At 46.6% G+C, this 141,444-nt stretch overlaps 2 protein-coding genes, 1 long non-coding RNA gene and 1 pseudogene across 8 annotated transcripts; all 4 read left to right on the forward strand.

Moving 5' to 3' along the window:
* The first annotated feature begins 27,683 nt into the window (after positions 1–27,683).
* On the forward strand, positions 27,684–82,013 carry Trs23 (trafficking protein particle complex subunit 4-like protein Trs23). Its single transcript, XM_089563519.1, has 2 exons — positions 27,684–28,094; positions 79,160–82,013. Exons 1-2 carry the CDS (start codon positions 27,814–27,816, stop codon positions 79,539–79,541), a joined length of 663 nt encoding a protein of 220 aa, XP_089419645.1. The 5' UTR covers positions 27,684–27,813; the 3' UTR covers positions 79,542–82,013.
* A 138-nt stretch (positions 82,014–82,151) lies between these two features.
* LOC149327725 (uncharacterized) lies at positions 82,152–99,538 on the forward strand. Its single transcript, XM_089563518.1, has 9 exons — positions 82,152–92,346; positions 92,469–92,646; positions 94,802–94,918; positions 95,008–95,106; positions 95,271–95,366; positions 95,467–95,568; positions 95,660–95,764; positions 96,555–96,620; positions 97,022–99,538. Exons 1-9 carry the CDS (start codon positions 92,276–92,278, stop codon positions 97,430–97,432), a joined length of 1,245 nt encoding a protein of 414 aa, XP_089419644.1. The 5' UTR covers positions 82,152–92,275; the 3' UTR covers positions 97,433–99,538.
* A 1,773-nt stretch (positions 99,539–101,311) lies between these two features.
* On the forward strand, positions 101,312–116,435 carry LOC149327726 (uncharacterized). 6 transcript variants are annotated; one of them, XR_016286296.1, is made up of 5 exons: positions 101,312–101,811; positions 102,617–102,664; positions 103,181–103,298; positions 105,766–111,202; positions 116,327–116,435. It is a non-coding gene; the product is annotated as an uncharacterized LOC149327726 (long non-coding RNA). The 6 variants fall into 6 exon arrangements; XR_016286295.1 differs by lacking the exon at positions 116,327–116,435 and having other exon boundaries at positions 101,385–101,811; positions 105,766–110,048; positions 110,231–113,005; XR_016286298.1 differs by having other exon boundaries at positions 101,386–101,811; positions 105,766–110,048.
* A 16,934-nt stretch (positions 116,436–133,369) lies between these two features.
* LOC149327727 (uncharacterized) lies at positions 133,370–138,724 on the forward strand (annotated as a pseudogene).
* Positions 138,725–141,444: the final 2,720 nt, after the last annotated feature.

Here is a 141,444-nt window from a genome sequence, read left to right on the forward strand (position 1 = left end):
CTGTCATTGAATTCTTGCAAAATTCTGCAACACCTGCTTCTCCTCTTAGATAAATTTAGCTCGTTGGCGGCTCTTGCACTGCAGGTAGGAGTGGAATCGTACCAATTTACAAACGTCTTCGCGTCAAACCCTCCAACTGATGCAAATAAAACAGTATACATACACGAAAGACTCGAATTTTCTGTGAAATAAAAAACGTCCATACTCATGGCCTGGGAAAATACTCAGCCTTACATCCTTCGGACGTCCACCTCGTCTCTCATACGGATATACAAAAGTGGACACTGTCCGTACGTCCGGCGGATGTACGAATACGGATATCCGAAATCGGATTATGTTCGTACGTCCGATGGACGTCCGATCTCGGCAAAGGACGTTCGGATCTAGCTCGTACGTCCGACGGATATCTGTGGTTGCTTGGGGACCTACCCAACGACATCGCAGCCATCATGTGTGCTCATCCAACTTTGCCAATAATGTTACCGGCCATGTTTAAATTCAATTCAATTTATTTCGAATCTCTTTTACAGAAAATACAAAACACTTTTTGGACCCATAGCCAACGGCTGATTCGGGTCCAAGTACACAAAATATGTAAAAGCAAATTCAAGAACGGCGGACTTATACAGAATAGCGTAAGCGTAGTACAAGATTAAAAACAAAGTATTCTAAATAACACTGGTAGATAACATTCGGCGAGACAAAAAAAGAAAGAAAATAGCTTTGAAAACATAACATGTAAAGAGAACTTTCAGACATCGAGTGTTAGTACAAACTGTCGTGTTGCATACAAAGTACATAATAACAGAAAACTATGACATTGTGTTAACACTTGCTCACCAAAATAAATGCACCCACCCCTTATGTAATACCCCTCGTGGGTCTTTAAGGTAATGAAATGAAATCAAAGCTTAAATAACCTTTGTCTGTGACTATAAGTTTTGATTTCATTACTAGAGCGTAGCCATTTGCTAGGGGTGGTAGGGGATCCCAACCATGGTAGCTTTGTTTCGATGGAGGTGAGATGCAAGACTCAGCAATGCATTTTAAATAACCCCAGTTGGTCAAAACTACCTGGAACCGCTGCCTTCGTCAGGTCTGGCGTTAAACTCCACAAATCATGAGTTAAGTGGAGGAATGAACCTTTGCACAGGGATAGTTGAGTAGGAAACACCGCTCAAGTGATGTCAAGGCGGGAAGCGGGGATCAGAAAATTGGAGAAAAAGTTGTCTTTAAAAAAAACTAAGCTTTCGGCCATCTACAACAATCATTCTATGTTGTAGTGAAATATGTCAATCAAAAACTAATTCTAAATGCTCCAAATCATTATATGGATGCATGGGCATGCATTGTATGCTAGTTTAGAACTGTCAGGTTTTGTCAGGTTTGTTTTCTCAAAGCTTTGTTTTGCACTTATCACTTTGCTCGTAGAAAGCATAGCACAGTAATAAGAGCAAGAATTTAAATGCTGTTTGTTTTGCTTTAGTTCCGGAAATGTACTTTTCATCGAGACAATCTAAGATTTACTGTCTAGATTCGCGTTTTTTTTTTAATAACCGCTAGTTACGCCACTATGCATCCTAAACATTAAGATAAGGTGCATACTATGTCCTTAAAAAAAAGACCAGAGAAATTCAAAATTAATTTAAGAAATATTAGCTGTTTACATTTACATATGCATAAAATAGCCTCAGCTCCTTGGGCCTAAAATCGCCTGTGTGCTTATATCCTTCCTTCAAATCCTGCAGAAGGCTTGAATTTGGAACTGCTAATATCAAGGAAGGAGGACTTCAGTTTCGGCTAGATGGTGCTTCAAACAACAGCGCCTACAGGGACAAACACAGCAGAAGAAGGATGCAGGACAAGCGCTGCCCTGCGGTACGGAACTCTGCGGCTGTGAAGAGGGAACCTCCTTCGCGAATGAGCCTTTAGGCTGCCTACAAAGCCCTATTCACAGAAAGAAAAAAAATATTAGTGAATGTTGTGAGCGAAGCTTGCATATTATTCTGTATTTGTTTATTTATTTACGTTACCCCTCAGGGCCAGTGGCATTACAGAGGGGAATGGTATATATACGAAAACTGAGAGAAAGATACAGAATGTTAAACAGTGCCTGAGGCTACGCGGAACTGCTCATAATTTTCAATGCCAGCAACTTCTGCGGGAAGGTGCATGGTTCCATGAGGTTTGCGGCAGGAATGACTGCGAGAAACATTTCGTGTTGCATGACACAATTCCGACTTTATTTACGCTTTATTTTCAATGCGGCGGGATGCAGAAATTGGCTGGGGGACGAGGTGATCACGAAGAGCGGGATGATGGTACAGCTTGTGGAAGAGGGTGATACGAAACACTTTTCTACGCGATGTCAGTGATGGGAGGCAGATATTAGACTTCATAGTAGTTATACTCGCTGTGTGGTTGTAGTTAACAAGGATTAAAGGCAAAGAGTTACTTTGCACCTGTTCAAGATCATTAAGTTGTCATGAGCAGGGTGCCATACAGGTGTTGCATACTCGAGTTTGGGTCGTATTAGGGTTTCATAAAGCAATACTTTCAAATTAGAAGGAATGTTAAAAAAGTTGCGACGTAAGTAGAAAAGCATGCGATTAGCATTTTCAATTATATTCTCGGTATGAAGAGACAAGTTAAGACAAGAAGTAATGTACAAGTAAAATCCTTGTTTGGCCGAGTTGGTTCATATTTGAATGGGTACGTGCTTGCGCGAAGAAGACGGGACAGAACAAAGGAACACACACGACATATACAGAGCGAAACCAAGGTAGATGTACTATGGCAGCGTAGGCTGCATAGAAGCCCATACGTTCAAAACAAGGCGGCTCATGGTGCGCAGCCAGCGCCGTCTTCGAAATGCGCGGACAACTAAAAAGTGACGTCATAATTAATACAAAAACGCGACGTTGAAGTCACGTGTGTTAGTGACGTCATATTTGTGACGTCAGCGTCACGTGCTGCTTGGCGGGAAAAATAAACTGCTGAACGCCGCGACGCTTCAGCGCGACAGCCGACACGAGAACGAAGAAAGAAGACACGACGAGTGCCGACCACCAACGCTATTTTTAGGTAGTCAGTTCTCGTTGTGCCTTTTTCCTTCGTCCTCGCCTCAGGTGTCGCGCTGAATGTCGCAGGTGTAGCGCTGAAGCGATGAAATGTGACGCCGCCAGACAGGTTATCGCTCGCACATCGTGCAACCGCACACCTCTTTTTTTGCGTACGGGGGCCCCATGGCCACAGACGATGCCCTTTTGGGGCAAAAGCGACAGAACCGCACCCAACCGAACGAAACTACACAGAAGCGCTGGCAAAAGGGAAAAGCGGAAACTGTACACGAACGATGCACACCAAGAACTCGAGCAACAAGCAACGAGGAAAAAGTAGGGCTAGCAGAATCGAGTTTCAAACAAAAGCAAGCAGAATGGTCAAAAGATATGACAAGGGTATGACATCAGAGCACCGGCAACCTTGGCATCGTCCCGCTGCCATTGCCGCTGCTCTGAGCGAACGCTGTCATAAAAATTTTTACAAAGCAAGCGCTATACTTTCTAACAAAATGCACACAACTAAAACATTTTAAAAAGAAATCACTGCAATTATTTTCGAATGCTTTTGAAACACAAAATATGTCCTAATTATTTTCCTCTTCGAGTCGTGTTTGTCCACTCATTTCATTTTGGCGCTTTAGTTCCACCACTAATTTGATGTCGCTAGCCCTTGGTTCTGGACCGCATTCAGGCTCCGGCTTCGCGACCTATTTCAATTGACCTTGGCGCAACTTCCAACTGGTTTGGTTTGGTTTATGGGGTTTAACGTCCCAAAGCGACTAAGGCTATGAGAGACGCCGTAGTGGAGGGCTCCGGAAATTTCGACCACCTGGGGTTCTTTAACGTGCACTGACATCGCACAGTACACGGGCCTCGAATTTCTCCTCCAAAGAAATTCAGCCGCCGCGACCGGGATCGAACCCGCGTCTTTCGGGCCAGCAGCCGAGCACCATAGCCACTGAGCCACCGCGGCGGCCAACTTCCAACTGGTTTATTTTCGTAGAAGGCAGATACATTTATACCGGCGCTGGGCAATCCCAAGATTAACAGCAAATATACGCACTGTTCATGTCAGCACCCGCCGCCAAGTGTGCCACCAGATAGCAAAACGGGTAATATTGATAGCCTTCAATACAATAATCAAATACAAGAAAGACCATGACACATGCAAAAGGAAAGATGAAGCATGAGGTGAATGATGAACATAGCATAAAAAAAATATCTCTTAGCAAAAGCAGTGTCAAAGTAAATAAAAACAATAAAGCGGTCAATGCGTAAAAATTTGCTCATCGTAGCAAATTTCGTAGCATCGTAGGATATCAATTTTACACGTTTTGCTATCTGGTGGCACTCTTGGCGGCGGGTGCTGACATGAACAGTGCGTATATTTGCCTGTTAATCTTGTGAGTGCCCACCGCCGGTATAAATGCATGTGCCTTCTACGAAAATAATCCAGTTGGAAGTTGCGCTCTGTACATGTCGTGTGTGTTTCTTTGTTGTCCCGTCGTCTTCGCGCAAGCACGTACCGCGTTCAAAGAAGTAATGTGGACGCCGAGGAATTTATATGACGAGACCGATTGCAACGAAATGTTATCGATGTAGTAGTGAGCTGGGACGGAAGTTTTTCTAGATACACGCATGTCTTTGCATTTGCTCATATATAGCTGCATTCACAATTCTTAGCACCAGTTCCCCTAATGTGTTGAGGTCTGACTGAAGTAATGTAACGTTGTTAGCGTTGGTTATTTCTCCGCATCAGCGAATAGGTGAATATGAGAATCCACAATAGAGGGAGAATCATTAATGTAAATTAGAAACAGTATGGGTCCAAGAACTCCAGAAGGCACCTCAGTAAAACCGGTGTTATAACCGTTAGCAAAAACAAATTATGAGCGATTAAAGGGACAGTGAGGATCGAGAGCTCTATTAATATCTTTTTTAAAGCAAAATCCGATAGTTTGGAATGTCATGGCTTTGTTGCCACTTGGCCGGCAGCGAAAAATGCATTTATGTCTAAGAAATTTGGATTCGAAGTTGAAAAAGTTTTTCCCGCCGCTCTGATTCAAACTTGGGATTCTCTTATGACGACACAGGACTAAGTGACGTGGAACCTGACGTGCACATGACGTAACGCAGACTCCGTGATTTCTGGCGGCCACAGTGCGGCCTAGCAGCAGCCGGAAAGAAAGCTACCGCCGGCCGCACGTTGAAGGCATCTATCGGCTATTGCGGGCGTCGCTACCGTCGCTTCGTTTACGTTTGCACCGGCGTTTTGCCAGCGTTACGATGGATCCCGTTCTCGAAATCGTCATTGAAGTTCTCGCAAATAGGCACCTTTCGCATACCGTGTACCTTGTTACCGTTAGCGGAATACCGGGAGCCCGCCTACCGCGGGTGAGCAGGCGCTGATTGGTCTGGATGCTACAGGCGCGCGCGTAGCTGCCGGGTACGTGGCGCCATCTGGCGACGCCAATGAGATTTGCACATGCATTGGCTGCGCCTCAGTGATTCGTAGATTCTCGTGTCCTAGTGTTGCTTGAACCATTCGTTCTAGCAACACTGTTTTGTCCTATGACGTCATTACGCTTGTACTTGCGAGTTTGGCCTGTGGCGGCGATACCTAGCTGTATTTTGGTTCTTGCTCTTTTCTACGTTACAAGAGCTTTGTTGTCAGTATGAGTGGCGTTTTTGTAATCAGGAGCTGGTATTCTGTCGATACAGGCCAACTTCAATTTCTCCTCAGTGTTCCTTTAAGTACACATTCAGGCCATTTCAAAAGTTACAGTCAATATTCAGTTGTTTTAGTTTGTGAGGCCAATGTTTGGGACATATATGTATACATTGTCGAAAACCTTTAAAAAATCTCGAAATATACAGTCAGTCAGTCAGTGATAATAGGTCTAGAATACGATGCAATGCATGTCTAAACGATATTAACTGTGTTTCGCAAGAGTAAGGTAAAAAAGCAAAAAAAAGGAAAAAAGGACGTAAAAAAGGAATTCAATTAAAGGAAAGTTAACAAGGTTGGTGAAGATTATATGTTCGAGCATTTTGGGACACGTAGTGGTGAGGGATATGGGACGATAATTACTAGGGTATGCTTTGCTGCCGATTTGAAGACTGTAACCACATTTCCGATCTTTCACTCAGTAGGCAGCGTTGACTGGTCAAGCGATCGCTGGATAAATTTGGTTAATATAATGGGCGAATAAGCTGCAGTGCTTTTTAAGACCTCTGGGTTAACGCACTTATAACCCGGAGTGGAATGAACACTGAGTCCACCAATAAGCTTATTGACACCAGCAGTAGCAACAGTTACAGGTGGCATGGAAACATAGTTGAAGTGGTGAGTTGTAGGCATATGTACATCAGATATGGCTCTAAAGTTGTCAGTGAATACGCTGTTAAAAATCGTGGTACAAATGTCAGAAGGAATGGAGTTGCCTAATAGGTCAGATAAGGCAAAGCTATCGTCGGTGGAAGGATTAATGACACGCCAGAATTTGCCACATAGGTGGTTACATGTGAGTGCAAGTGCTTTTGGCACTTTTGAGCGCCTGAACATGCGTGTTGGAAGCCGCCGAATACGAAGTCCGATCACTCACTAATTGGCGAGAACTTTGCGATGCGGTAGAGGCTTTCTTTTTGTTATATAAACGTTTTATGTGATTGTTATACTAGGGAGCTATTGAGTAGGTGGTAACAGTGCGTTGAGGAGTGTATTGTTCTGTGAGTTGGGTGACTATAGCTGTGAACATGCTCCAGTTGGTTTGAACGCTGCGGACATCAAAGCTATGGGAAAGCATCGATAAAAGAAAATAGTTCTTTATTTCTCGCCTGAAAATTTGCTCTTTGTAGTCTCGTATTATTCATTTTTCTTTTTGTTAGTGTTCGGAGGGGCTAGATAAATGTCAAAGTGCATTAGCAAGTGGTCGCTGATGCCTGGCGGGTATGCAATAGGTGAGACTATATGTCAGATCGATTTGTCGGGATTAAATCTAGTGTATTAGCCGCGTTGGCTGTTATTCTAGTGGCTTGTGTGCACAACTGCACTCACGAGAATACTAAGCATACATCTAAAAATGCGCAACTTTGAGACGAGAACGGGGACATTACAGGGGAGTTGGTATTCCCTGTTATTTTGGAAAAATTTAAATCGGCAAATAAAACAATACTGGAATAGATCATGGTGCTTTGTTTTTAAGTATTTCCATAAAAAAGTATGGCAACAGCTAGGGCAAGGCTTAGGTGATCGTGATCGAGGAGGTTAGACTGAAATATAGTACAAAAGCTTGAAACAGGTCTCCACACCATCCATATACACGATGACATTACACGAGCACGGACAAAGCAAAATGTCCAAACACAAATTACGTTCGAATTGAGAACATGGCAGAAAAGTGGATGAAATGCAGCTAAAAGAAAAATTGTGAACCGAAGCAAAAAATGTAATGAGCCAGAAATATGCCTATCAAAGAAGCATTGAGAAAATGTACAGCATGAAATAAATGAGAAGCACAAGTGCAGCGTACAGGTCTTTATCAAAGAATTTACTTTTTTGTTTATTTACCACTTCTCTGATGGTATTAGCTGCATAAAGGCGTTATCAAAATTATCAAAATTGCCAGTTTTATTTGCTTACGAGAACGTTAGAGTATTAAGAACTTGATTCATAAATACACTTCAAATATTACCATAGATTATTCTTCCTGGGCCACAAGATCTGGGGCTTCTTGAGATTTTTATTGTGGTGTATTATCCAAAATTTCAACATGCTGTCTGCATGTAAGGAACTGCACAAGTAAGCTGAACTGGGCTAGTCGGAGCAATTGCATCTTCGAAAAACGTAGCGCGAAACACAAGACACAGGTAAGGTGAAGGGTAAGGTAGCGCTCGTGTCCTGTCTTCACCTTACCTGTGTCTTGTGTTTCGCGCTACGTTTTTCGAAGCTGCATGTAAGGATTTTATACTGGTGCCGAAAAAAAACACCGCATTTTTTAAAATTTTCACTGGCAGGAGGGAGTAGCTTTCTTAACTGCACTGCTTTGTTCCTAAGTAAATGAAAGACGTGTATGCTGAACTCTTACACCTCTTTTGAAGCAAAAACAGTTCCAAAATATGTAGCCTAAGATATAACACTAATTCACTGTGAAGCTTGATGCCTTAATTGGTCCAGTAGAGTGGAGAGCTGGGCGAGTTAATTGGCGCATGATTGTAGAAAGAAAACCAGCGCAAAGAACGGGGACACAGAACTGGGAACAGTGAACACAGCGTCGTCCTGTGTTCCTGTTCTGCGTCTCCGTCCTTTGCGCTCTTTTTTTGCTTAATTGGCCATGCACTTGTGCCAACACATGCGCACGTGTTGTCCCCTCTCTGGTTAAGTGTCGCGCCTCCGTTCATTTCGTCATGCACCAACTCGCCCCTCCTCAGGCCATTCTTCACTTGTGCCAGTTTAAGTGCACTTCCTGGGAAGTTTGCACAAAAGTAGTGCATGTTTCCATTCACCGTTTTTATGAACTGGGTGTTTTTATTTTTTCGTCACTTCAGAAGAGAGAAGTTAGTATAGGAGTAATTTACTTGGAGAGTACAAGGAAATAGCTTGCGACGAATTTTCTCATATTTTAATTCTGCCTGATGGGAATGCATTACGCGCGCTATACGGAGTTACTCAGGTCTCTTAGCAGTGGCGGTCCCAGAGAGTGGTTTTAGGGGGGGGGGGGGGGGGGCGGAGGACAGACTTCCGTATACCAAAAAATAAAAAGATAGAAACAATTTTTTATTTATTTTATTCACACAAAAAAAAATTATGCGCTTTGTTGTTGAAAAATAACTGGCGAACGATATTGTACCATTACTCATTCGTTCAGTGGTAACGTTTACGCGAGCAATATTGATTTCGATACCAGGGGAAACAAGTCGACGGCTGAGATGTCCCACCACGGCATGTCCACGAAAGTCAAAGCACCTGCCCAGACATTTCGCCAGTAGGATTAGCGGCCTTCCCAAGCAACCACAGATATCCGTCGGACGTACGAGCTAGATCCGAACGTCCTTTGCCGAGATCGGACGTCCATCGGACGTACGAACGCAATCCGATTTCGGATATCCGTATTCGTACATCAGCCGGACGTACGGACAGTGTCCACTTTTGTATATCCGCATGAGAGACGAGGTGTACGTCCGAAGAATGTAAGGCTGAGTATTTTCCCAGGCCATGAGTATGGACGTTTTTTATTTCACAGAATATTTGCGTCTTTCGTGTATGTATACTGTTTTATTTGCTTCAGTTGGAGGGTTTGACGCGAAGATGTTTGTAAATTGGCACGATTCCACTCCTACCTGCAGTGCAAGAGCCGCCAACGAGCTAAATTTATCTAAGAGGAGAAGCAGGTGTTGCAGAACTTTGCAAGAACTCAATCACTAGTTTTATATTTATAAAACTTCTCCAAATTAGTGGAGTTGTGCGACATGTCCACCGTTTTGCTAGCTAAACTTGCCATTGAAACCATTCGTAAGTATCAAAACTCCCGTGCATTCTGCTATCACCATCATCATAGATGTCAGTTCGCGGTCAGTCCAATCCAATCCATCAGTACGGCTCCGTAGCGCTGCGCTATGCTGCGCTGTTGTTGATTTGCTGCGTAGTGCTGTCGCGCAGAGCTTTATAGCTCTGTGATTATAATGTGTGGCTTTGTTCGGTTTGTGGACGAAAGTAGCATGTAACTTAAGCAATTCGAAAGATACGGGAAGCGCCTGAAGCTCTTGTGGAACACCGGAATCCCGTACTGCGTCGACCTTGGTTTAAAGAAGGCTTAGTGCACATGTGATTGCCTACGAAGGTATGTATCCAGTACACTTCTTGGAACTTGCTTCTAGGACAATGCATGCTCATATAACATTCGTTCACAGGACAGTGGGAGCAGTAAGCGCGAGGAGATGGCTTCCACAAGTGTGTGCTCTTCTCACACTTTCGGGAGCCTACATCACACAGCTGCGGGAGCCCTCAACTCGCGCGGCTAATTCCCACTCCTCTTCAAAGTTGCGGGAGGGAGTATTTTAGCATCTTGTTAATCTTTAGGGCATCGCTAGGTTCACTGTGCCTATATAAAGAGTGACAACGCGCGAAAGGCAGACCATAGGAAGCACGTGTAGTTCGCAGTGCTTCGCAACGGAAGCTTTGCGGCTTTCTGTGCACAGTCGCGTACAGTGCTGCGCAGGTTAGTGCCCTAAGGCCCATGAGAATAAATAAAGAGCAGATACATTGTCAAATATGGTGTGGAAAAGTGAGAGCTGTTACTGCCTTATACTTATTGAGGTGTTTGTTAAAGTGCATTGTCTTTTATACTTGCAGCATTAAACACTTCTATTAATTGGTTCCAATATGTTTTTACTTCGGCTGCTGCATTGTGCCATTTATTTCACATGACTGATGTTTGCCGCGTTCTTTTTATTTCAGAAATCCTGTGGGTGGGAAGATTACGTATGTGTGTCCCAAGCTTGCCACATTTGAAGAGTCACATTTAAGAAATTTTCCGAATATAACCCATTGCTCTGCTGATGTATCATCAGCCACAATAAAATATGCGTGCTATGTATCAAATTGTTTTTGGTTTTATTGCATCGCGCGAAGTGAAAAAAGCACGCATGCACCATATATGCGAATATTCGAGGAAGATCCGCCAATGGACGTACTCAACTGGACGTCCGTCGGCGGGCGAACCGTATACCTTTGGCCACCTTTCGGACGGCCGACGGACGTCTACCGGCTGTTTGCGGATATTCAGCGGACGTACAGAACATCCGAAACACACCTCTGTCGGCCGTCCGAAGGATATCGGTGGTTGCTTGGGTTCATTGCTCAGTTCTGGGAAGTGGCTTTGTTTTGCCCTCAGCCCCTCCTTCAAGGCGGCTGGTCGGCGCTCCTTGTCAAGCCAACAGAGGGATGATCCCCTCGCTGGGGTCGCTGTGTCCCACGGTGGGATATAGGCATGACTGTGTGGCTCCTTGCCTCCCCGACGAGGTTCCTGGCCACCGCAGGTGAATGGCGCTGCCGCCGCCGTGGTGGCCGCGCCGGAGCCAAGACAGGACAACGGTGGGGGCCACGGCATGACCGCGATACCTCGACAACCTTTACGAATTGTACTCGTACAACTACCAACCTGAAGAACGTGGAATTGTGTGAAACAAGGCAGCGGCTAGCACGGTGAACATACAAAGCAGGGAACTACTTGACGCATCACAGACGAGGTCGAGAAGGGGAACGTCACTTCCAGCGCGAGATGTCTGTTTTCTTGCAGCAGTACCTCGGGAAAGGGTTAAATTCTTCCACTCGCCACTGTCCAGCGAAGGTAACGATGGGACGCTTTGCGGTGCCATTCTTGGGAAGACGCTTCGCAACGCACCGCTTGCCCGTCTCCCCGGCAGGAGCCACTCGCTGCGGTTCCGTCCGGGGAGACGGACAATAGTCGCGGGCGAGAGCGAAGGGGGGGCCCCCACCACATGAATGGCATTAGAGGAATGCCACTGGTGCCTCGGCTACGGCTCGTACTATTCTGGCGCAGGCTTGGTTGCTGCGTTTCACCGTTGTCAGCGAAGTGAACACGGCATCTTGCCCATGCCTTGCCTTCCCGCGAATAGCAGAAGCAGGGACGTCGCGGCCACGTCGGCATTCGCAGGATCGATAGCGCCGCCCTGTCGCTTATTTGCTCGCTTGTCCTCTGGCAAGTCAAATAGTCTTCCTGTCGTGGCACGCCATCTACGGCTTACTGCGCTACGCCTGTCACTCTCCTTCGAACTTCAAGTGTTTCTCTTCTTGCTATGAAAGTATTAGCCGTCGCGGCCGCCAATTCAAGCAGCGAGAAAAATGCGCCTCAGGATTCGTAATGAAGGAGCGCCGCTCTTGTTTCGATCAAGCCATAATCAATGAACTTGTTCTAGCATATTTATTTATTTATTTATTTATTTATTTATTTATTTATTTTACCGTCAGGGCAAAGCATTACAGAGGGGAGTGGGTAATACATAACACTGAAAATACAAACAACAGCAGAGAAGAATAAATTGTCAAAACATAGATAAGTTAGAATAAGTGATAAACACAATATATCATTCAACACAAGCGGTAACAGCAGTCCGAAACAATAGACGGTCAGGAATTGTGGCGACTGAAGAAGGAAGGTGGTTCCAGTCATATGACGTCTGAGGAATAAAAGAATCCTTGAATGTTTTAGTTTTGCATGTAGAAATGCCTACCTTATGTATGTGATCTGTGCGGCGTGAAATATATGAAGGGGGAAGGAGTAACTCGCAGCGAATGGACTCATGATGAAATACTTTGTGAAAAAGACACAAGCGTGCAATTTTGCGTCGTGATGCAAGTGAAGTTAGGCCCAATGTAGCCTTCATAGACGCTACGTTTGACGTACGCCGGAAGTCAGAGAGAATAAAGCGCGCTGATTTGTGTTGTACCATTTCCAGTTGGTCGATCAAACTCTTAACACCAGGGTCCCAGACTGATGACGCATATTCTAGTTGTGAACGTACGAGTGTGGTATAGAGTAGAAATTTGATGTTAGTTGGCGCTGCGTGAAAGATACGTCTCAGATATCCCAGCATGCGATTAGCTTTGTTAGTGATGTGCTCAATGTGCGCATGCCAGCTAAGGTTAGACGTAATATGAATTCCGAGGTACTTATATTTTTTAACGGAATCAAGTAGCACACCATTAAGAGTATATACGGGAGGATCACTATTAACACGAGAAATGCGCATAAGTTTGCACTTTTCCGCATTCAAAGTCATATTCCAAGTTTTGCACCATGTTGAGATAGTGTTAAGGTCAGATTGAATCATGTGCTTGTCGTTATCATTTGTTATTTCCCGAAAGAGGACGCAGTCATCGGCAAAAAGATGTACAGAAGAAGAAAGATTGCTGGGTAAGTCGTTGATGAATATAAGAAAAAGAAGGGGACCCAAGACGGTGCCTTGGGGAACCCCGGAAAGAACAGGGTGAACGGCGGAATTAACATTATTGACGGCAACAAATTGCTTTCGATGAGTAAGGAAAACTTCGAGCCATTTTAAAATGTTAGTGTCTAAACCTACCATGCGCAGTTTTAGTAACAAAAGATGATGGGAAACCTTATCAAATGCCTTCGCGAAATCTGGGAAGATGCAGTCGGCGATCGAGTGACGGTCTAAAATTTCGTGAAGTTTGTGTGTGAATAAGAGTAGCTGTGTTTCGCATGAATAGGACTTCCTAAAACCGTGCTGAGAAGGATGAAAAAACGAGTTTGATTCAAGGAGAGTGACAATATGTGAAAAAGAGTATGTGCTCTAAGATTTTACATGGGATGCTGGTAATAGATATGGGCCGGTAGTTAAGAGGCGAGTGTTTATTACCAGATTTATACACAGGGACCACCTTACCAATCTTCCAGTCAGCCGGTAGTTCACCTTTCTCCAATGATTGCTGAAATATTTTAGTTAAGGCGAGCGATGAATACATTTTCGTACTTTTCAGGAACTTTGTAGTAATGCAATCAACACCAGCAATGGAGGATATCTTAAAGTTGTCAATTATTTTAACTATACCATCAGGATGAATGACCACAGGGTACATTGGGAGGAAGTTGTTATGATCCAGTTGGGGGAAATCCGTAGTTACACCACTTGAAAAAAAGCTCGAAAACACATCATTCAGAACATTTGCACATTCAGTATCTGATATAGGTTCGTCACTTTCTTTCTTTCTTTCTTTATTTAAGACATTCCGTTACAGAAATGCCTTGGGGGACGCGACAAAAGGCAATAGACATGCCTGACGGGGCCGCGGCCCCCTTGGCTGCGGCGGAGACAACATAGCATAAGCACAATAATTACAAAGCAAAAGGAACAACAATACTGCATGATATGAAAGTGCATGAAAAAACACAAAAAAATACAGATACATAAAAACAATAAGTTGGATCAGTGGTACGGTGTTATGAAAAACAGTGATGTATGTGCGCAGGTCTTCAATCATCACAGTGAAGGTAAAGATCCGGAGTGAAGGCGAACGAAGTTATCAACACAGCATGGTCTTTAGTTTTCATTTAAGAAAAAATCTCTAAGTGTTCTCCTCAGTCGTTGCACCTTGGTGGCAGTAAACAGTATCTCAGCTAATTCAGGGTGCGCATTGAGGAAATCTGGAATCAAATAACTTAGTTTTTGATCACCGTATGTTGTACGCGAACGGGGCCTTGGTATTAAGTTTTGTCGTAGATAATAAGGACCAGGTTGCGCATGATATTTAGTTTGAAATGTTATATCTGTTTGGTGAAGACGCGAAATTTCCAGGGCCAGTTTGTGTTTATGGAGTTTGTGAATGGGCATTATTTTATTACCTTTAAAATGAGGTGCAGTGTCCTCCGAAAGATCCAAATTGCCTATTGCTCTCACTGCTCGCTTTTGCAAAGAGAAAAGACGATCCAAATTTGTCTTAGTCGTTGTAGCCCATACTAGGAAGCAGTAACAGAAGCGTGAATGTAAAAGCGCATAGTAGATTTGCTTTTTTACAGCAGACGGAACATGGTATCTTATCTTGTTCAAAATTCCCACGGCTCGCCCAAGGTCCCTACGCAGTGCGTCAACGTGAGGCGTCCATGAAAGGTTCTCTTGGAATATTACCCCCAAAAATCTAACTGTAGTCGATTGTTCGATAGTAATGTTATGAAATTTTAAGTGCAAGTTCGTGGGTGGATGGATTCCCCTCGGTCTAAACAGTATGTATTTAGTTTTACTTGTGTTTAATTGGAGTCTGTTCGAATGAAGCCATAAGTTCAGTCCAGTTAACCATTCGTTGGCCTGATGAAACACGTCCACAACGTCAGCGCCCGAGAAAAACACATTCGTGTCATCTGCATATAAAATTAACTTAGTGTTATTTATTATGTTTACAATGTCGTTTATATATAGTAAAAATAATGTCGGACCAAGTAATGACCCTTGAGGTACGCCCTGTTTTAGAAGTCTGCTGTCGGATTTTGCGCCATTTATACATGTGAACTGGGATCTAGATGTTAAGTAGCTTTTTATTAAAGACCATGCGTTGCCACGAAAGCCATACAATGGCAACTTCTTTAAAAGCACGTCGTGTTGGACACAGTCGAAAGCCTTTCTAAAATCCAGAAATATTCCGAGGGTAAATATTTTCCTTTCAATGTTTTGAATTGAATTCGTTAGTATTATTGAATTGAATTCGTTAGTATTATTCTAGATGTTTCAGAAGGGTTAATGACGCTCCAAAATTTTCTTGGGTTATTGAGCAACATACTCGGCAGAGTGCTATTCACGTAATTTGCTTTAGCGTTCTTTACTGCAGAATTGTAAGTGTAAGCTGCAGAGCGATAACGGGACCAATGATGTTCAGTGCGTGATTTTTTAGCTGATCGGAAAAAGCGTTTCTTACGGTTAGACAAGCGCTTAAGATGCGTGTTATACCATGGCGCATGCAGGTGATAAGATATTACACGAGTAGGTATGAAGCGGCTGGTGAGATCTAAAACTTTGTTCTTGAATAAAAGCCAGTTTGCGTTCACTGATCGCGAGTCGAATTCGTCGAAAAAGGCGGCCAGGAAAGAACCTAGTTCGTTATTAATTTTGTTGAAGTCAGCGCGGTGATACATGCGTATTATTTTAGTGTGACTGGGAGTTTTTTGTATAGGAATGTTCACAGAAAAATTGAGCAACGAATGGTCGCTTAACTGGGGCATGTAGGTTATTTCTGAACACAGTTCTGGACATGTTGTTAGTACAAGGTCTAATGTACTTGCTGTAACTTTAGTAATTCTTGTAGGCTGAGTAACAATTTGGGTAAGATTAAACAGTGAGCATAAATTAGTGAATTCCTTGCATAGTGTCGAAGATGAGGATGGTTGCACCGAGGACCAGTCGATGCCCGGAAAGTTAAAATCACCCAACAGAAAGATAGATGACGAAGGGTAACGCGTTACGATGACATTAATGGTATCATGAAGCTCTGCAAGAAATGTAGGAGCTGCATTAATTAGGCGGTCGATAGCATGCGCCTAAAATTATTCTGCGGTAGCCTAGTTGAACAGATACCCATATAATTTCGATGCTTGATGTTATGTGAAGAGAATATGACTATTTTTTTACTGACTGCTATTAGTACGCCACCACCTTGCCGATCTTTCCTGTCAAACGATAGAAGTGGAATTGATTAGATGAATCGAATATCTCACAGTCACGTATGTATTCATGCAGCCAAGTTTCAGTTAGGACGACGATGTCAGCGGAACACGCACTTATGGCAGAGGAGAGTTGCGTACGTCTTTTTATGGCACTTCGGATATTAGTAAATAACACTGATGTTTGAGCTGCGTTTACACAACGGTCACTGCCCCTCGGTAACCGCTATGCAGATTTACAAGGACTAGATGCAGCGGGGAGAGACGAAGGCGTGTGCTGTGCAATCGGCTTGGTGCGTTCTGCGGTAATCTCAAATGTGTCATCGTTTACAGGGTCATACATGTAGGATCTGTTGTTCACGACCATTTTATTGTATTTTAGCTTAAAAGCTGGAGAGCCGGGCAGTGATTTGGCGAAGCCAATCAGTTTTTTGCGTGCTTGGCGTGTGGCAAACGAGTAATATTCTGTCACTTGAATGCCGTCTTCTTTGATGTCTTTTTTGCACTTCAGAATTTTTTCTCTGGTTTCGAAGCTGTTGAACTTCACAATCACCGGACGGCATCCAGAATCAGAATATCGCCCTAAGCGATGAGCCCTATCAATGTCATTCGGCGAGAATGCTGGGTCAACGTATTTTGACAGGACGTTTAGAAGCTTTTTTTTTTCGTTTCGTCCCATGTTTCACGGTCATTGTCATCGGCAATACCATGAAACACCAAATTATTTCTACGGCTCTGGTCTTCTAATTCATGAATTCGTGCTTGCAGCAGTTGATTTTGTTTGCGAATGTCAAGAGCAGTACATTCGAAATCCTGCTTTACTTCGTCAATTGCTTCCAGTGAGTGTTCAACTGTTGTAAGTCTGGAATTTATATTCGCGAGGGCTGAATCAATATTATGCTGTCCGCGCCGTAGTTCTTCCATTGTTTTCTTTATATCTTCGTTACTGGCTGAAACGCGACTGACCGTGACTGCAGTTCCTTCAAGGTACGAAGTATTTCCATGTTCATTTTGGGTGGAAAAAACAGCGCGAAAGGGACGGAAGACAAAGGTGAAGGAAACCACACGGACGAGCGCTGACTCACAACTTTTTTTTATTCAGAAAAAACAGACATTTATAGTTAAAAAGTCACATAACCTGACGTCACTCGCGCACATGCCCAGAATACAACAGTCTAAGAACTATATCATCAAGATTAAAACCTTACAATGCGATTTCAGAACACTGTGATTAGCCGAAAAAACACGAGACAGCGAGAAAAAAACAAAGGCACTAAAAAACAAGACACAAATCACGTGTTGTCAACAAAAGCGACCTCTTTATCGACCATCAATAAGGAAGGCTGACTGATGCATTCATACCGTCTTTTCCGAATGTGATAGGCCTCAATGAGCTCCCTTGTCGTCTTATCTCTATGGCGGAATAAAATACGTGTGTGCACACACGTATTTTATTCCGCCATAGAGATAAGACGACAAGGGAGCTCATTGTTGACAACACGTGATTTGTGTCTTGTTTTTTAGTGCCTTTGTTTTTTTCTGGCTGTCTCGTGTTTTTTCGGCTAATCACAGTGTTCTGAAATCGCATTGTAAGGTTTTAATCTTGACTCATGATATAGTTCTTAGACTGTTGTATTCTGGGCATGTGCGCGAGTGACGTCAGGTCATGTGACTTTTTAACTATAAATGTCTGTTTTTTCTGAATAAAAAATACGTGAGTCAGCGCTCGTCCGTGTGGTTTCCTTCATCTTTGTCTTCCGTCCCTTTCGCGCTGTTTTTTCCACCCAAAATGAACGTATACCAACTCGCCCAACTTTCCATTCTACTACAGTGTATTTCCACGTTTTGTTCCGATTGTGTTAATATGACATTGGCTGTAGGATTACTCTCCTCGCTCGAGGCGTCTGTGCTCGAATCACCGGTTATTATTTCGGTACGCGTGTGAAAAGGACCTGGGTTTACTTCCACATCTCCCGACAAAGCATTCAGTCAACACGCTCAAAAACACCCGTGGGCACGGGAGCAGCAGTAAGCATCGGTTAAGCAGTAAGCAATCTTGAGGGCGCCACCTGATGAACGAACATAGGCAGTTCCCAGGAAGCAAGCTGCGTCATTTGGTGCCGAGAAGCACCGTCACTGGCAGGATGGCAGATGTTGTAGAAGCTGTGCGCCACAAGTGGAAGCAGCGCCTGGATGGCAAACAAAGGCGGTCTGTTAGCCACTGTGGCCGCAACGCTGCTCTCGTGCCCACTTAAGGGTGATAAATCTATACCTTTATGCGTTTTGTCTGGTGTATATTTGCAAACTGTCATCTGGAATGCGAGGTAAAAATTTGAATGCCATTGAAATAAACTCCCTTTCCTGAAATTCTCTTTTTGTGTCGTCGCCGCTTTGCAGGTCGGGCCGAGCACGAGCGTGCTCAGGGTCCTTCAGTGTCGGGCCGGGCTTCCTGACGGTAGGGTAGGGCCCGAACCGGGCGCGGGTTCGAAATTGCGGCCCGTGCACAGCTCTGTTCAGAAACCTAACCACATTTCCTTTTGTGAAAAAAGAGCTGTGTGCAGAGTTTAAATGGTGCGAGTATGAAGCTACAATGAAGCCAATTACATGCTTCTATTAAGAAGCTAGAGGAATTTCAAGAGCATGCTATACGTGATGCTAGTTGCCTCAGTCACAATTGATGCAGTCAAGTATTATTTCATAATTTTTTTATTCAACAGACATGAAATGTCAGAAGATGAATATGTACCAAACAAATCGAAGCATCAATTGTGATGCCTTAAAAAAGTTCTACTGCAACATACAAAGGCTCAAGTCTCGATAAGCAGGAATACTGAAGGGGAATAAAAACAGTTTTCTTTTGTTCGGGCTCACGCACCCGCAGCAAACATATTCTTTATACATAGCAATAAAACTTGAAATAACTGTGTAAGCAGCCTGTTGGTCGAAAAGTGTAGCTAAGTATGACAGAAAGGAGTCTGTAGGAAATGCACGGAAGCAGGCATGCAGTGTGACAGCGCAGCGCGACAGGTGCCCTTTTTTAATCTCGCGCGCACTCTGAAGAACATGGGTTTATAGTTTACTGTTGTCTAGTGTCCCAAAGCAACTAAGGCTATGAGGGACGCCGTAGTGAAGGGCTCCGGAAATTTCGACCACCTGGGGTTCTTTAACGTGCACTGACATCGCACAGTACACGGGCCTCTAGAATTTAGCCTCCATCGAAATTCGACCACCCCGACCGGGATCGAACCCGCGTCTTTCGGATCAGCGGCCGAGCGCCATAGCCACTGAGCCACCGCGGCGGGTCGAAAGACATGACGGGGACACGCCGAGGAGGCAACGCTGCAGTGCCAACTTCTTTAGAGGGTGTTCGCAGTACACGCTGCCTCCTCGCCTCTCGGCTCCTCGCGCGCAGCCCCGTCTGCTGACGAGCGTTGGCGGGGAAAAATCTAAAGAAAACATGCCTGTCCCCCAACCGGACATGACGTCATTAAATTGTGCCTGAATACTAATTAACTGCTAATTAATGACGCTTAAGCTTCGCCTTTAGGAGTGGAACGCGACAGCGTGTTGTAGCGCTGCCAGGGAGTCCACGGAACGCCACCACCCGTTCGGCGCGATGCCTTGCCGTTTCAACGCAACGCTTTTTGAGGAAAGTAAATGGCGCAGTGAATCTCCGTCATCTCGGTGGACACATGAACCGCACCATAGAGGAAGGGAGGAAGTGGGAGCGGAAGAAGAAAGACAAAGATGGCCCGTAATGAAGAAAATGAAAATTGTATTTGAGGAAAGGAAATTACGCAGTAACTGTCTCACACATCTCGGTGGAGTCCACCCGTCAAAATTCAGGGGAGCACTTTTTTTACCTAAAGCGCGGTCACTGATGTGTGGTTAAGATGTTAAGCTTCGCCTCTAAGAGTGGAACGCGACAGCGTCTTGCAACGCTTCCACGAGGCCGTAGAACGCCATTGCCCATTCGGTTCTGTGCCTCGCTCGTCGATAAATTGGTTTGTGAGGAAAAAGGAAATGTATCTGTCTCTCATATCTCGGTGGACACCTAAACCTCGCCGGAAGGGAAGGGAGGAGGATGGGAGTGAGCGAAGACACCGTATTCACTTGACGTACCTTTGTTCTTCCCAAACCATCGAGCTGGCATGGCGGAGTGTAACTTAAAAAAGAAAGTCTTTACTCCTGGTGGCACCTGCATTTTCTTCACCCTTTTTAAAACATCCCCTCCCGGGCCTCCACTGTACAAGGCCCTGTACATGGGCTCTGGGAAAACAGTATCACAAAGATCATTGTACAACTTTTTCCTTTTACTTTTCCACAAATAATCGGTGGAAAAACGTGCCGAAAGAAACCGAACGCTTGCTACAATCTCTTTGTAGTAACCAAAAGTTCCACCAGAGAGCTCTTCTGTGGATACCACAAACTCCGGCAGCAATCGCCACAGCTTCACTTGGCACACGGTGCGCAAGAACGGGTCTGTGACGTCGCGAAAAAACAAAAAACGGTTCACCAGCTGCCTTAAAAAGAGGTGCCCTAGCCCTAGCCCCACGCCTTTTCCCCGCCGGAACAGGTTCGTTCTGCTACAACGTTCCCATTCGGACGCCCATATGAAAACTGCGAAAATCCTGTGTAGCTTCTGAACGTTCACACGCGAGCAATGCAACACGTGCATCACATACCAGAGTTTGCTAATAAAAAAAAGATTGCAGACTGTAGCTCTGGCGAAAATTGAAAGGCTGGTGCCTTTCCATTTCCCAGCTCGGTCACGTGCGTCTTTAGTTTGCTCTTTCCAATACTCCTCGCTATCGCGATAAGCATCGAGCGGAACGCCCAAATACTTGCCTGGGGTCGTCGCCCACGGTACGTTGGCGAAATGGTCCGGGTGGGATGGCCACCATCCATGCCAGAGCCCAAGGCACTTGGACCAGTTAACCCCGCTACCTGTGACTTCGCTGAACGCGTGTACACACCCGACAGCTTCACTTATGCTCCCCTGATCAACCGTAAATACTGCAACGTCATCTGCATAGGCCAGCAGCTTAACTTCAGCTGCTTGTAACCTAAAGCCATTAATACTATTGTTTTCTATGATTTTCATGCACAGCGTTTCGATGTAAAAGTTACACACCGGGACGTTACCAGTTAAAAAGTTTCTAGAGGGAAAGGATTTCAAAGTATTGCTGGAAAGGATTTCTTTTTACCGTGGGGATCGAACTGCTTAATTTGTAAACAGCCTGAAACAATAGACCATGTTTTTTTGCATTGCTGGGAAGGGGTTTATTTTTGGGGATTGTTACAAAGGACCATAAAGAAAGAGCTACCACTTGACGCGCACGGAATTCGCTATTTAAGCACTGATAATGAGGATGGGGCACCTTTTGATCTCATAATGCTCTTGGGCCTCCACTGTACGAGGTCTGTTAGAAAAGTATCCGACCTTTGGCCGAAGAAAAAAAACTGGCATAACTGGAGCGTTAGAAACCTAATAACCTTCAAAGTAGTCTCCTTGGGGCTCCATATACATCTCCCAGCGGCGCTGCCATTGTTGGAAGTATTCCGAAAAGGCCCTTTTCGGAATGAAATTTAGCTCTGCTGTCGTAGCAGCCATAATGTGCTTTCTTTTCTGAAATCGCGCTCCTTTCAATGGCCTCTTGATTTTGGGAAACAGCCAGAAGTCGTAGGGGGACATATCAGGCGAGTAAGGAGCCTGTTGAACTACAGGAGTCTGGCTTTTCTCCAGAAAAGTCTGAATCAAATGCTAGGAATGTGCAGGAACAATGCCGCGAGGGATGCGCCAATTTCTTGCTGACCTCAATTCCGGTCTCCTGCGCCGCAGAGCACCACGTAGGCGATGGAGGACATCCCTGTAGCACTCTTAGTCATTCTTTGATCCTGTGGGGTGCGTACTCGTGGTGCCCCACACAGAGGGAGTCAAAAAAGCAGTCAGCATCACATTGACATTGCTGCGCACTTGGCGGGCCTTCTTTGGTCTTGGTGACGTGGAATGCGTCCTCTGTGACGACTGGGATTTGGTTTCCGGGTCGTACCCGTACACCCAAGACTCGTCACTAGTGATTACGGCGTCGGTGAAGTCAGGGTAACTGTTTGTGGAATCCAGCATCTCCTGTGAGACTTCAACACGAAGCTGCTTTTGCTCCACCGTCAGCAGCTTCGGCACGAATTTCGCCGCAACTCTCTCCATGACCAAATCTTCGGTGATAATGGAATGTGCAGAAAAATTGCTGATGTCCACCTCTTCCGCAATTTCTCGGATAGTCACACAACAGTCCCGCATCACCACAGCGTTCACTTCGGCAATTACGTGGTCATTTCGGCATGTTGATGGCCGACCGGAGCGTGGCTCTCTCTCCACAGATGTGCGGCCGTCTTTAAACCAGTTGCACCACTGCTTAATCTGTGTGCTGCTCATAGCATCATCACTGAAAGCCGTCTGAACATTTCGAATGGTTTCCACTTGGCTATCGCCAAGTTTCTGGCAAAATTTGAGGTAGTAGCGCTGCGCCTCTCGCTCCACCATTTACCTTGCAACAAAAAACCGACGAGAGCACTGCGCACTGCCTCACTCAAACGCTGCTTTCCAGCGACTGACACTATCGGCAGGCGGGAAAAAATTCGTGCATGCGCACTAGGGTTCTAGGTCGACTGCTGTAAGCGCGCTTGTTTCATATCCATCAGGTGTTCGCAAAAAAAAATAAGGTCGGATACTTTTCTAACAGACCTCGTATATGGCGCTCCAGAATGGCAGGCTACCATTGTGACAAAGACGCACGACCGGCCCGAATTTATTTTCGGGAAAGCATGGACTGGTTTCTTGCAATCCAAAAAGCAGCTGCGGAGCCTCCCGAGTGGCTCTCAAGACTAGAGCCGTTGTGTATGTTGCGGGAATTTTAAGCTGACGAAGCCAGTCTCGTGCTGGCTGAGCACGACAGTGTCGTATGTATATAGCGTTATGTTTATTTTTGTTGTGCAATGCCATGAGCCAAAGCCAGGCAATAAAGAAAAAAAGAAGCATGCATGGCGGAGTGGAAGCATGCTCGTCTCGCACGCCGAAGACCGGGGTTCGATTCCCGAGCTCGACCAATTTCGTACTCGGTTTTATTTATCTATATGGCCTGACTAGAAAATTAATTAGGCTAATTGAGTAATTAAGCAATTAACTAAGCTCAGTCCCATTTGGAGCATCACTATAGGATCTCTTCAATTGGTTGCCTGGGTACTAGCCAAAGCACAATTGGCCCCGTTTGAAATTCATGCATTGTGACGTCACGACCGTTTCGACCAACTGAAAAGCGTGACATTTCTGTCGACAACTGCTGCTTACAACGATGAGACATTAAAGGCTTTCGCCTTAATATTTTGCGTGACCTCTAACGTCACGCGTATGACGTCATATTTTCTTGACCAATCAGCGTTTCCAGCCTATCTACCCGCAAACGCTTGTGAACAACCAGCCGAGCGTACTAACGGCTACGCTACTTCCTGCCAACGCATATGTAGTTATCCTTGTCTATAGGACGCTGGAGAGTGTTTGCAGAAAGGCGTCGGATCAGACGGATGCCTCCTAAACGCCCTCCAGTGTCTCCAGCATTTAAGATTCACAAACAATTTTGTACTTAATTAACATCTTAACTACACATCAGTGACAGAAGCAGCAACACCGCGCTAAAGGCTTTCGCTGCTAACACTCGCTGTGTAAGTCCCCGCTTGTGGAGACCCACACGCACTACACCGCACATCTTGAGGCTAAACTTTCCAACGCGCCACTGACTCGTTGAGGTTACGATCGAAGGCCAGCCGTTTCTCCGCCAATTCCTCTCTCCGTGACGCTGATCGCATCTCACAAGTGCGGAATCGACGCGATGGCTTCTGGCGATGAGCGATCGAATGATACGGCAGTCACTGTGTTAATTCTCTTCTTACACTAATTTATTTCCACTGCAACATCGCTGATTGTATTGCATCATTGCAAGACCAATTAGATGTCGACCCTGTTCTGCTTCGTAGCGTGTTTTACAACCAAAATAGTGTAAACGGTAGGAGGCCTATGCAGTGCGATGTCTTAAGACGTCCTGTGCGCGCGGTTGCAGGTATGGGTAGTCTGCTAGCCCACTGGCAGCTTTTACACGCTGTGAGGCAAATACATCTATCGTTTGTGTGGTCGAAATTTCCGGAGCCCTTCACTACGGCGTCTCTCATAGCCTCAGTCGCTTTGGGACGTTAAACCCCAATAAACAACCACATATATATCGTTCGCTACATAGTGCAAGCTCAGCCTTCGTTGCCTTCGTGGTGTAGAAAAACAAAAACTAATATACAGTATTGTGCGTTTTTATCGCAAAGACTTTCAAAATTCTTCTTACCTCAACCACTGGCTCGTTTGCGGTGAAACTGCACACAGAGCTTGCGTATTATGGTAACTTTTGTATCGTAGCAAGTTTTACAACGGTACTTACTTACTAAACGGTTGAGTTGGTGGTACCTATTGAAGGCCAACAGCGCAAACGACGCAGACAAAGTAGAAAAAAACACAGGACAAGCGCTGACTCACAACTGAAATTTTATTCAAGGAAAGTAGTACATTTTATAGAAAAAGTGGCCAACTTTTCTTCTACTTGTGTTTTCCTGTGTTTTCTTCTACTTTTTCTGCGTCGTTTGCCTGTTGGCCTTCAATAGGTACTTATAGGTTGAGCCGGTTGAGCCGTGCATAATGCAAAAGCGTAATCGTCTGCGGCGAGGTAGGCGAACCGAAAGCCAAAACACCGAGTTTTTGCTGAAAGGCGGCAGTAGCGCCATCTGTCTTCCACAACGAAATTAAACAAGAAAAACACAGCTCAGGACTTCGCGACGTCGTCCTCCGTCGCTTTAGCAGAGCCACGAAAGCAGACGATATAAGCTGAATTGGACAAAGACATTGGACGAAAAAAAGAAGACGTCAAACAATATTCTTTTAATAGCACAGCCTCGATAAAATAGTTGTTTCTGGCATTTTTTTTCGCTCAGTTGGCCGAAAATGTTCGAAGCGCTTCAGTTGAAGCAGACGAAAAGGCCGGAACGGCGTATTCAAAGGGCCCGCGCCACTGATCTCCACTAGGTGGCTGGATGCCGCATTCCCGCTTCCCGAGACGAGCGCGAGTGAAGCCACCGGAAGTTGGACCGCTTGTCCCGGAAGTCGGGTGCCTGCCGTGTATTTCAATGCAAAAAGTCGCGTCTTTCGCCCTTTCGTTCTGAGTTTTTTGCGTTGTTCTCGTGTAATTTCTGCTGTTGTATGAAATAAACAAGCAAGCTGAACGCGAGAAATGTGAGCATTGTGTGCAGAACCCTGTAATTTCAGAGAAACAGAAGAAAACAGGCATGCATGTCTCACCCTGCCGCGCCAAAGGGGTACGTGTATTAAACACTGTGTTCTTGTCTGATTCTTGCCTTCCGAGCGTGAAGGAGTAGTAGTGGAATGACGATGAGGCTAGGTCATCTTAAAACCGAATTTTCGTGTAGCCAAGAAAAGGCACAGCGCGATAGGAACGACTGACAAGAAAGACGAATGCTGCAGTGCGCGTGAGAAGCGCTGTTAGAAGTCAACTGCACCAAGCACCAGGAATAAAAGCCCATTCATGCTTAACTTGCTACAATACGAAACAGTACATGGCACGCTCATTCGAAAAAGCAGTACCATACCTTTTGGAGGCGCTAATGCGAACCAATCGAACACCATCGACACCTCACCAGATAGTAACCTGTAGCCCCCGCTCCGGTTCTGTCTAAACATAATATTCGGTGAAATGGTCGCTGCAAGGTCAGCTGCCTGGTGAAGGTTTCCATCTATTCTTTCTTAAATGTATCCCCCACTGATGGCTTAACTTGGGCTTGAGCGTGGGAACGTGCATCACAGTAAAGAGCAGTGTTGGCGACGGGACGACACAGAGCTGAGCAGACGAGGTCCCATACTTGCTGCGTGTAGCGACGTCCTGTCGTCTGCTAGTGTCGTCCCATTGAGATGCAATGGGCCCTTATTTTTGAAACGCCATTCCCGAAGATTTCGCTGGTCTCCTCGCTCAGTTGACGGCGCAACAGGAAGGCATTGTCATGGAAAAAGACGTGAACGGCGAAAAGATGAAATGCTAAGTGGGAAAACAAAACTGGAACTGAAAAACCGTGCTGAGGTCTGATTTCATGCACTGCCAAAGGCTGACTTCCGGGACAAGGCCGTTTACTTCCGGTGGCTTCACTTTCGGGCGCCCGATGTAGAGTCACTAGCCCGATGCGGCATCCAGCTCCCCTAGTGGAGATCAGTGGCCCGCGCCCCTTGCAACGCTCGCCTTGGCGCCTTGTGACGCTTTCCACTGCAGAAGACAGATGGCGCTACCATCGCCCTTCAGAACGCGCAGCTACAAAAAGAAATTTAACGAAGAAGATGACACATGTGCAGCGTGTGGTAGATCTGTGGAAACAATTGAACACCTCATAATCAAATGTGATGGTATCCATCCGGATGTCGATGCAGGCACAGTCACTCTTTCTGAGGCCCTAGGGTTTAAAGATAACAATGGTCATGTAAATAAATCTGCAGTGGAAGTCAGCAAAAAGCGATTGGAGGATTGGTGGCTGAAAAGCAGAGATGTGGAATAAGGTTAGAATAGTAGGAAACCGTAGGCAAAGTTGATGGAGAATCTTAATGAGAATTGCCAACACAGTAAACAAAAAAAATAATAAATAAAGAAAAGCTGAGCATGGTGGCAATTGCCACCACCCCGTTTCAAAGGGGGCGCTCCTATCCATCCATCCATCCATCCAGCAAAAGCTCGGTGTTTTGGGTTTCGGTTCGCGCCGATCTCGACGCAGACGATTACGCTTTTGCATCCTACACGGCTCAACTAAGTAAGTACCGTTGTAAAACTTGCTACGATACAAAAGCTACTATAATACGCAAGCTCTGTGTGCAGTTTCACCGCAAACGAGGCAGCGACTGCCGTGCATACGCAGAATAGCCAGCCTACGCTGGCAATATTATAACTACGAGAAAACACTCGTACCTTTCGTAACCGTCAATTTCTGCGCTCAGGACGCGTTCATACATAGCACGCGCTGATCTTACGGTGATGCTGTGCAATACGCAATGTCGCAGCACAAACAGATTAGCGAATAAACGATGCACGAATGCACGGCAGTTGCTATGCAGAAGCACACCGTGTGCAGAAGGCAGTGGGTGACTTGAACCGGAAGTAGCTAGCAGACGATTTTTCCATGGTCGTTTGCATTCACTTCTGAAACGCACCTCGTCACGGGTGGAAAAAACGCTTGCGTTATCTTCTGTTTTTGCATCATTTGCTTGGTTGATCCAGTTGATACATAGAGTAACATTCCTGTGTGTATATGCCGGCCCGGCGCCCATTCCCGTCGAAGCCGAAGCCAAAGTCACCTGCCGAAGGGAAGGCGGCGGGGTGTAGTCGCTTCAGCTGCGTCGGCCTGCTTCTACGGCCCTGTCTGGCGTTGCGCGGAGGGCGGCGTTTTTCGGTCGGGCGGACAAACCGGCAGCAGGCATGCCCGTGTACAGCGTGTACATCGTGAGCAAGTCGGGCGGCCTGATCTTCCACAGCGACTTCCCGAGCATGCCCCGCGTCGAGGTGGAGAAGACGTTCAGCTACCCGCTCGACATAACCCTGTCGTACCAGAACGTGCTCAAGCGCGTCGTGGTGGTGTTCGGCCAGCGGGACGGCGTCTGCGTCGGCCACGCCGTCATGGCCGTCAACGGAGTCGCCGTCAACGGACGACTCCTGGAGGACGGCCGCGACGTCGAGGCGGTCATCGCCGACGAGGCCAAGTACGCACCCGTTATTTGTCTCTCTATGGCATGCGCCGACAGCAGCGAAGTGGTGGTGGTTGTTGTAAAGGGAAAGCGGATACGTGGTTACGGCTGCTGGCCCGGAAGACGCGGGTTCGATCCAGGCCGAATTTCGATGCAGGCGAAATTCTAGAGGCCCGTGTACTGTGCGATGTCAGTGCACGTTAAAGAAGCCCCGGTGGTCGAAATTTCCGGAGCCCTCCACTACGGCGTCTCTCGTAGCCTGAGTCGCTTTGGGACGATAAACCCCAATTAACTCAACCAACGAAGATGAACATAAAATCGATAACATCTGTTACATACAGGCTGGCAATGCAGGCGGTGAAATTAAAATGCAGTCATGCGTAGAAAGTTATAGGAGAACTTCAAAACGGGTTCAGAAGGGGTAGGCAATTAGATGATAGTCTGTTCAAGCTTTTCCAATGCATAGAAATAGCTTAGGCGGAAAAGAGACCTCTGTATTTAGCCTTTCTGGACATAAGCAGGCCATATGACAACGTTAACAGGGAACTCCTGTGGAACACATTAAAAGGTGAAGGTATCGGTCATTAGGTAATTGATTTTCTACAGGAAATATACCGAGGTAATAAAGTTGAAATTACATGCGAAGGGATAAAAGTGCGACAACTCTGGAGGTACACAAAGGATTAAGGCAAGGTTGTCCTCTATCACCGGTGCTGTTCATGCTTTATGTGATAAATATGGAAAGAAGGCTACAAGAAAGTAACCTAGGTTATAATCTGTCGTACAGATTAGGCGGAAATGTAGTTGAGCAACGGCTCCCGGGTTTAATGTATGCGGACGATATTGTACTGTCAGCAGATAGCCAGAAAGATTTGCTAGCTCTGCTTAATTGTTGTGGAGACGAAGGAGACACTCTAGGTTTCGGTTTTAGCGCAACCATAGTCCTTCAATGTTTTTTCTGGTCATGAAACTCCGGCCAAAGTTTCATATAGGGACAGCACGCGCCGCTAGTGGCGCGGCTGTCGGCGAGGGGGCACGAGTCGCTGCGCGAGCTCTGCTCAAAGCGGCTGTTTTCCGGCCAACAGGCTCATACTCGCTTGGTAGTTGTGCTTTTTGGGGATCAGTATTTGGGCTTAGGACGGACGCTACTTTACTGGTTATCACCTAACAGCTTGGCTGCAACATCGAGACACCAAAAACCCTCTGCGATCGATGACGGCCGCTAGTAAACCTTGTTTGCGGCTGTTTACTGGCAAACAATTAACGCGCTTACTTTCTCTCGTTGCTTCGCACAAAAATGCGATTTTTGTACACTGATGCAGCCTTCGCATTCATTTTCACCGCAACTTGCCTACAATGTTGTTCTGGAAGATCTAGCGTAGCGATCAGTAACATATCTCTATGGGTTGCGCCTGTCTCGGCCGAGTCCTTGCTTTCATCTAAGGGCACAAGGCTGCTTAAGGCTGGCGTTCACCTTGTGAGAAGTACTGCAATCTTAATAATGCTGAAAACAAGACGTTATGGCGGCATTTTAAGAACTGGAGTGCGCGCTACAAGAGTGATCACATGACGAATGCACCGGTAGTTTGATGGTGCCATCTCATTTTTTTTTTTGCTGACATTCTCGGAGGTGGCAAAGCCAGCTGCTGAAGACTCCTGCTACATGAGCCATTTATTTACACTTTGTCACGCTGTGACTTCGGAGACGCTGACGAGTGCAAGGGAATTCTGAATTTTTGTTATTCATATGCTCATGTGCTCGCTTCGTGCTACCAAAATAAGAGACAAGCTGTGAGCGGCCACACAATAAACCAAAAATGAGCAATGACAGAAATCACGGAGAAACATGTACAAAAAATAAAAAGCGCTAGGGGTTCAATGTGGTTAAGCCCAGCAGAGGTGCGAACCCATGTGTTTAGCCTGTTTGGCTCATGGTTTTGCTTTGCTGGGTCGTTGGCACGTCTGGCGACGACATTAGACTGAAGTTAAGCTCTGATCGAGGATAAGCTGGTCTGATGTGTTCGTTCTGAAGGTGGACGTTGATGAAGACGACGGTGTACAATGCACGCAGCGCCAAAGTGTGTTACAGTGTAGTTTTTTCCTCTTTGGAACTGCACGAAACCCCGGCCAATCTCCCACCGTGGGTATTTGCCATCGTTTTTGAGGCAACAACAACAACACGAGGCGGGATCGGCTGCTGCGATAGCACAGTGCCCTCGTGCAGTAGCCAGCGAAGCTTATCCGTTTGCGCCGCCAGGGGTTCGAAATTTCCAGTCGGAGCAATATTTGTTTTATTTCTGCACCCTTAAATTCAGGGACGCCACAAGATTCTGGGTTGAGTTTCACCCCATGAAGTAGTGCTTTCGCACCAAAAGCCACCAGCACATTGAAGAGTACAGCTGTCTGAAATGCAACATCGTCACATATTCGTGCCCAAGTACGCTGGTAGGCCTTCGAATATCCGTGGGACGGCGCCGGGCCTGAGTTTGTTTCTCGCACTGCAGCGACACTGCTTCTCTGTTGATCACAAGCTCGTGAGATCAAATCCGTGGGGAAAACGCCTCTCGCAGACACGGACATGCTTGGAGTCGAAGCTAAATCAAATCCACTGCTTTCCTGTCGGGGTATCGCCGGCTTCCATATTTAACGTGAGTGAAAACAGCGCGAAAGAAGAAGCCCGAAGGCGAAACGAAGAAGGGACAGGAAAGAGCGCTTCTTCGTTTCGCCTTCGGGCTTCTTCTTTCGCGCTGTTTTCACTCACGTTAAATATGAACCAACTAGCCCAGCAAAAAGTTCTGCTAGATTCCATATTTTACGTTGCTGGGCGTCACTCGGCAGTCAGAACAGCGAGGCCTTTTCCTGCGTACCTCCGTAGCCAGAGCGGCAACGCAGCAAGTATTTGGCATCGCAGGCTTGCACGTCACGTGCACTGTACTTATTTTGCAAACGAAGGCAGAGGGAAAGAGAAAATAACTGCTGCCGCAGTCCCAATCAGCCCGTAGACTCGCGGGCGTAGAGATAGGGACCCTAGTAGAGACACTCGCTTGCCCCCACAGGACTCTTAGCGCCGCCTCGCGGAAGGCGCTTCATAGCGTTACGGAGAAGTTTCATGACCATAAAAGGATTGAAGCACTATGGCGCAACTAAGTCAGGTGTGATGATTTTCAACAATGCAACTGATCAGGTGCTTACATACAAGGCCATGAAATACCCAGAGTGGCCGAATACAAACACCTCGGGATATGGCTCAACGAAGGGCAGATATACACGGAAAAGCATGAACAGTCTCTTAGGGCAAAAGGGCGAAGAGATGCTGGGATAATGAAACATAGGGCATTACGGGGGTACAACAAATATGACGTACTGAGAGGTATTTGGAAAGGAATAATGGTGCCGGGGCTTACTTTCGGGAATGCAGCTCTGTGCTTAGGGGCAGAAGTTGAGTGGAGATTAGACTCAGATCAGAGAGCTGTTGGAAGATTAGCACTAGGTGCCCACGGCAAAACCACAAACGAGGCAGTACAAGGGGATATGGGCTGGGCATCGCTCGAAGCACGGGAAGCTAAGAGTAAAATACTATATGAAGAACACCTGAGGAAATTGGACGATAACAGGTGAACAGCTAAGATATTCAAATACGTATACAGAAAGAGCGTTGACTCACAGTGGCGGAAAAGAACTAGGAAACTAACCAGTAAGTATGCCGGACATGAGGGCGGCGAAAGCGCATTAAATGACAGGTTAAAAATGTGGAAGTTAAAAATTGGATTAATTTAATGGAAAAGAAGCATAATGTAGAACTATATTGATTCTGGAAAAGGCAGATCAGGAAGGAATTGTTCGATGATAACTCAAGAGGGAGTGCAGAGATGAAGACACTGAAAATATTGACTAAATAGTTCTGCAATTTCCTTCGGCTCCTAAGCTAGTCTCCCATCTTCATCTTTTATTTCTTGCAAGGTTTTCTTAATTTGACTAAAGTGACGCCAGAATTTGTAAGGTTCTGATTTTAGGAAGGATGGTAGGGTGCTATTAAAGTACTGAATTTTCGCAGCAGGTAGCTTATGGGCCTATTCATGCTTAAATGTCTGCAGGGACCGTAAGGATGTCGAATGCTTACACCTGTGTTGTTTAAGTTTGCGCTTAATATGAATAGTATCGCTACTCACCCAAGGGTTAAATGTTGGGCTGGTTGGTGTTCAGACTTCACAGGCATATTTTAGCGCAAAAGACGGGACGACAGAAAGACAGGACGAACACAGGCGCTACTGACAACTGCTTTATTGGAGCGAGAACGTGGCATATAAGTGCGCTTCTGGCCTGAACCAGCGCTACCTACTGAGGAACTTGGAATTACATAGGAAATCATATAAGAATCATATAAGGAATCATATATAATCAGATCATATAAAGGAGCATGCAAAAGATATCTTCCCCGCAGGGAGGCGTCTGCAGCATGCAGACGTTGGTGAGTGGCGACACCACGGGGTTAACCCGAGCATACGCAGGGACATCCCCGCAAGGGGATGATGGTGAACAATGCGTCACCACGGACCTGAGCATCCGCGCTTAGCCGTGCGTGGCATCGCCGTGTCCGGGGAAAAGGGGATCCTGGTGGTTGAGCCGATGCCGAGCGTTTGGACCCTTAAGGCCCCTCGGCGGAGGCAACACACCACTTTGGCCCCAGCTTCCTGTAGACGGCACCTCCGGCCTGACCCGACCGGGGGAAATCGGCAGTCGCCTTTTCCTGTTCTCCTCTCCATCTTTCACTGTCCTATCTCCTTTCTTACAACTCTCCTGTATCCTCCTCCCTTCTTGGTTTTTTCCTCTTTTTCCTGGCGGCGAGGGTTAACCGTGTGTGACCAACTACCCTGTGTTGAGTCATATTAGGTTATAGTTAAGGTGTACAGCTGGCGTGGGCAGGACTTTCTTTCAAGTTCCTGTCGCGTCCCCTTGTTGGACTCCATGGTGGGTGGCTGGCACCATGATCGAAAAACATCAATTTTTTATGGCTCCCCCCCTTTCCAAACTTGATCGCTCTCTAAAAAGAGTGCGGAACGAAGCAGAGAACTTTTTTTCGAAAAAGAAAGCAACATTTGCCAAATTCCATGTCATCCACAGTGAAGTTCAAGATAAACAGGCCAGAATTCTTTCTCCATTCATGGTATCGAAATGCTTAACAGTAGCTTTGGGCCCCGGCTACAAAGTATCAAAAATGACCAGTGGCGATTTATTACTGGAACTCCGAGACAATGTCCAAACCACCAAACTCTGTAACATAGTGTCTATTGGGGACACACCTGTCTCCATCACTGCACACCGATCACTCAACACTGTCCGTGGCGTCATCTCAGAAAATGATTTTCTACATCTCACAGAGAAAGAAATGCTGGAAGGAGTCTCAGATCAAAATGTCATAGATGTATACCGCATCAAAATCCGCAAGGACAATAAAGAAATAGATACCAAACACCTAGTCCTGACTTTTAACGCATGCACATTGCCCGAAACCATCGACGTTGGATACCTCAAAGTAAATGTAAGACACTACATCCCTAACCCCCGAAGGTGCTTTAATTGTCAACGGTTTGGCCACGGATCACAGAGTTGCCGCGGCCGCAAAACTTGCGCGAAATGCGCGTCAAAGGACCACCATTCTGAGGAATGCGACGCAGCTCTACGCTGCGCTAATTGTGAAGGAGACCACGCTGCGTACTCCAGGGCGTGTCCGTCCTGGAAAAATGAAAAAGAAATCATCACCATTAAGACCAAAGAAAACATTTCATTCAAAGAAGCCAGAAGGCGTTTTGCACTTACAAATACATTCTCCTTCACAGCGAAACCAAACTTCGCTGATGTGGTGCGCGGGGGCGTAGCACCACACAGCACTCCGGCACCTGCCGCGGCCAGTTCTACTGCGCCTGTAGCAGGGCCACCCACGCCCCAGGCAGGGACAGCGAAAGCTGCTCTGCCAACTCCAAGCCAGGGAGTGCCGGCCCATGGGTCGACATCCCGCAGGACTTCCCCCCGTCGGGGGAGGCCTGACACAAACACATCCGCGGCTTCCCCGCGGTCTTCCAGCACCTCCAGTGAGGTGATGGAGGTAACTCCCGATCCGCCCGCTTTGCAGCGGCGGAACAGCTCTCTTGAGCGAAAAAAAGGCAGGGCCACCATAACGGCCCCAGAACATAAGTAAACCCCCAATCGTTCATACCCCAAACATAAACATGGCTTTTATAGTTCAGTGGAACTGCCGAGGAATATTGTGAAATTACGATGACATAAAAAATATTTTAGGGTCAATGTCACCCGTAGCCTTATGTCTCCAGGAAACCAATCTAGGTCCACAACATATGAACATCCTGAAGCATTATAAAACTTTTAGACGCGATCGTGAGCAGGCAAATAGACTCTCGGGAGGCGTCGCGATTGTCATACAAAGCGGCGTCCCTGCTGAAGAGATCAGACTGAAAACAAAACTTGAGGCAGTTGCAGTCAGCATTGTCAGCTACAAAACAATTACAATCTGCTCTGTATATATTCCTCCACATCTCACAGTAACAGTCCACGATCTACAAGGCCTCATTGATGAACTTCCAGAACCATATCTAGTAGTCGGGGATTTTAACGCTCACTCCCCTTTTTTGGGAACTGAGCGTTGTGACTCTAGGGGTCAAATAATCGAAGATTTTATCCTCACAAACAATGTATGTCTTTTAAATACAGGAAAAGCCACCTACTGCTCCCCTGCCTCGGGGAAAATGACCTTTTTAGATTTGTCTTTTAGCTCACCTTCTGTTTTTAATGAATTTAAATGGGATGTCATTGACAACCCATATGGCAGCGATCACCTCCCTGTACTAATCACTTTAACATCCCCACCGGAAATAATCCCCACAAGGCCACGGCGCTGGAAGCTTCACCTCGCCGACTGGTCACTTTTTAGAGCAAAGGCAAATTTAAAAAATATACTTTTAGATAATCTCTCCACATCGACCAGATAAATGAAAAGTTCACTAATTGTATCATAACTGCTGCACTCACAGCTATTCCACAGTCGTCAGGAGTGGTGCAACAAAATCATAAAATATGGTGGACAAAAGAGTGCAATGAAGCAAAAAAACTACAAAACAGAGCTTGGGGTAAATTTCGCCGGTATCCGACACATGAAAATCTCGTTAATTTTAAGAAGGCAAGAGCCAAAGCTCGGTACGTCCGTCGGGGTGCCGAGAAAGCATCATGGCAGAGTTATGTTTCATCCATTAACAGTCAGATGACATCTAAAAAAATGTGAGAGCAGGTTCGCAAATTAAATGGAAACTTTTCACTCTTCACAATTCCTTTTTTAACAACACCCGGCACACAAACAAGCATAGAGGAACAGGCAAACATATTGGGGGAACATTTCGCTGCAGTTTCAAGTTCATCTCACTATACACAGTCTTTTTTAAAATACAAAAACACAGCTGAAAAACAGAGGCTCCCAACAAGTGGAGGCACAAATGAAAAATACAATTGTCTAATTACCCTCCAAGAAATCAATAAAGTACTATCTGCCGGCAAAAAAACTGCTCCAGGACCCGACGAAATACACTATGAAATGCTTGCGCATCTTTCCGAGCCAGCCGTAGACGCACTTTTAAGATTCTTTAACACAATATTCATGTCTGGGAAAATACTGGAAGCCTGGAAGAAAGCTATTATTGTACCGCTTCTTAAGCCTAGTAAACCCCCAACTTCTCCTAGCAGTTATAGACCCATAGCCCTGACTAGTTGCCTTGCCAAATCCTTCGAAAGTGTCCTAAATATAAGACTAACCTTTGTTCTTCAATCTGGTGAACTTCTTGATATCCATCAGTGTGGATTTAAAAAGGGATTCTGCACTACAGACCACCTAGTCCGCATTGAAAATACTGTCAGAGAAGCTTTTATACACAAGCAACACTGTCTTAGCGTCTTTTTTGATTTAGAAAAAGCATATGATACTACCTGGAGGTTCGGGATCCTCCAGGACTTAGCTGAGCTTGGCATCCGTGGCAGAATACTGAACTCAATTAAAGACTTTTTGACTAACCGTTCATTTAATGTTCGTCTAGGCTCAACCCTTTCAAGGGATTTTATTCAGGAAAATGGAGTTCCTCAAGGGTGCATTTTAAGCACAACTCTCTTCGTTGTAAAAATGAATTCTATTAGAAAAATAATCCCAAGGTCCATTATGTATTCAATGTATGTTGATGATCTTCAGATAGCATGTACATCTTCCAATATATCCACATGCGAACGACAAGTACAGCTTACAATCAACAAAATGGCAACATGGGCAGACAAGAATGGTTTCCAGTTCTCACCACAGAAAACAGTGGCCTTACTTTTTTCACTCAAACGAGGCTTGCACACAGATCCCACATTACACCTAAACCAAACCAAACTGCCTTTAAAAAAAGAACACAAATTTCTAGGCATCACCTTCGATAAAAAGCTTACTTTCCTCCCTCACATAAACGCACTAAAGAAGAAAGCGTCGCTATCACTGAACATACTTAAAGTCCTTTCACGCAAACACTGGGGTTCTGATCGGGTATGCCTTCTACAGATTTATCGCTCTGTAGTACGTTCCGTTTTAGATTATGGTTGCATAGTGTATGAATCAGCAAGGCCGTCGTACTTGAAGCGACTGGACCCTCTGCACAATATGGGTTTGCGTCTTTCAACTGGTGCTTACAGGACATCACCCATAAAAAGCCTTTACGTAGAAACCAATGAACCACCACTTGCAGACAGACGAACAATGCTCACATGCTCATACATCTTAAAGATCCGTTCCCAGCCTAAACACATCTGTTACTCACTCGTTACAAAGTGTCCATCTCGAACAATATTAACCAACAAACCTCTAGCAATCAGGCCACTTCTTCTCCGCTTTGAAGAGAAATGCCAAGAACTAGACATAATGAACATATTACCTAATATTGCCTGCAAACCTGATCCACTCCCGCCTTGGTACTGCCTACCATCTGTGTGTGACTTCACATTAACACAATTTCGGAAAAAACATACACCACATGAACAGATATTACAAGAATATTTAGCACTCAAGGAAAAATACAGAGAATACGAAGCATTTTATACCGATGGATCAAAATCGGCGCACTACGTGGGAAGTGCTGTAGTTCAGAATAATTGGGAAAAAATAGTATGGCTACCTGAGTGTACATCCATTTTCACCGCCGAGGGTTACGCAGTCTTGGTGGCTGTAGAAAAAATAATGAATGAGAACATTCAGAACAGTATCATTTACACTGATTCTCTGAGCATACTAACCTCACTTCACAATAGAAATGCAGTGACACCACTAATTGGTAATATCATACACAACATAACGAGCGCCACAATACAGGGACAAGACATAAAATTTTGCTGGGTTCCCAGCCACATTGGAATCACTGGCAATGAGAAGGCGGATGAATGTGCTGCGAAAGCTCGCAACAAAGAAATAAAGAAAGTGAACATCCCCTACAATGACTGTATGAAGTTGGTACAGTGCAAGCTAAGAAATAAATGGCAGTCGCAATGGAATATTGAACGAAATAATAAGCTCCACTTAGTAAAACCATTTATAGAAGAATGGAAGTCATGCTCCCACCAAAAACGTTTCATTGAAGTTATTTTATGCCGTCTCCGTATTGGACACACACATCTCACACACAACTTCCTACTTACAAAAGAAGACAAACCTGTTTGTGAAAAGTGCGAAGATGAACTAACAGTAAACCACATATTATTCTCATGTACAGAACTCGAATCACTAAGAAAAAAACATTTTACTGCATTTTACAAAGAACACATTCCTTTTCATCCAGCATTGATTTTAGGCGAAGATGCACTTGTCAGTATACCCTGTGTTTTTAGCTTTTTAAGGGAAGCCAGTATTCTTCATCAACTCTAATCTACTCACCCTGTGCTTCGCTACATACAATTATACACCTCAGCCACTTTCTCAATCACGAGAAGGAGGCTGAGGTCTTTATCTGAGTTGTTGGGAGCCTCGAAATCCTTGCCGAGCCAAGGATGTCTGCGGAGGTAACCCAACCTTCAAAAGTTTCTGCTATCAGACATTTTTTAAAATTCTTGTCTTTCTTCAGCTAGTTAGTAAAAATAACTTTTAGGCCCTTTACACCACCGTTTTTATCCACTTTGTTTTCAAACTCTGCTCAAACATATTTTTTCCATACCTTGTTCTTGGCGCATGATAGCCTTAGCTGCTTATGCGCCAATAAACCCAACACAACACAACACAAACAAAAGATATCTGCAATAAGGGACGCACTAATCTGGTTGCCCACTGCACTGCTTGCACCAATTGTGAGCCGCGTTTCCTTAGCGTTTCAATCCTCGGCAGAAGTGCTCAAAAAACGGCCCGCGAAACCTCGGAAGCTTTCCTCATCAGCAAAGGGGGACAAGACTGCGTTAGTGACACGTCTATCGTTCTGTATAATGCCGAGATAAATTTCCTATCACGTCTTGTATGATTTTCCATGTAATTCCAAGTTCCTTGGTAGGTAGCACTGGCGCAGGCCAGAAGCGTATTTATATGCCTCGTTCTCGCTTCAATAAAGCAGGTGTCAGTAGCACCCGTGTTCGTCCTGTCTTTCTGTCGTTCCGTATTTTGTGCGAAAATATGCCTGTGAAGTCACCCAAGGGTGTTTGCACTTCTTTCTTTTAGGCATAAAGTTTGTGACACAGACTAAAATGCTATTCTTGAGGCGCTTCCATGAACTGTCGGCATCATCACTGCTAATCTGGTCTAACGCAGAGTCCAAATAATAAATAACAGAAGCGTCATCAGCACAATCAAAATCATGTGCACGGTCGTCCACTTCTCCCTTGCACACCCCTCTGCGTGGGCAGCGCTCTGCGGAGCGCCTGGGGAGGGCTGCAGGTGGGGCCTCCGCTGCATCGTCTGCTTAAGAGGTGCCGCAGGGAAGAGGAATCTGGACTCGGCTTTCTTTTTGCCGCGGGAACTCCATGTACATGTTCCGAGCATTCTTAGAAACCTCGACTTACTGACCTGTGTGGCCCATTTCCCTAATTGAATCGGATTAATGTCCGGCTCCCGCCTTCTTTTTTTTAAATTCTCCCCGTACAGTGGGCGGAGTCGACCAACACGTGGAGTGCCTTTCAGCCAGCTCCGTGGAGGCTTTGCTTTCGCTTTATTTTGTTTTTTAGGTTTCCGTGAATAAATAGTTTCATTCTCAGATAACATAGCCGCAAAATAAGCCAGCAGAAATAAAAATATGCGCCGTCTATTTGCTACTACAGATACTACGTATTACTCTGCCGATGGCAGAGCAGCAAGCCTCCACGGAGCTGGCTGAAAAGGCACTCCGCGCGTTGGTCGACTCCACTCACCATACGGGGAGGATTCAAAAACAAAAGGCGGGGGAGCCGGACGTTAATCCGATTTAATTAGGGAAATGGGCCGCACAGGGCAGGAAGTCCAAGTTTCTAAGGATGCTCGGAACGTGTAGATGGAGTTCCCGAGGGGGAAAGATGAGTTCAGATTCCTCTTCCCTGCTGCACCTCTAAGCGCAGTGGCTCCGCCAAGGCGCACTGGCTTTGCGGTGAAGCTAACTTTGCTATTGGTATGCGCATGAAAATCGAGAGTCCGGCATGATTTCTGAGAGGCCCAGCAACTGTGCTTGGTTCTGTGCAGCTCATGGTATATCGGTGGCAGTTGCTTCTCATTTTTTCTTTTCTTTTTCTTTTCGTGCCATCACAAAAGTAAAGGTTGTCACAGGCAAAACTTGCTCGATGCCTGAGCCAAGTCTCCCAGCGGTGGGGACACCTCCACAGCTTAGTTGCTCGGGTGCTTCGTGCCGAGCAGCTGGAGTATGCCCGCGACTCGCACTATTGTTCTCATCAGCTCAAAGTTGGGCTCTGCCGAGTTGCTGATCAATGCATGGTGTTGTAGAGATTGATGGAAAGTGACTATTAAGACTCTAGCAGTGTTAATTGGGAAAAAATTGATAGAGAACAAAATAGACTTCTAATCCATTGGAGACCACAAGGCGAGTCTACTGCATTCAATTAGAAGTCAAATTAGCTATGATGTCATAACTGCCTTCGGAGTTGTAATATATACTCATTGCCATCCTACAGCTTGCTGAAAAAATTCAGGGGGCACTTTCGCTCTCTAAAGTGCTGCAAGGCGAAAGCATTTCCTGGCCACTGTTTGTTTTGATTTACTTTTTATTTTTCATATTTCGTTTTTTATTTATTGTTTTGCTCCTTTTCTTAATTTTAGTGTTTTTATTTTTATTTTCACATCTTATTCTTATTTTGTTTTTATTCTTGTGTATTTCCTTACTTTATTTTTATTTTCCTTTTCTTGACTTTACTCCTTCTATTTTATTTATGAAGCCCATGCATTCACTAGATGCGCCTTTATTCATGCTGGAACCTTGAGCCTTGTAAGCAGTGACGCTGAAAGGCAGACGAATCTGCCGACGCGTCTGTCGGCACTCCTGCCGACGCGTCTGCTAATGACAGTATGAGGCATTAAAGGCTTCCGCCTTAATACTCCATGCTTATTCTGGGGTGTACTGATTACAGTGTGCCGACTGGCAGTGTAGGGCAGCACATTGGCAAGTCAAATTCCCTAGTGCATGAAGGCCGTGGTGCGGGTAACACCAGTATGCTGTGGGGCTTTTTCCCTGAAATTCCCCACTTCTTCGCATTCTTGTTTTCAGGGTTTTGCAGATTGAAAGCTCTAAAGTTACACTCACAAGATGTTTGCAGCACTACGAAAGGTGGAGCTCTCTCCTCCAGTTGGAATGGCGTGGGTTCCTATGTGCCTGTCGCCTCGGCAGTTACTGACAGGTGGCTCCATCCATGTTAAAGAAGGCGTACTGGTAGTTAGCTTATTTCTACCTCTAGCAGGTGGCACTTGATGTCTTTTTAATTCTTTCATCTGTGTGTTCTGGGACAGGCGGACGCCCGTTCCAAAGAGACTGGCCCCACTTTTTCTTTTTTTTTTGTCGCCACCTGTTTGTATCAGTTTCTGCGTTGTCAGGTGACATTTATTTTCAATGTTCCTGTCATGTGTATATGAATTTATTTATTCCATCACGGTCACTACACTATTAAGCTGGGTTGAATGCAGGCCGGGGCAGTTGAATGTCGATGGTGGCGCAGTGCAAAACCACCCCATGCGCTGCGCGAAAGTCAACGCACAAGCGGCCAGTGTTAATCCAGAGCCCTCCACTATGGCGTCTGCCGTACCTCATGAGAGGCGGTGTCGTTCTCATTTTCGGTAGTACTCTCACTGCGACCGTACTGGATGGTTCCAACTTCTGCGAGCACGCTGAAGGGGCTCATCTCGTCACAACTGCACACAGCACTGCTGGTTGTGCCATCCTCCAGGACGACAACAGTGACCGGTCCTTGGTCAGCAACACTGCCGATGATGTGGTCCCGTTTCCTCACCACACCTTTTTCACTGATAGTATGCTGCACGTAATTTCATTTCTCAGTGCATTTATTTATTTAAATATACCGTCAAGCCCCAGAGGGATTGCAACAAGAAAAAAAACAGTTTTTTACAGTGTTGACATTTTTCGAAGCGCTAAAACAACAAGGACGCAGAGGGAACAGACAGGGACGAGCGCTACTTCCAACTGTATATTTCGTAAAACCGCAAGTGCTTTAAACAGTTCTCGAACGCTTTTATGACACGGCAGTAAACTGCACGTACGAGATTACACAGTGTAGACTGTGTTGTGTACTGCATCCCTCTATCTTGTGGCAAAAAGTATGTTGGGCAAACGGGCTGTTGTCTCAATGACCGGCTACGCCAGCACAACAACAATGTTAAAAATTCCTGCGGAAGCAACCTAGCCAAACACTGCAGTAAGTGCCGCAATTGTGCTCCATTGTTAAATCAGTGCCACATCATCGGACGTAGTCGTGATCAACTAACCCGAGAGATTATAGAAGCACAGAACATAGCATCACTGGGTAGCACTTGTGTAAGCTCACCGTCTATTTCATTGTCAAAAAAAGAACTTGCCTTCCTCAGGGTATCAACGTAATCGTGCACTTATCTCCTTGGTTCTGTTAGTCTTGGTAGCTATACTGTGAAATCTCGTACGTGCAGTTTACTGCCGTGTCATAAAAGCGTTTGAGAACTGTTTAAAGCACTTGCGGTTTTACGAAATAAACATTTGGAAGTAGCGCTCGTCCCTGTCTGTTCCCTGTGCGTCCTTGTTGTTTAACAAATCTGCACCAACTAGCCTGATCCACTACCCTTCTTTACAGTATTGGTAGCAAAGAAATATACCAGAGACAGAGCGGCACAATCGACTGGTCACATTATTACAGGACGTGTCTAAGGATGTGTACAAGGAATTGGAGAGGCAACACGGAATACTTACTGTGTTTTAACTACATATACCGGGTGTTTCAGCAAATACTTTCAAAAATTTTTATAGACAGGCTTTCTGGGATAAAAATATGGCTTTTGCGGCACAGTATTACCAGTGTTGGCGGACACCAAAAAACTGGTGAATAGTCTTAAGTAGTAAGTTGGTTAACCAATCTTTAATAATTAACTTCTTAACTAGCTGACTTAGGCGCCTAGTTGAAATTAGAGATTTGTAGCCGATCTTTAGTAATAGCCATATCAGTTTTTAGAAATCAGAAAATGCGATTAGCGTTGGAGCTGTGGCTCGACGAAATTTGGCTTTTTCGACTCGTTACGTGCACTGGTGGGGTTGCTTTGCGTGCATGCTTTCGAAGGAGCATGTATATTTGCTCAATGCAGCCAGATTTTGTCGAGTCACAGTGGCGAACGTAACCGCATTTTCCAAATTCTAAAAACTTATATGGCTATTAGTAACGACTGGCTACAAATCTCTAATTGCAACTAGGTGCCTAACTGTACTAGTTAAGAAGTTAAATATTAAAAATTAGTTAACCAGCTCACTACTTAAAACAATACACCGCTTTTCTGGTGTCCGCCAACACTGGTAACACTGTGCTGCAAAAGCCATATTTTTACCCCAAGAAGCCTATTTATAAAAATTTTTGAAAGTGTTCGCTGAAACACGTGGTATAACAATAGCAAGTACGCAATTTGTAAAATTAAGATCCTAAAATACATGCAAGAAATGAAACGCCGACCACTGAAAGCGAAATGATCAGTGTAATAACGACAAAGATATCCTAAAATAGTTTTACTCTGCGTTTGGCCACAGTGGTGCTTCTTCTACAAGCTGGGTAAACATATCAGGTGAGCTCTGCTGTGCAATTACTGGATCAGGTTTGTTCCACTCGCGCACTGCGAGAGGAAAAAAGGAGCAGAGGAAGGCACAAGAATTCCTGAGGCATGTGTTGGGCATGTGCTTCTAGAACGGTTGATACTACGAAAGGCTAAGGGATCAATCCTAAAGGAATTGTTAAGCAGTTGAAGTAAGAACTTCAAGCGGTGTACCTTTGGTCGGTCAGTCAGCGTCAGAAGGCCTGTGCGATGCAGTAGTTCAGTTGGGGAATCGGTGCAGCGGTATCTATCGAATATGAACCGAACAGCCTCGCACTGCACGCTTTCTGCCTTGCCAATCCAGAGGTTCCACGTCTTGTGTTCTGACCGGCCACGAAGCCCTTGACATCGCTCCAAGCAAGCTCTCCATCGGGTTGGCAGGGTGGCAGGCGCACAACGAGACGGCCGGCAGCTTCAGCGATGCAGTCCACACGGTATCGGTCCCCACCTGGGTTCACGTTGTTTCTTGTAATAAAACAGCGCAAGGACACTGGACAGAAACGGAGAGAAGACGCACACGGCACTGAGCTTGCAGCTGCGTTTATTGGAAAAAAAACAGGCTATTCATTAAGGCTGGGCGACAAGAAAGCGTGCGCATGCGCTTTGCCAAAGATACACTTGTCGGGTAATAAAATGTCCCGTAATCGCACGTGTGATTACCGGTGCTAACCACTGTTTGGCAGCATCACTTCCTTAGAGGGCAGTGCTACTGAAGGCTGGCTGACACATCTGTGTCCCTCTCTCAAGATGTGAAATGCCTCTGCTACTTCCCTCGTGCTACGATCATTATGGATGATCGAGAAACGGGGTGCGCTTACACTCGCGGCAGTGCTTGGCCAAGTTTGCAGAACGCTTTCCCAAGGAATCTGGGTGCCCCAAAAGCCGTACGTTGATGCGACGGCCTGTCTGGCCAGTGTGAGTACGGCCACGGGACAGAGGAACAGCAGCCTCACACGAGACGAACCTGTTTTCCTGCTCAATCTTGCAGCCTGCTTCCTTGCCAATCCTGCCTCTCTCTCTTCCTCTGAACAGCTGCCCCCACCGTGTTGGGAGTACTCTGTCCTTCCACAGTCTCACTGTGACCTACAACATCTACGCACTCAGAGACACATTTTGAGCGGTCATCTACTGCTGCCCTAGACGATACACTGTGAGCAAAACCAAGCTTTTCAGCAGTCTTCATACCGGTTTCCAAGCAAAACTTTGGTCCTAGGCAGGGGTCTTCTCCTGGTGAGGTTCCAAGGTGATGTCTCCAAGCACCAAAAGTTTGCCTTCAGCTTGCTGCCACTTGGCTGCTCTTGGAAACAAGGCTTGTACGATGGGGGGCTAGTTGGTAATCCATGAACTAAGAACGAAAGGGAAGAAGTAGACAGGACGAGCGCAGACTTGCAACTGTTTATTGAAACACATCTTCCTTCCTTCACCAACCCTACGCATGCGCGACAAGCAATCTCTATCTAATTGAGTTCAGGAACTTCAGTTCCTTCTTGTACAGATGGACCGAAGCGTCGCTTACACACTTTTCGGGCCCATATCTATCAATCTGCCAGGCTTCGATGACCTCACGTGTTTTCTGGTCTTCGGCCCTTCCGATTATCTTTGTACGCTCACAGAGTGGCGTGCATTTATTGTCACAAGAAAGACAGTGTTTTGGCAAATGCATGCCGCTGTGAGAGCCCAACGAAGTTTTATGTTCTTGTAGGCACTTATTAATGCAGCGTCCCGTTTGTCCCACGTAAACTGAGCCGCAACTAAGCGGGATTTCATACACTACTCCCATTCTACAGGACACAAACTTGATTTTGTGGTTTACCCCACAGCCTGCTTTTGTTCTCGATTCATTGTTAGTTATCGCGCACAAACGGGACAGCTTACAAGGCGCCGAAAAGAAGCTTTTCACACCGAATTTTCTTGCCACCCTCTTCAGGCCATGCGAGGTCTTATGAACATAGGGCAGTACTTCAAGTTTTCGCCTCTCACGAATGCCAGATTCTCGAGCACTGACAACCCACAAGAGGTCACTAATGAAGTTTTAACGTCTTTTAAATCCAAGGCTTCCAGTTTGAATTTTACCGTAGAATTGCCTGAGAACTCTTGCTTACAGTTCTTGCACTTGAGATTGTTTTTCAGTGAACCGGACCACTTGTGTTGGATGTACATGCCTAGAACAAAAAAGGCCCTTTTACCCTATGACTCCTGTCACTCTAAGCTTATTAAGAGAGGAATTGCTTCATCCTGCTTGAGGTCACCATTATTGAAGTCCTGTTTTCACAAGGTTTCACTCAGCTTTTCCGCTCAAGTCGCATGCCTAAGTTCTGCTGTGTTTCCCTCGTCGCTTCTGCAGGCCGCTGCCGGGTCTCTGTTGAAAACCCTCATCCCAACTCCTAGTGCTCGAGAATCTGGCATTCGTGAGAGGCGAAAACTTGAAGTACTGCCCTATGTTCATAAGACCTCGCATGGCCTGAAGAGGGTGGCAAGAAAATTCGGTGTGAAAAGCTTCTTTTCGGCGCCTTGTAAGCTGTCCCGTTTGTGCGCGATAACTAATAATGAATCGAGAACAAAAGCAGGCTGTGGGGTAAACCACAAAATCAAGTTTGTGTCCTGTAGAATGGGAGTAGTGTATGAAATCCCGCTTAGTTGCGGCTCAGTTTACGTGGGACAAACGGGACGCTGCATTAATAAGTGCCTACAAGAACATAAAACTTCGTTGGGCTCTCACAGCGGCATGCATTTGCCAAAACACTGTCTTTCTTGTGACAATAAATGCACGCCACTCTGTGAGCGTACAAAGATAATCGGAAGGGCCGAAGACCAGAAAACACGTGAGGTCATCGAAGCCTGGCAGATTGATAGATATGGGCCCGAAAAGTGTGTAAGCGACGCTTCGGTCCATCTGTACAAGAAGGAACTGAAGTTCCTGAACTCGATTAGATAGAGATTGCTTGTCGCGCATGCGTAGGGTTAGTGAAGGAAGGAAGATGTGTTTCAATAAACAGTTGCAAGTCTGCGCTCGTCCTGTCTACTTCTTCCCTTTCGTTCTTAGTTCATGGATTACCAACTAGCCCCCCATCGTACAAGCCTTGTTTCCAAGAGCAGCCAAGTGGCAGCAAGCTGAAGGCAAACTTTTGGTGCTTGGAGACATCACCTTGGAACCTCACCAGGAGAAGACCCCTGCCTAGGACCAAAGTTTTGCTTGGAAACCGGTATGAAGACTGCTGAAAAGCTTGGTTTTGCTCACAGTGTATCGTCTAGGGCAGCAGTAGATGACCGCTCAAAATGTGTCTCTGAGTGCGTAGATGTTGTAGGTCACAGTGAGACTGTGGAAGGACAGAGTACTCCCAACACGGTGGGGGCAGCTGTTCAGAGGAAGAGAGAGAGGCAGGATTGGCAAGGAAGCAGGCTGCAAGATTGAGCAGGAAAACAGGTTCGTCTCGTGTGAGGCTGCTGTTCCTCTGTCCCGTGGCCGTACTCACACTGGCCAGACAGGCCGTCGCATCAACGTACGGCTTTTGGGGCACCCAGATTCCTTGGGAAAGCGTTCTGCAAACTTGGCCAAGCACTGCCGCGAGTGTAAGCGCACCCCGTTTCTCGATCATCCATAATGATCGTAGCACGAGGGAAGTAGCAGAGGCATTTCACATCTTGAGAGAGGGACACAGATGTGTCAGCCAGCCTTCAGTAGCACTGCCCTCTAAGGAAGTGATGCTGCCAAACAGTGGTTAGCACCGGTAATCACACGTGCGATTACGGGACATTTTATTACCCGACAAGTGTATCTTTGGCAAAGCGCATGCGCACGCTTTCTTGTCGCCCAGCCTTAATAAACAGCCTGTTTTTTTTCCAATAAACGCAGTTGCAAGCTCAGTGCCGTGTGCGTCTTCTCTCCGTTTCTGTCCTGTGTCCTTGCGCTGTTTTATGACAAGATGCATAACCAACTCGCCCAAACTGCCATTCTACTGCAGTTCACGTTGTTAACAAGCTTCACGAGTTTGGCCTTCATGACGTCGCTACTCCACGAGACTCCTTTTCCAGACAGCCAAGTCTGTACGTCCTTTTTTGAGGCTGCTCGTCTATTTGCACACAGCGATGGGGGGGCTACTGCAGGAGTGGGAGGAAGAAAAAGAGAGGCAGAGAGGGACAACATATTCAGAAGTGAACACCATTAAAATACAGAACAGAAATGCAGCAGACTAATTACAGAAGTTTGATTCCAGGGAGCGTACATCACCAGGTAGAGAATTCCATCGTTCAATAACACATGGGGACAACAAGTGGGTGCTAGCTCCTTGTAGATGAAGATGCTGAAAAATGCAAATACTCAGACAGTGAAGCAAAGCGGGATGAATTAACAGTACCATGAAAACATTTTAAACACTCATTGTCGCGGCGGGTACAAAGGAGGGAAAGGCCTATGGCAGGAAGAGTGGATGAAGGTGAAAAATTTCTGTCATACCGTCGGCAAATAAACCGTACTGCTTTCCTTTGGACGGGTTCCAGCTTACTGATATCGGACTGTTTATGAGGATTCCAGATGATTGGCCCATACTCCAAAAGTGGACGAATCAAAGCTTTGTATGTTACCACTTTAGTTTCTTGGGGGGCAACACAAAGTGTACGTTTTAGATAACCAAGCCTTCGCATTGCATTATTGGATATTGTGTTAATATGCTTGGACCAGGACAAGTTAGAAGAAAAAAGAAGACCTAAATATTTGTACTCGGACACTTGATTCAGAGAGTTATCTTTGAGTGAGTAGGTGTAAGAAGATGGTATTGTGCGATTACAGAATGACATGTATACAGATTTACGAAAGTTTATTTGCATTTTCCATGTTTCACACCATGAGCAGAATGACACGAATGACTGATTTAGTTGCGCTTGATCCTCAGGGGTGTTAATTGAACTGTATATCACACAATCGTCTGCGTACAACCGAATTTTAGAAATAATATTTTCTGGCAAATCATTAATGTATAATAAAAATAAAAGTGGGCTGAGCACTGATCCTTGTGGTACACCGGATGATACATTAACAGTTTCAGATGAACAGGAGTTGAAAGAAGCATACTGTGTACGATTAGAAAGAAAGCTTGATATCCAGTCTACCAGTAACGGGTTTTTGAGTATTGCATTAAGTTTACAAAGAAGTTTGCTGTGGAGAACGGTGTCGAAAGCTTTAGATAGGTCGATAAATAAAGCAGCGATTAGTGAGCCCGTGTCGAGGGAACTAGCAATGTCGTGCGTGAATTCTACAAGTTGTGAAATGGTACTGAGCCCGCGCCGAAACCTTTGCTGAAATTTGCACAAGATATTGTTAGCTTCAAGAAATTCTGTAATGTGCTTGTGAATGATATGTTCTAGTAATTTGCATGAGTGTGAAGTTAACGAAATGGGGCGATAGTTGGACAAGATTTGGGTGCTACCAGCTTTAAACAGGGGAATAATTTTTGCAAGCTTCCAGGATACGGGGACGGTCGCGTATGATAGCGATTTCTGGAAGATGGTAGTCAAATAGCGGCTGGTCCAAAAAGAGTAACGATGCAGAAATACATTAGGGATATCATCAGGACCACTACTTTTTGTCATATTTATGTTCAGAATGAGGTTCAGAACACCTTTGATGGTTATTGAAACATCGACAAAACATTGAGAATTGGTAGGAAAAGTAATCATTTCAAGGTTATTTCTTGTAAATACCGACTGAAAATATGTATTGCAACTAGTAGCTATAGCTAACAAGTCACAGACACGATTATCATCAATAATGAAGGTATTGAGACTGTGTAAGGATGCCCAAAACATGCGGAGATTGCATCTCATTAATTGCGGCAAGGAAATCCTATGGTAAAAATCTTTTGCGAATGAACTTTGACACGGAGTTCGTCTTTAGCGTCGCTGAACTGTTGCAAAAGTGCAGGGTTGCCATTGCGCTTGGAAACGCGTTGTCTGGCAACACGGCGAGAAAGATGCAGTATGTCTCCTGTTATCCAGGGCATACTGTGGTTTTGCTTTCTAGTTTTTAATGGAACAAAACGCTGAGTACAGACCTTGACAATGGTTTCGAAAAATGTTGCCAAGGAGTTCACGACACCTGATGTGCTAAGGTGTTCATCATCATCAGCCTGACTACATCCACTGCAGGGCAAAGGCTTCTCCCATGTCTCTCCAATTAACCCTGTCCTTCGCCAGTTGCCGCCACTGTATCCCCGCAAACTTCTTAATCTCATCCGCCCACCTAACTTTCTGCCGCCCCCTGCCACGCTTGCCTTCTCTTGGAATCCACTCCGTTACCCTTAGGGACCAGCGGTTATCTTGCCTTCGCATTACATGCCCTGCCCAAGCCCATTTCTTCCTCTTGATTCCGACTAAGATGTCATTAACCCGCGTTTGTTCCCTCACCCACTTCGCCCTCTTCCGGTCTCTTAACGTTACACCTATCATTTTCCTTTCCATAGCTCGCTGCGTTGTCCTTAACTTAAGCTCAACCCTCTTTGTTAGTCTCTACGTTTCTGCCCCATATGTGAGTACCGGTAGGATACAGCTGTTGTATACCTTTCTCTTGAGGGATATTGGTAAACTGCCATTCATGATCTGAGAGAACCTGCCATATGCGCTCCACCCCATTCTTATTCTTCTAGTTATTTCCCTCTCATGATCTGGATCTGCGGTCACTACCTGCCTGAAGCACTCTCTGCCGTCTAAATCTGCCTGTCCAAACTATATTTTCAGTTGCTGTGCTTATTGTTTGATTATTACTCCTACACTGCTCAAATATTCCAGGCACTATTTTTTGCGTTCCTGCCGCCCTGATTGGACGAGAGCGCTCTGCGTTCCATAGTGCTGCACACATCTTGTGAGGCGGAGTATAGGCCGCATCATGAATTCATCGCTGCCTTTGTGGAGCCCAACTTTGAGCTGATGAGAACAATAGTGCGAGTCGCGGGCATACTCAAGCTGCTCAGCACGAAGCATGGATTAGAGAAAGACTAGCGCCAAAACTTGCACGCCACAGGAGAAGAATGTGGACGAGACACAAGCGCTTCTGGGGTTATTACCTGCGTGAAAAGAAAAAAAAGATCTTTTGCCTTACGATTCTATGCCTTCCAAGACTGTAGAAAGAGCAATAGCGTCGCATTGCTTGCAGTCTTCTCTCAAGAAATCGTGCCCACAACAGTTGCAGGACAGCTTTCAGAATCAGATGAGCCGACTTTCGACGGCTGGGTTCCCTTGCTCTGTGTTGGTTGCTGTTTGCGAGACCCTCCTTCAAAAACTTGAGCACGGAACACGAAGAAATACAGAAAAGGACTGTCACAGGACACAGAAGCCGCTAGTTGTGCCTTACGTACACAAAACCTCGCACAACTTCAGTTTCAGTTTATTTCCAGAAAAAAAATTCTGGTGGGACACCTGGGCTAAAAGCTGCTTTTGTCAGCTTGACGAGGCCCAGGGCCCAGCATACAAGGCAGGGCAAGTCATACAGACATTGAAAAACAGCGAAGTAAAGGAACATTAAAATATCAATACTTACACACACAGCACAGATAGACGTGTAAAATTTGATAACAAGTAGAAACGTGTGTACAGTTTTGAAGTAATGTAAAAACTGAAAAAAAAAACATACATATGGATGATTTAAACACATTCAAAATCAAAATAAATAACATCAGTCCAACACGAGAGAGAGAAAAACAGTGCGCAAGAAAATAACAAACAGTTTATATAATGTGGTTACAATGGTTGTGTGATGTGAAAAAAAATGTATAAAGAAAATATACAGAAAAATATTTGGGACAATGGAAAACAGTTATTCACCAGGACATCTATACGGATACAAAGTACTGTCGCAACTGGTTAAGGCTGAGTTTGAGGAAAGTGGCTGACAGGTGAGTGTCGCCTTTTGGGCTCCTGACAAGCTGCAAATGTTGTGCCCCCGAATCTGAGCTCAAGAAAGCGGGGTTTGCCAGATGAAGCAGGGCACTCCGTTCACCAGGTGTTCCGTAGGAGTGGTTTACACTTAAAACGTGTGGGATGCTTTATGTCGGCTGCATCAATGAGTATTTGGGGGACCATGCCCAAAATTTATCCGGTATGAAAGATAAGTACGCACACTTGGTTGCGCACGTAATGAGCTGCGACGGGTGCGAGGCGCAGTTAAGTGAGACGAAGATTCTTGGCAAGAGCATAGATAAAGCTGCACATGTTAGTCTGGAGGCTTTCTACATAGAGAAATTTGGCTGTAGGTGTGTCAGCACTCCATCTTTATCTCTTTTTGCTTCCGAGTTCAATTCTCTAGATTGTGCTATCAGGTAACTGTTCTTTTTCTGGTGCGGGTTTTTGGCTGCCTGCCTGTTTCTGCGTTCCCGGATGGTTGTTCACCTTCTCATCCATGTCGCCCTTCTTTCCCCTCACCTTGTGTAGGGTGCTTCCTGGCTTCAATAAAATTCCTTGTTCTTCTCTTGTGGTGTGCATGGTTTGGCGCTAGTCTTTCTCTAATACATGAAGAGCAGTGTTCAAGGTAGAAGTGGACGATTGTGTACATATGCAAAAGGCAGATCGCGAGTCTTTTGAACAAGATTAGTACACCATGAGAAAAACAAACGGTGATCTGAAATACCAGGTTCGACTCTCAAACACCGATCTGAGAATGATTCATTCACAAAAAACAAATCCACAAGTGCATCATGCGCACAGTCACGAACAATTTGCTTAAGGCTTACAGCTAACATGATGTCCATAAGCACATCACCAGAAGTGCTGTTCCCATAAGCCACTTTGTTCCTGTCCAAACCTGATAAATTGAAATCACCAGTCATAATCTCGCTGTTATCATGTTTGGCTATCAGATAAACGCGATAAACAGCACAAAGCAAGAAGGTAAGCCCACCTGCTGACACAGTCGAAGATAGGCTTTCGTGGTCAGGGATTTGGCCAGGGACCGTAACCTGGAAAGACGACGTGTAAACTTAGAGGCACGCACAAATTTCGACACCATTGTTTCGGGTTATAAGCAACGACTGGTGTTTATTGCCGCAGGGTTGCTCCTTGTCGATCGAGTATATGCTACATAGGTTGCCAGATTACAAGTCAGAGAAAGCTAGAATGAACAGTTTCTTTATACTCCCCCCAGAATGAGCTTCAGATCATTCGTGGGTAGTCTCCATGGGGCACAGCAACTGGAGGATCGGTCTTCTTGGGATGGTCCCACCAGGTAGGCGCACCATGCACGCTCTAGTGTACCCATCCCGTCCGACGAGCACATCCACCACTTCTCCGGTTTTCCACAGCTGCCTTGGCAGATGAGGCTGGTGAACTAGCACGAGAGTTCCTTTCTTCAAGGCACTAGATGAGCTTGGCACAGCAAAATGAGCGGAGCGAAGACCTGTGAGGTACTCTTTCTGCCACCTGCGCCAGAAGTGGTCAGCTAAACTTTGATGATATCGCCAGCGACGAGTTAGTTGACCCGGTGATGAAGTCTCTGTGCTACAGCCCGGGGGCATGGACGTTAAACGCTTTCCCACGAGAAAATGGGATGGAGTGAGTGGCTCCGGCTGGTGAGCTTCTGCGGATGCGTAGGTCAGGGGTCTTGAATTGATCACGGCCTCGATTTCGGTCAAGACTGTAGTGAGCTCCTCGAAAGTGCAGAAGCTGTTGCCTAAAACCTTCTTCAGAGAAGTCTTCACTGAACAAACCATTCGCTTCCAGAATCCGCCCCACCAGGCGGCTCTCTCAACGATAAACTTCCATTTTATCTGGTGGTCTAAGAAATAACTTCGGATCTCTGTGCCACGCAGCGTTGTCCACAGCCGTTTCACGTCTCTCGAAGCGCGCTGAAACGCCTTAGCATTGTCCGAAAATATCACTCGACAGACTCCTCTTCTCGAAATGAACCTCTTGAATGCCATCAGAAAATTGGGCGGAGACATGGCAGTCACGAGTTCTAGGTGCACTGTGCGGGTGACTGCACATGTGAAGATGACGATGTATGATTTCTTGTTGCCTTTTTTATTTTTATTTACACATACTGCTGTCTCTGAGGAGAGACATAGCAGGAGTGGGTAAATACATTAGTAAAAACAAATAACATGGGTAGCATAGAGATAGATAATGCAGAAGCATTAAAAACATAAACAGGTCAAATTGTCAGGCAACTGAACAACAAACTCTTCAATTGGCAATAAACGAATTGAGCCGTCCAATCTATTCCAAATTTCAACAGTTAGAGGAAAAAAAGAAAATTTAAAACAATCTAAATGTGGTTTGAAGGGAACAATGTTTAATGGGTAGCTCCGTCGGGTTGCACGTGCGCTTGAGGACACAAATGGGAAGGGTGCCTGAATGCCAGATGACGTGTGAACTATCTTGTGCAGCGTAATGATGCGTTCACGTGTGCGCCTATGTTCTAAAGTTTGTAAAGATAAACTGTGCATATGGGAAGAAGGTGAAAACTTGCGATCCCTTGTGTTCAAACTTGATCCCTTGTGTTCAACGGCCCGGCGAAATCGATGCCTGTCACCTCAAATGGTGGAGCTTGGGTGACCCTGTCACGAGGTAAAGGGGCAACTGGCTCCGTGGCAGGGCGGCTGTTGAATCGGTTGCAAATCAAGCATTTCTTCGAGATCCATCTGTCTTCCCCGAACTATCCAAAACTGCTCCCTCAGCTCTGTGAGAGTCTCAAGTGCACCTGCATGTAGGAGGCGGCGATGGTTGGTGACTATTAAAAGTTTGGTGAAATGATGACCGGCAGGCAGGATTATTGGATGCTGTAGGAGAGGGCAGCATTACTCAAACGTCCCCCAACTCTCAGCACTCCGTCCTCATCGCAGTAAGGTTTCAGATCCCGCAGAGGAGAGCTGCTGCAGGGCAAGCGTGATGCGCGACGTACGCACTGCAGCTCTTCTTCACCGAAGGCTGCACCTGACAGATGAGACAAGTCTGTGCTTGGGCAACCTCTTCCGTGGTCAGAGACGTTTCTGGTGAGGGTTCCTCGAGTTGTGCTAGAATCGCTGCATCCATGCAACAACACGAACAAGTTTAGAGAGGGAGCTGTGCCGTTCCAGCGGCCAGACAGTTTCCTCTGTTGCTACGTTGTGTACTTGCACCGATCTTCTCTCCTCATCTGCTGCGGCCATATCAACGTCAATTTCGTGCCTTGGCCAGGCGATGGGCATTTCTCTGAGCCAAGCAGGTGCATTCCACCAAACGGTGTTTGTCTTGAGGGCTTGGGGACTCACTCCTCGCGTCAGGAAGTCGGCAGGGTTGTCTGCTCCGGGGCAGTGATTCCAGGTTTCTGGATCCGTTCGCTGCTGAATTTCCAGCTCCCGATTGGCCACAAAAGGCTTCCATTGTTGCGCTGACCCGCGAACCCAATGAAGCGCAATTGTAGAATCACTCCAGAGATGCCATTTGGCAACTGGTAGTTTCAGTGATTGCATCAAGTATTCCTTCAGTCTTGCGCCTATCAGCATTCCCATCAATTCCAATCTGGGAAGAGTGAGCTTCTTAATCGGTGCCACCCGTGATTTGGATAAGATCTGAGTCACGGCTGGGGCCTTGGTTCCCGAGGTACGCAAGTATGCAACTGCCCCGTAAGCCTTCGGGCTAGCATCGGCGAAAATGTGAATATCAGTGCTGCCGGCATTGTGAAGTCCGTCGTATCTTCCGGGTACGGTTACTTCAGTCAAGTGGTGGAGCTGTGAATGCCACTTCTTCCAAGATGACTGTATTTCTTCAGGTAGGGGTGCGTCCCACTCAACTCCCAACTCCCAGAGCGTTTGAAACATCAACTTGGCTGTAACAGTGACTGGGGAGATCAGCCCAAGGGGATCGTATATTCGAGCCGACGCCTGAAGAATAAAGTGTTTTTGTGTTGCTGTTTTGGTTCAGGAGGTCCAATACGGCCTCCAACGAAAATCCCAAACAGTCATCGTGCTTGTTCCAGACAAGTCCTAACGCTCTGGACACACCTGCTGTCGGACATTCCACCTGGTCCAGGGCACCTCCTGTCCCGCCGTCGTCAAACAGTTGGAGCAATTTCTTGGAATTCGAGTTCCATTTGCGGAGTGTCATGCTCACTAGACTCATAATTTCCAATGCCTCGTGGTAAAGGTCTGCTGCTTCTTGTTCAGAGTCTGCTCCAGTGATTAAATCATTTAGTCGTGTCAAAACGACTGTTCTTCTGACATGCTTTTTGTTGTTAAATGTTTGTCAAGTGCCACCTGTCGTTTCCATATAGGGGGGCGGGGACCAGTCAAGCTGCGGTTGCAGCTTTTAGCCCCGTCTCCCTCCATCTTTTTTTGATGGAAGATAAAGTTTATCTTATCTTATCCACTAAAGAGGTTTTCTGCAATTATTGCCGTTGTCTTGGGATGAACACCAGCTGTCGCCAAGTGGTGACGCAAGGTAGCGGCTAGGAGAAATGGACTGCTCGTCGCTCCAAAGGGCACCCTTGTCATTCTCCAGGTCTCTACGGGTGGCCTTGGGTCTTCTTCTGTCGGCATCTGTTCATACCATAGGAATCTCATCGCATCGCGGTCCCCACGACGGACTGCGATCTGCAGGAAAGCCTTTTCGATGTCTGCAGTAATGCCGATGCAATGAATTCTAAAATTTAACAAGATTTTCAGCAGATCGGGGATCAAGTTAGGTCCAGCCTCCAGAACCTGAGACCCCTCCTGGCTCGCTGGATGATGCGTCACCCTGTGCCTGGTGGAAAGGCTGTCAGGCTTAAGAACTGCCCAATGCAGCATGTAATAAATTCTGTTTTCTGAGCTGCTGCCTTCCTCCTTGATGGAGGTACTGACGTATGGCAGCATCATATTCGTGCATCATTTCCTCGTCCCGCCTTAGCTTCTTGGTCAGGTTGTACAAACGCCTCTCTGCAACTGCCTTGTTGTCGCCTGGGTTGAGTTGAACCTGCTTCCACGGTAAGGCGACTTCGTAGCGCCTGTCAACAAGCTTGACAGACGAGGCAAATTCTTTGATGGTGTTGTGGTCTTCATTTTGTTGGGCAGCAGGCTCCACAATGCCCATGCTCTCGAGCTCCCAAAACGACCTAAGGTCAGCTGAAAGGCACTGGGCCTCGTCACTCATGCTGGCCCACAGCACAGCCACGGATGAACAGCTAGCGGAGGAACTACTGATAGGAATAGGACCTTGCAATGTCCAGCCAAATTCAGTCTTCAGTGCCATTAATGAACCTTGCAGTTTTCATGCGTCGCCGGACGCGAGAGTCCAATAATAATCAGAACCAATAAGGATGCCGATGCCTTTTCTCGTCAGACGACCTGGTGGTACGGTTACATCTGCAAGCTCATTTATCTCTGCTTGAACTCCTTCGATGACCTTCTCGGGAAGAGTCAGCTGGTCAAAGCAGATCTCGGGTATCTCCAAAGCATCGATAGAGTGTTGCTTTCGGTTATACTGACTTCTCAGCCAAACGCGGACACGCTTCCGTTTGTGCTTAATAGCGTTTCCGGCTCCTCCAAAGGGGTAAATGGTGATGTCTTCTTCTCCCACAACCTCTAACTGGAGTTGGTGCGAGAGCTCTTCGGTCACAAAACTCCTCTGGCTACCCCCGTCAAACAGGAGACGGGCTAGAGTGCTTCGTTGTGGTCCCTCTGCCCATACTTGGGCAGTCTGGAGCAGCACAGTGGGAGCCTTGTCGCTCTTCTTGCCTGTAGCTGAATGCATTTGGGTTGCTGAGCTGTTAACTGGTTTCCACGCAGGATCACACATTTGAGTTAAATGCCTTTTGCCACATATCTTGCACTTCACTCCTTTGTTGTGACATTGTTTCAACTTGTGCCCTTTGACAGAGCAGCGGAAGCATCGGCCTGCCTGACGCAATGCCCTTTTCTTTTCTTCCAGAGGAAGCGAGGTCTGGCACTCTTTCGTCATGTGATCTTTGGAGGCACAAATGCACAGGGCTCATTCCGCTTCAGATCACTGGCGGAAAAGAGCGATGCCGGTGAAATCTTTGAAGCTCCGCACTTTTCATTCTCGAATCGTGGTTTTGCATTAATGTTCTTCCTTTCCCGATGACCAACCTGCACCGCCTTCTCCCTGCTCTCAACTTCCTCTTTTAGAAATTCTTGCAGACTTGCAATGCAAAGGATATCCTTCTGCTTTTCTGCTGAACAACGCTTGTGGTAATTCATTACAAGGTCGCTTGGCGGCAGCACTCTTAGCAACGCGGAGGCAAGCATTGCGCCGTAGCTGTCTGTTCTGACGCCAAGCGCCGTGAGAGCGGCTATGTTGTGCTGCATGTGGTCATAGAGTCGACGTAGCGCCCTTACCTCCTGCCCGCTTCGCACTACCGTCGGGAGGTCCAGCAGTTGGGTGAGGTGCTCCTGGATTAGCACATCTGTGCGTCCGAAGCGCTCCTTCAGGAGCTCGATGGCAGTGTTGTAATTGGCTCCTGTGGCCTGAATCCCGGCCAGCACTGATGCAGCCCTCCCAGTGAGCACTGACTGCAAATGTAAGAACTTCTCGCTGTTGGAAAGGGCATCATTGCTGTGCATTGCTTGCTCCCAGAAGAAGGGCTGCCCCTCCGTGGCGGCGCCGCTGAATTGTTGCAGCTCGAGCTTTGGCAACCTGACCTTTGAGCCGGCAGCGCTCTGGTTACCGTCGCGAGGCGCCCGTGTAGCATCCTGTCCTGGACTGCCGTTCGCTCGCTGAGCTTCGGCATGTTGGCTGAGTTTTGCAGCGTAGGTGACGATTCTGTCGTTGTACGCGATTGTACGCGTGAAGTTTTCCTCGGCTTCAGGCACAAGTGGCTCGATAGCAACGTCCACCTCGTTGAGCGGTATTTGAAGGGCACTAAGCCTCGCTGACAGTATGTTCAGAGCCTTTTCGTCAGCGTGCGCCTCTAAAGATGAATCTACCTCAGAAATCAGTTTTGTCACCTGGGATCTCAAGGCTCCTCGTTTCTTCTTCAGCCGTTCCATTTCAGCCTCGCTGTAGTGTCGTTTAACAATACTGCAGATTGGGCGAGTTGGTTAACATACATCTTGAAAAATTTAGCGCGACACACAAGGACAGAAAGAGTAGACGACACGAGCGCTGTTTTCAAGATGTAGTGTCGGTCGTCGACGTAGCGCCAAGCTTGGCTTCAGGTGTGGAGTCTCCAGGCCTCGTTTTAGAGTGTCGGGGTGGCTTTCCTAGGCCTCGTTCCTGGAACCTTCAGTCCAAGGTGGTTTCACCTCCAAGGGTCGTTGCGGTGATGGCCCAGAATTCGTTGTCCCGTCGCGACTTGATGGCCTTGCTGTTTACGGACCGTTGCAGCTTTTTTAGTCCCGGGTTTCGGCACCATAAATTTGTGTAAACTTAGAGACGCGCACAAATTTCGACACCATTGTTTCGAGTTATAAGCAACGACTGGTGTTTATTGCCGCAAGGTTGCTCCTTGTCGAGCGAGTATATGCTACATAGGTTGCCAGATTACAAGTCAGAAAAAGCTAGAATGAACAGTTTCTTTAGACAACTTGAAAATAACTGCTAAACATCCGCCCCTTGAACCTCTGTCCCTTCGGAAAAGGTGGTAGCCTGGTGGAATAATATTGTTTTGTGCTTAGCACGCACGGGGGTTTATTCACAGACGTGATCGATCGAAGCAGGACCGCGGCGAAGCCTACAAGCGTCCTTCTGCCCTTTCTCTTCCTTTTTCTCTACTGGTCAGTCCTACCGTTCATCTTCTGCTTCTTCTTCCGTCGATGTTCTGTGAAAGCGCGTGACATTGCCCTTCTCGCAGACGAAGCCCGTCGGGCGAGCTGAATAGAACGTCTGGGATGAAATCGCTTGAGGCGGGCTACATGCACCACCTGAGACTGGCGTGGCCGTCGACCACTAGCAGTTAGGAGTGCTGTGACGTAATTAAGGTCGCTTATACACTCTAACACAACAAACGGTCCAGTGCAGTTTCTGACACAGACCACGCTTGCGCAGAGATGTCCACAACCACACAATGTCACCAGGAACGTAAGAAACTTCTTGGTGTCGGGCGTCGTAGCGCTTCTTAGAATGCTGTTGCGCAGATAAAATTCGAACGCGGGCAAGCTGGCGAGCTTCTTCAGCCTTGCAGAGTGTGGTCGCAAGAGAAGGTTCATCGTGGATGAAAAATGGTAGTATGGTGTCAAGGCCACAGCGAGGGGAGCGAGCATAGAGCAGGTAGAAGGGGCTGTAGCCAGCTGTCTCATGTTGCGCTGTTGTGTATGCATGAGTAATGAACGGGAGGACACCATCCCAGTCCTTATGATCTGCAGCGACGTACATAGCCAGCATGGCGGTGAACGTCCGATTAGTGCGTTCTGCCACACCGTTCGTTTGGGGATGATATGGCGCAGAGTGGCGAAAACTTCAGGTGCTGAGGCGGAGAAGTTCTTCAACAACGTCCGCTCTAAATTGGCGTCCACGGTCGCTAATGAGAACTGCAGGAGGGCCGTGCCGAAGAATGACGAATCCAAGTAAGAAGTTAGATACTTCAGACGCAGTAGCAGCTGGTATCGCGGCTGTCTCACAATAACGGGTTAAGTGGTCTACGCACACAAGAATCCATCGATTTCCTTTAGAGGACCGTGGGAAAGGTCCAAGGAGATCAATGCCAACTTGCTCAAGCGGGGCTGTTGGAGGTGTGATTGGCCGCAGTTTGCCCGGTGGACTTGAAGTCGGCAGCTTAAAGCGCTGGCATTGCACACAGCTGGCTACATAGTGCTGGATGGTTGAACGCATGTTAGGCCAGTAAAATCGTTGTTGTGTGCGGTGGAGTGCGCGTGTCACTCCCATGTTCCCAGACGTGGTGTCGTCGTGCGTCATTTCAAGAACTGTGATGCGTAGGCTTTCAGGTACGACAAGAAGCATGCGTGCGCCTCCAGAAGCGAAATTCTTCTTATAAAGCAAACCGTCGCGAATGCAAAAAGTATTCTTTCCAGAATCTTGAGCGGCATCAAACAAAGAGGTTAATGTTTGGTCTTTCCATTGCTCAGTTCGAAAAACTTGAAGATCGGGGAAGGCTTGTGAAAGTGACGCCAAGGATTCATCAAAGTTGTCTGCGTCGTCACGAGTTGTTTGAAGCGGCAAACGGGAAAGACAATCAGCATCTGAGTGTTTACGGCTGCTTTTATGCACCACAGTGAAATTAAATTCTTGTAGGCGCAAAGCCTATCGAGTGAGCCGTCCACAGGGGTCACGAAGACTCACTAGCCAGCAAAGCGAGTGGTGGTCAGTCACGACGGTGAAAGCATTCCCGTACAGATAGGAGCGGAAGCGCTGTACAGCAAAAACAACCACTAGACATTCTTGCTCAGTAACCGTGCAATTTCTTTCGCTCTTACTCAACGAACGGCTGGCATATGCTACCACGTGCTGATCGTGACCATGGCGTTGTATAAGTACCGCGCCGATACCGATACCACTTGCATCAGTGTGCACTTCAATTGGTGCTGATGGGCAGAAGTGGGGTAGGATGGGGCTCGAGGTCAGAAGAAATTTCAGGTTACTAAAAGCTGTGTCCCATTCGCTGGTCCAATTGAACGGTGCATCTTTGTGCAGCAGACGCTTGGGGGGGGGTAAACAATATCCGCAAACCTTGGTATAAAGCGCTGTAACTACGAGCAGAGCCCTAAAAATCTCTGCAGGTCTTTCACTGATTGGGGCACCGTAAAACTTTTGACAGGTTCAATTTTCTTTGGATCAAATCAAATCAAATTTATTTTCCAACAAGTGGATGGTCGCCGTACAACAAGTGGATGGATACAGCTGTACAAACAGCTTGACAAAGGCTCGGGAAACCAGTACACAATGTAGCAGGGGCAAACAGCAAATTCCAGAAGTTCATTAACATGACATCCAAAAGTGTTGTAGTACAATGCATTAGTCACTGAAGCACGATATGAAAACAAAACAAAAAAGTTGATCAATAATAAAATCAATTGAAAATGCTCGACAGCATTATGTACAGCGCGAAAAACTAAGACAGGGGAAGAAACACGCAACCAAACAAGCGCTGACTATCAACTGAAATTTTATTAGGAAAACTCGTGGTTATGAAGGCTTCAACCCAGCACGCGCAGGCGCACAAAGCATAAAACACAACAAAAACAACAGAAACCGCAAACCAAACCACACGTGCGCATTAGCCTCATTGCACTGCAGCAGTACTATCAAGATATAAATAATAAATAAATAAATATTCCAGTTCGCCACCGAAGGTTTTGCAACGCATGGAATGCGCGATGTGGCGATCAGATATGCCTCCACTATTTCCCGGCACTTCTGATCCCTGTGCCTGAAGACAGAAGATCACGTGTGTTGGAAATATGCACCACGATCTCAGAAACACCTTCTGAGCCACGAGCTCGGTCATTTGAGGCTTGTTAAAGATGGCATAGCAATGTCATGCCTTGGGTCATCATTGAAGAAGTCCTGCCCACACTTGGTAGAGGAAAGCTTCTACGCACAGGTTTCTAGGCTCAAAGAGGCTGGCTTTCCGGTACAGAGCCTCGCGCGTCTGGCGGAGAGGCTCTTGGTGAAGATCAAAGGGGGTTGCCAAAGAGCCCAGGAAAGTGCCGACCACAAAAAGGTTGCTCCCATTCCATATCTGCATGGTGTCTCCCATCGTCTAAAGAAAGTTGCAGGCAGGTTTGGCATACAGGTGGTTTTTACTGCTGAGAATAAGGTTGGCAAGATTTGTGCCGCGGTCAGGAGAAGGATGGACGAGTCGAGGCCCATTGCCGGAGCATGCGCTGTCAGACACGCCAACAGATACGTGCCGTGCAACATGGGCATTGTGTACAGAATACCCGTATCGTGTGGGAACATTTATTATGGATAGACTGGAAGGTGCCTCAACGTCCGCCTGAGAGAGCACGAGAGGTTGCTGGGGACGTCTTCTAATCGCGCTCTGCACTGCCGTGACTGCAGTAAGGAAAATGACAGCGTGTGTACTCCTGACTTGGGGCGTGCTGACGTTGTCTTCAGGCACAGGGATCAGAAGTGCCGGGAAATAGTGGAGGCGTATCTGATCGCCACATTCCATGCGTTGCAAAACCTTCGGTGGCGAACTGGAATATCTTGATAGTACTGCTGCAGTGCAATGAGGCTAATGCGCACGTGTGGTTTGGTTTGCGGTTTCTGTTGTTTTTGTTGTGTTTCATGCTTTGTGCGCCTGTGCGTGCTGCGTGTGCGTGTGCGTGCCTTTATAACCACGAGTTTTCCAATAAAAATTTCAGCTGATAGTCAGCGCTTGTTTGTTTGCGTGTTTCTTCCCCTGTCTTAGTTTATCGCGCTGTACATAATGCTGAACGTTCACCAACTCGCCCAGTTTTCGGTTCTGCTTAAGCTCAACAGGGCAGAAAGTTTGTAAATGCGAGTATAATACTGAAAGTAAGAGCACATGTATGGATAGATTATATTTGCACGAAGTAGGTTTTCATTTGCTTAGGACTAAAACCAACAGTGTCTTTATATATGTTGAGAAAAACGCAAAGATTATGAGCCAAGGATTGTAATTTCTAGTCTGTTCTAAAATGTGGTAGGGACCGTGTGTGGTCGAACACCTTCTTTATCAACTAAATGACCAAGAACAATTGTTTCTCGGTTCCCAAAATGACATTTCTTGGAATTCAGGATAAGACCAGCTCATTCCATGCAGTCAAGCACGATATCCAGACTGCTGTTGTGCTCACTAAATGTTTTGCCAAAAATTACAACGTTGTCCAAATAACATAAACAAATTTGCCAGTTAAGTCCACGCAGGATTGCATCCATGAACTGCTCGAATGTTGCAGGCGCATTAAATAATCCAAAAGGCATAACGTTAAACTTGTAAAGTCCGTCTGGTGTAATGAATGCCGTTTTTTCTTTATCTGCAGTGTGCATGGGGATTTGATAGTAGCCTGATCTCAAATCAGTAGAAGAAAAGTATGAAGCTGAGTGCAGACAATCAACACTGCGACCAGGTGGCCACACTTGGCACACGCCCAACAAGGTTGAGGGTTGCTCTGGAGACGATCCTTGTAGGCTGCGCAGTGCTTCTCGAGCCTCAAAGCCGCCCTGCAACACCTCGTTCGCTACCCGGCCATGACAGCCGGGTGAAGTTCGGCCAGACTCGCACTAATGTCTCTCGAGTCATTCTCGTGCCCAGTGGCAGGCACAGTACAGCGTTCGCAAGCGTCAACACAGGCGCATAAGCAAGCTTCCATAGGTCGCCATCCATCGCGTAGTGGTTACCCCCGAGAGTCTTAGGTGACGCAGGATAGATTGAACCCGCAGGGCAGCCTGTCGGGTGTAGCCTCGTGAAGGCTACATATTTCGGCATGCATCTCCACTCCCAGACATCAGAGCTCTGAATGCTGGGTGAAGGTCTTATTTTCCGAGGTTAATTTTTAATCTCCTGTGTTGGCTCCGGCCAAACAGACAACCACAGTCTTCTTGGAATTGAGCTGCGGGTTCAGACGAGTAACCACATTCTTTCAGATGTTTAGCAGACACTGCAAACTATTCCACAAGTAGTACTAGATCGTCCACGAAGGCTAAACCCGGCAGTCAGCTGACGGTCATCATCCATGCCAGCCGAGGCGAAAGCCAATATGTGACCTAAGCAGCTCTTGCTTGATGCTCGTCATATAGAATATACGAGTGGCGATCATGAATGGCAGTTTACCATTATCCCCCAAGAGAAAAGCATACAACGGGAAGATGCATCAATGTCAGACTTCAAGAACATAATAGCAATGTAGGTAATATAGCCACCACTGGAAATATAGCCACCACTGGAAATCTGGCCAAGCACTGCAAAAAATGTGGAAGCAAAACTTGCGCCCCAAGATTTGACCAGTGTGCAATCATTGGGACAGGACGAGATCGTACGTCGAGAGAAATAATTGAGGCTTGCCACATCCGTCGTGCAAAAGACCACTGTGTCAGTACATCTTCCATTGGTTCATCTCAGAAAGAATTGGCTTTTCTGAGAACAGCAGGGCATGCGTTGCGACTCTTTGCGTTGTTTGATTTTATCCCTTCCTGTTCTTAGTGTTTATTCCGGGTTTTTAATTGTGACATAGGGTTAGTCTTTTATTCTTCGCAGGCCTTTACTCCTCCTTTTAGTTGTTTCGTGCATTTAGCCTCCTTTTCTTGGCCTCCTTAAAAATTCATCTTCTGTGAGGCCTTAATGTGTGTGTTGATTGCCGGCCCTTCACACCTCGCAGCCGACCAGTTTTTAATGTTTTTAAAGTGTTTTTTAATTATTCTTAACCATTTTTATATGTTTTAGTGCCATCATTTCCGTTATTGATTGTCTATAGCCTTTAGCCCCTTTTGGGCGACCTCATCTTTCTTTACCGACCATCCGTTATTTTGCGCCTTGGCCCTATACACCCTCCGCTTCTCTTTATCATCTTTCACCGCGACCACACTCGCCAATATACTTTATCTACTGACGTGACTGTCTTCGGGATTCCGGTGACCGAGCAACCCTTTTATCTATGTTCCACCCCCTCATGATTGCTATATATATTCTCTGTATTTCGTAGTAAAAATTCAGTTGATAGTCAGCGCCTGTGTACGTCCTTCCTTGTTTCTTGTGTCCCGTCCTTTGCGCTGCTCCACCACGATGATACAACAGCTGTATCTTACCGGTGCTCACCTATGGGGCAGAAACGTGGAGGCTAACAAAGAGGGTTCAGCCTAAGGTAAGGACAACGCAGCGAGCTATGGAAAGGAAAATGATAGGTGCAACGCTAAGAGATCGGAAGCGGGCGGAGTGGGGAAGGTAACAAGCGGGCGTTAATGACATCCTAGTCGGAATCAAGAGGAAGATGTGGGCTTGTGCAGGGCACGCAATGCGGAGGGGAGATAACCGCTGGTCCTTAAGATTAACGAAGTGGATTCCAAGAGAAGGCAAGCGTGGCAGGGGACGGCAGAAAGTTAAGTGGACGGGTGAGATTAAGAAGTTCGCGGGGATACGGTGGCCGCAACTGGCGAAGGACAGGGTTAATGGGAGAGACATGGGAGAGGCCCTGCAGTGGGCGTAGTCAGGCTGAGGATGATGAGAGACGCCCTTTGCGCAGTCAGTGCAGTGGGGCCGATCGAAGGCCACAACGGCCGTGTTGTCCTCACGGGGATGGCCAGCAGAAAGACGCTCCCCACGTCCGACGGCGAGGCAAAAGCATGGGTGAACGCACGGCACGGGGTGCACTGTCGTACGCTTGCTCGGCTTCGAGTATCTCCGTGTGGGCGAACTGACTGCCATTGAAGTGACGGCCGGGACAAAATTCTTTGTGTACTGGTGTGAGAAGGCCACCTCAAGCCATGGCCTCCCCAACCCATGCACCGCATGAAAATTTCAGCTTAATAAGAAAAAATGACTATTATTCTAGTTGGGTATTTAAGGTGTAACTCAATATTTGAAACATTTATATTGATTTTATGCGCTTTTGTTTTTAGTTTGTTTAGTGCAGCAGTGAAGTAGCCTGGTACCAGCCCTTGCCTATTATTTTATTCTACTATCCAGCCACTGGGATTCCATTCGTGGAATCGACATAACTCTGAGGCTGTAAAACATAGTCTTTTCCACTGCAACCAAGAGCAGGCGAGGAGGCTCTCGGGGGATGTTGCTATCACAGTTAAAAATGCTCAAAACTGCATTAGAAGCTGTGGTGGCCGTCCTCACACACTTAAAACAGTGTGCTGCGTATATCTAGAGCCATATATTAGAGCAACCATCCATGAATTAGATCTTTTCGAGAAGCCACCAGAGACGTATTTCATAGCCGGAGACTTTAACTGGCAGTCCAGCTTTTATGGCAGTGATGAAAACTGACTCCAGAGGTCAAGTTATTGAGGATTTTATACCGTGTAGTAACCTTTTTCCCTGAAAAAAGTTGCCGCAACACAGAAAACAATCGCAAGAAAAAAAGACAGGACGACTGAATTCCTTCTTGAAATACACACAGAATCGTCACGCCACCTATGAGAAACTATGCACCAACTTGCCCAGCAACAAGTTTTACTTCAGAAAGCCAACCTATTGGTTTCCTAGCTCAGGAAGAATGAGCTGTGTGGATTTACCTTGTGGTTCACCCTCTGTGTTCAGCATTTAAATGGGATATCTTGGGATCATCTGCCTATTCTGATCAGCCTAGCATCTTCACCCGAAGTCGGCTCGACAAAAGACGGCATACTTCAGGGCAGGACGCGGTGGTGTTATGGGTTGATTCCCATATATGCCCAAGGTCATCCTCTACATTCACGTCGGTCCTTGGGAGTCGTCACACCCCTCCACCCAGGCGCAGTGGTACACTTATGTAGGACGGAAAGCTGGGCACATACGTTCTCAATTGCACTAGCCATACTGGCACAGCACGAAAGACAGATGCAAGGGAAGTGTGCTACTAACAACCGTCACCTGGTTGTGTTCCTTGAGGGGGGTTGGGGCAAGTTCTAATCTCGAGCAGATATCTGGGCTTGGCTTTTGTTTTTCCATGAGTGTACACTTTTTGTTTGTGCTGTTTCTGTTCTATAAAGGCAGTCCCTTCGGAATAAAAAATCCAAGTTGTTAGTAACAGCGCCGTGTTGTCCCGCCTTCCCTTGTGTCTGTCTTTCCCGCTATGCCAGTTATGGCTAGTGCAACAGTGGTGCAGCGGTTAAGCGATGTGTCACTGGCCTGTGGTTGCAGGTGCCCCCAGCGGTGGGCCTTGTGCGGTCTGGTTAACTTAACTTTAACTACCACCTGCCACGGTGGGCAGTTTGCTCATTATCTGGTTGGCAGGCTGTGTGTGTTGTGCGGTACCCGGCTCTGTCTAGCAGAGTGAAGCTCTCAAAACCACAGCGTTGTAAGCTGTGTTTAGCTGACTGGGCACTTCTTCGACAAAGGGCCAGCCTAGATAAAATAGATAATTTAACAAAACCTCTGTTCGTGCTACATGGTGCATAGCTTATTTTGAAATTAATTTAAGCGCACAACAACACGTACACACGAAGAGGAAACACACAGGACAGGCGCTAATACTTCATCTGATTTATTCGCAGGTAAGAGAGAAAAAATGTATACACAAAAGGAGACATGCCCAGTGAAGAAACACAATGTCAGTTCACAATATGTGCTCAAGATACCTGAACTCTGCCTGCAAAGGATTGACAGACGTGTCACTCACACAGTTGTGCCTCTTCTTGCCGAAGGAGATAAAGATACTTGGCAGAGGCAGTGATAGGACGGCATGTGAACTATTAGAAGCCTTTCACATCAGGAAGAGGGGGCATGACTGTGTGAGTGACACGTCTGTTAATCTTTTGCAGGCAGAGTACAGGTATCTTAAACACCCGCCGCGGTGGCTCAGTGGTAAGGCGCTCGTCTACCGAGCCGAAGTACCCGGGTTCGAACCCGACCACGGCGGCCGCGTTTCGATGGAGGCGAAACGCAAGAGGCGCCCGTGTGCTGTGCGATGTCAGTGCACGTTAAAAAACCCCAGGTGGTTGAAATTATTCCGGAGCTCTTTCTTCTTTCACTCCCACCTTCCTCCCTTCCCTTACAGCGTGGTTCAGGTGTCCGCCGATATATGTGAGAGAGATACTGCGCCATTTCCTTTCCTCAGAAACCAATTTACTATCTTGAGCACATATTGTGAACTGACGATGTGTTTCTTTATTGCGCATGTCTCCTTTTGTGTATATATTTTTGCTCTTACCTGCGAATAAATCGGATGAAGTTAGCGCCTGTCTTGTATGTTTCCTCTTCGTGTGTGCGTGTTCTTGTGCGCTTAAATTAATTTCAAAAAAAGCTAGATAAAATAGTTTCACGTAATCTCAGTGTAGCTGAACTGAATGAATTTTTCAGGCTGTATTTTTGCCGCTGTACACCTATTGTTCCTTAGTTCTCTGGAGTGGCAAAACGAAAAGTTTGGTTTACACAAGAATGCAGAGAAGCAAAAAGGAAACAAAATGAAGCCTGGGTAATTTTTCGTAGATACCCAAAGCAGGAGAATTTCGTGAATTTTAGAAAGGTGAGATTGAAAGCCCGATATATCTGCGCAAAGTTGAAAAAAATCTGAGGTAAAGTTGTCGTCCACAAACAGATAAACCACATCAAAAGAAATCTGGAGAAACTTCGAAAGCCCAATGGCAGCCACTCCCCATTCACAGTCCCCTTCCTGACAGCCCCTGACATATGGGCAAGCGTAGAAAAACAGGTGGACATTTTGGGTGACTATTTTTCTGCGGTTTGCAGTTGAGCACATTACGCAAAAAAGTTTCTGAAGTACAAAAACACAGCTGGGGCAGACTGCCGACGAGTGGAATACAAATGAACCTTATAATAATTTGATTGCAGTTTAAGAAATCCGTACAGTGCTGGTAAGCGAACTGCACCTGACCCTGGTGAAATACATTATCAAATGCTGGCCCATCTTTCTGAACCTGCCGTAGGGATATAATTTTTCAACAAAGTTTGGGCATCGGGGGGGAAATACCCATTTCCTGGAAGGCAGCCATTATTCCATTTTTATAACCTGGAAAACATCAACCTCTCCTTGTAGTTATACTTCACTAGCTGACTTGCAAGTTCCTTTAAATGTGTTGCCTTGAACATTAGATTAACTTTCAGGCTACGGGCCTATGAGCTTCTGTGTGTTCATCAATGTGGGTTTAAAAAGACATGCTTCTCAGCTGTCCATCTAGTTCAACTTGAAAATACTGTGAGAAGCTTTTGTACACTAACAACACTGTCTTACTGTCTTTTTCGATTTAGAGGAGGCATTTTGCACAACCTGGAAATTTGGGGTTCTTCAGGACCTGCATAAAAGACGTATTGTCTGACTGCTCATTCCATATACAGCTAGGCTCAACCTTTTCGCGGAATTTCATCCAGGAAAATGGAGTACCCCAATTGTGTGTTAGTAGAATACACAATTTCTGCTACGTAACGCTAAACTTTTCCCTTTAAAGACTAAAGAACTGCTGTGCAATACAAACGTTAGAAGCATACTTGAGTATGCCGCCGCCGCAGTGGCTATGGTGCTCGGCTGCTGGCCCGAAAGATGCGGGTTCGATCCCGGCCGCGGCGGATGAATTTCTTTGGAGGAGAAATTCTAGAGGCCCGTGTACTGTGCGATGTCAGTGCACGTTAAAGAACCCCAGGTGGTCGATATTTCCGGAGCTCTCCACTACGGCGTCTCTCATAGCCTCAGTCGCTTTGGGACGTTAAACCCCATAAACCATAAACCAAACCAACCATACTTGAGTGTGCTTGCACAGTCTGGGATCCGAAATCCTTTCTTGACGTTCAAAAGCTAGAAAGAGTTCAGAATTTGGCCGTTCGTTTCGTTTTCAATAACTATGGGCGATATTTTAGTGTAACGAGCGCGAAAAAATCTTTGGGTTGGGACTCCCTTCAAAAACGTAGGAAAGTTATGCGTTTAAAATTATTTCACAATATATTTCCTTCAAAAACTGGAATAGACAGACCCAAATATATAGTCAACGCTGATTATGTGTCTTTACGGAGAGATCATTCACTTAAAGTGCCAGATGCCAGACGCCAGACTGACCTTTTCAAAATGTCTTTTTTTCCCCAGAACGATTTTGGAATGGAACAAGCTGCCTGGGGAAGTAGTCTATATTATCAAATGATTTATTTTCTTCCATGCTGTGACATTTTGTATGTATATAATAATTCCGTGTTCTTTCTGTCTCAGTGTTATCTTTTTTTTTTGTAACCACCTGCACGCGGTGGCGTTTGTGTACTTTTTCTTTTTCAACCCCCCCCCACTGTAATGCCAGACAATGGCGCTGTGGGTATGATGATAAATAAATAACGCATTCAGTCTATGTTGACGATCTTCAGGTAGCTTGCATGTCCTCCAACATGTCAAAATGTGAAAGATAACTATAGTTAATAGTAAATAAACTGGCAACATGGGCAGGCAGAAATGATTTCCAGTTTTCTGCACAGAAAACACTCAGGTGAGGCTTATGGATTCCACCCTAAACCTGAGCGAAACTGGATTGCTTGTAAAAAGCGAGTGCACATTTCAGTGCTTGAACTCACTTTCGTGCCTCACATAGATGCGCTGAAAAAGATCTCTCAGCATCCTTTCATGATAGGGCATGCCAAATTTATCGCTCTGTTGTGCGCTGCTGCTGAGGCAATGGTGGTTGTTCAGCAAGGTTGAAATGGCTGGGCCCACTCAGGCGGGTGTCTTTCAACTGGTTGCCCACGAGCAGTGTGTGTGTCCAGAGATCAGTGGTCACACATGGCGTGCACTGTGTGATGCCATTGCATATTGCAGGTTGAGGATCCCCAGAGGGCCAGATTTGCCTGGCGGCCTCCGTCACAGCCTGAGTTGCTTTCGAATGTTAAGCCCCATAAAACCGCATGAATGTACAAAGTGTGTCGCCTAAGTCTTTTCGCAGTTTTTGAAAATAGGCTTTAAGAGTTAGAAGAGCACTTTTTTCAGTACAGCATTGTCAGCAGTGTAACAGGTAAGACATGCCAGCTAGTGGGCTGGTTGACTAATATAGAGTCATTAACTATTACTGATAGGTTTCTGAATTATTGAGAGGCATGTATCCCACCCTGTGTAATATCCATATCAGCTTTTAGAATTTCAATAACATGGCGCTGTGGCTCAAGAAATATTGGCGACAGGACGCCAAAATTGCATATCCGCTTTCAAGAAGTGGATGCAGGTAAAGCAACCTCTCTAGTGCACGTAACTCGTTGAAATCAGCAAAATTTGAATTTTCGAAATTATAAAAACTGATATGGATATTACTTACGGCGGGCTACGTGTCTCACTAATTAAGTAGCCTAACAGTGTTAAAAATTTAACTATTCAGTATGAGTTAACCAGCCTGCTGGTTAAGATGTCTTGGCTGATGTTCTACACCGCTGATAGTGGTACGCTGCGAAAAGTGCTCTTCTAGCCCAAAAACTATTTTTAGAAACTGCAGCCTTGGGCAAGACACCTTGTATTACAAGAATATTTAGCACTAAATCATAAATATGGGGAACACAGAATTTTATTTCAATGGTTCAAAATCGCCACGCTACTTTGGAAGTGCCGTAGTACAAAACAATTGGGAAAAAATGGTATGGCCACCTTAGTGTGCATCCACTTTCACTGCTGAGTGCTATGTAGTCTTTGTGGCTACAGAAAAAGTAATACATTCACAACAGCATCATTTAAACTGATTCTCTGGGCATGCTAACCTAGCTTCACCATAGAAATGCAGTTGCACCACTCATTGATGACATCATACCCTAGGTTATTTAGATTACCAGTGAAACAAACAAGCTGCAACTATCTAACTTACCACCTTGTCATAATACATGGCCGGAGACTCCTCCAATATAACGGAGCCCATGTCCCCGCAGGGGGGCGTCTGCAGCATGCAGACGTTGGTGAGTGGCGACACCACGGGGTTAACCCGAGCATCCGCGCTTAGCCATGCGTGGCATCGCCGTGTCCGGGGAAACGGGGATCCTGGTGGTTGAGCCAATGCCGAGCGTTTGGACCCTTAAGGCCCCTCGGCGGAGGCAACACACCACTTTGGCCCCAGCTTCCTGTAGACGGCACCTCCGGCCTGACCCGACCGGGGGAAATCGGCAGTCGCCTTTTCCTGTTCTCCTCTCCATCTTTCACTGTCCTATCTCCTTTCTTACAACTTTCCTGTATTCTCCTCCCTTCTTGGTTTTTTCTTTTTTTCCTGGCAGCTAGGGTTAACCTTGTGTGGCCAACTACCCTGAGTTGAGTCATATTTGGTTATAGTTGAGGTGTACAGCTGGCGTGGGCAGGACTTTCTTTCAAGTTCCTGTCGCGTCCCCTTGTTGGACTCCATGGTGGGTGGCTGGCACCATGACCGAAAAACATCAATTTTTTATGGCTCCCCCCTTTCCAAACTTGATCGCTCTCTCAAAAGAGGGCGGAACGAAGCAGCAGACTTTTTTTCGAAAAAGAAACCGACATTCACTAAGCTTCATGTGATACACAGCAACAGTGACGAAAAGCAAGCCCGAATAATATCCCCATTTCTTGTAACCAAATGCCTAACGGATACCTTAGGGCCTGGCTACAAGGTATCAAAAATGTCCAGCGGTGACCTACTCTTTGAACTACGCGAGAGCATCCAGTGCTCGAAACTTGCAAACATTGTTTCTATAGGGGACATCTCTGTCTCCGTAACTCCCCACCGATCCCTCAACACAGTCAAAGGCGTGATCTCAGAGGCTGACTTCATCCACCTTACGGAAACCGAAATGCTTCAAGGACTCTCCGACCAAAATGTCATTGACGTCCATAGGATCAAAATCTGCAAGGATAACAAGGAAATAGACACTAAACACATGGTCCTTACATTTAACACCAGCAGCTTACCCGAAACAATCGAAGTAGGATACCTGAAAGTCAACGTAAGACACTACATACCCAATCCCCGTCGCTCTTTCAATTGCCAGAAGTTTGGCCATGGCTCACAGAGCTGCCGCGGCCGCAAAACCTGCGCGAAATGCGCATCAAAGGACCACCAGTTTGAGGAATGCGACGCAGCACTACGCTGCGCAAACTGCGAAGGAGACCATGCTGCGTACTCCAGGGCGTGTCCGTCCTGGAAAAAAGAGAAAGAAATCATTACCATAAAGACAAAAGAAAACATTTCATTGAAAGAAGCCAGAAGGCGTTTTGCACTTACAAATACATTCTCCTTCACAGCAAAACCAAACTTCGCTGATGTGGTGCGCAGGGGCGTACCACCACACAGCACTCCGGCACCTGCCGAGGCCAGTTCCGCTGTGCCTGTAGCAGGGCCACCCACGCCCCAGGCAGAGACAGCGAAAGCTGCTCTGCCAACTCCAAGCCAGGGAGTACCGGCCCATGGGTCGACATTCCGCAGGACTTCCCCACGTCGGGGAAGACCTGACACTCACACACACGCGGCTTCCCCGCGGTCGTCCAGCACCTCTCGCGAGGTGATGGACCAAACTCCCAGCCCGCCTGCTTTACAGCGGTGGAACAGCTCTCTTGAGCGGAAAAAAGGCAGGGCCACCATAACGGCCCCAGAACATAAGTAAACCCCTCGTCGTTCCTACCCCAAAACATAAATATGGCTTTTCTAGTTCAGTGGAACTGTAGAGGAATATTGAGAAATTACGATGACATAAAAAATATTTTAGGGTCAATGTCACCCGTAGCCTTATGTCTCCAGGAAACCAATCTAGGTCCACAACATATGAACATCCTGAAGCATTATAAAACTTTTAGACGAGATCGTGAGCAGGCAAATAGACTCTCTGGAGGCGTCGCGATTGTCGTACAAAGCGGCGTTCCTGCTCGAGAAATCAGAACAAAACTTGAAGCCGTTGCGGTCAGTGTCGTCAGCTATAAAACAATTTCTATCTGTTCTGTATATATTCCCCACATCTCACACTAACAGTCCACGATCTACAAGGCCTCATTGATGAACTTCCAGAACCATATCTAGTAGTCGGGGATTTTAACGCTCACTCCCCTTTTTTGGGAACTCAGCGCTGTGACTCTAGGGGTCAAATAATCGAAGATTTTATCCTCACAAATAGTGTATGCCTTTTAAATACAGAAAAAGTCACATACTGCTCCCCTGCCTCAGGGAAAATGACCTGTTTAGATTTGTCGTTTAGTTCACCTTCTGTTTTTAACGATTTTAACTGGGACGTCATAGACAACCCATATGGCAGCGATCACCTCCCTGTACTAATCACTTTAACATCCCCACCAGAAATAATCCCCACAAGGCCACGGCGCTGGAACCTTCACCTCGCCGACTGGTCCATTTTTAGAGCCAAAGCAACTTTAGAAAACATAGTTTTAGAAAATCTTACCATCGACCAGATAAATGAAAAGTTCACTAATTGTATCATAACTGCTGCACTCACAGCTATTCCACAGTCGTCAGGAGTGGTGCAACAAAATCATAAAATATGGTGGACAAAGGACTGTAAAGAAGCTAAAAAACAACAAAATAGAGCTGGGGTAAATTCCGTAGGTATCCGACTTATGAGAATCTTTTGAATTTTAAAAAGGCAAAAGCTAAAGCTCGGTACGTCCGTCGCAGTGCCGAGAAAGCCTCATGGCAAAATTTTGTTTCATCTATCAACAGTCAGATCCCATCTAAAAAAATGTGGGCTCAGGTTCGAAAATTAAACGGCAACTTTTCACCATTCACAATTCCTTTTTTAACAACACCTGGCACACAAACAAGCATAGAGGAACAGGCACACATATTGGGGGAACATTTCGCTGCAGTTTCAAGTTCATCACATTACACGCAGTCCTTTTTAAAATACAAAAACATAGCTGAAAAACAGAGGCTCCCAACAAGTGGAGGTACAAATGGAAAATACAATAGTCTAATTACCTTAAAAGAAATCAATAGAGTACTATCTGCTGGCAAAAAAACTGCTCCAGGACCTGACGAAATACATTATGAAATGCTTGCCCATCTTTCCGAGCCAGCCGTGGACGCACTTTTAAGATTCTTTAACACAGTTTGGATATCTGGGAAAATACCGGAAGCCTGGAAGAAAGCTATTATTGTACCGTTTCTTAAACCTAATAAACCCCCAACCTCTCCTAGCAGTTATAGACCCATAGCCTTAACCAGTTGTCTCGCCAAATCCTTTGAAAGTGTCCTTAATGTGAGATTAACCTTTGTTCTTCAATCCTGTGAACTTCTTGATATCCATCAGGGTGGATTTAAAAAGGGATGCTCCACTACAGATCACCTAGTCCGCCTTGAAAATACTGTCAGAGAAGCTTTTATGCACAAGGAACACTGTCTTAGCGTCTTTTTTGATTTAGAAAAGGCATATGATATAACCTGGAGGTTCGGGATTCTCCAGGACATGGCTGAGCTCGGCATCCGTGGCAGAATACTGAACTCAATTAAAGACTTTTTGACTAACCGTTCATTTAATGTTCGTCTAGGCTCAACCCTTTCGAGGAATTTCATTCAGGAAAATGGAGTGCCGCAAGGGTGTATTTTAAGCACAACTCTATTCGTGGTAAAAATGAATTGTATTAAGAAAATAATCCCAAGGTCCATTATATATTGAGTCTATGTTGATGATCTTCAGATAGCATGCACATCTTCCAATATATCTACATGCGAAAGACAAGTACAGCTTACAATCAACAAACTGGCAACATGGGCAGACAAGAATGGTTTCCATTTCTCACCACAGAAAACAGTGGCCTTACTTTTTTCACTCACACGAGGCTTGCACACAGATCCCACATTACACCTAAACCAAACCGAACTGCCTTTAAAAAAAGAGCATAAATTTCTAGGCATCACCTTCGACAAAAAACTTACTTTCCTGCCTCGCATAAACGCACTGAAAAAGAAAGCGTCGCTATCACTGAACATACTGAAAGTCCTTTCACACAAACATTGGGGTTCTGATCGGGTATGCCTTCTACAGATTTATCGCTCTGTAGTATGTTCCGTTCTAGATTACGGTTGCATAGTGTATGGGTCGGTCAGCAAGGCCATCGTACTTGAAGCGACTGGACCCTGTGCACAATACGGGTTTGCATCTTTCAACTGGTGCTTACAGGACATCACCCATAAAGAGCCTTTACGTGGAAACCAGTGAACCACCACTTACAGACAGAAGAACAACGCTCACATGCTCGTACGTTTTAAAGATCCGTTCCCAGCCTAAACACATCTGTTACCCACTCGTTGCAAAGTGCCCACCTCGAACACTATTTACCTACAAACCCCTCGCAATCAGGCCACTTCTTCTCCGCTTTGGAGAGAAATGCCAAGAACTAGACATAATGGACACATTGCCTAATATTGCCCGCAAACCTGATCCACTCCCGCCTTGGTACTGCCTACCATCTGTGTGCGACTTCACACTAACACAATTTCGGAAGAAACACACACCGCATGAGCAGATATTACAAGAATATTTAGCAGTAAATGAAAAATACGGAGAATACGAAGCATTTTATACTGATGGATCAAAATGAGCACACTACGTCGGAAGTGCTGTGGTTCGGAATAATTGGGAAAAAACAGTACGGCTACCCAAATGTGCATCCATTTTCACCGCCGAGTGTTACGCAGTCTCGGTGGCGGTAGAAAAAATAATAAATGAGAACATTCAGAACAGCATCATTTACACTGATTCTCTGAGCATACTAATCTCACTTCACCACAAAAACGCAGTCACACCAATAATCGGTGATATCATACACAACATAACAAGCTCCACAATACAGGGACAAGACATAAAATTTTGCTGGGTTCCCAGCCACATTGGAATCACTGGCAACGAGAAAGCGGATGAATGTGCTGGAAAATCTCGGAACAAAGAAATAAAGAAAGTGAACACCCCCTACAATGATTGTATAAAGTTGGTACAGTGTAAGCTAAGAAATAAATGGCAGTCGCAATGGAATATTGACAAAAATAATAAGCTACATTTAGTAAAACCTATCCTAGGCGAATGGAAATGATTCTGAAACCAAAAACGATTCATTGAAGTTATTTTATGCCGTCTCTGTATTGGACACACACATCTCACACACAACTTCCTACTAACAAAAGATGACAAACCGGTTTGTGAACAGTGCGGAGATGAAGTAACAGTAAACCACATAGTATTCTCATGTACGAAACTTGAATCACTAAGGCAACAACACTTTACTGCATTTTACAAAGAACACATTCCTTTTCATCCAGCATTGATTTTAGGCAAAGATGCACTTGTCAGTATACCCTGTGTTTTTAGCTTTTTAAGGGAAGCCAGTATTCTTCACAAACTCTTAATTTACTCACCCTGTGCTTCGCTACATGCAGTTATACACCTCAGCCACTTTCTCAATCATGAGAGGGAGGCTGAGGTCTTTCTCCGAGTTGTTGGGAGCCTCGAAACCCTTGCCGAGCCAAGGATGTGCGCGGAGGTTACCCAACCTTAAAAAGTTTCTGCTGTCAGACATTTTTTAAATTCTTATCTTTCATCAGCTAGTTAGTAAAAATAACTTTTAGGCCCTTTACACCACCGTTCTTGTCCACCTTGTTTTCAAACTCTGCTCAAGCCAATTTTTCCATACCTTGTTTTTGGCGCATGATAGCCTTAGCCGCTTTTGCGCCATTAAACACAACACAACACACAACAGAGCCCATGTGTGGAATGAAGTCCCAAATTAAGTAAAAGAAAAAGATAATTTGTCGGCATCTTAGAAATGTGTTTTGCTAATTTCCATGGACGTGAGGGAATGAAGGAGTCTGTGTGATTTGATTTAGGAACATTGCTTACAGCTGACTATTGACCATAGTTTTGTAGTTTAGCTCTGCAACTTTTTTTTGTGCATTACTGAAGCGTGCTGTGCCCTGTCATGATGGGGTCTGCGAGTATTGTTGTCTGTTTAGCATGTGGACCCATTTCTAGCCCTGGAGACTGCGGGTCTAGCCATGTTTTCACTGGTTTTGAATAAGAAAGAAAACTTAACCAATGCCGCAACACAGGGGCACACTGTCAAGCTTTGCTGGATTCGAAGACACGTCAGAACCAGTGCTAGTGAAGAAGCTGTGGTATGCGCTGCTCAAGGCCGACACATCAACATGCCTTACAGAGATGGGCCACCACGTTGGTGCTACTCTGAGCTGAGAGATGAATGGCAGTGTAAAGGATAAGCTGCGCTTTCCTAGCAGGATGAAAGTGATGCTCACACCAAGGACGATTCACTGCAGTCATTTTCTAAGGAGAAATGGGCGACCACATTTTATGGCGAAGCGGGACAAGGTGAGGGGGAAAAAAATGTTATTGCGAATGCATACCTTGTGGACATGTCTTTTATTTTTAGTTTTAAAAGAAGCCAAGCTTCTTAACAGTCTGTGAGGTTTTACATGAATTTTAGAGGCTCCTTACAAAGCCAGCAATGATACCCTGTGGTTGGTGCATGATTGCCATAGTCGCGCAGCATTAACACCCATGAGAGGGATGCATTGTGCACTTTTGTGGACAACCTTGCACCCACTTCTCTCGCTCTTGTTAACTTATTGCCCATTCTCCTGGTCTCCTGCTGGTGTCATTGTGAGCACAAATGACCATTGTCAGTTTGTGCTCCCACTGATCGCATGCCTGCTATGGTCTCCTAATTTATTTGTTTATTTATTTCGGATACTCTCCAGGCCCGAAGGCATTACAGAAAGGAGTGGTAAGGTACATAAAATGAACACTGCATGTTATGCAATAATATTCTACAAAACGGCAGAAAATACCGTCGCCTTGAAATTGCAGATGCCAGAAATGGCAGCGATGGAGGGAGGAAGGTCATTCCAGCCTGCGCTCGTTTTGGGAGTAAATGAATTATGACACATTTTTGAACAGGAAGATGGAACACCAACTTTAAACATGTGGTCAGAACGGCGCGGTATGTATGATGGGCGAGGAAAAAGATGATGCTTTAATACAGGGTTGTGATGATACATTCTGTGGAAAAGACAGTCAAAAACATTTTGCGGCATGAACAAAGGTCTGGATGTGTAAGGGTGTCTTTCATGAAAGTAATGCTGGCGTGACGGGAATAGTGAGATAAGATGAAACGTGCTGTGCGATTTTGAATGGATTCAAGTGTGTTGATTAGTGTGATTTGACTGGGATCCCATACTGGGACCTGCAATGTCACAAACAAGTGTCTGATTTTATTCATTCACGAAGAGCACAGTTTTGCGAGAGATGCGGTGAAGGTTACCAACCCTGAAAGAAAGGTTGTCTCTTGTGGCGCAGCTACCCGCTGAGCATCCGGTTTGGCCGTCCTCGGCTGACGACCAACGAACGCATTGTTCTCGCCAGCACCTTCCACTCGTTCTACGCCATTGCCTCGCAGCTCTCGCCGGAGCCCAAGTCATCGGGCATCGAGGTGTTGGAGGCGGGCGCCTTCCGCCTGCACTGCTACCAGACGGTGACGGGCATCAAGTTCATTGTGCTCGCCGACACCCGCCAGTCAGTGCTGGAGCCGCTGCTGCGGCGGTTGTTCGAGCTGTACGCCGACTATGCGCTCAAGAACCCCTTCTATTCACTTGAGATGCCCATACGATGCGAGCTCTTTGACACCAACCTCCAGGCCGCCGTGGAGCAGATGGAGCGGACGGGCATCAGCAATGTCTGAGGCTGGCATCGGAGGTGCTCGGGAGAGAGGTGCACTTCGTCCCAGGCTGCCGGTCATTTTCTGGCCAAGGCAGCGAGCGTTTCTCAGCAACCGGTGTGCCCCGTACACATTTGCTGCTGAGTACATCTCTGCGAGCCCCGTTGCAGAATGCGTACTCCCAGCAAGAAATGAAACGCAAACAAGACTACTGAACCACGCCGTGGAAAATGCGCAGCTCTTGGCCAGGGGAAGCTGTGTACTAGCTCCTGCTACATTCATTTTGAAGGCACGAAGGCTCCTCTTTAGAAGGGGTGTTCAACCGCGCTTGTATTTCCAGTGCAGGAGCTAATACGTTGGTGTTTTTGTGTTGCCACCCAAGTTTTCTTGTTTGCGTTTCATTCGCTGCTGATAGTACAGGGCTTGCAGCTGTGTGAGCATTAATAAATACTTCTCCTGGTGCCGTGCCACAGCAGGAGCCAAAAGACATTTTGGTGTAGTTGTGGTGTAGTTGTGGGCAAGCAAAAAATTCCACTGTGCTTGGCAGCTGCTGTGATTGTCACATGACGGAGTCAGGCAGCAGGAGTGAATGACCCCCTCTGCTCCTCCCCTCAGTTAACCTCCTGCCCTGAGGTCTCTTGGGGGACGGGCAAGCACTGCCAGGGCCTCTCGTACACTTCTGCCCTGCTCAGATGGTTACTTTGTGTTAGATGTCTTCATATTAATTATTTGGCCTACTGTTCGGCTTTGTGCCTCTCTTTCAGTCCCCGGTCATGCTTTTGCAGTTCGTCCCTTGGAAGTCAATGTCATCTGCGAATCAGATTATTGTGGTATACCCTGTTAACTGTTTCAGTCCCAATTCTTGCCAATGCAGCCTTGTCAGCACCTACTGTGAACATGCGGTGATTAGTAGTGGAGAGATCATTTCTGCCTGCCTTCCATGTTGGCATTTTATTATTTTCTCTGTGGTGGCTGTGCAGCTGCTGTAGATATTTTCCAGTGCTTTTACACATACCTCTTCTACCCCCTTGCTCTGTAATGTGTGCATGACTGCTGAGGTTTTGACTGAGTGAAATGTTTCCTCAATTTCTATGACTGCTAAGTCTGCGTATTTCCCCATCACCTGATTGATGCTGTGACTATTGCAAGTGTCCTTTACATAAAAAGCCAGTGTGGTCCTTTGGTTGATTGAAGACCTCCGCAATTCCTTTGGCAGTTGCTTAGTGTGTACACCTTGTGAGCAAAAGACTAGAGGCTGGTCACTCTGTAGTTTTTCAAGTTCTTGTCGGTAAAACAAGCAAGGTCTGGGTCGAATCCTGCTTGCTCTTTGTTGTTGCATGTGTTGTGTACCGATAACTCTGCCCCTTTTGGCTCCTTGGGTGGGTGCCGTTTTCGTTCGGTGAAATTGCACGTTTCCTCTCGCGCGTGTCCCGTTTGGTTTGCGCAGTGTTTTCCTTGAAAGGATTCACCAAGTGACCCATTAATCACGCGACATGAGCGATCATATTTTGGTTGCCAGGAGAATTCCATATTTGAGAAAGAGCTCCTTGATGTTGTAGGTACATTCGCAATAGTCCTCAGAGAATAAGGTGTGTAGCCTTTTGAGGTTTTGTTGCAGTAATTAAGATGGGAGTGAAAAAGTGGAAACAGCGCACGGTTGGGGCATAATAAGGGGACACATGGTGTCTCCTTACGGAGTTGCAAATCGCCATATTAACAGGCAATACTTGATTTCGATAAATGAGCTAGTGTGTTTCATTAAATAAGACAACTAATGATCTAAACACTGATACAATTTCTAAATGAATAGACTTGTATTCCCTTAAGTTTAAAGGCTTGTTCTTAGCCCTAAGCACAACTTGTGTGTTTGCAGTGTTCTCTTTAGGAGCATTTTTTTTGTGTCCATGTAGATGTCTTGGCCTATGATTTACTGCACTGTATTCTATGGCACATAAGCAACTCAAGCTGCTGCACACCAAGCACACTGTCGAAGTGTCTTTTTGTTTATTTCTGCCATTTGCTCCATTCAGTATACTGCACAGATCAAGTGGGTGTTCACCTACTAATAGAAGCATCAGGTGGAAGAGGATGTGTTCATTTAAAAATAGATGAGAGGATTTTGATGGCACGTAATTTTGATGGCATGTCTTCTTCTCTACAGTGATGCGGAAGACATGCATGAATCACCGTGTGGTATTCGCCTTAAATTTATTTTTATTTATTTATGAATACTGTCAACCCTCATTTAAGGGTCATTACATTGAGGAGAAATGATTAGAACTGATTAGAAAATGATTAGAAATGATTAGAAACTGGTTAGAACTGCACCTTAACATTTCACACTATTCCAGTTTTTTTTGCATTGAATTGTGTTGTATTTTACTGTGTTAACATTGTTGTTCTCTTTACATTGTATTTCAACTGTTCTCTCCTCCCCCCTTTGTAATGCCCGCACAGGGCCTTTAAGGGTACAATAAATGAATGAATGAACGCATATATACACAAGAAGGAGCCTCTTCAAGGCATACAATAAAAGAGAGCATAGAAACGCAACACAGTTCACACCATAGTAGAGCAACCTGCTATACAAGAGGAAATATACCCGACAGTCAGTTGCACGCACATCTACGGGAATCCCATGCCTAGACAGAATCCCCAAGTGGATTCAGGAATGCCGCTGCACCTGCAGACTCAGCAACGTGAGTGGGCAGCTTATTCCAGTGCTCAATGGCATCCGGAAAGAATGAGCAGCGAAAGACATTCCAGTGTGGTGGTGAAGGCAGGAGCCCAGTCTACCTGGAGGCTGCAGGTATCATTTCACCGTGAATGATTCGGTGCAGTATTTTTTTAATCTCTGCTCTTTACGTCTTCTCTCTAATGCCCGAGTTGAGCATCTCCGTTGCCGAATCTGTTTCCCTATGTTTTGAACAGATAAATCTCGCCGCACGTCTTTGAACCTTTTGTATTTCCGTTGAAAGAACCTTCTAGTGCGGAGACCATACTACAGATGCATATTCTAGGGAAGGCCGTGTGAGAGATTTGTGTGCTAAAAGTTTGACATCTTTCGCTGCTCTCCACAACTTTCCTCTTAGCAGTTTTCTATGTGCCACCGCACACACGTTTCCGACATGATTGTGCCAACTTAGGTTGTGAGAAATTGACACCCCCAGATACTTGAACGTACTAATCTTAACAAAATTGTGGCCTGCAATATTGTGCTGAAAAGAGATTATATTTCATTTGTTAGTTATATGGGTAAATGTGGTCTTATTGAAGTTCATTTTCGTTTCCCATTTCTCACACCAAAGTGCAAAAGCCGGCAGGTTGTGGTTAATGTTAATCTGATCTCCTTCACATGTGACAGGTGCATAAATGAGGCAATCATCCACAAACAGTTTTAGTTTAACAGAATTTCCAACAGCAGTTACTATGTCATTGACGCAAACTAGAAACCGCAATGGCCCCAGCACAGAACCCTGCGGCACACCAGAATATACATCCAAAAAGCCAGACTCGCAATTACCGCCCGTTTGCGTGTAGCCAAGTGCACTTCAATCCACCTAAGGATATTTATTTATTTATTTATTTCGTCACTATCAGGGCCGTTGAGGCATTGCAGGTAGGAGTGGTAAGTATACTTGTACAAATAAAACACAATAAGGAGAGTAGTTGGCACAGGTGATGAAGAAGAGCGGATCCAAAAACTTCTGGTTCAGAGATGGAGGCGATGCTGGCGGGCAGGTGGTTCCAGTCTGAGCTGGTCTTGGGGCCAGGAAAGAAACTGGTTAGTTCTGCAACTTGGAACACTCACTTTGAGGCGGTGGTCAATGCGAGATGATGCATAACTCGGAACAGCGAAAAGACCTTGTTTTAGCGATTGATTAGTGTAATATATTTTTTGGAAAGTGAAAAGTCTAGAAAGATATCTCCACTGATGCCAGCCCTTCGCACTTTCAGGAGTAATTTGCCTTGAGAAACCTTATCAAAGGCTTTTTCAAAATCTACACAAATAACATCAATCTGCCTCCGGTCATCTATAGCTTTAGAAAGGTCATGTATTAACTGTGTCACTATTGAAAACCCTCAACGGAACACATGCTGACATTGAGAAAGTAGTCTGTTTGTTTCTAAAAAAAAATTATGTTTCGCAACAACATGTTCCATTACCTTACAGCAGACTTGAAGTAAGTGACACAGGCCGATAGTTGTTCATGAGTGTGCGACTGCCACCTTTAAATGCCGGTATAACAATGGCAGTGCGCCAGTCTAGTGGCAGATAATGAGTTTAGAGTCATTTTTGGAACGTAATTACCAAGTAGGAGGACATCCATTCAGCATACCAGAAGCATGTAGGTATTCCATCCGGACCGATAGCTTTCTTTTCGCCTAATTGTATCAGCTGCTGACGCACGCCGCTCCGAGTAAAGCTGATAGCATCGATAGACGTTCCAGGAGAATGTGCTTCGTCGTGTGCGTTGCTTTGGTTCTTGTTTCTTACGAACCATCAATAAATGGAATAAGCTGCCCCATGCTGTTGTTGAGTGTCGGTCCGAGAATGCTTTTCGAGCACTGTTGTCGAGTGTCCTTTAATGCTCACTTATACTTTATCGCCTTTTCTGTTTTGCACTGGTACCCCCTAGTAAGCCTGACAGAGGTGTACACACTGTTGATGCCACTACTTTCTATTTTCTTCTTCACTGCCACGTACCACTGACTGGGTAGTCCACGTTGTTTGTTTGACATGTATGTAGTATGTATCACCTCCTGCAATTATGCTGTCACGGGGCTGCGGGAAATTCAAATTTTTTATTTTTTTTTATTTAAAACATACTGCAGTCATTGAAGACCAAGCAGGAGGGCAATACAGGTCATAAGTGAACGCAATTCAGCGCCACCATTAGCAAGCAATCACAAAAAAAAAAAAAACAAGCAATCATAAGCAATCAACGGGTCAAAGCAGTCAAAGCAATCAAACGCGCAGCATGCAGTGCAAACAAAGAAAAAGAAATGAAACGGCAAAAGCGAAGAGTAACATCAACCCAGAGCTTTTCGTACTCGTTCTTCGAAAACATTTGCATCATGCGCGGAAAAAACTTCTATTGGGAGTGCATTCCATTGTGAGACAGTGCGCGGAAAAAATGAGTTCTTAAACCTGTTAGTACGCGCAAAGATTGGTTCCAGGTTGTAAAGATGGGTGTGCCGAGTTTGACGACCCTCACGTGGATGAATGAACAATTGCGCGTTGATACCAAGTTGGTGATTGCAGAGCCGATACAGAAACCGCAGCCTGGAAATCTTTCTTCTGCTTTCTAAGGTCAAAATGTTGTTAGCACTCATTAGAGACGATGGTGAATCTAATCTGCGGTATGAATTGAATATGAAACGAACTGCCTTTCTCTGTACCATTTCTAGTTTATTTACGTCTTTTTTCAAGTGAGGGTCCCATACTGTACAGCCATATTCCAGTTGAGGTCTGATAAGGGTATTGTATGCAAGCAGCTTAACATTGGAAGGGGCCGACCTTAATTTGAAACGAAGAAACCCTAGTTTCCTAAGGGCTGATGTACAGATTTTATTAATGTGGCTGGTCCAGTTCAAGTTGTTAGTTATCGTAACACCTAGGTATTTACACTCGTTGACCTGAACTAATGAATATTCGTTGATTTTGTACAAAAACAGCCGGAGATTTCTTGTTAGTTACCCGAAGAAGGGCAGATTTTTCTCTGTTTAACTCCATAGACCAAAGATTACACCACTGGCTCACAGCATTAAGGTTATTGTTCAAAACGATTTGGTCATTGGTACAACGGATAGTTTTGAATAGGACACAGTCATCTGCAAACAGCCTTATACTAATGGATGCGGTGTCAACTGAGGCAACGATGTCATTAATGTATATGAGGAATAAAATGGGGCCAAGGACACTTCCCTGGGGGACCCCAGAGCCAACCGGTAGAATTCCAGATGAGCAGCCATTGACGTGGACGAACTGTTTTCGGTTATTAAGGTAGGCTTGAATCCATTTCACAATCGGTAGAGGAAGACCAGTGTTCTGGAGCTTTAAGATTAGTTTGCTGTGTGAGACGCGGTCAAACGCTTTACTGAAGTCAAGAAATACCATGTCAACTTGCTCGCCCCTATCAAGTGAGGATGCCACTTCGTGAATGGTAGTTACTAGTTGAGTAACAGTTGAAAGACCTCTCCGAAATCCATGCTGGAAACGCGTTAAAACACTGTGCTTTTCAAGAAATGCGATTATGAAATTGGACAAGACATGTTCCATGAGTTTACACGTACTGGAGGTTAATGAAATTGGGCGATAGTTACTAACATCAAGGCAGTCACCTTTTTTGAAGATTGGAATCACTCGGGCTATTCGCCAATCGTCAGGAAGAACACAGTCCCGCAATGATAGCTGGAACAGATGAGTAAGAATATGGGCCAGGGGTTCCGCATAGCGGCGCAGGAATACGTTGGGTACATCATCAGGTCCTACAGAGGTCTTCACTTTAAGGTTGAGTAGCATATTAAAGACACCTTCGTACGTAATGAAATCAGGTGACAGATCCGGGAGGGAAGAATCAAACTGAACGTCGTCGTGAGTCGTGGTGAAAACAGTGAAAGTAGTGATTAAAGTGGTTGGCAATAACTGATGCGTCATGTGTAATACAATTATTAACAGATAACTGGTTCGGTTCTTTCTTAGATTCACTGAGGTATCGCCAGAACTTCTCAGGACTGTCCTTTAAAAACCTCGGGCGAGAATGAGTGAAGTATTTTGTTTTTGCGTCGGATAACTGACTGGCTAGCTTAGTTTTAAGGGCTTGATGGGTGCTATTGAAATGACCTCTACGCTTGGCACGTTTTAATTTGCGATGGATATGAATAATTTCTCGTGTCATCCATGGGTTCTTTTTGTTAGTTTGGGCACGTCTGCTTGGTACATGATTTTCTAGGCAAAACTGAACAATCTCCTTAAATGACGTCCACAAAGATTTCGCATTATCACACAGATTGTCAGAAAAATGCCACAGGGTGTCCAAAATAGCTTGGTCATTCGCACGTGAAAAAGTTTTCACAACGCGTACAGATCGGCCTTGCCGATTTTCAATGGGAAAAGACAAGTTTACGACATGGTGATCAGAAATACCAGCGTCTACTGATACCGTGTAATCTGACACACTCCTGTTGACAAAGATTAAATCAAGAGTAGAACGGGCATTCCCGATTTCACGAGTATAATCAGTCACAGTTTGCACAAGATCGCACGCGAGCATGATATCAGTCAAAGGGTTACCAATGACATCAAAGACAGATTTTGGGTTACTCCAATTGATTTCAGGTAGATTAAAATCGCCAGCAAGAATAAGGCGATCTGTTTTAAACAGGCATAAGTGATCGTAAAGTCTAAACAAATAATCAGGAGAACACGATGGCGGTCTGTAAGCAGCACACACTGTGAATACGTGGCCCCAACAATTTACTTGGACAATTAAGCTTTCATGATCTGGGATTTGATGAAGGACTACTGCATTTAGAGGGTTTTTTAATACCACTGCTACACCACCTCCTCGTGTGGGTCGGTCCCGACGAAAGATTTGGTGGGAGCTGGGTACCAGGACAGAATCACTGACAGCATCATGCAACCAAGTCTCAGTGATGACTGTTATGTGTGGGTCATGCACTAAAAGAAGGTATTCAAGTTTATCCGTCTTATTGAGGAGACTCTGGGCATCAGGTCTTTGGATTTAGCACCTGCTTTCTGTCAATCATTCGTGGAATTTCGCGACGAAGGTTCCGGGCAATCATCTTTTGCTTCACTTTGCGATGGAAGAGCCACACGCTCATTACGTGCGTCATCCCAAATGTATAATACGCGGTCAATTTTCAGCTTACCATGAACTAGGCTCACGTGTTTCTTGGCATCTCGTTCTATCTTTGAACTTTCCCACAATAGTTTACGTTTGCGCAGCGTGCACTGGCTATAATCATTTTGAACATACGTATTTGACCCTTTTAGTTTTTTTGAATTATGCAACACAGCCTGCTTTTCTACGAAATCTTGAAAATACGCGATCACGGGTCTTCGGCTGCCTTGCCGTCCAAGACGATGTATACGGGCAACAGATTTGCATTTTAAACCAAGTTTTTCTTCAAAGATCCCAGTTATAACCGCATCTCTTAAAGTGTCTTCGTTTTCATCGGGAGGCTCGTCTATACCGTATACGATAATGTTTGAGCGTCGGCTTCGATCTTCGAGATCAACCAATTTGTTTTTCTGCCATGCCATCATGTCTTGCATGGCAGCGGTTGAATTCACGAGAGAAGCCACCTGTGGGGGATTAGAGGACAATTCTTTCAAAAGTCCGCTCAACGAGGATAGCTGTGAATTAAAACCGTGTAAAAGTTCTTCGGTGTTCTTGATACGGGTTTTCATTTCTAGAAGTTCACTACGTATTTCAGCCTGTCCGTCCAAAATACTGCGGCACAGATCTTCAACAGGAGGACCGGGGTTCTGCTCGACATCACCGCAGAGCAACATTTGGCATGCAAGGAAACACTCATAAGCTATAGTTATGCTGAATTCCAATGGCAGATCGAGACCGCTCCGCAGGATCGCGTACGGAGCGCGTCGGAGCGCGTAGCTTCGCCACCTCCCATTTTGCTATTGGAATGCGAGTGCTCTCTCGGGAGCGCGACGCCAGCGCCGCAGCGGCGAGCCGCGAAACTAGGCGCCGCCGGAGCGGATGAACACGCGAGTATGCGGCCGCGGTCTTCGGAGAGCCAGTGAGCCTGTCCCTACCGTTCACGAAAGAAGTGACGGACGACGCGCAGGCAAGTCGCTCGCTGCTCGATTTTCCAGCCTTGCGACTGCGAGACGCAAGCCGCTGAACCAATCAGCGAGACAGTCGAGCTTTCGGCAACGACGCCGCCCGCGGACAACGTTTCTCCCTGGCTGCCGTAGTCGTCGCTAAGCCTAAATGTTTTTCATCGATGCCGCAGCTGAGGGCGCTTCGGAACTGGCCAGCGCTGTAGTAAAGGTGCTACTCGCGTCACCGTTTTACTGTGTTCCTCGTCTCATAATAAAGACATGATCGATTTCTGCGACGCCTCCAGCAGCGGAGCTAGCAGACAGCAGGCCAGCCGCACTGGGCGTCGGGAAGAAATTTGCTTGTATCGCAGTTATCACTTCTACCAGCAAAAATGATTCATTTGTTACATTCCTCTACTGCAGGGCTTGTTACGAACGTGAACAAAGAATATTAGCGCATTTTTATGACGCCGGCGGCAGGCATATACAGGCCGGCAGCTTCACACTCGCTGTCCGTTTCGGACGAATCTTACTGCTGGACTCTGAGCTTTCAGTGCCCGAGTCGGAACTGTCCATGGAGGAAGGAAAAAGAGAGGAGAGGCCGTCACGTGACATTTTGTGAAGCCGGAAACCAGCTCGGCGCCATCTTGTCCGGGCTGACGTCATCGCATAAGTCCCGCCCTCGACTACTGCGCGCGCGTTTCAAAGCCATCGAAGGAGCGTGCTACAGCATGGGCACAGATCCCCGCGCTGGTGGCGCTTGGCTGCTTGCCGTCCGGTTTAGGACGCCCTATGCCGGTGTTCGTCAGCGGAAAAGTTAATAAAGCGGAAATACCCGTGTGAGACAGGCGGCTACTTTCAGTTACTGCTTCGTACTGCGTCGTCTCGCCGTCTCCAACTGCTCGGCCCTGGTCACAATTAGTAGCAGCCGAGAAAAATACTTATCTCAGCTCTTGCAAGCGCGGGAAGTGACCTTCGCTTTCAATTACTGCGGTGGCCCATCTTGCGGTGGTTATCTGCGGTGGCCCCCCTCTGGCAACGCCCGTCCCTGGGACTCTGAAGTTGAAGGCTGCATTCGATGAAACTAGTATACTTGCTTGTTTAGCTCAGCGCTCGAAATTAGCCTTCACCGGGTGAGGTGAAGGACACGCGAGAAACGTGGGCCCCTCGTCTCGCGAAACCACACGACGGCCACCGATGCCCGGGAAGGGCATTAGTCCGGTATCGAAAATCTCCCTGTTCCTCAACTCTTGTAAGCACGGGAAGTGACCGTCGCTTTCAATTACTGGGGTGGGCGAAGGACAACTAAGCACACGCGAGAAACGCGGGCCCCTAGCCGCGCGAATTCCACACGAGCAGTGGTGTAGCCAGAAATTTTGTTCGAGGGGGGCACATGTTTTATTTATTTATTTTATTTGGGAATGCTGTAGCCCTCACTTGAGGGCCATAACAGGATAGGTTTTTATTTTAATTATCGAGGAACAAAAACGTCAGGCACCGACAAGACACAAAAAACATAATCAAAACATAATCAAAACATGAATACTTAACAACTTAACAAACAAGCATGAGGGAAATCATAACAACAGCATGATCAGTTGTCAATTCCTCTGTTGCCTGTAATATAATTCCAAAAGGTTCTCAAACTCTTTGACATTTTGAGCTGTGACAATATGAATTCCGCAAGACCATTCCGCATATTAATACATGAGGGGAAAAAAAGAGTTTTGAAAAGCACATAGGTGGGCTCTGTACGGTCGTATTGCGGCACTGTGGTTTAAACGCGCACTTTGTTTTAGAGGGGGTGAATATATGTTTCTTTGTTTATTTTTAGTTGATTCTTGGTGATTTGGAAAAACAGTTTCAACCGTTGTTTTTTTCGTCGTGTTTCGAGCAGTTCCAGGTCGCAAGATTTAAGCATGTCTGTTACAGAATCGGTCTTCCGATAACGCGAACATACAAAACGCACTGCGGTTCTCTGAATATTTTCGAGCTTATCTCCCAAGTACACTTGGTGGGGGCTCCAAACAGAGGAGGCATATACTCCGAAACCGGGCGGATAAATGTCTTGTATGCAGTTAACTTCAAATTTTTTGGTGCATGCTGTAATGTTGCAGCGCGGCCTCCTCATAGAATTTGTGGAGGGATCAAACGCAAGAAAAATAACTGTATTTCCATTAACAATGACGTTGCGTATTACATAAAGCTACGCGCTGTCTTGACAAGGGAAATATGTATATTTTAAAAAGTAAAAGAATGGATAATCGTATGTCTTAAAAATCGTGGCAGACTTAACTGATACCAATGCTTCCATGTTTTTGCATATTTGCTAAGTAAAGAAAATATCACACGAAGTCTACAACCATATCAATTCTTAAACCAACAAAGCAGTGCATGCCACTGATATGAAAAAACGTAAAGACCATGAAATGAGCAATTAGAGGACACTATGTTAATGAATCTTTGTCGTTCAATAACCTTTACATTTTTGTACATATGCAACGGCTAGGGAAAAATCTCAATGACGCTCTCCTTCGTTGCAGTGTACTGCACAGCAGCAGCTGTCACCGGTCATGTGTTGCGAGTAATTGCACCGAAATTTTAGTCGCAACAGCGAGCACATGAACAAACGAGGAGCTCTGCAAAATATGCATTAGAATTAAGTGCGAAGATAAAATGGAGTATTAGAAATGCGAAGATACAACTTGGCAACTTGAAATTTTGAATAAAGCTACCTTGGCGCAAATAATTTCACAAGGACAAAAAAGGCGAGGAAATTGTGAAGTTATTTGCGCCAAGGTGTTTTATTCCAAATTTCAAGATGCTAAACCAACTAGCCCGGCAACATGCCTTACTGAACGACTTGACAAAGGACAAAAAAGTGTCGCTGGAAACAAAGTCACTGTATGTATACACAAAACCTCGCAACAAGATATTTAAATACCCGTATGCCTCCACTACATCTACGTGTCTAAGCAAAAGTCATTCCATATAATGCGTCAAACAAGGCAAATAAACTTCTTGCGCAATCACAGATAGTAAGCTTTACACACGGAAAGACAGACGATTGAGGCTAGAACAAAGCTGTAAATAGCAGAAGTCGCGATATATACTTGGGCCATGCTGCGGTCGGTGACAGTTCGAAAAAATTCCGGAGGGGGGGCTGAAGCCCCATAAGCAGCCCCCCTGGCTAGGCCCCTGCACACGACGGCCACCCATGTCCGGGAAGGGCATTCTTTCGGTATCTAAAATCTCCTCCCTGTTCCTCAACTCTCGTAAGCACGCGTAGCGACCGCCGCTTTCAATTACTGCGGTGGGTGAAGGACAATTAAGCGGGCCCCTCGTCGCGCGAAACCACATGACGGCCACCCATGCTCGGGAAAGGCATTCTTCCGCTATCTAAAATCACCTCCCTGTTCCTCAACTCTCGTAAGCACGGGAAGTGACCATCGCTTTCAACGCAGTACCCCCTCTCTTGGCTACGTCGTTTTCTGCCGGTGGAGATTATAAGCCTCCCTGGGACTCTGGAGTTGAAGGCTGCATTCGACAGAACTAGTATACTTGCTTGTTTAGCTCAGCGCTCGAAATTAGCCTTCACCGGGTGAGGTGAAGGACAATTAGGCACACGCGAGAAATGTGGGCCCCTAGTCGCACGAAGCCACATGACGGCCACCGATGCCGGGGGAAGGCCTTCGTCCGGTATCGAAAATCTTCTCCCTGTTCCCCCTTGGACCAGAGGGTGGGGGGGAGGGGGTTCTCGCGGGTGTCGTACGAATGATGAAGGGCTGATGGGTTACTTGTGGCCCTGGGACAAGGCGCGCGCTTTTGTGTGCCATGTTCCCTTCCCTTCTGACAACGGCAACCTCTATAAAAGATGGGCTGGTGTCAGTATTCGTTCGATGCAAGCGAGGTGCAGATGCAAGAGTAGGAGATCGCAACTGATCCAATGCCGAGCTGTTGTGTGCCAGGGTGCACGTCCCGAGGACCACCGAAAGAGGCTGGAGTCTCCTATCACCTGTGAGTATACACTTCATAATTCAGCTGCGCGTTTGGAAATCTGTCATGTAATGAATATTTTAGCTCAGTTTTTGCGATTTTATTGTATAGAAGCATATGTACATTGCATTTTCCATTCTCAGGTTCCCTGCAAACGCAGCTCGTCGAAGGCAATGGACACAGGCTGTTTGGCCGCTCGATGTTCACCGAGAGCCTACCAAGCACACCTGTGTTTGTTCAAAGCATTTTCTGGAGGAGCATTTTGATCGCACATCGCCGAACAGAGTACGCCTATGGGAGCACGCTCTACCGCTTCTTTTGGTGAGAATGAATTTGCTTATTGAAAATGATTTAGATGCGATACGATCTGTGCGACCATATATATGTTGCATATGCGTCATGCATTTGACGCACAATCGATGCAGCGAGCGATCGACAAAACGACTATGAATGTAGTACTTTGCAGCAAGCATATAAAGCTGACACAAAGTTGCGCCTTCGCGAAATAGGATGTCGAAAGAGGATATCATTTGCTCAGGCCTTCTGACGATCATGCGCATGCGAGTAAATTACATTTATTACTTATTGTTGCGTTATATGGTATTTGCCCATTGATAATATATTAGCTTATTGAGTGCGCGCTCTGCGTCTGCTGCAAGGAAATTTAGCAAAGGGAAGAGATCGGTGCACATGTTGTTATGATTATATAAAACAAATCATAGCATCTCCCTTCGATTGAGGTCGCACGTACACGACATTTATGAGGCTGATTGTAGTCAGTAATCCTACAGTTAGACGTCAGGAAATTTGTCAGTTATGTTGTAGTGCCCGTGCATTGCCAGGTTCGCCGCGTCATATGGGACGCGCGTGAGCAGATGCTCCGTGCACTCGCAAGATGCGAGTGCAAGTGTACCCGCGCTCCGGCGGTGCGCAGCACTAATAAGTAAGGATTTTATTTTTCGGCGGTTTCGGTGGTCTCGGTCGCGGCAAGATATATAGGCGTTGTCATTGCGAAAGCACGTGTTGTTGAAGGCCGGCCGCGGCGTATGATCAGAACAGCTCGGAAGGGCGCGCTTCCTCCCCATGGCCTGAGCTCGACGACGACCTGTTGAAGACCGACAGGGACTGTATGAGTAACTAATGCCTATTGCCGCAGTATCGACGTACAACGCTAGGCGATGGGTAATACCGGCGCTAGTTTGTTACGTGGCGAAGGCTGGCGCAGTTTTCATAGTAAGCTTCTTTGTGCGGTCGGGTCCGGCGAGCCCGTTGTACGTAATGTTTTGTTTTGACCCGGAATACGGGTTTTGCTTTTTTTGTGTGTGTGTGCGTGTGTGTCTGGTGCGTGCATCATCGTGTGAGTCTAGGCTTGCGACCGCACGTAAAAAGGAGTAGTCTCCTTTTGGTTTGTTTTGCACTATGGCTCCACGAGCCTGAAATTCCTCCTTTCCGGGTTCTTGAAACCGAAACTGGGCGGCCAGTGAGCTCAGAATGCTGCTCCTGGAAAATTGAAATAGTTTGTATTATCAGCAAGAGGAAAAAAAAAGCGCCGAGAGAGCTCATATTGGTATTTCTTTTTATGTATTCATGAATGTACTCAGGCCTCCCCAGGTCGATATGCATATTGTTTTGCGCCCACTTTCGGTTTCCCGCGCTCACTGCCAAAACTCCTTGCGCTGTAGACAGAAGGAAAATAGATCTCGCAAAACGTAAAAATTCACGTTGAACTGCTTGCTATCGCCCACCCGGTGATTAATGACTACAATGAGCCGTAAAACTAAGTTTTACAAATAAACTATATAATGCTGTGCAGGGTGTCTCACAGACCGGAGAGAAAGTTAGCCATACCTATGAGCGCGCGGTTTTCGTTTCAGCCATGTGCGGACCCAAAATTTCTTGTGCTGCAGCAGCGACGAGAATGGAGTTTTCGAAAGTTTAAACACGGATATAGGTTACATATAGGTGGGCTACAAACATCCCAGTAGGAACCTGGTTCAATATTAGATACCATGCAGTTAATCAGCCTGCTAGTCAATGTCTTCACTGTATTCTTCGCTGTTGACAATGCTATGCCAAAGAAAGCGCTTTGCTAGTTAATACACCTGTAATCTGATGCGAAAAACCGCTCATGATGCTGCGCCAAAGAGGGCACTCTTCTAACTCAACTAGCCCATTTTCAAACATTGTATTAGGTGAAACAACCTGCATATGGTACAGTCTGCCTGCTTTCCATTTGCCATCTGCTATGCTACTGTCATGATGAAAGCACTGTTTTGTCTTGAAAAGCCTGTTTTCAAGACTTCCGATAGATATCTTCACTAAAAGAGGAATTGATTGTGTGTTGTTTGCCATCACGTACAATTGAAGGTCCTGTATATACCTCAGTTAATTAGTATGGCTATATACACATTACATTATCATAGTCAGTAAGTACACTTAATAATGATAACCAATGCTGGAGCTTCCTACCCCCCAGATGCCTCATCCAGCTCAGCAAAGCCTTGCTCTTGGCACTGCAAGCCATCCTGAAGGACCTTTGTCTGCACTTGTCCAACACACTCGTGGCATTCCTGAACTCTTGCCACCTGCACAGGTACCTATAGCAAATGTCTATAGAACTGCTTTGATTGACTGGCTCAGCTCGCATGCAGAGTTCACTGGTAGACGCACTTTTACTTTCAGGCTGCTGCAGACCTTCATCTTGAGAGCACAGCCGCTTTGTCTGCCTCTGGCCTCTTTGATCTTGGTGGTGCTCTTCAAGAAGATTCCCCACTGGCACAGGTAGCATCTCCGAATTCGCTTACTGTCCTTTTACTGTTAGGACGCGCTTCGGTGAACGCAAAATTCATCCGGAGCCCTCAGTGCATTTCATACCATACTTTTACTATTTGATGCAGCCTTTATCAGGATGCAGAGTTCACTCCTACATGTACTTCTCCTATCAGGCTGCCATGGACCTAGATGTTGACACCTTGGAAACCTTGTCTGCCCCTGGCTCCCCTGCTCTTGCCATTGTTCATGGAGATTCATCGCTGGCAGAGGTAAGATTCCGTTTGCCAGGCATGCACATTTCACCTATCGTTTGAGACAGCCTGTATGTAAAAGCAGAGTGTTCACAGCCAGATGTGTTTGTGCTATCAGGCCCCTATGGACTTCCCTACTGATTGGAGCTCAGTCCAAGCTGTCCTGTCTGTCCCTGACCCCTCTGATCTTGGCCGTGCTCTTGATTCAGAACCATCAGAGGTAACAAGTCACTTTTCTGTTCCTTTTACTGACTACTGACATGGCCTACATGTGGAAGCAGATTCAAACATATATGTGTTCACAACAACAGGCCCCTATGGACATCACTCTGCACAGCTCAGCCCAGATCATCTTGTCTGTCCCTGGCCCCTCGGGCCTAGTTGGCACATTTCGGGGTGAATCCTTCCTTGCACAGGTAAGCAGATGATTTTTGTCTCTGTTTTCTGTCACTTTTCTTCTGTATTTAAATTGGATACAGCTAAGTTGCTATCCTGATGCAATAGGAGAGTTCACGGTGAAAGTTCACTTAGCTAGAGTAAACTTAGCCTATTAAGCCACACACAGCTCCTCCTGTTGGATCGTCTAAGCTTATACACGCAAAGAAAAAAAGGTGCAATGGTTTTATTTGATTTGACAACTAGCCTAGCTTTACAGTCACTAATGCTATGGAATCAAAGAGTTGTCCATTTTGTGTGGACTAGGATAACTTCATTGTGATTTGAATTTAAAAAAAAATATTTTTAACTGAACCACATAGAATCCCTACTGAAGTTGTGAGTGAAACACGTTTGAATGAGTGGCTCTGTTAACATGTATTTCTTAACTGTTCCGCTCCCGAGCCTTAGGTAAGCCTACATGTACAGTGAACTATATTCGATTTACCACAACACTCAACTCAAGTTTTGTTGCTGTTTTCTTGTTGGCATAGAGATATCAATCTCTGAATATAGCTTTCACCAGCCTTTTATTACCAAACTGTTCATGCAGCAGAAATTTCATTTGTTTAAATACTGCCAGGGTCCTTGCAGCTTTGTATTACCTTGGACAATTGCTCGCCTCAACTTGCCAGCCAAATGGCATAAATCAGATAGTAATATACTAAATCAGGTGATATAATGCTAAAACTGCATACAAATTCCATGATGACCAAGATTATTTGCACAGTGTTTAGCACCTGAGTTAACTGTGAGCAACTGTATGCACAGGAGCAGCCACCTGTGTCGTCCGCGCCAGCTTCAGTGGCAACACCAAAACGAAGCAAGCAAGCAATGGTAAGCAAATGCTACAAATGTGCTACATATGCAAGTTCCCATGTCGATGTTAGTAATTGTTGGAAATGCTGTCATTAAACAACACTAGGCAATACAGCACCTTATGAAGTGCATGATTATAGGAAATTTGATTCTGGCAGAAATAATTGTTTAACAGTATATATATATTAATATCCATGCATTAAGCAATGCATGAATTTCTATTTCAAGCAGACCAGCTAGTCATAACTTACTCAGGACAGTATCTGGCACCCTAGGATAAAACAGTTCTCATAGAATTTGTGAATTCACATAGCCTCATAGATGTTGGCAAGGTCAAAGTAATATCTACGAACCATTTTGAATTTGAGCATGTTATGGTGGCAATAAGAATCCAATAATTGTTTGGTTCTACCTTATAGGTTGACACCCCAGAGAAGGCATTCTTGCGAACTCGTGCAGCAAGACTTACTGCTCTGCAACAGAAGTCAAGAAAGGCGATAAAAAGGCTTCAGCAGTCAAAGAGGCGCCTAAAAAAACAGAATGCAGAATTGAAATGTGTCCTCAAAGCGTTAACGACACAAAATATTTTGCTAAAAGAACAGGCAGCGGTGTTAGATAGCCTTGGCGCAGCAAACCAACAGCTCCTTCAGCGACAGCTCGCCAAGCACACAGGGCAGCATGCCCCAAAAAATTACTCACCTGAGCTGAGAGCTTTTGCTCTCACTCTTCATTTTTATTCCCCTCGAGCATATGCTTATGTAAGAAAAGTATTTGATACATGCTTGCCGCATCCAAGAACATTACGGAAGTGGTTCGAAAGCATAGACTGAAGGGCAGGCTTTTCAAAAGAGGCACTCAATGCACTGAGAATGAAGTGCTTGGAAGCTAGCAACCGAGGCCACCAAACTGTATGTAGCCTTGTTGTCGATGAAATGTCAATACGACAACAAGTGCAGTGGAGCAAGGGCCATTTTGAAGGCTTTGTTGATATCGGTGCAGGGGCTGATGGTGATTGTTTACCGCAGGCAAAGGCTGCCTTTGTAATAATGGCAGTCTGCATCAATGGTCACTGGAAGATACCACTCGGGTACTTTCTTATTGATGGGCTAGTAGGTGAACAACGGGCAAATTTGGTTACACAAGGCTTGCTCTGTGCACACGATACTGGGGCTTTGATTGTCTCTCTAACTTGTGACGGTGCACCTGCAAACATAGCTATGCTTCAAGAGCTAGGCTGTGATTTTACAGACATCACTTGCCTGAGAACAACATTCCCACATCCCGCCAACCGAGAACCAGTGGCAGCTTTCCTAGATCCGTGTCACATGCTCAAGCTGGTAAGGAATGCTTTTGCACACATGAAATACTTTATTGATCACAACAATAAAGTCGTAGCATGGGAGTATATTGAAAAGCTGCACACATTGCAAGAAAACGAAGGCATACACCTGGCAAACAAACTAAGAAAGGCGCACATTGAGTGGCGTAGGCAACCAATGAAGGTTCGTCTGGCAGCACAAGTGATGAGCCAGTCAGTAGCGACAGCACTTGCCGAGTGCAGAGCATTGCATTTACAGGGATTTACAAACTGCGAGCAAACAGAAGAGTTTCTAACTCTTGTCAACGATATATTTGATGCCCTAAATTCCCGAAGCATGTACCAGAAGGATTGGAAAAAACCAATCAATGAAAAAAATGCAACAGAAATAGAAAACATGTTTGAAGTTGCGACTCAGTACCTCTCTTCTTTGAGAGAGCCTGTAAACAGGCGTAAAATTATTGAGACTAGCCGTAAGACAGGTTTTCTGGGCTTTATCATATGTATGAAAAGTCTGGTTGCCCTGTATAACTTGCTGGTTTTGCAAAAAAAAATACTGAAGTACATTCCAGCATATAAGATCTGCCAGGACCATCTAGAACTTTTTTTTGGCCTCATCAGAGCACATGGTGGCCATAATGATAACCCCACAGCACAGCAATTTCAAGCAGCATTTAAAAGAATACTAGTGCAAAATGAACTTTGTGATGTTGCTTCTGGGAATTGTCAAGTTTTAGATAATATTACTATATTATCGTGCAGTGCCACTGCCAGACATTCGTCAGCCGAGGTATTGAATTCCTCCACAGCAAGGAGCCGGCTTACAGAGAGTGACAAAAGTGAACAGCACCGCATAGCTGCTGAGCATGATTATATAGCATCCGCAGAAAACATCAGCGATTTCGGGAGTCGGGTAGTAGCATATATTGCTGGCTATGTCGCACGCAAGCTAAGCTTAAAGCTGATGTGTGAGCAGTGCACTGCAGCTCTGTTTGCTCCTCACACAGATCCAGCTACATCGTTCATACGCAGGAAAAGTAAAGGAGGGCTCTGCTACCCATCAGACAGTGTGGTAAAAATCTGTCAGCAATCTGAATTCCTTGTACGACGGGCAGTGCATATGAAAAAACTGGCTTCAAAAACTCTTTTACACGACCTGCTACATCAGTTACTAGAATCTTTGCAGACGACAGAGGTTTTCCAAACACTGCAAGCACATATGTTTGAAAATGATCCTCTGGAGAACCACTACATTCATTTGATCAGAAGTGTAGCAGAGTGCTACTTCAATATACGCCTTTTTCATGTTGGCAAGCAAGCTACACAAACTTTCCAAGGCAGCCAAGTGCGGCAGATGTTTCAGAAGCTCACGCAGTTTAAGGGACAGTAATAAATTCCTACTTGCTCGGCTAGTGTCCAATTAAACATTTATTTCAGCAAACAGGCCTCTCTGACATTTATATTCCCAACCACCTGCGAAAGCATATGAACAAGAATGTCAAGACACATTAACTCAAACTTGAGACACACATGTAAACAGCATCATTCAAGCAGTATCAGCAAACGTATGAAGAAAGAAATGCCAGGGGAGTACAAGAACAAACAATCCAAACCATTACAGCCCAGGTGAAAATCTTTCCCAGCCCAAATGGTTTATGGAACAATTTCCAGTTGGTTCCAGTTAGAACCAAGTGGAACCCAGTTGGTTCCAACTGGAACCAACTGGAAATTGTTCCATAAACCATTTGGGCTGGGAAAGATTTTCGCCAGGGAGGGGGCTAAAAATGTGTGGTTTAAGTGTTTGATTCTGATCTGATTTTATTACAACCTTATTCTCACATTGCCACCACGCTATGGCCGCGAGCCTGTTATTTTCTTGGCCATTTTTCATTGCCGCTGACAGCTGTCAGTGAAGTTTTGTGTATATCTGTCTCATATAGCTAGTGTTGCTTATTTCTGGCGTTTCATTCTTCGTGCTCATGGTACATGTGCTCTGACAGGTGACCTTTTCACATGTGTATGTGTGTGCATATATATATATGAGTTACGACTTTTTTTTCTGATTAACCTGCCCCAGTTGTACATCGGCGCATCATCGGTGAGCCCCAGTTGTAGTCGCCAGGCAGGTGTTTCGGTGTCAGAACATCCCTCCAAAATTTTCTGAGCTCTACATCCTCCCCCCCCCCCCACACACACACACATTGCATTGATATAGTAAATGTGGAAACGAAAATAAGAGTGCCCATTTATTCTTCACCGTCGCACGGCGTATATGGCACTCCTTTCAATTCTAGGCACAGTTCACCCCATTATTAACAGACCTTTTTACGTCAGTTTACTTTTTCATCATTTGCATTCTCCTCCAATGAATGTATCGCGAAAATAAAAAGTGCTTTTTTTTAAAGGACCTGCAGCCGAGCGCAGGTTTGCATGTATGGGGTTGAAGTTTTGACAAATGTCATTTGTTTGCAGTTGATGACTTTGTTATAGAGCAGAAGCTTTTGTGTTGTTGCATATGATGTGAAGATATTGTAAATAGCTACGTTTTTTCGTGCGAGTTGTTTTTTGTGAGAAAATAAACGTTTTTTACAAATGAATTCAGTTCTCGGAATCCTGTGTGCATTCGTATCTTTATGTAGATATTGCAGTGAACAAAACTAACCCTTCGCCTTTATTAAAGAAAAAAAATCTCTAAGGTATTGTTTAAGCGCAGGGTCTCTTTCTTTTCATTTTTACCGGCGGCGTATAACAGGGGCGTGCAAGCATGCAAAGCGAGCGCAGCGGCTTCCTTTAAAATATCGCCCTTCACCCATGTCATGGCCCCCGCTGCTCACACAAGCGCAGTCGCGAAAAACGAAAATAGTTACACTAACACCAGTGACGATCACTAGAGCGTTGCAAGAGCACGCCTAATAGCAACGAGGTTTCACTGCCGATGGGAACGGGAGCGCGAATGGCACACGCACACTGCACGCACAGGACGCGAAACGTCCGCGCAATACGCCGACGACCTCTCTAGCGCACGGCGTATTGAATCACTGGTGAACGAACAGCGCGAGTGCTCCTCAGTAAGCAGCGGTGGTCTCCCGACGGCTCCGAGCAGTGACGCAGTTGACGAAATGCCCGTGCGATCGTGGTCGAGCACGTTGAAATCAATGCACGCAACAACGAGAGTTTTGCAGCGAATTCCGCCTGAGATATGAGTGAATGGCGCCAACGTAAGCTTGTGAGCACGATCAAAAATAAACTCGAGCAGTTGAGAAAAGTACGCCGCACCGCAACTGCTACGCCGCGGTCGTCTGCTACCGCACGGCTTGCAAGCAGCAACTACGACGCCGTTGCTAAGCTGCCCGGACAAGATGGCCTCCCGATCGCGAAAAAACCACGTGATTTCCTCCACATTTTTCTCCCATGGTGTTGTGTGGAAAGGGCCTCTCCTCTCTTTTTCCTTCCTCCATGGAACTGTCACTTCCATGAAGCAAAATTAGTGCCGCACGGCCGTCCGCTGTTGACTGGAAAGTGCCCAACCTTGAAGTGCCCGGCTGCGTATTTCCATTTCAGCGTACGTAGCCGCATCGGCCGCTAGTTGCGCTGCTTGTCTGCAACGTCACATCCGGCGTTGTCATGACAACATTGGAACGCCGCTGCTCGCAGTCGATCGGGCCACTGGGCGCCTTCGCTTTGCTTACCCTTTTTGTGCGCAGAGCCAGTTTGCCCTGCAATCTCCTTTTGGCAAGAAATAACTTCTGTTCTGGAGCCCTCCACTTCGGCGTGCCTCCAGAAGCGGAGAGATGGGACAAGCGAGGGAGATGCCGTGTCACAGGCTGCTGCGAACTGCGATGTGACCCGTCTATTATTCTGCGGTTGAGTGACTACTGTTTGTTGCGAAAGGTTGGTCGGAACTTCGTATTGTGTACCATGGCTGTGTATCGCGATTAACTTCTGATCCGATGCAAGGAGGAGAGCGACATTAGATTACCGCTCTTGCTAGAAGCAACACGTTTCTGTTTAGTATAATACAATGGATTGGATGGTAGTCAGGTTGGATGCTAGCTTGTGACAGGGGTTCGGGCCAATGACATATGCACCTTCAACTGCACGCTTTCTGAGGCTACATTTTTCCTTAAGGTGCGGTGTTCACCGAGATGTGGAGATCTGAGAGCTACTGTATCATTTTCTCAAAAAACATTTCCTTTACTCAAAACACATGCTTTCACATTGCTCCGCATAAGCAGACTTAAGTGCTTACCTGCAAGAAAAAAGCACAACTGACTGGACCAGTTTGTGTACGTTTTGTGTGTACTCGCAAAGTGCGTGCATTAGTTGCAAGGTGGTAAGCACCAAACATTCATGTTACTAACATTGTCTATGTGCTAACAGATGCTGCTTGTTGAAATTGCTGCAGAAAAGTGCAGCTTAGATTAAATTTTTTGCCTTTATTTGCAGTGATTCTGTGCGAGGAGCAAGTTTGGTCTGTAGACGAATTATTTCATTGATAGACAGGTCACCTGTGAGCCTTGAGTAGCTCTGTTAAAAGAATGAGATGTGCTGCAGGTTATTTTCAGGGTGCCCTCTATCTCCTCTGGCTGTGGCTTGTTTCTCTGCGATGTCTGCTCTCACAGTATTACATTGCCTCAGTTATGAATGCTACGGATACCGAGTAACTGTACTCAGCTTTTTTTTTTTTTACTTGCAGGAAATGACACCTCAAATTGCAGCAACACAAGTACAGGGTTGAGCAGAGGTGATTTCAAGACTTATCATTTCATGAATCTTAGATGCCTGCAAAGCCTTTTAAACAATTTCTATTCATTGGGGCCATTGTTGCTGGGTATAAGAACAGCCATATGCAATAAAGCTTATCGCTGCCGGGTCCTTTTTTTGTTTTGCAGATTTTCTTGATTGGCTTCAGTCGTTTGTGGCAGTTTGGCAGCTGTAACATTTATTGCAACCAAAGATTGCCTGCTTTGGCTATATTTACTTTTCTATTTTGTGTGTGTGGTAGTCTCCTTTCTAAGGAATCCAATTTTTGTGTGTATGAACAACTGATATATGGCCACAGTGCACTTTAGCTAGTGTATTTCCAGGACATTATTTTAAAGACACTTAGGCTACCCTTGTCATGCACAGCCTTACACGTGCCATGCTGTACTTGTCATATAGAGTGCATGCAACAATAGCATAAAGTAATTGAGATTAAAGGAATGTTGTCATTGAGCATTTTGAGGCACAACCCCAATACGTAGTTGTCCGATTCTAGCTCCTGTGGAGGGGCCGCATGTATCCAGTGCCAGACCTGGCAGAGCGTTCATAGACGGCCAGGCATGAGCACTACATTTTGGATCTGTTGCAGAGCTGCTACTCGAATTCAGCATACAGTAAGGCTTTTGGTGCTTTGGAATGTTTGCTTATCTTTATTTACAGTTATTCATAGGCCATTCTTGTTTGGTGACGTGCAAGCTAATATAGATGTCTTTTGTTTTGTATAGCTTAAATGCGCATGCCGTGATGACATTCTCTTACAGTAGTGGTAAAAAATGTAGTAGTGTACCAAATTCATACCAATACATACATACACTTAAACATCGGACATGTAACAGTTAATCACTTTACACCACTATGCACAAGAAAGCCAGCAGAGGCAAAATACAATTTTACAGTAACTTAGTGACACCTTCCCTGCAAAAAAAAATTAAAACTCAAATGTGTTTCAGTATAGAAAATAGAGATGTTGTGTGAAGACAGGCGTACCGCACATCAAAACAGAATGAGAGGAAGGACGTGTGTATTCACCTCAGTGTGACCCACTGATCTCCACTAGGGAGCTGGATGCCGCGTCGGGCACCCGAAAGTGAAGCCACCGGAAGTAAGTGGCCTTGTCCCGGAAGTCAGCCTTTGGCAGTGCATGAAATCGGACCTCAGCACGGTTTTTCAGTTCCACTTTTGTTTTCCCACTTGGCATTTCGTCTTTTCGTCGTTCTCGTCTTTTTACATGACAATGCCTACCTGTTGCGTCATCAATTGAGCGAGGAGACCAGCGAAGTCTTCGGGAAGGACGTTTCGAAAATAAGGGCCCATTGCATTTCAATGGGGCGACAGACGACAGGACGCCGCAACGCACAGCAAGTATGGAGCCTCGTCTACTCGGCTCGGTGTCGTCTCGTTTGCCTAGCTTCGCCAACTGTGCTCTTTACTGCGATGCTTGATCCCACGCTCAAGCCCAAGTTATGCTATCAATGGGGGATAAATATAAGAAAGAATAGGTTGAAACATTCACCAGGCAGGCAGCTTACTTTGCAGCGACCATTTTACCGAATTAAGTTTAGACCGAACCGGAGCCAGGGCTAGGCTACTATCTTGTGAGGTGTCGACGGTGTTCGGTTGGTTCACATTAGCGCCTCCAAAAGGTATGGTACTGCTTTTTCGACGGAGTGTGTCACGTACTGTTTCGTGTTGTAGCAAGTTAAGCCTGAATGGTCTTTAATTCGTGGTGCTTGGTGCAGTTGACTTCTAACAGCGCTTCTCAAGCGCACTGCACCATTCGCCTTTCTTGTCAGTCGTTCCTCTCGCGCTTGCCTTTTCTTTACTGCACGAAAATTCGGTTTTAAGGTGACCTAGCCTCATCGTCATTCCACTACTTCTCCTTTACGCTCGGAATACACGAACCAGGCAAGAACATAGTGTTTAATGCACGTACCCCCTTGCCGAGGCAGGGTGAGACCTGCATGCCGATTTTCTTCGCTTTCGCAGAAATTACAGGGTTCTGCACACAATGCTCACATTTCTCGCGTTCAGCTTGCTTCTTCCTTTCATATTACAGCAGACATCACACGAAAACAACGCAAAAAACTGAGAACGAAAGGGCGAAAGACACGACTTTTTGCATTGAAATACACAGCAGACACCCGACTTCCGGGACAAGCGGTCCAACTTCCGGTGGCTTCACTCGCGCTCGTCTCGGAAAGCGGGAATGCGGCATCCAGCCACCTAGTGGAGATCAGTGGTATGACCTGCAATGCACAAGGCAGAGTCAATGATAATTTTGTAAAGTGCGAAACTAGCTCCGGTGAGCCTCCAATGGAAAAGGTTTCAGCATCTTGGGAAGAGACCACAGCTGAGGACTTGTGAGGTGCTTGAAGGGAGGAGCATTTATCGGAAAAGTAGATGACTACTAGAAAAGAAGAGAGTGAGCTGGGAGTTCTTGTGGTGAGGAGGTCACCTTTTTTTGCAGCTCACCATTCTGGTCACCACTTTCTGTTGTCATTTCATCTTTTGTGCATACAGTGTCTGAAGGCATCTGCTTCAGGTAGGGAAAGTAAATGTCTCCAGGTCAAGTACTTTTCTGGAGTTGGTGGCACATCTTCCACAATGTCTTCGTTCAGATGTTATCAGTCTTATTATAGGTGTTAATCGTTTTGTGAAACATCTTGATTGTCAGTGCTACAAGTCATTATTAGAATATCTCTCCATCAAGCTCCTTCTGGAATAAATTTCTAGCAAATATGGTTCTGACGCCAGTGCTGTTATAACCTGTTTTCTCCTCTGGCAGCACATTCTCCCAGCTTTTCAAGCATTAGCCACTATTTTTTTATTCTTATTTGCATTTGACTTCCAGTGCTTCGTTACATTTGATGAAAGTTGGATTGTCCCTGCTGCTAGAGAAAAAAGCTTCTCTACCTGTTCTGGACATGACAATCAAGGCAGCTGCTGATGGTGTGTGCACTGATGGCTGTAATAATTTCACTTGAGTTTCTTCATTCAATTCAGTCATCTCCAGCTATACTTTTGTTCAAAAGTGGTGCATAACACGTCTTAAAAGCTCTCTGCATTGCTTTGTATTTGCAGTACTCAAGTATTTCAGCATCAGTTAGTCGGCAAAGGTATCAACAGCCTACCTGAGTAAGGCGCTGCATTCTTTTTGCATCACACTTATGGCTTCTTGCATTTTTGATGACACTGACTAATGCTTCTGTACCATTCAGTGCATGATAATTGTCGGCTATAGCAGTTCAGTTGTGGACATTTACAGTAAACTTGTTTCACAATTTTGAAAGAGCTTCACTGCCATGTATTGCAATTTTATACTGATCAGAAGGGGTTGTTGCAAACATAATTACATGAAAAGCTGATTTCTGACCTGGGGAGTTTGACTCTTGGCCCTGTTTCACTCTGACTGACACATCTGCATTTGGCTGGTTGCAGGTTGCTTTTGCACAATCCTTTGCATCACTTTAAAGAGCCTCTGACTACCCTCTGGTCAAAAATGTGTTACGCCGAGGTAATGTGTTGTCATCCCTGGAACACACAGGCGCAGATAAATTTTCGAAAACAGGTATAATAGTGAGATGACATGATCATATAATTTCTTCGTGTTTGTCTCATTTCATGCCGTCTTTGAGGTTTTCCTTCCTTCCACGTGGCCGACTAGCCTGAGCAGACGAAGTTTCCCTTCTCCTATTTTAGCTCAAGGCAGATTTAGTCACACGCCTGTATCGCAGCCTCTCCTTGACAAGTACTTGATCTTTGCTACTATGAGAATTTTGGTCTTCCGTGTGCTTTGTTTTCTTTGCAGCCCGAAGTTTTGGGTTGCTGCATCGTTCATTCTTGGGAGTCAGAAGTTTACGATTGACCTCACATTGAAACGGGCTCCGCCGTGTGTGCCTAATTCAGAAAACGCCGGTAATCATTCAGCGTGTGGGGCAGCACAGAATGGTTCACCGTGCTTTGTGGTAAATATAAATATCAGCGCTCTCTAAAATGTTTAAGTGTGAAGACTATACAAATGATGGAGCACACAGAACACGTTAAAGCATTCATGGACTATGGACAATAAACCAAAAATTTCGTTTTTGTGTGCAGATATCTGCATGGAGACGATGTGATGCCAGAGGAAGTATGTCATTGTGGTCTATGTTGCCACATTGGTTGCACCTGTCGTTCACCTGCCAGCCAGGATAATTGAGGCCATAAGTAGTAGCATGCTGTGTTGCTAGAAGCTGTGAACCATCATAGGCTTACCATTAGAGCTTTGCAGGTAATACTGAGTGTTAATGTACAAATTCATGCAGCATCAACATGTGACATAATCAACTGTAAACCAAACAAAAGTGCACAAAATCAAAGTTGTAACCAAACTTAGATTTGAAAACATATCTTCAAACCGTTAAAAACAGCAGGCACGCACAAACGTTCAGGAATGGCATTATCTGAGTTGTAACCAGACTCAAATTTCAAAACATCTTCAAGCCTTAAAAACAGCAGGCACGCACAAGCATTCAGGAACGGCATTATCACATGAGAAGCTGTATTACCATGAGCACCCATTATCCTTCGCTGAGAGGTAGAGGCAATGCTTTCATTCCTGGTAGGAATGAAATAACAGCTGAGTAAATGTGTAACATTGATTTCTTTCCATCTGCCTTGCATTGTCATTCTCTGCTTAAGGAAGTCAATGCACCAACAACTGGGTGATGGTGTTTAAATGTTCCAAACTCTCTTTACTGCACTTCTTTATGCTCGAGTGCTCGACTTGGCAGAATTTCTCTCATATACTCTTACAATCAAACCTCATCATTACAGGGGAATCAGAATTTCTTCATTGTAACTATTACGTTGCTATAACCATTTCTACCCTAAAAAAGCAGTTTGGCATGTCAGTAAGGTGTACTCTAGACAGAATTAACTGATGGCAATAAGCAGCCTATCATGCGACTAAATGATCGTGGCGTGATTGTTATGGTCACTAATTACACAAGTCGCAAAAGAAACGAAACAAAAAGATCAAACATTTATCGTTATGTTTCACACGCACACAAAAATTGGCTCAATCACAATTCGCCTCGAAGTAGTCTTTCATTATCCTCTGGAGGGTCTTCAGGGGCATTTGTATCCGAGCCAACCCCCGTTTGAGGCTGCAGATTTTGTTGTTCTGTGATCACTGTTTATCACATTGGCAAACAGGTGAAACAAAGCTATAGGCTAGGTTAGTGCGCTCACTTTATGCAGTTTCTCACTTGTGAAAAAACCAAGTGCACAAATGCAAAATACAGTCTTACGGTATGCTGTTTGTGCACACATTTTCAGTGATTCAACAAGTGTTGATTTGAGTGCTGTACAACTGCATCCAGTGGTCAGCATCTGCGGCATGTTGCAAGTTGGAGCGGAACACTTTCACATCAGGTATAGAGGACTCGAGGTCTTCTACACAATCTAAGGTAGCCGCCTCCGCCATTGTTTTCCACGAGGAGAGCTACAATTCAGCACTGTGAAGTGCTGTGTCGTCAACCACCGCAGGCAGCAAGTCCGTGAACTGCCAGCACGGACATATAGCATTGGAGACAAGACCAAGCTCAGAAGAGCGCAGGAAATAAAATCGCGTGAAGTAGTGTTTCGGTGTCGTTTATGAGATTCGTACGTGAGTTTGCTTTGTATACTTCTTTGCTTTGTTTTCTTTTTCATGTTGAAACATACCAAGTGTTTCAGCGGACACTTTCGAAAATTTTTATAAATATGCTTATTGGGGTAAAAATTTTGCGGCACAGTGTTACCAGTGTTGGCAGACACCAGAAAAGTGGTGTTTTGTCTGAAGTCGTGAGCTGGTTAACTAATTTTTAATAATTACCTCTGTAACTAGTAGAATTAGGCACCTAGTTGCAATTAGAGATTTGTAGCTGGTCGTCAGTAATAGCTATACCAGTTTTTAGAGTTTCGAAATCGAGGTTACCCTCGCTGTCGTGACTTGGCAAAATCTGGCTGCATCGTGCGAAAATACCACGGGCTTTCGAAAGCATGGAGGTAAAGCAACTGCTACAGTGCATGTAACTAGTCGAAAAAGCCAAATTTTGTTGAGCCACAGTGCCAAGAGTAATCGCGTTTTCTGATTTCTAAAAACTGATGTGGCTGTTACTAAAGACCAGCTATAAATCTCTAACTGCAATTAGGCGCCTAGGTGAGCTAGTTAAGAAAATTCGTTAACTAGCTTACTACTCACAATGATTCACCAGTTTTCTGGTGTTCGCCAACACTGGTAATACTGTGCCGTAAAAGCCATATTTCCCCCAAAAAGTCTATCTATAAAATTTTTTGAAAGTGTTCGCTGAAACTCCCGGTATATTTATAAATGCAACAGCAGCACACGGCTGTTTTGATTTCGGATCGTGTTCAAATGCTTTTAAACTTTTTGGATTTAAAAAAAGAAACGAGCGAGGTCATGTTTTGGTTTCGTTTATGAAGTTTGTAACGTTGTAAGTTTGCTTTGTATACGCCTGAATTTAGATTTTATGTATGTACGTTCGCGTTACATACGCTCTCTTTGCTCTCTTTCGAATTTAGCGCGCGTGCTCTTATGCTAGGAAAATAGCTTTGTCAAGATGGCGGCGCCCAATTCACCCGCTTCGGTGAGAATTCGTCAGTGTTATTGGGTTTTTAGGCATATTCTTTGCCTTTCAATAACACACGTGATATTCGCTTTGCCTCCTCGCGCCAGAAGCAGAACGAATGAGGGATAAACTTCCTCTATTTACGTTTTTGACTCAAACACGACTGTGGATCGGCTTGATTTGGATGTTCAAGCTAAGGCAGTCATAGTCAAATGTAGCCGTTTCGGTTGTCGGCAGAAAGGTGCGAAATAACTCCACATGATGTTATTAAAAACGTTGCTCGGTTAAGTTGCCTAAAAAAATAGGCCCTGGCTGGAGCTCACTTTACCATGGTACTAGCTATAGTGAACTATAGTACTAGCTTTGCTTTGCTTAGTGCGAATCACAGCGCATAAAATATTTTCACATTTCAACACCAGATGGCGTTACTGCGGCCTGCGCTCCATCCATCTTTCCTTCCTCCATGGCTGCATCCATCCATCCTAATGTTGCAGGAAGTTTTAAAATTCGTCGTATATTTGTGCGACTTCTTTCGGCGGTTTTTGCTTTCGGCTGCTTTAGCGTTTCGAGTCCTGGACCTGCAGTCCGCATCGCTTCGGTTTCTCGAATTGACAATCGTGCCTGCATTCAGTTACAGCAAACCTTTTGACGAGCAGATGCAAGAGGAGCCTGTGGCAACGAATGGCCGGATTGCGGTGAACTTGTGCAGCGAGTTTTCTGGCCGGTGATGTTGACGATAAGATATGCAAGGTAATGATTTTCGTTACTTGAAAAGAACAGCTAATCTCCTCTCTGCAGACCAGGTACAAGAAGCCCCCGTGAAGCTGGTAATTGTAATACGCCTGTTCGTGCGAAAGGAAGTCTTTGAGGGGCTCGGGAGACCTGCATTGCCGTATATTTGTATGCATTTTTTTTTTTTTTTTTGCACACAGCTCAGAAACATGCTGACAAGCAGTATTAACAGGCCTGCAGTCTGGACTTGGCAGGTTACTGGGGCCAGCCCGACACTGCTAGAAAAACCAGCCTAAAGTCCGAGCGCACATTGCCAACTTTATTTACACTGTGAAGCAGTCAATGAGGACGCTGTTGTCATTTGCTAGTTGAGGTGAGCACAAGTAGCAGGTTACCGATCATTTTCCGCTGTGAAGCCGGACTTTCCGATGCCGAACAGCTATACTAATGTTACAGTAAAATGTGGCAGTCAAAGCAGAGAAAGGCCCAACCGAGTAAGGTGTTCGCGCAAAGCAGTGTGCGTCTTGGCCAACACTGTGGCTGCGTTCAGCTAGAGCATTGGCGTTGAATGACATCAGTGATTGTACTGAGGCTGTTCAAGAAGCTCATTTCCTGCGTTGTTTAAATGTGGCAAGTGAACACTACAATGGCTCCTCTGTCTCGATGCCATTGTGAATGACAGGCCTCTCACATTAAAAAAAAGGATTGAAAATTTTCACTTTCCATGTCATGCTCTCAGCAATTCTGTCAAAGTGCTCAAAGAGGTTAATTCAAATTGAGGCAGGTGTAACCATTCAGTCCTCCAAGAGAAAAACAGCCCTGGTGCTATTTTCAGTGCGAGATGGTTTACTACCTTATTTGGCGAAAAGTTTTCTTGTGCTCAGTGCTGAACCAATGCTATATGAAAGCATTTGTTCCTAACCTGGTCGTCATAAAAATTCCGACTCATGTCTTGAGTGATTTATTTGTGGATAGCCTTGATACCTTATATGTGTAGACACATCAAATTTTTCTTAGTGTATTTGTGCTTTGGATTTGTGTAAGGCATCAGTAAGCATGAATCACTGCAAGAAATTTGCCTACGCTCAGTAAATAATTTCTAATTGAATTTCTCTTGCCACACAGTTCCTGTATTGGTTTCAGGTTGCCGAACAATGGTTGCAACGTCACAAGTGAGTATAAGATCACGTGAGGCCCACAAAAACTGCTCTATATTAGCTCCTTATCCAGTTGCTGTCATTCTGGCTTCTGAAGCAGCTTAGCATAAGTTTACAGGAATTAAATTATACAAGCAGTGAATATATTGCAGCTTTTGTATACGTCATTCGATTTCATATACACCTATGGCGACAGAACCTTCGTTCGGCAGCCTGGAACGGAAGCTGCAGGACAAAAGAAAATCGATTAAAAATTATTTATTGAGTGCTGGCGATTTCGATCCTATTACCCTTGTTTACTAATGTCATATGCACAGTTCCAGTATTTGCTATTTCCTTCAAACTATTTGCAAGGGAGTTTATTACAATCCGAGAAAATTTCAGTTTAGTCGGTCAGGTAGTCAGTTATTGAGAAAAGAATCAGAAATTTTCAAAAGGGTGATTTTGAGAAAAACGCAATTTTATGTTTGCACATATACTACAGCAGTTGAGAATGCACCAGCAGAATACATGCACTTGTTGACTTTATTGGCATCTCCTCCGAAGCCTTCATGTTTATTCTCTCTGACGTTTCTTGCTCTCGGAGGAACTTCAGAACTCAGCAACAAGCTCCTTGGCAGCAGCAAGGCAACACGCTGCTTGACAAGCCAGTTGAGACAAACTTCTCGGCTTACACTTGATTGGATGCTATGTGTATTTAGAACTTGCACTTTCTGCTGTATCATCACCATAGATATATTACATCACTGCATGTTGCAGTCTTCAACCGGTCAGTCCCAAGAAATGTTGTTTTAGGACAGCGGTATCAAATCAGCTGATTCATTTATTCGGTGGTTTTGAGTGTCCTGCCGTGGAGTCACTTTCTTAGATGACCTGGCAGTGATAAAGCCACAAACACTGGCTTAGCTGCTTGTAGAACAGCAGTTGGCAGGCTGTTTCTGTGGTAGGAGGCCTCTGGATTGCCTTCACCGAGGGCTCGGACACCATTTCTGTGAAACTTCCTCCTTCTCATCTACTATGTAGGCACTGTCACCATGATGAAGCAAAGTGATCGCAACAAAAACCTGTGACAACTAGGCTTCAGTGCTCTACAAAAGCATTCCTTATGATAAAACTTTCAATTGAAACTGATAAAAAAGTACAGAACTTGAACATCTATGTTATAAAAAAAAAATACATGTCCACAAAAAAGATGATGGAAAACAACATGTAACCAAAATGCTTTTTTAAATACTATGAGGTGCAGTTTTCAACACGGTGTCGAACTGGAGTTTTTTCAGGTTCGGGTTTACACTTTTTGGATTCCGTTCTGGGTTTGGCTCCAGAGCAACATTCCATTCCGGTTCAAAACGGTTCAGACTGTATTGAACCGGTTCAGACGGGTTCAGGATAAAAAAAATTTAGAATGTAGATGAATTTTAATCAACCAAGCTTGCTATGCTGTTTACTTTTTTCTGGCACATCAATATATAAAATAAAAAATGCAAAATTTTTTAAATGCGAGATGTTCTTACTTTACACACTTTATTTATTGTCCGCGGCAAAAAGGCAAATTTATGGCAAGAGCTGCAAAATTAAATGAACTCTAAATTAATGTAATTAATTTTAATTAATGCAAATTATTGCTTGCTGGTCACCACTATTGGTGCTTATAATTTTTGATAGGTGGATATACATTAGTGAACAAAAAAATTAATTTCCATTTTTTTTTATAAATTCAGAATATCATGAAAACAAGCTACCTCAATAAAACGGAGAGTTGAGCTAGTTGGTACATGTTTCTTGGAAAAAACAGCGCTAAACGAAAGGACAACGAAAAAGAGTACAACAGGACCGGCGCCGGTCCTGTTGTACTCTTTTTCGTTGTCCTTTCGTTTAGCGCTGTTTTTTCCAAGAAACAAGCTACCTATTTGCTATTTCTGAGTACAGTTTGATGCAGTAATGTCCTTTTCATCAAGCAGGAGTTGCATGGTGCACTGTCTCGTTTCAGTTCCTTTTTTATGTTTGTCCTTTCATGGGCTGTTTCCATTTCATGAACTTTTCCTATGTTCTAAATCATTATTAACTTGCTGCCACTTTCAAGTGATGTGGTGTGTGGGAACATGGACCACTGCACGTGCTTGTAAGAAATGGCCTAGGCCTAGTTAAGAGTTGCCACGACTGCTCAAATGGTAATTATCCCTGGCCACAACTCTGGGATTGTCATCTCTGAGTGGTTTTCAGAGTAACGGAGTTGACGGCTTTTCAAGTTTTGAATGGATATAGATTCAGAGGAGGTTTGGTTTTTTGGGCTTCATCGGAAGTGGCCAAATCAACAGAGTAAGTTGTTGAAAAAGAAATTGTTCGCATGAGCCAAGAAAACTCTCGACTCTATGCTTTCAACTTTTACAAAGTTTTTTTTTCTCGTACCAGGATCTAAAATGGTCGTATGAACTGTGAAATGTCAGGTGCCATGTGCTAAGCTAAACGACTGGAGCGCAGCTTCATACCTACACGTGTGCAAAAAGAATCGGGCTTACAGTATGATATAGGCTAATGAACACCTGGTGTGGATAGGTGTCGAATGTAATACAGTGCTTTTATTAGAGTAATCGAAGTTCTTGTCATGTGGAAATGATAGGATTTGTTGTATACTTAGGCCAGATGCACTTTATATGAACCTCATCATCAAATTTTATCATTAAATCATGGAGGCGGCAACAGCACTGCCACAGGCTGATTCTCCTTTTGTACAGTAGGCCTCCTTGAACAAATTCAAGGTGTAATGAACAAAAAGATCTAATTATTGTTGGAAAGATTATGGTTTCATAGGCACACAATATTCTGGGCTTTAGATAAGAGTTGAAACAGAACGGTGACTCGAAGCACTCTTCTAAGCTTCTGAGAACTTGGTAGAAAAGGAGGAAGAGCTGACATTATGAGTTGCCATGCTGACCTGCGGAAATTATGTGCATTGAAAATTTTTGTATTTGATCCTGCAGCCATGGGTTCCACATCCATGGGTGTATATGAGCTCGAGCCGTGTAGGAGGCATGTAAAGAGACATCTGCCTTTGGCAATGTGAAATTCGATAAAGGGAGCTGACAAAACTGCACCCGCGAATTTGGCCTACGGTGAACTAGTAAGGTGAACAGCAACGAAAGGTTCCTCTGCTTCGGTTGTAAATAGACACTGGCATGATGCCTTATGCTGCCTCGAGGGCCCGTGAATATTTACTTCCCTCAACTGTGAACATGAAAATAGCTTAGCACATGCGTCAAACTTCGCTGTCGCCTGAAGTTTGCCGCCACTCACAGCCACTCACCCATGTCCTATCACCACTCGTCTCTCTCCCACTTACATCCACTCACTCGCACTCACACTCATGACCACCCACACATCCATTCACTCGCACTCACAACCACTCACTCACACTCATGACCACCTACACTCGCATCCACTCACTCGCACTCATACTCACTGACGTAGGTGTGAGGCGATATGAGTGCACTCATGAGTGAGTGTGCCGACCTATGCTGTTAAGAGCCAGATTCTTCTAGGCGTCCGTGCTGGGCAGTCCCACAGCAAGTGATGAGTGTTGGCTTCAATATCTTTGCATTGACATATTGGACACCCAAGTCGAGGAAGGAGATCTCGAAACTGAGGCCATTTCTGAGTCACAGCTGGAGTGAGGGCAACCCCAACCCAGATCCTCCGAAGCACAACCTCCTCTGCAGAAGAGGGTTACCGCACAGGCTGAGAGCACGTTTTTGGCACAAGAGGTGTTCCTTTCCCGATGAAAGAAAGGTACACTGTAGTAGCTTCGTTGCTAGGCCCTTATGTCTTAGTCAAGGTTTGAAGGCGAAGCTCTAGACCCTCCGCTACTGGCTGTGAACACCTCAGACACTTATCGCATCCCTGAAGCGGCTTGTCCACAGCCAGAAGGGCCTCGGCCAGAAGCATATGACCAAGCTTATAAAATTGGCTTGATAGGATCTGCTCTGAGGGAACAAACGTGCACAGTGCACTTTTCAAAAAATTAAACGCTACTTTTATCTGACATTGTCTTTTGACTGTAATAAGGCAAGTCCACTTAGTACAGATTTCAGATACAATGAACGCTCAGGTTCGTTATAAGTAGGCTCAACTGTATTCAAAGCCTCAGTTGGCTGCTAGCTCTCTAGAGTGTACAGGTTATCAGCAAATACAGATCGCGACAGGGAATTCGCCTCAGCCAGGTTCACAGTTCACAGCCAGCTCACATTTCGGTTTCACGGGCCGCCTGTTGGCTATGGTTACCGTGATCGGTTGAGACTTAATACTACAAGAAGGTTAAAAAAAGTGATGTGCTGCCTCTTCATTTGTTGTCTTGCCAATTTTTGGGGCAGGCAGGCAAAAGAGTTGGAACAAAAGCTCGCAAAGTAGCGTTTGATCTAGTTTTTAGCATTATCTCAACTCCTGCAGCTGCTGAAACAGCATGATATAACCAATTGAGCTATAGTTTTATTTCAAAGTGTGAACAAATGGGCCGAAATTTGCGGTCCCTACTCATTTAAAAATTCCCACATGCTGCTGGACTGCTTTAAGTGCGAAGAAAAACGGTTGTGGATAGGCTTTCTCCTCCAGACATTTGTGAGCCTGCAGAGTACTCTTTTGTCTTCCCAACTTGTAGAAATGCTTTCTGTAGAACAGGCTAAAAGTCTTGAAAGGGCATATTTAGACCTACCATCCCATTCCTTCTTTGATGACAGTACTGTACTTGGTGCTAAAGTAATCGTGTGTTTCATTTGTGAATGTCAATCCCATTGTTCGTGTAATAAAAGGGACCAAATGTCACCTTCTCAAAATGCAAAAGTATTGACGCCAAGACAGTGCAGATATTTATTTATTTATTAGTACCTCACAGGCCCCGAAGAGCATTGGGTGAGGGGGGCAAATCGGAAAAAAGGTATATACAGATGGAAAAAACCGTGATATCGGACAAGAACGCGGTAAGCATGCTTAGCATGCTTTATGGTTCTACAGCGGATTTGCATCGTCACCAAAGTATTATCCCCAGAGGGTATTAAACGTGCACTAAGGCTAACATGGTGAAGTCTTATTCACAGGTATGGGTAAATGTTGACTGTGGCTCACTGTACTGTTCATTTTCTATTCCAGATGTACTTGTATTTCAAGCAGCAGACAACTTCCTTTCAGGAATAATTTCATCACTACTTGATGTGTCTGCAATAGTAACGTCCAGAATAAAGACCTTTTCAAAGATACAGTACTGCTGGAAGATCTCTTTTATTGTTTTGTTTTTGGATAAACTGTGTCAGCGCACATCTTGCTCTTGCACGTCATGCATGTCTTAGATTTTCTCAGTCTTTCTTGACCCTTGGAGAACTACAAAAGCTTCCTTGAGGTGCCGAGGAATGCCATGCATCTTAGTTTATACCCTTTGTGCTGTACACGTATGCATACAAAATGAAGATGCGAGAGAGAGCCTGTTAACAGAATACTCAAATTCATTGAATGATGACTGGCTATATAGTGAGAACCTATAAAGCAGTTATTGCGACTAGTCCGAAAGTGAGGTGAGTAAAGCAAAGCTCCAGGTTCATGCATGCTTGGATATAGACACTTCAGGTAACCCAGTAAGAACTCGGTGGTTCTATAGAACACAGTTTGATAATCCGTGAAAGTATGTATGCACATACAAGCAGTGGCTGGCTTGCTGTGCATCTGTAAAAATTGGCAGTTCTTCTGATGTCCCACCAGACAATAGCATCTTTGAAAATTGAAATATAAATTGCACTTCCTGTGCTCCCACCTAACTCAACTTTCTTCTGTACAGGGTTATGCACTGCCAACTTGAACACAGGAGCACGCTCTCTGGTTACACTTCAGCTCTGTAAAGTGCCACACGGGAGAGAAGTCTACGTTATTTTATGTATGTGCAAAGTTTAGCAATTGTGGCAGCTCCCTGCACCTGTTCAACAGCTCACATTTGTCCATAATATGCCAGACACATGTTCAAGTTGGAAGGTAACAGCCCTCTTAGTGCATGTCCCAAGGCACGCCCCTGAGTAATAATGCCTACTAACAAATGGCATATTCAAATTGTGTGACAATCTTCCTTTTCCAGATGCTCGTGTATGATGTTGACTCCTGACCATTTACATGCTTATTCCACTCATCTTAAGAATAAGCCAACTATACTGATTGGTTTGGGCTGAGACAGTTATTGTTTTACAAGCCTTACAGTACTGACTCGTCCAAAGATAGCTGAATCCTCCATTGCTTTTTTGGCCACATCTCCAGGCGTTACGCATGCTTAAAGCACCATATGCACGAGTAAAGGCAAAGGCTGTTGAGTAATAGAATGCCACAGGAGAACAGATAAAGCTGACCAACCAGAATTTCAGTAAAGCAGGAAGCCTGTTGAACCAAATGAACGGGCACTTGAACAGTGCCACCACAAATGGAAAGTTCGATGAGCCCAAGACAAGCACAACTATGTTCAGTAAACAACAGCATCCACAGCGATTGCTTTCGATAAGCAATGTAGTGAACTCCAAGGAATTAGCAAGGTTAAGGAGGGGATTAAAGAACAACTTCCCTGTTTCGCGATGGTTGAGGTGAAGTAAATAATAGACCACTCGACCTTTATCATTATGTGCGGTTACTTGTAGACATATCTAAGTGTTTAGATGGATAAGTCTTCTTGCTCCAATACACTGTAGCGCAGCAAAAGGCGATGACACAAGAGACGAGCTCGTAGTGTTCGTCTCTTGTGTCCTCGTCTTTTGCTACGCTACAGTGTATTGGAACTATGTACCAGCAAGCCCAAAAAGCCACGCTACTGAAGCCTTCTTGCTCGATCCCAGCACCGCACTCTTTGGTGGCACGAAGCATGCAAACTCCGATCCTTGGCAGTCGTGCGGTCCTCGTCGTTGAACGTGTTATTAATGCACTGCTCCCGCTGTCGCCTTGTAAACGAAAAGGAACGCGTCGCAGAGGCAGTCGTGCCAGCCAGAGAGCACGAAGTGGCCTGAGCGGCTGACAGACGCGAACGGCGTTGAACACATACTGTACTCCCGCTATCTCCTTTTAAACGATAAGGAACGCGTTACTGAGGCACTCGTGCCAGCCAGACAGAAAAACACGAAGGAACGCGTCACAGAGGCAGTCGTGCAAGCCAGAGAGCACGAAGTAGCCGAAGTGGCCTGAGCGGCTGACAGACGACGCGAACGGCCATTCCCAAGCACATTCTTCCTCCATGCCCAAGCAAAGCGCGAACAGTGGGCGCATTTGTTTTTCAGTCCCGGACTGTCCGGGACTACTTGCGGACTCGAGTCCGGTATTTGTTTTTCTCGGGCAGCCCGAAAGCTCCGCCCACCTGCTTGCATCGCCATAGCAACGCGTTCGTTTTTAGCCTATGGCAGTCCGCGGGCTGCTTGGGGCTGCTGAGAAGGCAGCAGACGATAGCTGCGCGCCGCGCTGGCAGCCATATTAAGTTAGACTCCGTGTGCATTTTGAGTGCTTTTCGTGTTCCTGGAGGTCGATATCATGCGTTAAACCTTCACATGAGCTCCGTAGCTCCTCTCTGAGCCATCGCAAGACTTTTTGTTCTTGCATCTTCGTTTATTTTCTTGAAATCCACCGCACACGGACGCGCGTTCGGAGCTGCGAGCGCTGGCAGAGTTTCGTGAGACGTACCCGCCGTCTGCTATCCCAGTGTTGCCATACTGTAGTGTTGCCAGACTTGCGCGACTTCCAGTGTTGCCAGGCTATAAGGTTGCCAGATTGTGAACTAAAACCCAGTGTGGCCAGACTATTTGTTCCCTCTCCCTTTTACATTCTCCTCCGCCTACAGCTACGCTGTCGAGCCGCAACCGCCCAGCTCGTTAGAGCAGCCTTGCCCGGAGTGGCCGCCGCCTGTTCGCCAAGCGAAAGAGCACGTCCGCGGCGGTTACGAAATTGTTTTTTTAGTGACTTGTCGAGCAGACGGGTACGACAGACGAAATCTGCCGCTGCGTGTCCCCAGTGAGCGTATTAAGACGAGAGAAACGCGTGATTTTGTTGAAATAAGCGTGCTACGCTCAAATTCACTTGTAGAGCAGACGGGTACGACAGACGAAATCTGCCGCTGCGTGTCCCCAGTGAGCGTATTAAGACGAGAGAAACGCGTGATTTTGTTGAAATAAGCGTGCTACGCTCAAATTCACTTGTAGAGTAGACGGGTACGACAGACGAAATCTGCCGATGCGTGGCCCCAGTGAGCGTATTAAGACGAGAGAAACGCGTGATTTTGTTGAAATAAGCGTGCTACGCTCAAATTCACTTGTAGAGCAGACGGGTACGACAGACGAAATCTGCCGATGCGTGGCCCCCCAGTGAGCGTATTAAGACGAGAGAAACGCGTGATTTTGTTGAAATAAGCGTGCTACGCTCAAATTCACTTGTCGAGCAGACGGGTACGACAGACGAAATCTGCCGATGCGTGGCCCCCCAGTGAGCGTATTAAGACGAGAGAAACGCGTGATTTTGTTGAAATAAGCGTGCTATGCTCAAATTCACTTGTCGAGCAGACGGGTACGACAGACGAAATCTGCCGATGCGTGGCCCCCCAGTGAGCGTATTAAGACGAGAGAAACGCGTGATTTTGTTGAAATAAGCGTGCTACGCTCAAATTCACTTGTAGAGCAGACGGGTACGACAGACGAAATCTGCCGATGCGTGGCCCCCCAGTGAGCGTATTAAGACGAGAGAAACGCGTGATTTTGTTGAAATAAGCGTGCTACGCTCAAATTCACTTGTCGAGCAGACGGGTACGACAGACGAAATCTGCCGATGCGTGGCCCCCCAGTGAGCGTATTAAGACGAGAGAAACGCGTGATTTTGTTGAAATAAGCGTGCTATGCTCAAATTCACTTGTCGAGCAGACGGGTACGACAGACGAAATCTGCCGATGCGTGGCCCCCCAGTGAGCGTATTAAGACGAGAGAAACGCGTGATTTTGTTGAAATAAGCGTGCTACGCTCAAATTCACTTGTCGAGCAGACGGGTACGACAGACGAAATCTGCCGATGCGTGGCCCCAGTGAGCGTATTAAGACGAGAGAAACGCGTGATTTTGTTGAAATAAGCGTACTATGCTCAAATTCACTTGTCGACCAGACGGGTACAGTTAACTTGAAACACTGGTCATACTCATCCTGGTCATGGCACCAGTTAACTTGAAACTCTGGTCATAATGGTCACGGCGCCAGTCAAGTTTTTCCTCCGGATCGTCGTCGGAATGGCCATTTCGTCCATGATCGTATGTGGTTAGCAGTTCGAAGGGCACTTCGCGCCAGTGGCGGTCCCAGAGATTGGTATTAGGGGGGTGGGGGGGGGGACGAACTTCCGTATACAAAAAAAATAAAGAAAATAGGCACAACATTTTTTTTATCTACATTTGATTTGTACAACAACTTTTGCGCGCTTTTTTTTTAAATAAAATGATGAACGATATAAATGTTATACCATAACTCTTGCCTTGAATGTTAACGGCTACGTGAGCAATATTCATTTCGATGCCAGGGGGAAACAGGTCGTCGGATGAGACATCCCGCCACGGTGGGTCTAGCAAGGTCAATGCACCTGTCCGGGCATTTCACGAGTGCGATTGGCGGCCCTCATTACTCAGTTGGCGGAAGGGGCTTTGTTCCGCCCTTGGTCCCCTCCGACAAGGGGGCTGGGCGGCGCGTCTTGTGAAGCCAACCGAAGGGATGATCCCTACGCTGGCGTAGCTGCGTCTCATGGTGGGATAGGTGGTAGCGGTTTATTTTAAAGAAAAAATAAAAAAAGGCGAAGGAAAAGAATGTTGCCGGCCGCGTCAATTGTCATCTGTAGCACGCGAGCTGCAGCCGGCGGAGGTGAAAGGGAAAATATAGCGAGGAGAAGTATAGAGGGGAGCGATGGCAAGAAAGGACAGGGAAGAGCTTTGTATGCTATTTATAAAATACAAAAAGTAATCAAGTTCGCGCCGCTCGCGCGCAAATGTCCGGGCTCTGTCCGAAAGCAAGAGCGCGCGAGCGGCCACTGTGCACAATCATTTACAGAAAACGACAAATTGTACGTAGCGTCCTGTCTCGAACTAATCGCGCGCGTGGCACACTGCCTTCGTCCACTCGTCCGGCTCAGGACAGCATTTTCACAAGCCTAATAAACAAATTAAACATGGACTTACAGAATATTGTTTTATGGTGTGAAAATAACTTGCTACAACTTAATCCTACAAAAACCACTTTCATGATATTCCGATCTCATCAAAAGCATGTCATCCCGAGCCCACACGTTTATCTGGGACATCATATTATCACTGCCTCCGAATCCGTTACATTTCTCGGCATCACGCTTGACTGCCATCTAAAATTTCATCTACACACGAAATCTATCAGTAAAAAAATTTCGTTTGGAATAAGGGTGTTAATAAAAACTAGACATTTCTTTCAACGCCATGTTCTCTTATCCCTGTTCTATGATTTCATTAACAGTCACCTTAATTATTGCCTGTCATCATGGGGAAATACCTATTCATGCCATGTGTCATGTATTTCTCATCTTCAAAGTCAAGCGCTTCGCATTTTATCTTTCAGCCCATATACACAGCCTCTGCTTCACCTCTTTACTCTGACCTAAACATTCTGCCGTTGAAATGCCTCCTTAATCTTAGGTTAGGCCTTCTAATCTACCGCGCTCGCAATGATAATAATCAACTTCTCTGTTTTTCAGCATCTTTCCTTGCTAATAGCAATAACACTAGATTCTCTGAACAAAACAATATTCTTCTACCAAAAGTGAGTACAAATTATGGAAAACAAACTGGGATGAATAGGACTCCAGGAACGCTTCCCTCCTCGTGCGTTAGTGCACTGCGCCACGGGCTAACAAAGGCAGAGCGAAGGCAGCACCCACCCCTGAAGAAGGGACCAAGTTGGTCCCGAAACGGTGGGCAAAAAAATAAAAATATTGGTTGGCGTCAGTTTCCTCTCAACTATCTCAAAAACCCATAAAGACGGACTTCGGTCGAAGATGTTTTCGTTCCTACAGTTACTGTTCTGAATGCGGCTTTCAACGCAGCACGAGCTCCAGAGCATTCTTAACTGCCAGAAGAAAAAAATATCCAGCCACTACGAAGTGCCTGGGCAATAACTGGATGCACGCACATGAAGTCATTATTTCTGCAAGGCTGCTTCTGAAGACGCCCGAATTTCGCACTTTTTTCGAAGCTCACCAAGCACAGCCTACAATTTCGTTGTTATCAGTTATTCAGTTCAACACTGCCTACCCCAATTAAAAGTGTTAATGTTGCGTGAATCTGAGCATAACACGCTTATTTCCAGAAAAGCATGCGTCTTTCTCGTCTTAATACGCTCGCTGGCTGGGGCCACGCAGCGGCAGATTTCGTCTGTGGTACCCGTCTGCTCGACAAGTGAATTTGAGCGTAGCACGCTTATTTCAACAAAACCACGCGTTTCTCTCGTCTTAATACGCTCACTGGGGCCACGCATCGGCAGATTTCGTCTGTCGTACCCGTCTGCTCGACAAGTGAATTTGAGCGTAGCACGCTTATTTCAACAAAACCACGCGTTTCTCTCGTCTTAATACGCTCACTGGGGCCACGCATCGGCAGATTTCGTCTGTCGCACCCGTCTGCTCGACAAGTGAATTTGAGCGTAGCACGCTTATTTCAACAAAATCACGCGTTTCTCTCGTCTTAATACGCTTACTGGGGACACGCAGCGGCAGATTTCGTCTGTCGTACCCGTCTGCTCGACAAGTGAATTTGAGCGTAGCACGCTTATTTCAACAAAACCACGCGTTTCTCTCGTCTTAATACGCTCACTGGGGCCACGCATCGGCAGATTTCGTCTGTCGTACCCGTCTGCTCGACAAGTGAATTTGAGCGTAGCACGCTTATTTCAACAAAACCACGCGTTTCTCTCGTCTTAATACGCTCACTGGGGCCACGCATCGGCAGATTTCGTCTGTCGCACCCGTCTGCTCGACAAGTGAATTTGAGCGTAGCACGCTTATTTCAACAAAATCACGCGTTTCTCTCGTCTTAATACGCTTACTGGGGACACGCAGCGGCAGATTTCGTCTGTCGTACCCGTCTGCTCGACAAGTGAATTTGAGCGTAGCACGCTTATTTCAACAAAACCACGCGTTTCTCTCGTCTTAATACGCTCACTGGGGCCACGCATCGGCAGATTTCGTCTGTCGTACCCGTCTGCTCGACAAGTGAATTTGAGCGTAGCACGCTTATTTCAACAAAACTACGCGTTTCTCTCGTCTTAATACGCTCACTGGGGCCACGCATCGGCAGATTTCGTCTGTCGTACCCGTCTGCTCGACAAGTGAATTTGAGCGTAGCACGCTTATTTCAACAAAATCACGCGTTTCTCTCGTCTTAATACGCTTACTTGGGACACGCAGCGGCAGATTTCGTCTGTCGTACCCGTCTGCTCGACAAGTGAATTTGAGCGTAGCACGCTTATTTCAACAAAATCACGCGTTTCTCTCGTCTTAATACGCTCACTGGGGCCACGCATCGGCAGATTTCGTCTGTCGTACCCGTCTGCTCGACAAGTGAATTTGAGCATAGCACGCTTATTTCAACAAAATCACGCGTTTCTCTCGTCTTAATACGCTCACTGGGGCCACGCATCGGCAGATTTCGTCTGTCGTACCCGTCTGCTCGACAAGTGAATTTGAGCGTAGCACGCTTATTTCAACAAAATCACGCGTTTCTCTCGTCTTAATACGCTCACTGGGGCCACGCATCGGCAGATTTCGTCTGTCGTACCCGTCTGCTCGACAAGTGAATTTGAGCATAGCACGCTTATTTCAACAAAATCACGCGTTTCTCTCGTTTTAATACGCTCACTGGGGCCACGCATCGGCAGATTTCGTCTGTCGTACCCGTCTGCTCGACAAGTGAATTTGAGCATAGCACGCTTATTTCAACAAAATCACGCGAACAGGCGGCGGCCACTCCGGGCAAGGCTGCTCTAACTAGCTGGGCGGTTGCGGCCATTGCGGCGCGACAGCGTAGCTGTAGGCGGAGAAAAATGTAAAAGGGAGAGGGGACAAATAGTCTGGCCACACTGGGTTTTAGTTCACAATCTGGCAACCTTATAGCCTGGCAACACTGGAAGTCGCGCAAGTCTGGCAACACTATAGTATGGCAACACTGGGATAGCAGACGGCGGGTACGTCTCACGAAACCCAGCCGCGAGCGCGTATTGTTTGCTCGTGTCGTCAAGAGGTTCTTGTTCGCTTGTTTTGCCACATGCTGTCTGTACGCTTACCTGAAAGCATCGCAGGTGAACCACTCGTATACTGGAGCAGCTATAGAGCTTGTTGTCAACATTTTTGCGGAGGCTTTCGTCTATCCGCCTTTCCGCAACGAGTTGGGCTACTTTGTGCGAACTTCGCCGCAAGCAGTAGCGGCGAGCATACCTCCGAAGCTGAGTTCTGTAATGCACCTACGCTAAGCTGACAGTACAGTCTTTAAATCGACTCAGTATCATGATCGAGCGCACGGCGTTGTTTCGGCGTTGCTTCGGCGTCGTAGTGGCCGTGGCTTGCATCGTCTGCTAGCAGATGACAGCGTCCTTGTACGGTAACCGAGGGGGAGCCCGACTCTGGCGCCGTGTTCGAAAGCAGCCTATGGCAAGTAGGTCATGTGACCATGACGCTTTTCCTGTCCGAGCGGAAGCCGAGACCTGCCAGCAAGTAGTCCGGGACTGGAAAAGCAAATGCGGCCAGTGGCATCTCCATGTTGTCATGACAACGCCGGATGTGACGTTGCAGACAAGCAGCGCAACTAGCGGCCGATGCGTCTACGTACGCTGAAATGGAAATACGCCGCCCGGCTCACCACGTAGCGACGACAGGAACGAAGCGTCTGCATGCTGCTGCCGGTCGCGACCGGAAGCAGACGCGGCAGAAAAAAAAATGTCACGCGAGGTTCCGGTCAACGGAGCGATCCGGGATTTACGCCTGATCCCGATCTGCCATTGGAACATACAACTCGCGCTCCCATTTTACCATTGGAATACGACTGATCCAAACCGAGCAGAAAAACTTGATCCCGATCTGCCATTGGAATTCAACATTACGCAACGACTAGTACGACTTCATTACCAGCCCTTACTTTAGAGAAGGAACAACTAACCTGTACAGCGAAACAGAATTTCATGGTCAGTGACGTGGTCCCCATGGTTTCGCCGTGCCCACTGAAGAAATAGCGTTGGGGGCAGTCTTTTATAGCAAAGGCCACCGATGATGTCACTGTCATGCGCAGGTCATGCAGATGGGGGGGTATCTTGCTTTCCGTGAATGGAGATGGCGCTTCCAGGCACGCGTCATGGATAGTGTTGATAACCGCTGGTCCACAGCACGTGTCGATGTTAGTTGGTGATCCGGCAATCACTGACAGGAGTACCTGTACAGCGAAACAGAATTTCATGGTCGGCGACATGGTCCCCATGGTTTCGCCGTGCCCACTGAAGAAATAGCGTTGGGGGCAGTCTTTTATAGCAAAGGCCACCGATGACGTCACTGTCATGCGCAGGTCATGCAGATGGGGGGGTATCTTGCTTTCCGTGAATGGAGATGGCGCTTCCAGGCACGCGTCATGGATAGTGTTGATAACCGCTGGTCCACAGCACGTGTCGATGTTAGTTGGTGATCCGGCAATCACTGACAGGAGTACCTGTACAGCGAAACAGAATTTCATGGTCAGCGACGTGGTCCCCATGGTTTCGCCGTGCCCACTGAAGAAATAGCGTTGGGGGCAGTCTTTTATAGCAAAGGCCACCGATGATGTCACTGTCATGCGCAGGTCATGCAGATGGGGGGGGGGGGGTATCTTGCTTTCCGTGAATGGAGATGGCACTTCCAGGCACGCGTCATGGATAGTGTTGATAACCGCTGGTCCACAGCACGTGTCGATGTTAGTTGGTGATCCGGCAATCACTGACAGGAGTACCTGTACAGCGAAACAGAATTTCATGGTCGGCGACATGGTCCCAGTTGAACTCGGGTTCAGGTCTTCCTCTTTTGTGGTGGTGGAGATGGGGGTCCGTTTGGGCGCGACACGTTGCAGGAGGGAGATGAGACGTAGACGAACTTCTTTGCGGAAATGTACAAGCTGGGTTTATTTACAACTATTTACACACATATACACATCGACCAGGGTGGTCGCTAGCATTCAGGACGATCGGGAGCGCCAGGCCAGAGCTCGCCCCTACGAAACCCTGTCCTGCCTGGCCGACTGAACTCGCGCTACACGTAGCGGCTCCTCGTCCTCCGGAACGTGGCCAGCGCAAAGCTAGACCCTGTCCGTCTCGCCATTCCGACTCTCCACCAAGAGTCCCTGCCCAAGTCTCCCCCTTTTGGCGCCAAAACGCCTCCTTAAATAAGTTTCCCCAGCATTCTGGGGACAAACTTAGTAACCAATGAGAGACGGGCTTCTTACAACCAATCAGAGCGTTTTCTGTGCAACTCAACAGACCCACAAGCTTGTTTGCTCGCGAGGGCCGCATGCCTTTGAAGAAGCCGATAGCGCTTTTCCACACACAGTGAAAACACTTTGACAACACCACAAAAGCACGCAAGCACCACTTCCATCAGCTGTGGCTCCAAACACTACAGGGTGCATCTGAGCCCTCCGGCCAGAGGCAGAGTAATCACAACTCGTTACCCGAATGACCACTTCCATCAGCCTCACGACCATTCGTAATTGCACTCAGCTGCCTCCCACACAAGCTTCCCCCTCAAGTGTCCCTGAAGCTTTCTTTCGCACTGTTCGACGCCGCCGTCGAAAAGCCATTGAACTTAACCCCGACAATAGCCGGGGTACGCGACTCGTACGCACTGTCCGCGGAACGGGTCCCCTTCCGGCACCCCTCGCTGCCATTGCTGCTTTTACCTTTTGGGGCGGCAGCCCTTTGACCCCAGTGTTCCCTCTGTCTGCTTAAAAGCTACGCCGCCTAAAACATCTTAAGATAAGGACCAAGTCGGCGGCGCCCGGGGGGGGGGATATGGAGATGGCCCGCTGCCCGGCGGCCCGCAAACTCAACTGTCCCCATGGTTTCGCCGTGCCAAGTATTGATGATAATTTTGAGGCACTGCCATAACCATTCAACTGATTCATTTTCAGAGGCAGTTTCAAATTCATCAAAACAAGTTTCCAGGTGATCCAGAATGGGTGTATCATCGGCCTTCCCGTACTCTTTCATTTCTACTCGAGCCATAGGTTCCGCAGGAACGGTTGCAGAAGTAAGCACATTCAGGAAAATAATTTTATGATCAGATATACCATCGGTGACATTTGTTTCAATATCGCCTACTTTATTTGAGAGGAACACCAAGGCTAGTAATGACTGTGACTGAGGCGATATCCGTGTAGGTTGCCCAACTACTTGTCTCAGATTGTAAGAGAAAACAATACCCAGTAATTTTTCCGCGCTAGAAATTTCTGCATGCCCAGGCATAGTCAATCCCCAATCAATGTGTGGTAGCGAGTTGAAGTCAGCTGGCGGGTGCCCGTAGTTACATGACTGAAAAGAAACTTGTCGAGAAAGTCGGGTGGAGTACGCGGTGGCCTGTAAATTGCTCCTATGACGTACGCAGCACCAGAAAACATAATTTTACACCACATCGACTCCGGCATTTCTTTCGCAATTGTGGAAACAGAGCGATGACTTGACAATAATAGCCACACACCACCCACACGGGAATTTCGATCCCATCTGAGCAGTGTAGCCAGGAGGAACAATGCAATCAGAAGAAACAACACTGTTGAGCCATGTTGCCATTATGCAAATGTCATGCGGGTGCTCTGAGAGCAATAACGATTCCAATTCTGTGACCGTCACGAGCATTCAGCAGGGGCACGTCACCGCATCAAACACGGTCATGTCAACACCGTTCTCTGTGCAGGTTGCTTGTTGTACCCAAACCCTTTTTATTGGCGGTGTCATGCCCACTTGAGTTTATTGATTCTTGTCGCAAATTGATGTACCAATAAACTTCCTTATATTGCATCAGTGCTTATATATGTTGTTTACCTCTTGCTTGTTCTCTCCGGCGACGTTGAATTGAACCCTGGATCCGGTAATACCGACACTCCAGTGAGCCTAGAATCAATCGCTGAGGCGTTATCGCATCTTAAACAGTCACAGAACACTGTACTCACTGAGCTTTCAAGCATCCGTAGTGCCCAGACTAGCACTGAAAATCACTTCCGCACTCTGTCCCGGAGGGTTATATAGGCCATGAACCATAGAGTTAATACAACCAACTTCCGGGGTTGTATTCCGCGACAACTTGTCAGCAGCAGAGAACATGACTGGGACGCTCCACTTCCCTGCAACCGTCTTAAGGCGGTGGGAGAAACCCTGAACGTAGGGAACGGCAACAGGGCTTGCCCTGGCCGCCCTCGTTCCCCCTTCTCCACTTCCCGCAACAGTTTGTCGGCTGCCGACGCCACAAGTCCGTTGGGGTAGCCCCATTTGGCGCCCGAGCTGGTGCTGCACACTGTGTGGTGGCCATAAAGTGGGCACACGACTTTGCGAGAGCAGCGCGTAGGAAGTTAACGGCGATTCCCCTTTTTTACGAGATTCGAATAGTAGGACGAATCGTACCCTAAAACTTCTTTTTTGGACCGTGGCCTGTAGCTCCAACGTACCTGTGCCTCCCTGGAAAGCAACCAGATATCCAGAAACTGAAGGCTGTGGTTCTCAGGCATCTCGAATGTGAAACGAAGGATTAAAAATAATTACACAAAAAATACTACAGAATATTAGAAAACAACTGAAAATACTGGAGGCGGCATAAATCAAGGAGTGTGGCACAGATACGATTGATTGGTTGAAACCACGTTTATTCAACATTATAATGCGCCGAAGGCGCTACGGTTGAAGGGGAGGGCATACTGTGGTCCGGATACGTGCATCAGTAATTTAGTACGATGTTGATTCATGTTTTACGTTGTTGCGACCGAAGGAAGTACGGAAGGGAAAAAGCAAAGGCCTGTCCACTGGCTCGAACCGAGCCACAGTCGCTGTCACGTGCAGACAGAGGAGAGTTGCAAAAATGTGGGAGTAAACACCGAAAGAGCAGACGCGCGTCGCGACAACCGCGTCCACCGAAGCGGCGACGCTGGTTGTAACAGATGCCCTCCTTTGTATATCCTTGCCAATCCATGTTTTGCGCGACAGCGTACACAGCTCCTGCGATCGAGGAGCCGTAGGCGTTGTCGGCACCGCGCGTCGGAAAAAAATGCCACCACCGCCTGGAAGAAGTTGAAGTAACGAGCGTTAGCTGTTCGGTTTACTAGAATTGATATGAATGAGATTACAGGGCGTTACAGCAATGGGAGTACGAATTTGTATGTTTATTTCCCCATATGATAAACACACTCACGAACATTTCACTTGTACATATTGCACCTTTGGCACACGGCAGGTTGTTGTTTATATCACAACAAAAACAGCGCAAACTTCACGAAGGACGCCGAAAGGGGAGACGAGGCACAGGCGCCGACCAGCAACTGAAAATTTATTGCTCTGGCACATCGGCAAATATACTCAAGGCATCAAAAACAACAAGAAGGGTGAGACATGAATCGTAGACAATCGCAGCAGGAAACGAGCAGGAAGTCATGACTGCTGAGCTGTCGAAAGGAAATGAAATTCCTCATCCAGAAGGGCCACTGACACAGCGGTCTTTCAGGCTGGTCACTGCACCTACCCAGCACGCTCGTGTCACTCCAGTGAGGAGTGCATTTACAATCGCGGCAAGGAACGCCCAAATGGCCTGAGAGTCGTGTGCTTACATTGTATTTGTGCTCTGACAGCCTTTTGTTAAGGCATCTGCTGGTTTGGCCTACATAACCACGACCACAAGACAAGGGAATTGAGTAGACTACGCCTTGAGCACAGGAAACAAACCGATCACGATGGTTCGTGGTGCAGCCAACGTAAGTACACGCGTCGTCAGCGTCCTTTTCAAGCTACGCACACAGTCTTTGGTTCCACTCCTGTAGCGCCAAGGAAAAAGGGGACAAGGGTGGCACAACCGTACTCTTGGACAAGTGTAACTACTGAGAGAAAATGGTGGTCCTCTTGGAAGACGCTGACACGCTCGCCTCGCGCGGGATCCGACCGCAAAGATTCAAAGAGAGCTGCAGAAGCTGCTGGCCGATGTCTTCAGGATGGTTACCCCGCAGCACCAGTCGCTGTATTATACCGCCTATTATGCCACAATGGTTCAACCCCTGCGATCTATGGTCTTCCGAAGATCCTCAAGCCTGATGTCCAATTGCGACCCTATGGTGGATTTTACGCGTTCCCCCTTCAAAAGCTGTCTAAATTTCTATGTCGAATTATTTCGCCACTGGTCGGCAGGACCCCACGCACATTCGAAACACCTACGACTTCATCGAGAAGGTCCGAGGCCTTGAAATCGGCGGGGGTGAAATCATGGTTTCATTCGATGTGAGGTCCCTGTTTACAAGCGTGCCGATAGACCTTGCCGTGGATGCCTAGCTGTTCCTCCGCCCTTGAAACCGACCGCACACTGCCAGAAAGGTCGGCAATCGACGTGCACGATTTGGCTAGACTTCTTGTACTCTGCCTTTCAAACAACCACTTCACTTACGAGCAAGTACCGTAGAAGCAGATTCACGAAGCAGCAATGTGGGCGCCTATTTTGTGGCCAATCGGACAATGGAGAACCTCGAAACTCGTGCACTTGCTTCGTTGACACATCCCCCCAAAGTTTTTCTGAGGTACGTGGAGGTTTGCTTTTGTGTCCTGAAGAAAGAATCCCTGGACGCCTTCACCCAACACCTCAACAGCATGGAACCAGCAATACAGTTTACCGTTGAAGAAGTTCAATGGCCGCCTTCCATTCTTGGATGCACCTACTTGTCTCCCAAGAGTCTTCAGATCTTACCTTCAGTGTGTAAAGAAAACCAACTCTTACCGGCCACTACCTTGATTTCACTACCTTCTACCCTGCTTCCCGAAAGCGTTCCGTGGTTTCCTTGCTCCTCTGCAGAAAAGAAAGAATATGCACAAATGTGGAGACAAGGCAGCCGACTCGTTGCACATACGTCACGATTTTTACACATGCGGCTTCCGAGGGCATTTTACTGATTCCGTGGAGCGCCAGCTCGCCCGTTGTCACCACTTAGCGCACTTTAGCGTGCCTTGCCAGATGCCCTTTGTAGTGGTCTCGGACTCAAAGGAGACGCCCTCGACTCAGCGTGGCAAGCTCAGCGGAGACCAGCTACCAAGTGACAAGAGGTTTTTGGTCGTTTGGTGCCGAGCTTTTGCCGGTCGCAAGCCAGAGAATGGGTCGGAGCCAAAGGTTCACAAACAAAAGAAAGTTTGTACAGCAATGAGAAGATGCAGAGGATTTCACAATCTCTAGTACAAACACATACAAAGTGACTAACAAAACAATGCAGCTCGTGCAAAGTTACACTCGAGAGAGATTACAATACAAAAGAATTATTGCACCTAAAGTGCACTAACGTAAGAGAGAGGCAAACAAACAAAACGCAATTTGTTCACCGGGCACTGCGACAGTCCGACAACCAGAGGTCCACGACGGTGCCGTCCCGCAGAGTGGCGCGCGCTGCCTCGTTGTACCGTGGCTGGGCGAGTGGTGTGGTCCCGGGAGTCGAGCGGACGCGCTTCGATGAAGCTTGAACAGCGGCTCGGGCTAGTTGGCAGCGGCCAACGCCCTTCTAAGCTTGCTCCACGTCTGTCTGAAGAATGGGATAAAACAGCGCTACGGAAGAGCTAGAGACAAGAGAAGGACCAGCGCTTGCCTCGTCTTGCGTTGCGCTGTTTTATCCCATTCTCCAGACATGCGCCAAGCAGCCCTCTTCTGGCATCCACGTCTGTCTGTTCTTCGCGCCAAGGCACGCGCGCAGATACAGTATTGGCTGTGCAACCTCACGCCGGGCGCGCGTCCCCATTGCTCAAACGCTGGGAGTTAATACTTCCAGGCAGTGGTGGTCCCAGAGATTGGTTTTAGGGGGGTGGACGGACTTCTGTATATTTAAAGAATTTTCATTTACATTTTATTTGTACAACAATTTTTGTCTTGTTGAAAAATAAATGGCGAACGATATAGATGTTATACCATAACTCTTGCCTTGAATGTTAACGGTTTTAAAGGGGCCCCGCGATGATTTCCTCAGTACCAGTTAATATCATTAAAGTGATTCGTCATGCTTTCCAGAGACTAGAGCAAAAAGAATTATTGAAATCGGAGCATGCGAACGAAAGTTATTCCACTCTGAAAATTCGAAATGAAAAGCTCAGACGAAAACGCATTTCACTCACCCATTTCACTCACCCAGTACCGAGATTGGGCGCTACCAATCAGAACCGCGCCTAGCGCATACGCAGCGGAAGCGTGCATGCAGCTGGCAAAACACCTGCCGCTGCACCCTTTTGACGTCCTGGCACTGCAGGAGACCTACTGCCGCGCAGAGGACGTCTCGCTCCCTGGTTACGTTGGCTACAGCAGTGCTTCGGAGTGCGGTGCCGCAACCCCTCCCATCCCGTCGGCAAGCCACGCGTGGCTGTGTACGTGCGCGCCGAGCTCCCACACGTGGTGCACGACGTCACGGACCTCGCCGGCGCCTCTACAGAGTGTGTGGCAGTGACAGTGCGCATTCGGGGCACCGACACCTCGGTGGCGAGTGTCTACATTCGCCCTGGCATCCAGTGCGATCCCACTGTGCTCACGCGCCTCACCCAACGGCTCACCAGGGACTGCATACTGTGTGGTGACTTGAACGCCCACCACACTGCGTGGGGCTCGCGATCGTCGCGGCAAGGACATATATGACGCAGCGCTCACCGCGGGCCTCGTCCTCTTAAACCGCGGCGAGTCCACCTTCCTAAACGCCCCGGGAGCCCCCACGGCAATCGATATCGCACTTGTTTCGCCAGCTTGCTTGCAAGACTATGTGTGGCAGTGCGCGCCAGACACCCATGGGTCGGACCACTTCCCCATCGCAGTGCTGCCAGCCATCACGCGCCCACGCACGCGCTCGTACGTGGTGACCAGGTGGGAACTCTTTCGCGAAAGGTGCGCCGCCATCCCACCTGACGCGAACTTCCTACACGCCGTGGTTCAGTGCGCGAGGGAGGCCTCCACAGTACCTGTCGGCACCCCCGTGCCCGACATTCTCAATCTCCGGCAAGCACAAAGGCGCATGTTGCGCTCTCGACGGCCGTCCGATAAGACAGTGTACAACCGTACCGACGCCGTGTGCCGACGACACGCTCGCCGCCTTCAAAGCTGGGCAGCACTCTGCTTTACATTCAACGACCCGCGCTACCAGCGGAGAGCCTGGCGCATCGTCCGGGGAATGCTGCAGCCCAAACTGCCGAGACACCCCGTCCTCGCCGCAGCCATCCACCTGGGCATCAGCACCGAGGAGCTGACTGAGCGCCTGGCGCTCCAATTCATCCCCGAAGCGCCAGCAGCACGACCGGCGCTGCCCCCTCCCCCCGCGCTCCGCGTCTCGCAGCGTGATGAGGTGCATATTACCTCACTCTGCGAGGACCCCCTTACCATCGGGGAGCTACAAACTGTGCTCGCAACGCGCAGACGAGGCAGCGCACCCGGGGAGGACGGCATCACATATCAGATGCTTCGGAACCTCGATGCCCCCCAGAGGCCTGGCAAACCGCGGTGGTCGTGCCCATTCTCAAACGGGGCAAACAGAAGAAGCTCCTCACCTCCTACCGGCCATCTCCCTCACTTCGGCCGCGGGGAAAACGATGGAGGCCATTGCCCTGCGCAGGCTACAATGGATTGCAACCGCCTGCGGCGCGCTTTCGCCAGTGCAGAGCGGCTTCCGCCGCCAACGCTGCACAGCTGACTCCATCTCGGACGTCGTCGCCACACTGGAACAGGCCCGCGCCTGCGGAGAGGCGGGATTCCTCGTCCTTCTCGACGTCAGGAGCGCCTTTGACTCAGTGCCACACTGGGCCATCACCGATGCACTCGCAGCCATCGGCATCAAGGGAAGGCTATACTCGTACCTCCGCTCCTTCCTCGAGAGCCGCCGCATGTGTGTGCGAGTCAACAACACCACCAGCTCTCAACACCACCTTCCGTGCGGCGTGCCTCAGGGCAGTGTGCTGAGCCCTTTCCTGTTTAACATCGTCCTCGCCCAGCTGACAGACTGCATTCCGCCACGCGCACGAAAGACTGTCCGCATCGCAGTGTACGCGGACGACATCGCCGTCTTCGCGCGTTCCACAACCCGCCGCGGGCGCGCAGCCCGCATCAAAGTCCAGGATGCCCTAAACGCGATTGCGACCCACCTAAAGGGCATCGGCCTCACCCTCTCGCCCGGGAAAAGCGAGGCGCTCATGGTGCACCCAAACAACGCGGCGGCGCACAACCGAACAGCCCCTCTCACCCTGAACGGCACTCCCATCCCGTGGCGTAAGAGCGTGCGTTATCTGGGCCTGGTCATCGATTCGCGCCTCACCTGGGGACCCGCGCTCAAAGCCATCCGCAGCCAGGCAGCCCTCGTCGCCCGCATCGCGCGGCGCTTCCTCGCTAAAGGCAGTGGCTGCTCTCCCGCGCTCTGCCTGCGCATTTACGATGCGGTCGCCACTGCCAGGACACTCTACGCCCTCCCACTCGTTGGCCTGTCGCAAGCGCAGTGGAACGAAGTCGACAAGGCGCACCGCAATGCACTGCGTCACTTCTTTGGCCTCCCGCGGAACTCGCCAGTCGCAGCGACCTATGCTGAAACAGCCACATGGCCCGTGTCTTTGCGCATGCTCTGAACCATGTAGTGCGCATGCAGTGCTCGGGCACCTGTGCGGCTCTGCTCAAACATCTCAGTCCCGCACGCAAATGGGCAAGGCTGTTAAACAGATTCATCAGCTGCTCGGCCCACCACCACCGCCCCGCTTCCCGCCGCCGCACATTTATCGGCCGCCGAGCATATCCACCACGCTCCACGGCGTCATCTCCAAACGAAGCACCCCGCGATGCGCCCTGCAGCAGGAAGTCGCTGCGAAAGTGCACGAAGACTTCGCAGGCCACACCATCCTGTACACAGATGGCTCCGTCAACGAGGAGATGGGACGGGCCGCAGCAGCCTGCATTGCTCCCGCTCTGCACGCCGTCCGGCAGATCGGACTCAAAACACCGTCATCGTCCCTCTCGGCTGAGCTGACAGCCATCTCGCTCGCGGCCGACATTCTCAGCTCCAACCCGGCCGTCAGCCAAGCAGCCATCCTCACGGATTCCAGGAGTTCACTGCAAGCCCTTCAACAACCCGAGAAGGGCTCTCGCCTGCTGCAGCTCACAGCGCTCAAGCTTCACCTGCTCGGCGCCCGCGGCTGCCAGATAACTCTCCAGTGGGTCCCCTCCCACGTTGGCGTTGAGGGGAACGAGGCGGCTGACCAACTAGCCCGGGCCGCTCTCGATCCGAAAGTGCCCCTGTCGCGACTGGTCACCCCCTACGACAACGCTAAACTAACCCTGCGACGCACCATTCGGCGCCTCCACCCTGACCCACGAGTGGCCACCGCAGCCAGGTTTACAACAGTTGACCCACGCAAACTCGCGTGGGCGGATTACGCCCTGCTTCTCCGCCTCCGCACTGGCTCTGGGTGGACCGCCGACCGTCTCCACCGTTTCTGTGACCCTCCGTCATCATTGTGCTCGCAGTGCGGTGCAGAGGAATCTATGACCCACATTTTGTGCGTGTGCCCTGCGTTCTCACGGGAGCGCTCACTCATGCAGCAGGGGTATAGAGACCTCGGCATGCCGTGCGCCACCCTGGACGACCTTCTCTTCCCTCCACGCTCCCGTGGGAGCCAAATCAAAGCCCTGCGTCACCTGCTAACATTTATTGGAGCGTGTGACCTGCGCTCAAGACTGTGAGGTGCACGACATTTCATCGTCCCAGCGCGCGCCTCGCTTTCCAGCATTCTGCGTGCACGCCGCGCGCCCCTCTCATTGGCTGCGCCGCGCCCTTGCTCCGTGAGGTCCGCGCGGCTTTCGGGCCAATCCCGGCGCGGCCGCCTCGCTCTTCCCCACGTGGACGGCAGTCCGTGCCTGACTCTCGAGCGAGCAACTTCGCCGGGGCTCGCTCACGCTTCTCCCCGTGCGCCGGCCTCCGGTCCTACCGTGTCCGTGCTCGTGCACCATCGCGAGCGTGCGCCCAGTTGCGGCATTAGCCGTCCGGCCCCCGAGGATGGATCAGGCCGCCCGTGTCTGCTGGGGACGGCAGCTCCCACGGCCGACCCCCTCCCCGGACTCTTCTGGACCTCGGGACCAGCCTGTCGCTTCGCCGCCGTCTGCAACGGGCCCGCTCATCGCGGACGTCCGCGGCCGCTACCACGCCCCGGCCTACGGCCCGACCCGTTTTATCGCGTTCGCCGCCTAAACGAACGGCAGTGACTGCGCCTGTGCGTGTTGCGTGTGTGTGGCCTTAGATGATCGGCTCCCGAGGTAGGATCAGGTTGCCCGTGCGCGCCGAGGACGGCGGCAACCACGGCTGACTCCCGCCCCGGATTCTTCTGGACCTCGGGAAGAGCCGACCGCTTCGCCACCGTCTGCCACGGGGACGTTACTGTGCCGACACGCGCAGGTGCCGCCGTACCCTGGCCTTGCTCAGCGACGCCTTCTGCCTTGCCCTCGCGCCGGACTCTCCTGCCCTGTGCCCAGTCACGACCCCGACCCGCTTCTTCTCCCCTATTCTCCCAGCAAAGCCCGGTTGCGGTGACCCCCACGTGGAGGCAATTACCAGGCTGAGCTTTCCCCCATTTCACCCCCCTTCCCCCAGCGCACTACCGCGGCAATAATTGTAGACAGCCGCGCATTTTGGTGGCGTCTTCCCCCTGTGTACGCGACGCCGTAGTCAGGGCAGGGGTGACTAACAACAAAGGAAGCTCCCCCAAGTTTCTTTTTTAGTCGGACTGGAAGGCTGTGGGCAGTAGCCCCCCAAACTCGACTCCTGTCCGTCCTTGCTCTTCCCAATTCTGGGCAAGGTGTGTCGACCGGCTTTTTTTTTCTCTGCCGTCTTGGTGTGGTCACGGCCGGTCTCGACGCGCGCGCTTTCTGTTTTGAGCCAACGTTTTTTGAACAGCGCTGGACGCCACGAAGGTTTGAAGCGGAATGGAAAGTGTCGCCCCTAGCTGTATTCTTGTTAGTTTTCGTTCGCTTTCCCTGCTTCTTTCCATTTTTTGTGGCATGCGAAAAGCTTTCAGTGCTCAGAGACATAATATTTTGGATTCATTTCGCAAGTATAAAGGAACAGTATGCAAACTGGACGCCCAACCAATGAGAAATGCAGCGCCCTATCTGGATGCCACCTCATTTCCGCTGCCGCAAATGGCCGCCGCGTTGCGACACCATCGGCTCGAAACAAGCATTACTAGCGAAGATTAAAATATCAAATATTATGATTTCGGTGATCTCATTGCGCGTTCGGGACTCACAATGTCCCTGCATACAAAGAATAAAGACCCCATGCTTTATCTACGTCGCAGGGCACCTTTAATCTCGGTGCCCTGCTACTTGTGCTCTTGTCCTTCAAATGGTTCACCTCATAAGTAACACAATTCCTAAATATTAACGCTGATTCCTATCTTTCCTATAATTTCTCTTCCCCACGGTCTGCACAGAGGAGGGCTCCATGCTCCTTTGTTAGGCACAGGAGCTTTAGTAGTGTCCTGTACACTGCGCTTTGACTGTGTGCACATGTGACTGTGTCTTTGACTGTGTTGTGACTTTGGTTTTGTCTTGTTTTGTTTTGATTACGTTTTTACTTCTCTGATTTTCTTCGTGGTCGGCATTCGGTGCTTTGCTTTGACTGTTACTGTGACTTTGATTTTCTTATTCTTTATTTATTTTGCGGAATACAAGCTGTGCTTTGGCTGTCTGGCTGTGAGTGTAACTTTGACTGTGTTGTGCCTTCTGTTTCTTGTTTCTTGGAGTTTTTATTTTTTTACTGCTCTGTTTTTCTCTTTAAATTATTTTTTTGCAGCATTTACTTCTTTTTCATTCATCTGGAATTGACGTCAAGCCTGGCAAAGCGTTGCTGGCCCGGGGACCCTCTCTCTTTCTTTTAGGTTTCTTTACCTTTTCTAAGAGGAGCACTAATAGGGTAAAAGATCGTCGGATGAGATACTCCGCCACGGTGGGTCCAGCAAGGTGAAAGCACCTGCCCGGGCATTTCACGAGCGCGTTTGGCGGCCTCCATTACTCAGTTCGGGGAAGGGGCTTTGTTCCGCCCTTGGTCCCCTCCGACAAGGCGGCTGGTCGGCGCGCCTTGTGAAGCCAACAGAAGGGATGGTCCCCACACTGGCGTCGCTGTCTCATGGTGGGATAGGTGGTAATGGTACATTTTACATAAAAAAATGAAAAAGGTGAGGGAAAAGACTGTTGCCGGCCGCGGCCATTGCTATCTAATATCTTAGGCACGCGAGCTGCAGCCGGCGGAGGTGAAAGGGAGGATAGCGAGGAGAAGTACAGAGGGGAGCGATAGCAAGAAAGCACAGGGAAGAGCTTTGTACTAGTGTACTGTACTGCCATGGCCGCTAGTGGTACTGCATGGGCTCGGGCCGGGACATGATCTGCTTTGCCGGGCCTTGGCTGGGCCCGGGCCTGAAGTTGGCCCGGACCGGGCTCGGGTTTAAAGCTGCGGATGCGAGTCGGGCTTGGGTCCGTACAGAAACGGCTGGTGTCCCACTATTCATTCAATATTGCGCAGTGAGGCCGCCGCGGTGGCTCAGTGGTTATGGTGCTCGGCTGCTGACCCGAAAGACGCGGGTTCGATCCCGGCCGCGGCGGTTGAATTTCTTTGGAGAAATTCTAGAGGCCCGTGTACTGCCCTTACGAAAATGGCAGATATGGGCCAGATATATTTTATATATGGCTGTATATATTCATATATGGGATCATATACAGTTAAATAGGTCCATATATGGTCGTATATGCGGCCAGATATGACCATGGGAAACCTGATATGCCGCAATATACGGCTATATATGGGTGTATAAGACCACAAATACGGGCAGATACGGCCATAAGGTACCTTATATAGTGCCATATACTTCTATATATAGTCGTATTAGCGTCCTTATATAGATGCTCTTTCTTTATATGGGGACCTTCAAATCCTTATATGGAAACAATCTCGCATATATGGAACATATCCGACCTCATATATGGGATTCTTGTGCCATATACTTCTGAACTTATATAATTAACTTTGTGTCAAACATGATATTATTGGTTAATTAAGATGGTGAAACACACCGCACAACAAGATACTAAGCTTTTTATGATTGCGGCTTCAATCAAATTAGACTGCTATTACGTAGCGATGTTTAATTAATGTGAATTAAAGTACAGTGCTATAAATCACATTAAACTTTGCTATGATTTAAATGCACTAATACATGCATATATGCGCTTTCTATCTTCGGTGGACTTCGAACCTTCCTGACGAACCAAACCTTCCTGACTGGGTCTAAATAAGCGGATTACAAGTCCAGCGAGTTGGTTGCGATCGAAATCATAGTTTCTAGGAACATTGATAGATTATAGAGTCCCGAACGTACAAGAAGCGCTTGGGGATCGAACTCAGCCCCTTCGCAAACGTGATGAATACTCAAACCATCAAGCCGGTGGTGCGGTGTACGTTCCTTCTTTGGGCGCTGTTCCCCAAAACTATGTCGTTCTTAAGGAAGGGGAAACCTGCATTGTTTGCGGTAATGCCAGACAATAAACGTTTGCAAAACCGCTGCAGCATACAGGCATTTCTTGTCCAGGAGCCTAAATAACACATCGCTGCTTGCGGCACAGGGATGAAGATTAAAACGCTCTAGTATAATTGTCTGAGAAAAAATACAAAATGTTTGAAAATTCATCTATCTAGAGTTGCCAGCAAAACGTTTACAATGCAGACGAGAAAAACTCCACAGCTGCACGCAAATCTTTTACCCATCGCCTGTTCCGCGCCGCCGAGTGTCCGTGGTATACTGACCAAGCTCGCCATTCTACTCCGACTGTTGTGCCACAGCTGAACAGTTTGTAAAAAATCTTCTGCAAATAGTTTTTGATACTATGCGCGTTGGTCTGTTTCTTTTCACCTCAACTTTTTCTTCCCTTCATAATCAACCCTCCCCTGCCGGCCGATATTCAGATGCCAGTTCTGAGACCGGCAGTCACGGGGAAGCAAGACATACTTTATTTGCGTAATAAATGAGTCGCCGCTGTGTCCACGGTCAGCCACCACTCACGGCAAAATGTTCCTTACCCTACTGAGCGAGAGATGGCGCTGCTGAGGCGGTGAAAAAGCGGACCCTCGAGAACCCCCCCCCCCCCCCCCCCCCCCTCCCAGAACAGCAGAAAAGCGACACATTGCCGCCTTCGGCAGTGCTCAGTTAGAAGATAGCTGGCGGGTGGCTAGTCCAGCTCCGTGTCACTTTCTCTCTTTCTTTCGCTCCGGAAGGCACGCCGAGGGAACCAGAGCTTGGCAGAGGGGCGCTACAAGCGCGAGTGAAAAGCAGCGTCTCCCGCGACTCCCCACAATTGACCGGGCAGACCTGTCACCCCTCCCATTGAGCCCTTTCTCTTGAAAAAAGACCAGTTCCGCACATGCTTTACACGTGTTGGACTGCCTGGAAATCTGTTTGCGCTGACGCTTGCTTTTTCCTTCGTGCTAGAACGCTGACGAAATTAAGAGGACTAGGAAAATGTACAAGGGCGATAGAAAATAATGTGAACAGCATGTTGCCTACGCACTGCGAAACTGGAATTCATGTCTGTAGCGTACTTATGTTCGAATTAGGCGCCGCGCTGTTTGCATTTCCTTCTATCGCGACAGTACCCTCTCAGGTGTAGGTTTCAAGAAAGAGTGGTCAGCGATTTTTTTTTCTGCGCCGACTTGAAAAAAAAAAAGAGAACTGACAGTGCATCAGGTCCACTTCGTGGAGCAGATTGTTGACGAAACCGTCGTTACCGTGCGGCGAAATGTGTGTCGCAAGTAAATGGCAAGTTTATTTAAGACGCGGAATTCGAGCTTAATACCTTTTTTTATGGCAGGGAAATTTTCGCAAAATAGTTAATTTTGTTGGGTAGCTGAGCAGTTAGATGTACGCAACTTTCTTTGCCAAAGTTGGAATTTCATTACGTTTTTCGCTGAATAATAACGAGTATGTG

The sequence above is a fragment of the Amblyomma mixtum genome, chromosome 10 (assembly GCF_055824585.1).
Source record: "Amblyomma mixtum isolate Tamu chromosome 10, ASM5582458v1, whole genome shotgun sequence".
Lineage (NCBI taxonomy): Eukaryota > Metazoa > Arthropoda > Arachnida > Ixodida > Ixodidae > Amblyomma > Amblyomma mixtum.

What these genes read in the sequence shown, in the direction of transcription:
- Trs23 (XM_089563519.1), top strand. Translation starts at nt 27,814, where the DNA reads ATGCCCGTGTACAGCGTGTACATCGTGAGCAAGTCGGGCGGCCTGATC. An exon ending in GTCATCGCCGACGAGGCCAA is followed by an intron (nt 28,095 to 79,159) that starts GTACGCACCCGT and finishes CTTGTGGCGCAG; the next exon opens with CTACCCGCTGAGCATCCGGT.
- LOC149327725 (XM_089563518.1), top strand. Translation starts at nt 92,276, where the DNA reads ATGCCGAGCTGTTGTGTGCCAGGGTGCACGTCCCGAGGACCACCGAAA. An exon ending in TTGATTCAGAACCATCAGAG is followed by an intron (nt 95,569 to 95,659) that starts GTAACAAGTCAC and finishes TCACAACAACAG; the next exon opens with GCCCCTATGGACATCACTCT. An exon ending in AACGAAGCAAGCAAGCAATG is followed by an intron (nt 96,621 to 97,021) that starts GTAAGCAAATGC and finishes TCTACCTTATAG; the next exon opens with GTTGACACCCCAGAGAAGGC.